Source organism: Cylas formicarius, unplaced genomic scaffold (assembly GCF_029955315.1).
Source record: "Cylas formicarius isolate icCylForm1 unplaced genomic scaffold, icCylForm1.1 PGA_scaffold_1__22_contigs__length_36826433, whole genome shotgun sequence".
Classification (NCBI taxonomy): Eukaryota; Metazoa; Arthropoda; class Insecta; order Coleoptera; family Brentidae; genus Cylas; species Cylas formicarius.
This window is the reverse complement of record NW_026844264.1, coordinates 11,939,158-12,067,005: the sequence shown is the minus strand read 5'-3', so window position 1 is coordinate 12,067,005 and position 127,848 is coordinate 11,939,158. Positions and strand designations below refer to the sequence as shown.

Sequence of the window (127,848 nt, the reverse complement as noted above, 5' to 3'; positions counted from 1 at the left end):
AACAGCTCAAATCACTTTTATACATACAAAATGGCTGCATACTCTTTAATACACAGACTTCTTAATACGCCGCTTTCAACAGAAAATTACAACAAAGAACTTAATATCATTAAACAAATTGCCCTGGACAATGGCTACAATCCTTCCATTATAGATAAAATTATAAATAAAAAACAAATCCAGACAACAGTAAACACTATTTATCCGAAACCTAATATAGAACACGAACAATTAAGAACAATTACATACATAGGACAACCTAGTGAAAAAGTTTCAAAACGTTTGTCAAAATGTGGTTTAAAAATAGCTTTCAGAACTAACAATACAATAAGAAAATTTTTAAAAAACAATAAAACAAAAGGTCCAAAATCTCAAAAACCAGGTGTCTACAGGTTGAAATGCGGATCTTGTCTTAAAATTTATATTGGACAAACAGGTAGATCCTTCAAGAAACGCATTAAGGAACATAAAAGAGCGTTTAAAAACAATAGTCTAGATTCTAATTATACTACACACTTAAACACAGAAAAACACATTTTTGACGACAATTTTGATATTTTACATACAGCCACAAAAAGTACAAAATTAAAGCCATGGAGATTAACAAAATGAGACATTCAAATGTATTGCTTAACGATCAATTAGATTTAAATACCTCTCCTTTATTGAGCTTAAATTCTCACAACAACATTATTTAAGGTTTTATAGTCATTTTTCGGTATATAAAGTAGCACGTAGTTTGTAAATATTACATTTGATAAAGACACGGTGTTGTCGAAACAATTGTCATGTCAACATATATAATTTCGTGAAAATCTGAAGTTTTAGTTCTTATTGATTTAGAAAAAATAATCCGGATGATAAGGGTAAAAAAAAACATCACCCGCGCAACTAGCTATGTTTTTTTTGACAATTGCTGATTTACTTCTATTAGTTTCTGTTCCTTCTGCATGCAACTATAAAGGTAAAGTCATTCTGAACATTACGTGAAGTACTGCAATTTTGTCAATGGACTTTGCTTGGCTGTTTTAACTAAATATAAATTTCAAAAAGTACAGAACTTCTGTGTTCTAGTCAAGTCATAAACTTTACGATTTAAAATGTTTAGTTTTGGTTTGGTTTGTTTCACAAACTACTTAAACCTGGACGTCCCTCATATTTATTGAAAAAAATGACTTGTGGAAATTTCCGTGGAACTCATTTTAACTGGCAACCAAAATTAAGAAGACCATGACGACTAGCTCTTAATGAATATCTTCAGATGAGTCAAGCATCATCAAAAATATCCTTTACGAAAAAATGCCTAGATGATTAAGATTTTCTTTGTGTAATATTATAACTATGCTCTTTCTCTTGTTCATTTTATGTTCGTTTTATGTCTGTATATAAACATATTTTTATAATGTAAAATTGATATATCAAATTAAGTTGTATGTTTTATTACATGATCGGTTAAGTTAACTGCTCAACTGACTTTCGTCGAGCTTAAAATTAAGGTGGTTTTATTTATCGTACAATGTTTTCACATTTTGTATATCTTCAAGTTTTAGTGAAATCTAGGCTTATTTAATATTATACAGGTTGTTTCTAATAATTAAGGGGAGATATTTGGGGCCAATTTAAAAAGAAAACTACATATGATCATATGTTCTAAACTTCTTAACTTTGGTGAAATTTTCAACAATAAACTCTATTTTTTAATATCATTTTAGAAATTTTAATGAAATTTGGCATACATGTATCAAGAGGCATTATTTAGTGTAGATACCACTTTTTTTTTCATACACCAGCGGCGAGCGTACGGAATTTTGACAGGCATTGGTGGTACGCCACTGATTTCTCTTAAAATAAAAATTATTTCTACAATCCCCAGTCCTTTCTAAAGAAATTTAATTTTTTGATTTTTTTCAATCCGATGTACGCTTTTCGTTTAAAAAAATAAAACCCTCTTCTTTGCATGATCATAACAATATCGCAAATATCACACGCATGAAGAGAATTATTATCATTATTATTTCTTACTTATGTTTTTTTTCCTGAAGGACACTAGTTGTTAACTTTTTGGTTGGTAATGTATTGTTTATTCCTCAAAAAAGGACTTCTTCAATCCTTATTTTTTGAACACATGATATTATGTAATATACGACGGTACACATATATTTTGAATGCATTTATTTTCATTTGAATAGATGAATCGAGGATCCAGCTTCCACATCCCAGCACGACAGAAAAAAACATAGCATTTAGCCATACAGATACAGAGTACTATACTAAAATCTGACCTTTACAAAATCCTTTCTGGCCTGTTCGAATCTGTATCTGATTTCTTAGGGGGTGAAGGAACCTGTTCCAGACACATAGATATGGGTCTTGTGGTGAAAGCAAGATTTTTGGTTTTCGCAACATTTACAGAGAGCGCGTTCAAATTATACGATTCATCGTGTGTTGTGAATCATGTTCATTGTCTGCCACCAGCATACAACGTCGTCAGCATATCGAATGTTCTTGAGCATTTTCCGTTAATTTTAATTTTAACTGCACTTTCTATGATTTATTCTTAAAAATATTTTAAGAACCTGAGACATTAATCTTCGGTATAGTGATATTAATTGATTTTGATTAATTTTAACTAATAGTTCCTGTATTTTAGTCAATAGCTTCAGAGGTTTGGCTTGTAGATATCATCTATAATAATTATTTAATAATTTAATTTGCTGAATATGTCCAAGAACACGTAAACTCGTTTTTCTCGAAAACTTTAAATAAGCTACTAAACTTCTTGCGATAGAAATCTGTAGATGTTATTAGCGATTTGTTCTAAAATTGACATAAAATAATTTGCAACAATTTGTCCTGCAGGTTTATTCATTACAAAAAGCGCGCACATCATCCTCTCCTCATAATATGCAAAATTTTATATTTTCTAGCCTCCAAAATGCTCCAGTGTATCAATCTTGATGTCCTTATGTAAACCAGTCCCTACAATATCGACAAATATCAAATTTTAATTTTTAAGTTTTGGACGAAGCTCAATGTAGCGGAATAGATCCAAAAAATACACTCTCTATATAAAAGGACGCAAAGTGCAAGCGGTATTCTAAACTGGCATTCATACTGGTATTCATACAGATGAACCAAAAGTTTGGTGTATGTGTGATCTAAAAAGAAAATATATTTACAACATATTGCCTAAAGCCCGTGAAAGAAAAAATATTTTTTTTACTCCTTTCTGCAAACTATCTAATTTTACAATTAGCTAGCGTGCGGAAAGTGTCATTTTGCCACATTAGTTTCGGTTTCCACGGATCCGAGCCACTTCGGATATTTCCGGGATATTACCGCACGGGTTTGGGAGCAATCGGATGTTTTCGGAAGGCATTAGTGTTGTTTTGAGAAAATGGAACCAAACAGTAACGGTCGTAGAAAAAGTATAGCAGCAACACGTTTGTAAGCTTTTTAAGTCATTCGTTTATTAAACACTCGCTCCGCACGTGCCAAATAAACTCATAATTCAAATGCTATGTACCATACTTATTGCATAATCTACTATTCTCAATAGAATAGTGAGAATTAAACTATTCTCATATACTCAGATGACTTATTTTCTGATTCGTTTATTATAATTTTTAATTTTAAATTCATTAGGAAGAAACATTATAGATCATGGGATCAATAAATGCAACATGTTTTTAAGTTTTCCCACAATGCGTCTGGTGTACAATAAGGCTGCTGGCACTTCTCGTGGCAACACTTGTATTTTGAAGGTTTCATATTTGATCATATATCTAGTTAAATAGTCCAGTCTCTATAAAGAGCATTCTAGATTAATAACGTATATGTTTAAACAGCATAATTATAATTATGGTTTTTCGTTGAACGTTGACTGGTTTGAACGCTTTTTTAGATATCGCAACCCGTAACTCCGTATTTTAATCCTTTTTCAACAACAACAGAAATAATGATTTTCCTGAGCTTTTTAAGTGTAGGCACTTTTTTGTCTATCCTTTTTTGGTTTAAATTGTTACTTCCTAAATTGTTAATTTCTGTAAGATTTTAAGATTAATGTCATCGTTTCTAATCCGACATCCTTGATATAATTATATTATAACATCATCGTAACGTCTATCCGTGATAACTCTTGATGGCCATTTACGAGGGCAGGGCCAAAATTTCCCTGCCTGAATATGAAAGAAACAAAATAGAGTAACAATTTTTTATTATTTTTCAATATAATCCCCCTTAACTTCAATACACTTATTACATCGCTTTATTAACAACTCAATCCCTGTAAAAAAAATATTCTTTTGGTTTGTCTGCAAAATGAGTTAAAACAGCCTCTTTTGACTCAACTTCGTCGTTAAACCAGCGTCCACGTAAGTCCTTTTTCAAATATCCAAACAAATAATAGTCGCTGGGGGTCATATCTGAACTATAGAGAGGATGGTCTATCTGTTGGAACCCACACTCTAAAATGGCATCTTGTGCAACACCAGCAGTATGGACAGGTGCATTATCGTGCAAAACACACACGCCTCTGGTCAGTTTTCCTCGACGTTTTACACGCATTCAGTCTCGCAATTTATGTAATAATGTTGCGTAATATTTACCATTGACAGTGCTATTAGTTTGTTTAAAATCTATAAAGAGAATTCCTTCACAATCCCAAAAGATAGTGGCAATCACCTTTTTTGTTGACTGAGAGACTCTGAATCTTCTTGGAGGTGCTTCACCCTTACGACGCCACTCCATTGATTCTTTTTTCGATAGAAGGTCATAATCGAGGACCATAGTTTCATCTCCCGTCCGTTTCTATCACAGGCTTCGGTTCCGACCCACAGAGTTCCAAAAAAGACCGCGCACACTCGACACGGCGTTGTTTTTGAATAGCCGAAAGGTTTTTAGGAACCCATGTTGCACTAACCTTATGCATACCTAATTGATCATGCAGAATTCGACGAACGCTTGTATCAGAAAGCTTAGTAATTTCTGAGATTTCCTTGAACTTTAAACGTCAATCACTCAATACCACCTCTTCCACAATCGCAACAATATCTTCCGTTATGACCTCCACTGGTCGACCAGTTCTTAAATCATCTTCAAGGGACTCCTGCCCCATTCGAAAATGTTTTGCCCATTCTTTCACTACAGAAGACGAAGGAGAACTTTGGCCGTACACATCATCCAGCCTTTATTTAATAATTTTAGGTGCTAACCCTTCATTTTTCAAAAACTTTATGACTGCTCTATACTCAATTTGCGTTATTTTATGACATTTTTTTGGACACGTCTTGTTTAAAATGCTGTCAATAAAAAATTATTTGACGCAAGACTTCCATTTTTTTTTTCGCAACCTACTAGGATATTTATGAGGCAGGCCGGGAAATTTTGGCGCTAACCTCGTAACATCTAGCGAAATAAATTTTAATGTTCCGAAATTTTACGCTTCTTAGTTTTTCAAAGAAACTTTACGCTTCTTTGTTGCCCGTTTCTATAAAATTAAAACCACCACATTAAGATAGAAAAATTCAAAAGTGATTATTATAAATTTTTCAAAATCTATGTTAGAAAATAAAATAAACATGATTTCGTCCTGCAACTAAAATATTCAGTATAAGCGTTTAAAAATTATCGGGGTTTGTTAGTTACACTATCTTTTCCTATCGGAAAAACAAGAAGTTCCTTATGTTAGTAGCTGCAATTGAAGAAAACCCAACCACTAGTAATAATTTTTGCTTTTCCGGAGTTAATCAAAAATAAAAAAAAGTACGTGACGCTGCGGTTACGTCGTTAGTTAAACCGAACGCCGCTAAACGGCAGCACTTTGAAGTAGTTAACTTACACCCTTGTCGCTATGGTTACAGCATCCTCCTTTGTTCTCTTTTGGGGTTGGTGTTTAGTGCGGGGTGTTCACAATAAAACTGAGACGGAATATCGGGCAGTGGCGTAACACGAGCAAGCCCACGATTTATTTATGTAGCGTTTTCCTTTGTCGATTTTGAAGTGTTTATTGTTTCCCGTTATTAAACCGTTTTATTAGAAATAGTTTAGCTAACATTTAACAGATTCAACAATGTAAATATTTAGTGAAATAATAACATTTCGCTAGGGTTTAATTTGATTCAAAAATAATGAAATTGACATTCCTTGAGGAAGATGTGATAATAATAAATATATGTAATAATAATAATAACAATAATAATAATAGTAGCTAATAAATTTTGGATTGTTTTCGCTAGCCAACCAAAACTAAATCATTTCGTTTTTAATTTTTGCAGAAGTTTTTCAATTTTTAATATACTAAGAATTTTTAAATTCATCTTTAATTTGTTTTCATATTTAACCTATATTTTAACTGACTCTTTCTAAAATTATCGAAATTTTGGGTTCTTTTTGAATCTAATCAGAAGTGTTATCAATTAATACAATATAAACTTCGATAAATATTCGATAAATATTAACCATTAATTAAGAAAAACAGTTGTCCGCCTTATTTTACTATTTCAAACGAGCACAAATAATTCGAAAAATAAATATCCCAAACAAAAAAATGCGCGTAGGTGTCTTCGAAACGCCTTGTCAAAATTTTTGTCAAAAATCGTTATTGCTTTTATTTTCACGTCATACTAATTGAAGACACTTTTCAAATTCAAAAATATCTCAAATATAATTAAACCGCCATTGATGTTAAAAATATCCAGAATTTACTTTTTACCTTTCGTAAGATATAAAAGAAATTTAAAATGGTTTACTAAAAAATGAGCCTTATACCAAAATCCCTATGCTATTGAAAACATTACCATCATTTTTAAAAATTGAAAGTTTATTTTAAAAAAATTATCTAAACGCCTCCCGCTGACGCGACCGTGCCTCCGCCTCTGCGCTCTAACCCCCAAAGCTTTTCGCGGACCACATCTGTCAATTTTTCAATTCTAGCATTGAGTAGTGTTGCAGTGGCAAATTTTACATCAAATAGTTCCAAGCGTGTGCAAAGAGTTCTGGTTGACGATTTAACTAAACTTTGTATAGTTGTCGCCCCCACCGCAGCCACCGAATCAGTTTTTAAGTTATGAAAGAGCCGGGTGCTAAATCGACAGAGATTGACGATGAGAAAATGGTGTAACGACAATAAACTGTGTCGACGAGCTAAACATTACCCAGAAGCACAGTGAGTACGACTGGTTGAGCATGTTTTCATCCAAAGATAACGCGGAAAAGTGGAAAATAAAGCTTGTCGGGTGCGGGGCTAAAATTTAGTTAGCTCTGACGGCGACGAAGTCTGAATGTTAGTTGGTGAACGTTTGATCAAATATTCAGAACTCGAGGACCGTTTGGACGTAGTGTTGGTGTTTATTGACAATTTATTAAATAAATAATGAAACCCTTCGAATGCGAATCGTCTTCCGAAAACGAAGATACAGCGCACGCCATCTCTCGGGACGCGATCCAAACGCCGCAGTGGTTGCGAGGAAACTCTTTGGCTAATAACTGGGCATGGCAATGCGCTCCGGTAAGATCGTTATTTTTGGGAGCTGCTTGCATAGGGCTCTATCCAGGGCCCCGGTTTGTTATCGATTAAAAGGCGCTCACTGCACCGATAATATACGCTTTGTTGGCGGTAATCATTATTATCATTTTTCAGGGAATTTTTAACCTTACGTTAAAATAGATTTGAAAAACGAGTTGTGACAGTTACGTTGGTTGTAAAGCCAATCTATATACCTACAGTATTTGCAAGTATATTATGCAAAAAATTTTTACAGCACGGCTTGAATTTTGACATTTGTCAATTCTGACGCTCATGTCAGTGAATGTATTTGTGTTATGCAAAAATGTACCCAAAATGTACCCAAAACTAACGGTCGTAGAAAAAGTATAGTATGCAACACGTTTGGTAAACTTTTTAAGGCACTCGTTTAAACACTCGCTCCACTTACATTCGATCTTCGTACACATTTTCAAATAATTCTTTAAAAAGGATGATTCGCACATTTTTCTTGAAAAAAAAAGATGCTGTTTCCACATTACTTCCCTACTTTTCGAGGGTGCAAAATAATATAATATATAATAACCTGTAATTTCTTGAGCTACATTTCTCAATGTGAAATATATTTTAAGTGGGTAGACGCTTTCTTATTGTAAAATTTCAATAGAAATAATATGGACAATTGAAAATTGTAATTCGCAGCTTTTTTGTCAGGATCGTCAATAGAGCTAGAACCTAAAATACGGACGGACTGGATTTTGATTGCCTAATTTAAATTTAAATTTTATTTTGCGATGTTTTAATTGCCAAAAATATTCTCTTTTTCTTATTTTATGTTTTCTGATACTTTAACGTTAAGGTAATATATTTCTATTACTATAAGCCACACTTTTTGAACTTAAGTTTAAGTTTAACCCATCCAAACAAAAATGTCATAACCAGAAAACATAAAATAATAAAAAAGACATAAGAGAACCCTTTTTTCAAAAATTTTAAAAATTTATTTTTCCGAGTTAGTATTCCGTAAGGGTGATATTGCATCTATGATGATTGTCAAGCATTTCAAGAGTGGCAGATAGTTGACCTACCTGCGAGGCAGTGTATAAAATTAAATTATACTTTATGTAGGTTTTAAAAACTGAAATAAGGAAATTATCATTGCAATATATCTGAACTTTTGATATAACCTTTAAGTTGTCCATCACGTTTAATGATCCCTTTATTTGTCAATTTACACTTTTTTGCTTCTGACTTAAAGAAACATGCTCTAGGTATATATTTAAGATTGTGAACCTGACGACGCTCCTGAAAAAACAAAGCTTTGAATTCAAATTTGAATGCGTTATTCTATTTTTGTGATAATGATAAATTTAAATTTTCAGAATGTAATTTTGTGCCCCTCGAAGGTAGTGTGAAAAAAAGTTATAAATTATAAACGAGCGTTTTATTTGGTAAATTACAGACAGTTAATTAAATAAATTCAGGTGTTTTTTGAGTTTTATGTTCTTTTATTGATGTTCATGCGGTTTTCACTGGATTGCATACTTGGACCAGAATTATAGTGGTTTTACAACCCATCCGGTCATTAACTTTGCCTACTGTTTATTATTCCCTTATAGAATACCCTGCCGAACAGACCCTTACAGGTAACCATCCCAGGACTGTCCTAGGAATTTATCTATCTACACTAACAAGCGGGATATAAGTATGTTTTCAATCTTTTTCGCCGAGCAATTCTTGAAACATTAATACAAAAATTAGTACAAAGTAACAATTTATTACATTCTATGTCACTTGTTTTTATTGCTGCTCCTACTTCTCCTTCTGAATTTCTTATAAAATTGTGAACATTCAAATCAATTTGTTTAGCATAGAAAAATGGATCCGTTTTTTTATTTGCTGAGGTAGTTCGTCTTCTAAATTGTCATTAGGTTCGATTACCATCTCCACTCCGTCTTCTAACAGGGGAACATCTGCTTCATTCCAAGATCTCTACATTTAAAAGTTTTAATAAACAGCAACCTTCAAAAAATATTTAATTTTAAGATTCTAATAAATATTTAGCTGTATTCTTATGACGTACCTTTACCTTCGGCGCGAATATAATCTATAGTCTTAAAAAAGACTGTTGTTGTTTACAAATCGAAGAACTATGTAGAAGACAAAAAAATACAAGAAGAAGAATGTTGTTAATCGACAGGCACACAACCCCAAAAATGATTATTTTCAAACTTACCTGTAAGATAAATATAGTCCAAATACTTACCCTTGCCCTTTGAACTATCCAGCAGCCTCGCAGGGTCGAAGCTCGAGAGTCAGGTACATAAATACGTACCTCCGTAATATATACGAACATATTGCAATGAAAGCTTCTACTTCAAAAAACGGTCCATTTACGTTTCAAATAAAAATTTCAGGTTTCTACAAATATTCGTTACGGCCCATCTCAGGCAAGACATATTTAATGCAGAATAAACATCTGTTGGAATGGGTTTTACCACGGTCCTGCGAAGGTCTGCGGTTAAGGCAGCCTAAAATACTTAAAACGTCAAAACAATAAATGCACTATATTTTTGGTCGTGCAATACCATTATACCGTACTTATTGTCGCTTCGGCGTAACTTTCACAACACACAGGGTTATTTGACTTTTTTGTCAAAGTGGGCCCCAATTACTCTAGTTTTTAAAATATCATAGACCCAGCTGCCAGTGGAATTCGTCTCAAAAAGGTACAAATAAAAACAATTTACGGACAAAATCAATTTTACGCGAGAGTTTCGATATTAGACGGAAGCTTTATTGTAATTTGATACACCTTGGTTCGGGAAATTTAGGTGAAACGGTACCGCACATTTCTAGGGCAACGCGGGAGCAGCCAGTTCATCAAATATCTCTGAACAGCAGCACAATTTTTCATCGTTCGGGTCGACGAACGCGCAAGAAGAACCACAGATTGTCGGTCGCAGAACGCCATTGGGAGCGGTCGAGTTGAGCGGGTTCTACTTTCAAGGGTGCCAACAGAACGCGGGACGCGAACCTCAGTCGGACGAAAATAATCCCGATCCGGGTTGTTCCGATCCGAACAACACCAGGTAAGTGAAATTTCAAAGTTTCGCTGATAACGTCATGGTGAGACGGTTTTTTAACGTTCTAGGTGTCTCGAGTCGCGGATATCGAATCCCGGTTTTTCGAATTCCAAAAATAAGAACCGTCAAGGAAAATCGGTGAGGTTGAATATCAACGCGAGGGAACGGAGAAGAATGCACGATCTAAACGACGCCCTCGATGAATTAAGGGCGGTTATTCCTTACGCCCATTCACCGTCGGTGAGGAAGTTGTCCAAGATCGCGACGCTTCTTCTGGCGAAGAACTACATCCTCATGCAGGCGAACGCGTTGGAGGAGATGAAGAGGCTTATCGCGTATTTGCAAGGTAAGAGAGCGTGTGGAACTGAACCAACGGCGCTCCCACTCCTCTGGACGGTTGAATGTGCATGGGATAACGTGATTCATATTATGTTTTTTATGTCATCAAAATTAAAGACTTCTTAAATAACTGTTTATTTAATCATTTGAATCAAGTCTTTTTAGAGACAAAGCGCATTTGAGTTATTAATCATTATTGAATTGTAAATAGTTTTGTTAGTTGTATTCCGTAGGCCTAGTATTGCTAGCGATTGTCAAGGAATTTGAGAATGGCAGGCAGGTAGATGGATCATAGTTACTTTTAGGCGGTCGTTGTCAAAGTTAGTTTTTAAAAAGGGCCGTTGCTTCTGACTTTGTTGCTAAGAAACGCATTAGTAAAACTGCGTTTTTTTAAAATGAGAAACTTTGAATTCTCAATTCATAACTTCTCGCAACGAAAACTCAACATGCGAAGAATATGACACCAAAGAGGAGTATAGGAAGAAATAAATTTTGGCTGTTCTTTAAATAAGAAGTAATTTCAGAAAGCTGTCCTAAAAAAGGAGCTGCTGGAGATCGTGAATTTGCATAAAATTGTTGCCGATAAAATGTGAATTAAACCCCATAGAATTAGCATAGGTGCAAGTAACAGGGTTTGTAGCACCACTTTTAAAATGAGTGACGTTAAAATCGTTTTGCAAGAGGGATTAAAGATGGTGGAATGTAGAAAAAAATAGAAGAAAGAATGTAGGAAGTTGATAATGTGCTAGAAAACACTGTAGAGCCCCGTAGTATTTCTGTGGACTGCCTCCCTCGACTATACTTTATCTGACGACTCGTAATATGATGACCAAATTTGCAAATGTTGTAATATTAATAGCAGATTTTTTTAAATAATAGAATTTATTACAATTTATTCATTTTCATATTATTCTAATTTCAATATGAGTTTTTATTTACTTGATCTCCGAATGATAATTATCTCAATTATCTGGTCATCTCTATAATTATAATCATGTGCAATTATTAGTACATTTACATATACATATACTATCCGCAGTAACGCAGCCGTCACATAGTTTCAGGTCTTAAAAACTGAAATACAGAATTTTAAAAAACTATCATTGCAATTTATCTGCTATAACTTCTAAGTTATTCACGTGGTTTAATGATGCCTGTCATTGTTACTCCCTCGTATTAAGAAGCCAATTGTAAATAGACGTTGACAGAATGGTGGAGTTCATTTTTTCATTTAATTTTATTCCATTATTTTAGGAAAATCAACGAACCAAATTTCTCGATTTTAGAATATACCCGTTCTCGCCGCACCTAAACATGGTCGCCCTGTCGACTTTGCGAATGATAAAAACCGTTATTTTAAAAAAATAAAAATTAAAATTTTATGATGTCAACAATTTTCAATTTTCAAATAATGTGAATTACTATAGCGGACTATAATTACCTGCTCCAGAATCTACTTTCTCCCTGAAACATTTGTAATCTGTAGCAAATCTTTGTGTTAGTTTCGCCATTGACGGTTTTATTTTACACAGTGGACCAAAAAGAATTGGGAATATTTTGATTACCTGTTTTTACAATAAGCACAACAATAATTTGTTGAAAGTCACAGATAATAACACTCATTCGACGTCTATGGTCTGTTTCAAAACATATGAAGGCAATTATCGAAATAAACATCCGACTTCAATAAAACACCTGCCCTGTGTTTTAAAAATAGAAGCATTGAATATTATATTATGTTTATTGATGCATAATCACATTAGTTCTCATAATTGATTAAATGGATGCGTTTTTATTTAAAATTTAATTCTGTCTCACAGAGTTGTGATTAAGATTAATTGATTAATTAATGACAATGGGAAATTTTTAAAACGTTCTGCACTGTTTTTCTAGCTTTCAACAGATATATTATTAATTACATTTAAAATTAAATTTATAACACTTGGACTTAAAGTGGGAGTAACATTTTGTGCTCTGACATTTGAACAATCTAATTTTGATAACGGGAATATTGTTCTCTGTTGTTCAGACGGTAAGATTGAAAACCACTACATTTTAAAGGAAAAAAATAATGATGTACTCGTAAGAAACTTTTTAGAAACGGATTATGCAACACTGCCACTGATATCAGCCGACACTTGGTCGACATTTTGGTTGTAATGTCGTAATAACTTGTTGGGGGAGGGTCCGTCAAAAGCCAAGACAATACACTTTGAGACACACCATACCATCAGCCAGGAAAAATATTTCAGGGAGTTCATAACTATAAAATTTTTGAAGATTTGGGGAGAACTTCAATCCTTTCACCAGAATTAGATGCACGACAAATCATAACCTACACAATATATATCTTTTTTCGAATACGACATCAAGAGTGTAACTATTCTTATTGAAAAATTCAAGAGTGTCTGATCTAGATAACCTTATATTACCATATAAACCATATGGACTAGTACTTGATTTTACTCAATTTTGGTTGATTTTGGTTAGTTTTTGTTATTGCCTTGGTGATACCAAAAATCACAATATTACTAGCAACACGTCAACAGCTCAAATAAGGAGTCAAAATGTTCAAAATTTAAAATTTTCAAGTCAGCTAGGCTGCTCCTTAATTGCATGTCGGGGGATAATTCTTTCAATCTCCATGAAATTTGGTAAACGGGTTCTGGTGCCTCTAGAGACAACTTCTGGTACACACAACTTTTTTGAGTGGCGTGACGCCTGTAAGCGATTTTTTCCGCACATTTTTGAAGAAAGAGATGGTTTCCTTCGACAGTCAGGCTAGTCATCTCTAAAAGTCCCCTCTTGCGTTTTTCGTAAGTAATAAATTACAGTTTATAAGTGTCAGTATCATCAAATCATTCTTTGTTTACTTAAAATAAGTTGTTAGTTTTCCAATCCATCTCAATTTCTTGGTATTTTGATGTTTCGATTAGTTACACAAAGATTTCTTGAATCGTTTCTGAGATAATATAAGATTTAAGACAATTTGATACATATGAAGCTTTTTTTTTCTAAAAATAAGCTCAATATTCATCATCCCCTTTGGTGTTGGCACAGCATTTAGGAAAATATAATGCCATGAAAACTGATTTTGCAGGAACTGCCAGCGCGGCCGGGGCTATAGTGGCACCGCCAGGATTCGATTTGCAGGGTTTTCCTGCGGCTGCGAAATTCCTACAACAGCAGCAGACTCTTCAACTCGAGAACGCTGCAAGAAATAGCGAGAGCAACTTGGGCGGGTCGAGTTCTACGGCATAGGTCTACCTGGGCCGTAGATTTTTTCATTTTCTGGAGTATGGCGGGAAAATTGAAAACGGCCTTAAAGAATTTACTCGAGAGTGCAACAAATGGACTTTTATCTGGCGGCTTGTTTGTTCATTAGGTTCCATGTGGTTGTTCCGACTTTTGAAAATTATTTTAAAGTGTTGTTTGAATCTACGAACAAAATCAGGTTAAAAGTTAATTTCTATAATTCATTAATTACAATTACAATTATCACAAAGTTGAAGCAAACATTAACATTAACATCGAGAAGGTTGAATTAGGTACTAAATTCGTTCTTTTTTTTTGGTATTGTAAAAAAACATAAGATACGGAAGTATATTTGTTTTCCATCATTCGATTCTTTTCCGTCTTTTTTTTGCTTTGTAATGCGTTAGGTATAATATAATATAATCTATGATCTACTAGATTGCAAAAAAAATGTCATAAATTAAAAACACATTCTTCAACAAGAAAATCAACGATAAGTGTTTAAAACTGCATGATTAAAAAATCACAGATTTTCTTGATTCAGCTGTATCAGTTCTAACAGACACTAGTAAATTCCCTGTATATAAGATTAAATAAGGCTAAGAGACCTTCAATTGTTACTAAAACATCGGTTGTGAGTACAGTATTTTGTTTATTTATACAGTGACTAAGTAAAATGGCGACATATTGCACTATTAATTTTTAATTTATCATGTTTAAAATTTGCAATAATTTTCAAGTATTCGACTTATACATTATATGTCAAATACACGCTACTATATCAAGATATTTTTATTTTGAATAGCGCACAAGAAGCAACTGAAAGCCAATTAGTTGGTAGATGTGAGTATATTCATAATTTTATTGATTAGATAGATAATTTATTCAATTTGGATGGCCTTCATCAGGTATTAAAAATATAACTAGGATAATAAATTTATTTGTACTATATCAATAGTGTTGATATATTGGAAAAGGTGAAGAAGCACCCGATAAAAGACTAGTTACTTGTATATTCTCAAAAACCCTATAATTATTTGTCGACTATTGCACGTGATAAAAGTTAATAAACACCTTCGCAGTAGTCAGTTTTGGTTTAAAATAGGTTTGTATATGTGGTGTAGAAGAACAATTGGACTAGGTATTAGATTTAAATTACTACGATGTAGACAATGCACGTGAAGCATATTTTTTGTGATAATATTAAGTATGAACATTTTCTAGAAAATATTTTTGAATAAGAATATGTACAAACAATACGATTTATTTTGATATTTTGTAGAGTCAAAACTAATTGTGTCCATTGACGAAAATTATTTTAAAAATACACATTATATTTATTATATTAATTTAAGTATATTCTCCTCTTATGTAAGAATGCTCATATATGTTTAACATGTTCTAGTCAAATTGTGAAACGATGTACTAAAAGCAATAAATATGCGTATTATCTCGATTTCATTCTTTGTTTTAGCTATGTATCTAAGAATTCTATTTCTATACTCGTCTAGAAAATAAATTAATTATGAAACAAATTTCAAATACGGTAGACAAACAACTCTTCTCAGTAGCAATCTGTCCCATAAACGTTAAATGAACCGTATATTAAATCAGTCAAAAACAAAGATCGTCTCGACGATATACTCCAGTTCAATCGCTGCTGTATTTAGAACCACTTTACACATGATTAGGCATTAATGTTTAAAAATAGATCAAAATCGATATCGCTAACATGCAAGAAAATTAGATCAAACATTCCTAATTTCCTTAAGATTCATGCTTCAAAAAGTGAGAGTATCTAATAAAAATTGTGTTTTTATTAAACTGAAAACGGAAAGCAATGTCGATACGTCAAACATATCTAAAGAAAAACAATTTTTGCCATCTAGCTTTTTACCCCAAAATAAGGCATAAAAAATTCTGAATACAACATTTTATATCATTATGTCTTTTGCTATGGTTTTATTGTTTAATATCTTCGTCATCCCCCTCCATTTTATTAGTTTTTGAATAGCAAACTTTTTCCAACATTACGTTACATACATTATAAAAAAGTTAACTTTTTTGAAAAGAGAAAAAACAACTTGAATTGCTGAAATATTGCAAAATGGTTGCAGGAATATCCAGTTAAAACAATCACAACCCCATGGAAATGGAAAATGTGATTAAACACAATTAAATCCTTGTATAACCTAATACCAAGAACAAAAATGGTGGAATAGTAATTTTAACTAACTAAACTAACCATGTCAAATTTAATCAGCTTATGTAAAAGAGAAAGAAAATTCATTCAGGATAAATGGTGGCCCATTATGTCCACCTTCAGTGGAAAATTGTCAATGATCTGTTCCTATAAATGGGAGGCATTTTTGGAATAAATGATCGAATAGTATTTTTTAAACCTAAACCTTAAATTATTTTTTTAAGAATATGAATTTTGTTAAAATTGCCAACCTTTAATTTTATTTTTTTCACATATACGCAAAAATTATTTATTTACAGTAAAACTGTCTGATCAAGTAAAACCACCAAGTATGGACTATATTGTCTTGGATTTTACGGTAACTATCGAAATAATAAAAAACCCGACTAGTCATTATAAGACAGAGCATCAGGGATATACTTTTAAGGTATATTATAAAGATATAAAAATTAAGTATTATATTATGTTTATTTAGGTATACTCACGTCAGTACTAACAAAAATACGATGAATTACTTAAATAAGTAAGCTTCTCTATTCAAAATCTAATTCTGGTACACTCCTACAGTAGACATTAATTAAAATGGGCTCTATGATATTCTGTGCGCAAATTTTTAATTAAATTAATTCATTAAATTAATTACATTTTTAATTATATTTATTATACCTACTTGGAACCTAAAATAGTTTAAACATTTTCTGCTCTCACATGTTACTTACTTTACTTGGTTTTAAAAAAGTTCTGCACTTGTATCTTCATGATAGTCCAAGCTAGAGTCCTTAACATCCTTCGCAAATCACAGAAAGCAGTGTGGTTTATCGGGAATATTGGCGTTTTCGTAAGTACTCAGGTTGAGAGCTTCTGGCTTAATTATTAAACAACTAACTTATTAAATATTCGTAAATGACAATTTGTTTTGCATCTAATGACAAGTGAATTCAAAGCGACATAAGTGAAAAAAACATTAGTGCAATACCGGTAAGATGTTTTTTAGAAACGCACGGTAAAACGGGTTATCTAACACTGCCACTGATATCAGCCGAAACGATGTCGACAACTACCTGACTCGCTCCTTACATGCATAAATTATTGGTTATTGAGTTTACCCAGCAATAATAGGTATGAAGGTGGTAATTCCTTTTTGAGGTCGCGTACGTGAAAAGCCAAAACGATATCTTTTTACCTATATCTCATTTATTAATTTAAATAGAACGCCACATTCTTTGTTACACCAGAATTTGTACTCTTTAATTTTCTATAAAAGAATCTGTCAAATAATCGCTTTTGCGCCATTTGGTGGATTTCTATAATAGTATATTAGGCAACAAGGGCGGTAAACGGCATTTGAGTCAGAATTCAAGCCGTGCGGTAAAATCTCCAAAAAAATCCGATTGCTCCCAAACCCGTGCAGAAATATTCTGGAAATGTCCGAAGGGCGTCGGATCCGTGGGACAAGAAATTCACGTAGTAAAGTGACATTTTCCGCAAGCTAGATCGGTATATAATTAGGTATTTTAGGAAATGGAGTAAAAAACAGTATATTATGCAACAAGTGTGGTAAACCGCATTTGACTCACGAGTTTATTTGGCACGAGCGGAGCGCAGCGGAGCCAGTGCTTAACAAATGAGTGATAAAGAGTTTACCAAACGTGTTGCATATACTTTTTCTACGACGAAAAATCACAATTTAATAAATAACAAATAATAACAGATTATCGAATTACCAAATTTCCTTACATTCAAACAACATATTTACCAGTTGCCATTAAACTTACTCGTCTATCGTTCCGTTCGGTCTGTTGCTTGTCTCTTTTTAACTGTGTACGTTAGACAGAAAGACATGTATTATTGGATATGTCATATAAACAACGGAATAAACACAATTTTAAAACATTTAACTTTTACAATTGATCATTATTACTTCATTTAAAGAAAAAGACTGTAATTGAAACAAAAATCACTCAAAGATAGAGCATTTAAGCAAGAGAAAGCAGGTCCTACCCTTCAATTTTCTTTTATTTGTACTGATGATACATGGACATTTGAGAATCGTACAATTGGTCTTGGCAAGATATTAATATAAAAATTGTAAAAACCACAAAATTTTATGCGAACGGTATGTAAAATTTAAACTTAAATTATAAATGTCACTTTATTTACCGGCACTAGTCCACTAGATTTTAATTATAGCTTATAGCACGTAGTATTTAAATTGTCTGATATATTGCATAACATTTTATATTAGTTTTTGTGTACATTTTTGCAAAACAATACGAATACATTCACTGACATGACCGTCAGAATTGACAAACGTCAAAATTCAACCCGTGCGGTAAAATCTCCGAAAACATCCGATTGCTTCGAAACCCGTGCGGTAAAATCCCGGAAATGTCCGAAGTGGCTCGGATCCATGGAAAGCGAAACTGACGTGGTAAAGTGACGCTTCCCGCAGCCTAGATCGGTGTGTAATTAGGTATTTTACAGATGGGAGTAGAAAATATTATTATTGGTTCTAATTGCCTATAGTATTGTCAATTTGTTGTTTTGGTGATAATTTTGCTGTTATTATTTTGTGTAATTGTTGCTAACAAAAAACTAAATAAAGGGAAAACCAATTTTGCACAAGATGGATTTTATAATTTACTCTGTCCGTCTGTCGAATTTAGTTTCAGTCTGCAAATACTGTCTAAAATTGCCTTATGACAATAGGCTGATAAATACAATAAGAACATGCTAGGCATTCAATAGGTAAGTAATTAAAAAGTACCATGTTTTTTACTTTTTATCCAAAAGAAGGGAGGATCCTAATGTGGGCCCTACTGGTAATATGTGTCACCTTGATACTTTGAATGTATCTTAAATTTCTCTTATTTACTTGCAGTGTGCTTCATTCACGCCCTGTCCCGAAATCTCGGTTGACGTTTGCCATACAGTTAGAATGATATTGAAATGTTTTACACAGTTTGTGAAAATTACCTGCTTTGCTTTGTCTTGTACGGCTATCATTAATAAAGGTTAGCATTCTGAAAAAGTTTGCATTTAATTTTATAAAATTTTAACTTAGTAATTTTGTTAGACATTGACTGCATTGCATTGCATTGGGCCCTGCACAGCACAGTAGGGTCCTTACAGGTGCCGGATATCGTTGTTTGGTGACACTTTTCGATATTTCACCTGTTCCTAATAAGAGAAATAAAAACAGCAACTCGAGGAACAAAATGATCCAAGTAAAATTGCAAAATTGCAAAAAGGTAAACGAAAGCTGAAATAAACAAATGAAGAAGACAAAGATAAAGAATTTCTTGAAGATGATGAAGATAATAACCTGGAAGAAATTGCTGACGTTACAAATAATGATGATAATGATAAATTGTATTATGTATTTCATAAATTAAAAAATTCAAGATGCAATTTGTTATTATTTCAAACATAAAATGCTCTATCGGCCATCGACAATGCATTAAAATTTTGGCATTAATACACAAGTGGATATATTTTTCCGAGTTATTGAAAAATATATAAAGAGACCTTAGAAAATTAGACAAATTTTTATTGCCATTGACTTTTAACAAAGTATAGGATAATGTCCTATAAAATTACTTAAAATTAAATAGATAATTAAGGAATAAGCTCGGAGGCGTTGCCATTTATCTATTCATCTATACTATAACAAACAATTTTTTGTATTTTTTTAATCTTAGAGGGAAGTTTATTATAGAGTTTAACTGGTAGAACTATCAGGCTATTTGCTATCTTAGCCAGCCTGTTCCTAGGAAACATCAAATTTAAATTGACCTTAAAATCACATTGACCGTTTCTGGACTCAGAGTAATCGGATATATTATTTTTTATATGCATAATCGAAGCTAAAATATATAGAGACAGGAACGTTAATAAATTTAGTTTAGGAAATAAAATTTTGCATAAAATAAAATCATTATCAGTATTCTCTTTTGTGCTCTGAATACGTCAACGAAACAGTTACCCCAACATACGACAAGCAGGATTGTTCATAGCCATAATAGTAAAGTAACACAAGCTGAACATCAGCCTTATATCTCAACTGCCAAAGTACATACGCGTAAACTGACAGTTTCTTAAGTACTGCATCAACCTGTTTAGTCCATGTAAAATGTTCGTCAATAAAAACTCAAAGATATTTCACAGTTGTGAAATATCTTTGAGTTTTTAAACAAACCAGAATTCTGGTTTGTTCAACCGTTTTTCATTTAAAGGAAATCCATTTTCATTGCAAAAAGTTATACGGTTATTATATTTTTTTAATATATATAATATTTTATGAATAAAACCGGTCCCAGTATGCTTCCTTGAGGTACTCCACTGATAACTGGAGCATAAGATGAACTAACCGAGATATCATTATTTTTTAAATAAATCATCATAATAACTCGAGCATTAATTTTACACCTATTACATCAAAAGCTCTCCTCCAAAAAAAGAGAGACAAAGACTTATAATTCTCTTCGAAAGGTGATAAAACAAATTTGTATAAAGACATTATAGCTCCTCTGTTACTCAAAAAGTGAAACTAAGTGCACTGATTTTCCATATTATTAGTTCCAAAGCTAGCAGTAAAAAAATAGTTTATTCCGATCATTTGCGAACTGCATTTGCCCTCGAAACACCCGTGGTGGGTGTCAAATCCGTGGCGACAGGGCGAGAAGAATCCCATATCGATCCCTTAAGATTGCGCAAGTCTTGCATTGCGAGTGTATGTACGATTATTATTTTTTTTGGATTCTGATAAGACAGGGACGATATCAACCTCTGACGGGTCGATTTGCATCACGCGGTTTAGCGGATAGAGGCAATTTTGCGCATAACCGAAAGAAAAAAAGCCCTTTGTTTGAAAACCCTCCCCGCAACGTCACGTCCCTACCGCCTTCGGATCCAACTTTCGGTCACAGTGCTTGTGCGCGAGCACTAGAAGAATCGGTATAGTTTGTTGTCAGATATGTACCATGACGCCCGCTATTGGCTCTCAGTCGCTGCTCCACCATCCTGTAGGGACTCTGCGAAGGCGTCGCTACGCTTGGCGTCTATCAACGTGACACCCGTGATTTTTCAACTATGTGAAATACGTGACGGTTTCGTCTGATCCACGCTTCGGATCGCAGGTAATTGTTTTTCGCAAAGAACATAAAAAAAAATTGACAGTATTAATTGAAATATGGGTTTTTAGATAAATATTTACATCCGATCTATCACAAGTTTTTTTTTTTCGTAAACAAATATTTTCGAAAATGTCATTTTTTTATTTTTGATGAAACACCTGTTGTATTAATTAAAATTTTTAATAGATATAGTTAGTATATTTGGAATATTTTACCCATATTAAGGTTTTTTAGAATGATATCCGTATAAAAGAAATTTTAAAGCAATATATTTCAAAAGCAGTTGATGAAATATTGCAAAAATTTAAAATCTGAGAAAAGATCTATAAAACTTGGAAATAGTATACAGACAGACCATAGGCATCGGTCACCCTGTCAAATTTTGACATTTACTAATTTTCTTTAAAATTATGATATTGATTACGATCTTTATTTACACTTTTTGGCGCTTTTAATAATCGACGTTTACTACGCGTCGAACGTATCGACATTTTTGAAGTATACTCTAGAGGGCGCTACCAACTTTTTTGCGGCAATGCCACAATGAATTATACCTTATTATTTTTAAATTTCCTTCCAACGAGAGACGCTTTGTAACATTTGCATAATTCAAATCACATGATTTAAATTAAACAAATACAATTAGTACGTATTATGACTGTTAAGTTTCCGACAAAAACCTCATAATATATTTTATTAACGATAAGACAGTCGATATAATATTTTCGATCTTATTTATCTCATCACGCAGCATCAAAAACGCTTGATTTAAAATTTTTGCCTTGTTGCCGACTTTTCTTTTCCACAAATTTCTTCAAATGTACTAAATGGGCATCATTTAAAGAGGGATGCTAGTATACTATGTATGTAATAGCAACCTTGTTTCCTCCTTTAACATAATTTAAGTCCATTTGAAAACACTATAATTTTATTATTTGCCCACTGATACATTCAGCATTTTGTGCCATTTATTGAAAACACCTAAAGAGTATTTCATAACGGTTTAGAGTAATAAAACCTGATTAGGTATGTAAAGGAATTAATTGTTGGGCAATTATTTCATTGCAAGATACTTTCTTTTTATCGATAGAAGTTAGTAGTGGGTTTGAGTCAATTTGTGGGTTTTATTGTAATCCACACATTACCAAAACTAACGGAGAAGAATTTTATTTTAACGGAATAAAAATTAGCTATTATGCACATAGTATTGGATACCCTTATTTTTTATTAAACATTAAACATAAATACATGATGCAGGAATTATATTATAAAAGATCATATTCTTCTTCACCTTTGCTTGACATTATAATTAACGGATCCGCTTGGTCAAGTAGCCAAGATCTCACATTTTGCTCTTGGCTTTAATGACATGCTGAACTGATTTTCACCAGTTCTCTGATGCCCTATCCTCAATGGCTTGATCAAACAGAAGCTAAAGATCTTTCATTTTGAATGTCGCTTTCCATCATGCTACAAGTCCTTTCAATTGCGCCCATGTAAGTGCTATAGGTTTCAGTTCGCAGTAGTATGACGGTGCATTAATACTGTAAACACTATGGCGTGTCAGCAAATACTGATGTGTTAAACTAAACAAACATACTTACATAGGCGCTACCGTAAGTATGTTTTAATGTGCGTATATATGTTTATTCTGTTATAAAGAAATAATGAGGTGTAAGACATCAGCTAAGGTGATAACTCGACAAAAATGAAAACAAAGCCTATTGATAAGTATTGGAATAGAATTTCATTACGCAAAATTCAGCGGAACGGAACGGATTTTCCCATTTTATTAATCTACACGTTTCTCAACTAACTTACAGTCTATACCATTTTTGAACGGAGTTTATTCATAATTTTTTGGTTTTCTTTGATAATAACATATGAAATATGTACGGTCTTCTCTAGAGTGGCATTTCTTTAGCGCCATAATTTTTTGTACGATTCTTATGTTATGTTCTATGGCTGTATATAATCTTTTTTAGAAATGAAATCATGGCAATATTTTTAAACTTAGTAACATAGCTGAATCTAATTAAAACTAAATTACTCAACACTTCGCTCTGTTGCTTCCATAAAGTTCTGCTAACTTGGTTGGCAGTGCTTTTAAATGGAAATATTTGGAAAATTTCGCACAGGAAAATTAAGTTATACTTACTTAACAAAATTTCCTTTGTTTTGTGGGCAAAAGAGTGGGGAAAGAAATGCTTAATCTATGTGAGGAAACATATATTTGGAAATTGCCTTGAGTTAATTAAATTTTAGAATTTCATATTATATCAAATGTATTTTTATATATTTTTTGTTTTTGCCTGTTTGCTTCTTTGTTGCAACATGTTTCCATTAGTTCCGTAAATAGCAACAGAAGTGTTGAGACGGCAAAATTTTTAAAAAAGTTTTCTTGACACCAAATTCAAAGAGGAATGTGATAAAATTCGTCTTGGTTTTTTATACAATTTAACTTACTAGCCTACTCCATATTCAGTACCGTTTTACAAATTATAAGTTCAATTGCAGAAACAGAACTATTTAAGTTATGCAGAAAAAAGATTACTTTTCAATTATATCCACCATGGAAGTGCACACTGCGGGCGCAGTCAATGAATGCGTTTACAAAAAATCACTTGTAGGTACTAATCTACAGCTGCACTGGCTATGTTTTTCCAAAACAGTAACAAAGAGTTCGCAATAAAATAATTCCCTCAACCCGCATGCAAAATTATTGTAATCCCCGGTCCCCTTTGTGCCACGAAGCTTTGGTTAGTCGGCATTTACTTGTTGAATCGCTTCATCCTTTCCCGCAGTTGTTATCAGTATCTCGTTGAGATATATCATAGAAGATAAATTTAATAACGTTCTTAATTCTATTATTAAAACGAAGACACTAATATTTTTTACCCAAATACATTAATAAAGAATTATCAACTAATAATAATATCTATTTTCAGCTTATTCATCTTAAAATGTTATAATAAAACTTACTAATTGAAAATAAAGAAGAACGTTCAACAGAAACTGTCTCAAAGTAGGCTGTTCGTGTGCGCGGTTAAATATATTCTTCCTATACCATACTAAGTAACACATTAAAAACTCATATTCAAATAATTAAAGTTTAAAAAATCCCATATTCATATCATAATATTAGACTAAATTAAATTTTCTATATTTTTCACCTTCAATTATTTACTCAATTCACATAATCTTGGATAATTTTTCAAGGGGTCCGACTATCCAAATCTTTAATTGTATATTTCGGCGCAATATAATCAAATGACCGTTGGCCCAATCATTTTCGCACTTTGCCTTTCTTTGTTTTTTCTGATGCGTTGCATGATGATGATCTATTTTCAGTAATGCATAGTTGTTGAATGTCCATAATATGTGATTCGTGAAATAAAGGATCGCTAGGGTATAATCGATTTTTATGATGTAAAATTGTTAAAAAACCTTTCTGTAATCTTTCTAGTTGTTTTAAGTGACTCTTATATGAATTACCCCAACCTGCTCTACCGTACTCTAGTAATGACACTACTAGAGAGTGATAAACGATTTTCATATTTATTTTATTTAATATGTTTTTGCTTGAATTTGCATATTAACCGCCATAGTTTTTTTTTTTGTAACATACACGTTCCATTTAAGGAAACGATCTATTTTAACTCCCAAGTACTGAATATCATTTGTTTCGTAAATTGAAATTTGTTCATTTATGGGGTTAAGGTTCAACATTCTTCGAATATATTTCAGGTAAAATATAGCTCAAATATTTTTTCATATGTTGCAAAAATTGCAATTTTTGTAGTTCGATCCAAGAAAAACACAATAAGGATGAAAACCGTAAAAATAATATTGGCCAGGTTGCCTTCCAAGAGGCCGCTAGAAGTAACTACCATCGATAATACCACTGCCAACTTTCAAAAAATCAGAAAATGCTGAGTTCTAAGATCCGCGACAATCATTTACAAAAAGGCTTTTGTAACAGATTGTAAATTCACTGGACTTTACAATTTTAATCTATTTAAAGTAAAATTAGCCCTTTATAAATGACTTTACTAAATGTCAATAACATCTGGCAAAAAAAATCTAGTCGGTACTCTAAAATGCCCAATTGTGCAGGGATCTTGTTCTTATTTACTTCTATGGCCACGATATGCAGGGATCAAGCGTGCGGCAAGTGTCACTTTAAGACGACTGTTTGGTTACCCTCATTCGCGAGCCACTTCGGACGTTTCCGGTACTTTAGTCACGGGTTTGGGAGCAATCGAATGTCTTCCAGAGAATTTAGTTGTGCTGTTTTGAAAAAAAGTGTAGTATTCAACATGATAAACTCCTTCAATCACGCTCGCACCGAATAAAACTCGTAACTGAAAAGGTGTTTCCGACCTTTTTTTATATTTAAAACCAATTATCTTGGAAACTAAGCATTTCCGAGCACGTTCATATGAATTTTTTTGGTCAGGCACCAGGCGATAGTTGGCGCACGTTTTTTGAAACACCCTCTAATGGGGGCTATACACATGCAGGCAAGTCCGCGCGCAAGTGTGTCCAGGTAAGTCCGCGAGCAAATGCGAAACGAATTGCGGCCACACACTATTCAGGTAAACCTCGAGGTTCACCAGTTGCTGGGGCCTGCTGCTGTGTGAAAAATGAAGTTGGCCTTCGCACTTGCTCTAAAAATCAGACACAATCTGATCACATTCGCACTTACTCACGTGCCATGACCTGTACAGGCAAGTCTTAACACTTGCTTGCATGTGTGTAGGCCGCTTAAAGGCACAATCGAAGGTATACTAATAAAAATATGTCCGCCGAAATTGTTAGCCATTTTGAGATTTTGTTCCTGTGAAGTACTTCAATAAATCGGAATATGCCAAATTGTCGATTTAACTCTATTATTTTGATAATATAATATGAGAAATTGGGTCTCTTGGATATAGTTAGCTCTACAACGGTCAAAATGGATGCGCCTCAGGTGGCACTGATATTTTCGTAGAGATTCATTTCATCATTTATTTCACCCCCTAATCTGCACTTATTAACGATCTTTCAGCGGCCATGTTGCATAATGGTCATTGGTTAAAAACGAGATTCTTCTCAAAATGTTTTCGTAGTTGCTTCATAAGGTCCTGTACTATCAGCATAGGCAGGGCCTCTATATCTCTAGTGGCTCTGTGGTCTGAAAAGTTCGGTTTGCTTTGAGCTAAATGCAAACGGTTTGATTAACGGTCGCCATTTTTCAAAGCGTAAAATAAATTCGCATAATTTTTTTAACATGTTCATTGACAAGCAATTCTAACCTGAAATAGTACATTATGCAACAAGTGTGGTAAACGGCATTTGAGTAATGAGTTTTAAATAAACGAGTACACTTAAAAAGTTTACCAACATGTTGCATACTATACTTTTTCTACGACCGTTAGTTTTTGGGTATATTTTTGCAAAACAACACGTATATATTCACTGACGACATGCGGAAAAATATCCGAAAACATCCGATTGCTCCCAAACCTGTGAGGTAAAATCCCAGAAATGTCCGAGGTGGCTCGAATCCGTGGGAAACGAAACTGACGTAGTACAGAAGGAGTAGAAAAAGATGTTTTTCTACTCCTTTTTGTAAAATACACAATTATACATCCATCTAGCGTGCGGCGAAGGGAGTAGAAAAAGATGTTTTTCTACTCCCGTATGTAAAATGCCTAATTACACACCGATCTAGCGTGCGGGACTTTACCACGTCAGTTTCTTGTCCCACGGATCCGAGCCACTTCGGATATTTCCGGGATTTTACCGCACGGGTTTAGCAACCGGATGTTTTCGGAGATATTTCCCACGCCTTGAATTTTGACGTTTGTCATATCTGATGGTCATGTCAGTTACTTTACTACTACTACATTTACCACACTTGTTGCATAATATACTATTTTGGCCAACCAGTGCGAATGCACAAAAAACTCGATGTTTTCTAGCAGTGTTTGAAGATGAAAATACAAAATGGGTTTATGGGACATGTGATATTACAGGTCCTTTAGTAGAATTCGCAAACATTTAATCGATTCTCATATTGAAACGCAGAAAGGAACTACTAATGAGACATTATTTAAGAAATAGTTAAAATAATTAATAAATATTGGGTTAAGTGTATCATTAAGTATCAACTTGTCAAAATGAGCCAGCGTATGCTTTTACATAGTTGAATATACCCGAATGCAGCCATTACTTCCTAGAGCATCAAAGCGTTTACGCACGCGTGTAAAGGTCGTCAAAAGTTAGATCGAGGTCACATAACCTAACGGGAAAAATGCTTTTTACAAGATTATACGTTCCAAAATCGCGCTCGTTATACCCTCCCCACCCACCGGCAGTGGTGCTCTCGAGACGTTTTCTCCGGAGTTCCCGCGTCCTCGGCGGTCCCATTCAAAACGTTTTTTTAATTAAACTAATAAGTTCGCCGTCACGAATAAAATGCACGGTAGCGTCAACGCAAAACGACAACCAAAAATCATCGTCATTATTTGCGATATATATACGCGAAGCGTGTAGAAAAGGACGCGATTCGTCCAGGCGTCGTCGGTGCACAAGCGTCGTTGCCATGGTAGCTCTCGGTTGCCCCTGGCAACCGCAGAACGCATTGATTTCACGTATAGACGGAATATATTGCAGCAGTAGTCGCGGCGTAGGTGGAGGGGGGTTGGTAATACTGTTAAGTGTCCCATATATTACGAAACCATTGTTGCGCTTCACGTCTAAATTTTGAATCGGCTCCGGTCCACCGCCTCGTTAATCAATCGAGAGGACAGCGAAGAAAAAGAGTTTCGAATATTCAACAATTTCGGTGTAATTGAATGCTTGACTTAATACCAGGGTCGATCAGGTTTACGGTGATAAACTACTGTACGAGTTTATCACCAAAAACTTGGAAAACATTTTTAATGAAAATAACGCACCCCCATATTTTCTGTAATTATATCTTTGTTATGTGTTTAGCGTTAGTATAATATAAATAAAGATAAACAACAAACATTTAATTTTTAATTAGTTCAAAGAATTTTATAAAATTTACCGGTCAGGTACAAAAACTTACAAATTATAGATATCTAGTTCACTACTAATAAACAATAATTTCCTTGGAACCCGTTTCAACAAAATATCCAAAAATAAGACCATCACTAGAAGCTCTATCTCGTATTCATCTCTTAGACTGCTTAATGGCTCACATTAGTTAAGCTGCGACTCTTTGCCCTTTTAAATTTTATTTTAAGGAAAAATGCCTGCCTGTCTTTATCAAATGTCATTTGATAAAGATACGGTGTTGTCGAAACAATTGTCATGTCATAATATATAATTTCGTGAAAATCTGAACTTTTGGTTCTTATTTATTTTCAACTTGCTTGTTGTTGAATAAAATATTTTTACAAATGTTTAACAATTTACCAACAAAGGGATTAGACTAGCCAAAACTATTTATATATAAACTTTTAAAATGAATTGGACATTTTGTGAATTTGGATTGTGTTTTTCGAATTTTAAGCAGTTGAGGTAGAAATAGTCTCCTCACAATAACTATAACATAACAACAAAATGTTTAATGTTAACTGAAAACTCAAAGGAGTCAAAAAAAACATATTTTAAGCATACAAAATTAAGCTGATGGGCCATTTCAATGTCGTGATCAGAAAGAATAATTATTACTTCAGAAAATATAGCAGAAGTAAAATTTGGGAGCTTTATTTAAAATAGAACCGTGCTCTAGAAAAATTCGGCAGTCAAACATTTAAAAAAAACCTCAAAACTGCAAAATATTGATAACCAATTTGTTTACCTGAGTAGGATACTTCTTAATAGTAATATCGTCTGTATTCTTGCCCAGTAAGTTATGGTTTATTGACCCCGTATCTCAAATACCCTAATAATAGTAGTCAAAAAGCTAGGTTGCTTATAATACTGTAAGTTATGTTATTGAACATCTTGCTGATGTTTTTGTTGGCTAAGTTTAATGAAAATAAAGTTAAATTTTCAAACTTTATTATAGGTTACCATGAGCACCGGCGCATTCGCCGGAAATTGGACACGCTTTTCGTGAAAGTAGGTGAATTGAGACAATACTTTGAAATACTTTTTCTTGAAATACTCGTACACAAATCGAGACTCACTTATTTCTTTCTGAAAATATTGTAGATTACGTTACAAATCATTTTGATTCATTATTCTAGGTTGCATTACTAATTTATTTACGCAAATACAGTCAGTCGATGGTACAAATGGGACCAAACGCTCAATAGGGAGAAGCGTCATTGCTTTGGAATTAAAATTTACGACCCTCCCGAACGAACGCCGATAGTTTCGATGCCCCGGTATAGCATACCTTCACGACGTCACACGCTAAGCTAAATGTGACCCTCCGGAGGCCGCCAACTTGTGGCTGGTGCGCAGACGCGTTAAGCGTTGGATGTCCGTTTCTCAATAATTGTACGCTGTTTCTTTATACCTACCAGTTGTAGGTGCAGTGAGTGCTACGATCTGTATACACATCAAATGCGGAATCAATCCGCCAAATCTCCATAAGATTATCAATCACACGATGAACTTGAAGGAAATTAATAGTAATAAAAGTAATACGTCGATCGATAGCGAGTGCGGGATACCAAAATTTTCGCCCAGATTTAAATATAGAAGTGTTTTTCGCTACGTCGGTATATAGAGTGAGCCAACAAAACAGCAGTTCGCCGAATCGAAGAGGTACATTCCGCTACGTCACAACTGATTATTATGTCAGGTAATATAAATGTGCCAGCGGATCATAGATAAATTTATCGGCTCGGGTAATGAACAAAAGCGAAGTGTACATTATTTGTTTGAATATACCGCACTAATAAAAGTAGGTAATACGTTCTCTTGCGATAAAGTATTTTTAAACTTTGTGACGTCACCTCTACTACATTATTTTGTTAGTCAAGAGTTACATCGGAAGTTTTCAGCTAATTGGTAAAAAAGAAGCCAGCCCGCGTTTAACTATTAAAATAAAATAAGTACGAAAGTACGTGCGGCCTCATTACAAATCTGAATTGCACCTTAAAATTGAAAGGAGTACTTTTACCACTACAGTTCGCTAAACTTGTTTTTATAACACACTTTATAGCATACCGGGTGTGTCGCATCGAGTTTCACGATTTCGGTGGTTTGGTTTTTCACATGGAAGTTTTTTTTTGTTGCATCCTGCATATATTCGGTGGCCTTTACCGTTATTCAATTTTGATCAGTTTTTTGATATTTTGCCGACTCATGATTTAATTATCAGTCAGAAATTTGTGATTTAAGTAATTGTTATTTGATTTGAAATAAATTGAATTAGAGCAACAAAGGCGCAAATTATTTAAGTGTTTATACCGTGAGGTTAAAGTATAAAAACAATTGATTACCACAAAACTAAAAATGGATTTTGAGATATTGTGGACACACCTTTACCTTCGATTTCTCATGCGTCAGGATTTGACCCAAATCCCATTCACATTTCGCCAAAGATCCTGTAAACGCAAAACGGGTTCCCTCGAAGTGAAGGTAGTTTTGAGCCGATGGTCTAATTTTTGAGGTTTGTATTTTTGGAAATCGAGATGAGATAGGGCTACTTGGTCAATCAAAAGTGAGTTTCCTCAAAATTAAGGAACTATTGAGCGCCGATAAAACTTGTTTTTATGGATCCATGCTGTTTTGAATTTGGCCGGTGTTTAAAATCTTTACCGAACACAGCCGAATACTGCTAATTTAGGTATTTCGCGATATTTAGATCGATGTCGGTGTTTTATTTTCCCTTCGCTTAATACAAAATTATCTATTATTATGCAGTAAATTAACGGTTCACGGTTCTAGTTAGAATCGATATAATATATTCCACAACCTGTATTTTCCAATATCAGCACGGAGGAATATTTTTGGATTTACTTAAAACTTGACGGTCAACCTGGCAGCTTTTAAAACTGATATACATATTTTATTACAGGAATTTTTTTTACTGTGCGCTCGAATTTATATTATTTCTTTTAATGATTTTCAGAGTCAGACTATAGAAGTGAAGATGTTGGGCAATCCATATTGGATCTAGATATAGATCTATAGATATTTCTTTCTCGAACGCACAGTTACTATTATTACTAGTGCTATTCAGAAAATTGAGAGGCATGTTATATCTTGGTCACACACAAATGTTGTTCTCTTTCAGAACTAAAATGGATCTCATATGGAACATTACATTTGCTGTGAATAAACGCGATGGGCAGCGTCGACTCTAGAATGGAATCGAACACCGTAAATCATGACATAGATCCGAGTCCCGCCGAATATAACGGCAGCGCTGACTGCTTGCCATCAACGATGGCGGAAAATACTCTGGACGAAGATAAAGTGGTTGAAAAGCCCTGCCATACGAGCTTGTCAACAGACGAGGATTCGGCAACTGAAAGCCTCCCGGCTCCCGAAGAACTAACCGAAGAAGCTCACGATAAATCAGACAGTTCCGACTCCGGATTAGGACCGGAAACGCTCTCGGCCAACAACTTCCCCGTAGAAAGTGACGGCGAAACGATCAACGTGTGTCCGAGCTCTAGTCGAGACAACGATGATGTGAACCAAGATCCGAACAGCTCCAGACCTATGAAAGACCTGAACGAGATCCTTCAAATGGAACCTAGCAGAAGCAATCTCAAGAGGAAGCATCCCGTCGAAGAAGACTGCGACGAGCCGAAATTGAAGAAGAAACGATCCATCGTGTTCGATAGCGTCACAGTCTTTTATTTTCCTAGGGCGCAGGGCTTCACCTGCGTGCCGTCCCAAGGAGGTTCTACTTTGGGTATGGGAGCACAGCATTCGCAAATGAAGAAATTTTCTATTGTCGAACACGCCAACGAGCAGCGCAGGATACATCGGCAGCTTCTTCAACAACTAAGGTATATTCACTATTTTGCTTCGTATCATTCCCTTTGTTGGTTTGTTCAAATCCCCGTCTTGCGGGTGATTATAACACCGACACTATTACCAATATTCGTACTAATAAAGACTTAGTAGATGGCTATATATCGAATTAGAATTTATGCCTTATAATATTGAAGAAATTTTCATTGAAATTTGTGAAAAAATTTTCTTGGAAGGCTTCCTCTAGACCGAATGCTTCTCTCCGACCCTTAGTTCTGTTTTCAACGAATGGCAAAACAACCATGAAAAATATAGATTGTGATGTTATTGTTATGTAACTTGTTAGGAATGATTACCCTTTAAGTTGGGTTTTATCTTACCGCTATTTTTTAGGATAGCAGCAAAGCAAAACAAAAATATTTATTCAAATAAACTCTCAAGGTTAATAAGAACAGAAAGACTAAAAATTGTGATTAATGATAAAATTCCATTTTGGGGTTTACTGACTTATGGATAATTTCAAGCGGCTCTTTTGAGTTTTCCAGATCGACTTCTTCCCTGATTTTCCAGGTTAATAAGAACCCTGGTAGTTAAGATGAATGATGTAATGGAATAAAACTTATATCGCGAACTCTATTAACAGGAACAAGGTCGTTAGCTACCTGGAAAATATAGAAAAGTTGGGGTATTAAAAAAGCGTTAGGGAATGTCATCGGAGTTTTCGTTTTCACGTTAAAAGATATTTTTACAAATTTATAAATAAAATTGAAAAACAATTTTTCAACATTTATGTCAAGATGCTTAAAGTTACCAAAAATTTTTTTTTGCCGAAAACAGTTTAACCAGAAAAAATTAACCACCTTATTAACACCTTGAACTGAATTTTATCAAATTAGAAACCCGATATTATCTAGATTTGTTCTTATACAGAATCCATAACATTTTTTGACTAATTTAGGATGCACAGTTTGCCAAGTACTTGAAAATTAATCTAGAATTTAATGCTCTGCTGTGTTTTAGTAGTAGAAAAGTTCAATCACTTAACTTATCCTAAATATGTGTGTGTTTCTGATGTTCTGGTATTTTATAATTTACAAATTACGATCACCTAATGAAGAATTTGACAATTGCATTTACACTTTAGCAAACATGTATATATTTTACAAAAAGTTCTTCCCGCCTTTCAGACTGTCAATAGTGCAAGCCATAATATTATAAGAATTTGCGTTAACTTCACAACACGTGGCCAGAGACCAAATGTCCAAGCTCATGCGCAAATTTAAAAATCCCACAAAAACCTAGAATTATTTTTATGGTTAGAGAACTGTCCGAAAACAATCTGGAATATTAATTTGCTAATATGCTTACTCACCCAAACAGCATCAACGTTTTATGAACGTACAGATGAAGACGAAACGTACGTACGTATGTCGAGTTCAGCAGAATATATACATTTTTCAATAGAATCTACTTATTTGTTGTCTAAGAAGTATGTAATACAGACATGCTGTAAGTTGTAAAATCTACATATTATGTTCTGAACATATAAAAAAACTGTATTTGTTAAATAGAATTCTTATTATTCTAAACTTTATCCCTGTCGTCTCCCCTAGAAAGCTGGTGCCCGTCTGAGCCATCTATTAATTTTTAACTCCATTTAACTTATCTTCGCTTTCCAATATGACTGCTGCGCCTACAAAATAGAAGTAATCATCAATTGAAATAAATCTATTTTCTGAGGATAAAATGTGCAAACCAATAGCAGTAGAATTAATGAAATTAAGAAGCTCTTCGGAGGCTTATTAGAATGCTTATTGACACTCCAGTTACTTTTACATGACATTGTCAATAACTCACAACACTACCATCAAGCACCCTTCACAATTCCTGCTTATCGATTTATATATAATATTTTTCAAAGAAAGTTTCAGAGGCTATTGTAATAATATTGTTGTTGTTGAATCATCCTGCCGGGTTCTTCAACGCATAACTGAAACATCAGCAAGTTAGATTCAACAACAACCGACGTAGGAAGAATCCAGAAGTTTTGTAAGTGAACGACGAATGGTGAACGAACAGAACGCTACGATACATATTACATTTTCAATTTCATTGCATAACTATTCCATGATGTCAATTGAAAAATCAAGATTTGTTTTCTTACATTGGAGAAACGTGTACAACGCTCGAGGGCGAATTAATTTGAAATAAAAACTTATTTTATCAAATAAATTACATATATGCAGCAAAGCAAGCAACATTTGGTATATTTCTTACGAAAATCTACGTCTTTTGTACGTACAACTTATGTACTGGGAATATACTGAATGGACGTAGTTAAAATATACACCGTGTGCCAAATACGATTGGAAACCCATAGCAGATACGAAAAAAGTTTATTGGACTCTACTGAAGATTTAAAATTGTATAATTCTGTGGATACAGAGTGTCCCAAAAGTGTTCCCCCGACATTAACTTAGTTATTTTAAATGGAACACCGACATTTTTGGAATCCTTAGTTAAAATAAAGGTCACTTTCTTCAGAAATTCCTATTCGAATTTTGCCTAGTTTAGGCAGAAATTGAGGTTATGTGTTTTTTTTTCATATTTTGATTGCCGCATATAAAATTGGACTACGGAGACTAAGGAGATGATGCACTACTCAATCAGTTTGACAAATAGGTGATGCCGTTTTGGCGAATTCAATTAACAAAATCTCAAGATTTTCAAATGGAACACACTATATTTTTATTCAGATATCAATTGTATTTATCTTATATTTAAATTTTACTTACTTTTTGAGATATTCGAGGTTTTAGATAACACACTTGTTGGATTGAAAGCGGCCCACATTAGGTCACTTGTTGGCAATATTCGGTATTTTTTAAATACATGATAAAGCCATGATACTTCTTCTTTTAAAGATATAATACTCCAGATATACAAAAAAACATATTGCTATCAATACAGGGTGTCACACTTTAAGAGATGTCTTAAATCATATTTAAAGAAACATTTTTAATAGTTAATTATCTAGCTTGATTGAAAATACCTAATAAGTTTATAGGCTAACTAAAGAAGGTAACTAATTTGAATAAAGAAATCTATAAAAAAAAGAAAAAAAAAAGAAACAAATAACTAAAAAAAAAAATAAATATATTATAATATATTTTCAATATTGTCCATCCTCTGCAATACACATTGTATAGCGCTTCATAATACTTGACACCACATTTCTAACCGCATCACTATTATTTAATGCAAGAATCTCTTGTCTAATTTTTTCGGTCATCAACTGTATAGTTATTTCGCGATTTATACGCACGATCCATTAAAGTGCCCCACAAAAAAAGTCCACGAGTGTAAAATCGGCACTTCGCGGTGGCCACGCATTGTCACCATTTAGGGCGCGTTATCTTACTGAAATTTTTTATTAAAAACTTATTCTCTGTTGAATAATAGTGGCAATTTTTTTATTGTGCATGACGTAGTAAAAATTGCCTCATCGGTCCATAATGTTTTGTTAAAAACGTCCCTCTCAAAATGAACATGCAGAAGTTTCGTCTGGCATCAAAATCATTGTGAAACAAAAATTAAATTGGTAGAAATTTATTAGATTTTATTTTGTTGCCTTTTAAAATAGGGCGTACAGCTGAAATAGTTATTCAAGGTCCCTGCTTGCATCTCGCAAAGAATTTTCGGGAAATTCAGTGAGGTATGGTATTACGTTCAATTCAGATTCAGTGCTCGGTTTCTTCCTTTTCATATATTTTAGAACGCCGTGATTTGACAGGTCCTGGGTAATTCTATTAAATATTGTTATTGTTGTACTCCCTTAATGCCAAGAGTACACTTTTACCATTAGTCATACAATTTTAGCCGTTCCTGAACAGAATATTGCGGCACAGTAACCAAAAAACTAGCTTATTTAAAATAGATATAAAATATATATTAACAAAAAACTTGACAACTATGAGCTTTTTAAATAGAAATATGAAAAACAACAAAAACAAACAGAAATGTCAGGTTGTTTATACCTTGATGTGTAAAAAAAAGATTGTGATGTCATAGCCAACTACATTTTTAAATATTTTGATATTTCTTTGTCGTTTTGATCCAGATGAAATGAGCATTTTAAGAGGAAGATTTTTGACCAAACTTTATGGACCGAATTAACGAACTCTTTGTCTTATAGATTTATTTATTCAAATTTGTTACCTTATTTTCGTTAGCCTATAAACTTTAATTATTTATTTTATTTATTATATTATTTATTTATTTATTTATTTATTTATTTATTATTACGGGTGTTATTTTAAACCTGGAATATCTCAAAAAGTAAGTAAAATTTAAATATAAAATAAATTAGAAATTTACCTTATTTTTGTCCTAGAATTGATATCTGAATAAAAATATAGGGTGTTCCATTTGAAAATCTTGAGATTTCGTTAATTTGACAAACTGATTGAGTAGTGCATCATCTCCTTAGTATGTGGTTAAATTTTCATTGCAATACGCAGTAGCGTCACAACACAATGTTATATGGGGCAATCAAAATATTAAAAAAAACACATAACTTCCATGTCTCCCTAAGCTATGCAAAATTCGAATAGGAATTTCTTAAGAAAGTGACCTTTATTTTAATCAAGGATTTCAAAAATATGGAAATATATAGGGTGTTTCATTTAAAGTAACAAAGTTGATGTCGGGGGAACACTTTTGGGACACTGTATCACAAAATTATAAAATTTTAAATCCTCAGTAGAGTCCAATAATTTTTTTTTCGTATCTGCTGTGTTTCCAGATCGTATAGTGGATCGTTTTATTTGGCACACGGTGTATATTTTAACTACTAAGCTGAGCCGCATCTGTTAAACTAATTGGGTCATCTCCTTAGCCTGAGGTAAAATTTTCGTTGCTATACCAAGCGTGTAGCGTCACAACACAATTTTATATGGGGCAATCAAAATAAGAAAAAAACACAACCCCCATGTCTGCCTAAACAGTGACCTATATTTTAACCAAGGATTCCAAAAATGTCGAAATATACACGGTGTTCCATTTAAATAACAAAGTTTATGTCGGAGGGACACTTTTAGGACACCCTATATCAACAAAATTATAATATTTTAAATTTTCAGGCGAGTCCAAGATCGTATATTACATCGTTTTATTTGGCGCACGGTGTGCAGTATAAGTTGTGTACGTGCTGTCATATTCTTAAAATCGAAATCTGAACATTTCAGAATCGAACGGAGCATTACCGGTGACGTCGCGACGTCGAGCGACGACAGCGACAGCGAGGACGAGATCAGCGACGCCTCCGAATCGGAAATGGACTTGGACAACTACTATTTCCTCCAACCGATACCGACGAGACAAAGGCGGGCGCTTCTTCGATCGGCCGGAGTGCGGAAAATCGACTCCGTAGAAAAGGACGAATGCAGGACGATACGATCGTCTCGTGAATTTTGCGGTTGCGGCTGCAAGGGCTATTGCGATCCGGACACTTGCTCGTGCAGCCAGGCGGGCATCAAATGTCAAGTGGACCGTTTAAATTTTCCGTGCGGCTGCACGAAAGACAACTGCGGCAACTCCTCCGGACGGATCGAATTTAATCCGGTGAGAGTGAGGACGCATTTCATCCACACGCTGATGAGGCTCGAGCTCGAGAAGAAACAAGAGGAGGAGATGAAGGAAAAAAGGGACCATTGGATGAACAACGAGAGGCTCAACGGTCACGGTTTTCAAAACGGTGGTGGGGAACATTTGTTGCCCATAGCGAATAATAAGGTGGACGTGAACAAGTGCAGCGGCAGCTTGCTGCGCGACATCAGCTTGAATTCGCACGTGGAGGTGGAGAATTGCGTCAATAACGGCAGCTTCACGAACGTGCATTACGGAACGATGAGCGAAGGCACGGCGTCGACGTTACAGAGTCGTTCGATCTCGTTTTCCAACCTTCCTGCGCGCGAGGATTCGTTGGATCTGTACAGTTACAGGGAGACGTGCTACGGCGACGAGGCCGAAAGAAAACTGCAGGTAAATGAACGCAACGCAGATTGATTTTCATTTTCTTGCGGTAGTCGGCGTAATGTTTCTCCTAGTAATATGAATCATGGCTACTAATAAAAATGGAATACGAGATACTACATGTAAGCATGAGTGAATTTGAGGATTGGTGCCTTAAGGATCAATAGATTCTTCTACCTGATAAGACTGTTTCAGTGCAATTTAGATGTTCAACAAATAGGCGTAATAAGTCCACAAAATTCCTAGGTCTTGGAAGAATTCTTAAGATGGAACTTTCATGTGGTTCTATCTTGTCGGTCTTCCGCAGCGACCTATCGATCTATTGCAGCACACTCTCAGTTTTATATTTCTCCCATCAAGTTCATCAAGTGGGACGGTATGTCCTCCAGATTCTCAAGTTCGAGGATGTCAGGAGTATCTAATCCCTCTGCTATTTTCTGATCTTCCATGTACATCCTGTACTCATCGTCGTTCCAAAAGCAGGTTGTGTGCATGTGGTGTTTGAGATTGCGCTGTCAGGTATGCAGACTTTCCATGCTCATGTGTAACACAGTGTCAGTTGTGCGTTTCATCATGGAACACTCTCTAATGCCCTCGAATACTGTTGCTACTAATTGTAGCCAACGTAGGCGAGCTTCTTCTGCCTCTCCAGGCCTCGTCGATTGCGTTTCGTCCTTTTGTTCGTTCGTTTCCGCATCAGAAGGTTTGCTATTTCGTTTAACTTCATGCCATTGTGTGCAAGTATAAGCATTATTGCACAGAGCTCGACGGCATGCACTTCTGCACAGCAAGGGCAATCCTTATCTCAGTTTTTGAATGTTCCCCATAAATGCCGACCCAACACCTCCATTGGTTTCATTGATGTCTGAACCGACCCTGTTCTTTCCCCACTAGGTCAATCTGGTTCTGTACCGACTCTACTTTGCTTAACCTTCATGTATTATATTGTCCAACTGTGACTATGTCTATGACTATGTTTAAAAAAAAATGTGTTCATCAACCGAATTAGAGTCAAATGGGGTGAGAATGAGATTGGTGAAAACAGTAGGAATGAATTTGTATCCAATGTTTTATTTGTAAAATAGAGTAACCATTTGTTTAGCAACAACTAAGGTGTGCAAAAACATTTTTCTGACTGAAGCTATGGCCTTTGCGAAAAAAATTACACGAAAATTGTGCGCTGTGAAAATATCTACAAAATAAACTACGGCTTGAGTTAATCGATCAATAAACAAAAAATTTATTACAAAAAAACATCTGAAATGATTATTTTAATTGCTAGATTTGTTAGATTTTTTTAATTGTTTGTTTGAAATGTTCGCGAAGTCCTAAGACGATGGGGGTGGGTCCAAATCAAAGTAATAGTAATGGTAATATTAATTTTTAAAAAGAAAATTATGAAATATCGATTTTAAATTGTTTAAGTAGTTTTTAAAAGTTAGGGTCCTTTTTTCTGTTCTAAACAAATAGCTCATTGCAAAATGATACGATCGAAGCCTGTAACTGGAGATAAAATTTGCCATTGAGTATTATCGTAAAAAAGCCATTTTAGATGGTTCTTTGCCATAACTTTTTTGTTTATTAACCGATTGACCCAAACCGCAGCTCATTGTGTAGGTATTTTCAAAGGGCACAACTGGTAACAAGTAAACAAGTAAAAAAAACTATTTCAACACCTTAATTGTTAATAATGAAGCTGAATCGATTGGAGTTTTCAGTAAACCAAACTTTGTTACCAACAGTTGGGTTGCAACATCAACCCTAATAAACAATTTTATCGGCTTTATTACAGCGACTTACAAGAATGTTCCCTATCAAGCCGGGAACCCCGGAATTTCAGAAACATAAACTGTTGAAAATTTCATTGCTTATATTAGTTTGCAATGAAATTTGAAAAACCCAGATCTACGAACGAAGTTTAAATACTTGAAAACCCTGGTACACCATATTAGTATTATTAAACTGTTTATTCTTGCTGTTAGTGAAAAATGTATTTTTTAGCGGTAATTACCGCCAAAGCGGGTTTGTAACCGTCAACGACTCGTAATTTTGTAAAATTACATTTGTGCACCGTACCGCCTAAACTTCATCCCCGATCAACCCCATTCCACGATAACTGAATCAATTTTGATGTTTTTTTGGCGATATGAATTCAAAGGGGCCTTGAAAGTCTTCTAGCTTTAGAGTCATATTATTTTCCTTTCTCACATAATTGTTGGTACGTGGGTTCGTTCAGTTACTCAACACTCAGTGGATCTGTTGCCTTCATCTCGCTGTGCGGTCTGACAATATTTTCATTTGAACATCCCATTGTTCTACTGCTAAACGCTAAATTTTAAAAAAATATATCCGCTATTTTTAATGAAAAGTCTGGGATATTTTTAACATAAACTCTATTTTATCTACTACAAATGTATTCAAAGGCGAAAAACATAGACGACATCCCAACAAACATTCTTTACAGCACAATCATGTGAATTTCCCGTCGACATCGAACGGGGATCACCACCAGGAATACCAATTCGACCCCAGATTCCCCGACGTCTCTGCGTTTTCGTCGCGCGTCAACTGTAGTTTGGCACCCATTGCCATCCCCAGTTCGTATGTGCCGACGTCACAATCCCATCAATACACGCACTCGTATCAATCGACCGGATTTAACGAGTTCACTTCCGCTCCTCTTCCCGTCTTTAGTTTGTACAATAACGGGAGTTCGGAATTTGGAAACGGAAAATTGGGAGAAGGTAATAATTGACACAGTTTCCTTTTTGGTTCTGGGTTTCTCCTCTAGTAGCGTGATAACATATAGCGGTTGTTAGTGCAGTAGTTGTAGTTTTGGTTACCTAATTTTATTTCTTGCAGTAAACTCTGCTTGCAAACTAACCATTTATGAATAGTGCTAGATTGGTTAATTCATTTCTTTTTGCGCATACCGTGCCTTTTAGGGGTTTAATTTTTGTAGGGTGCAGGGTTTTATTTTTCTAATTTTTATTATTTTGTTTTTCCTTTTTTAACGGCATTTTTAGCGAAAAAGTGTAATGTAAGGTAGGGTGATGCAGTACCTAACATACATTTTATATAATGTGTTCTGAAAACTAACAATTCATAACATTTATTACTAATTGGATATAGGGTGGATTTAGTTTAATTTTAATTTTGCCAAGGGCATCGAATTTTCATGGTTTTGCATTTCAACTATTTTGGTGGGAGCGCGTAAAGATTGTGCGTGTCCTGGGTTTTATTTTTCTATTTTTTATTTTTTTGTATTTCCTTTTTTAACGGAATTTTGGCTAAAAATGCCGGTGACTCAGTACGCAACATAAATTTTATATGTTTACTGAATGATTCATAACTTTCATTACTAATTGGATATAGGGTCAATTTAGTTTCATTTTAATTTTGCCAATTTTCATGGTTTTGCATTTTCAATTATTTTGGTGGGAGCGCGTAGAGAGTGTCTTTTTCTCATTTTAATTTTACGTGGACTAGTTCTTCTATAGCTCCAGAAATAAGAATCCCTGTATCTCTTGATTATTGATCGCCACTTTTAAGATATTTTGAAAAACCATTCCAAGCAGTAAGCGTTTAGTTTATGTGTCCTGAATGTGTTATGGGTTAATATTTGGTACAAATTTTTTGTAGTAGGTATAAAAATGTATGTCATGATAATAACACCAAATGTTTTGTGATGCCTCCCGTTTCATGTAGGATTTTTTTTTTCAGGAACCTGTCAGCAAATCCAGAGTTCAGTACAATTTGACAACTTAACCAGCGAGAATTTCCAATCCGAGCTCAAAGAGAACCAATACACAAGCTTAAGCTCTGTAATAGGAGCGAACAATAAAATAGAGTCGTTCTGCGAGCTCCTTAACAGACGTTACAGCTATGATGAACCGAATAATTTTCAAACCATAAATGCGGAACATTCTGCGGTTGGTCCGGGCGAATCCGGGTCCACAGTAAACACCACGACAGATTCGCGAGAGGATTGCGACGAAAATTTCGGAGAGATTATAAAAAAATCCATAGTCGAGACGGTATCCGCATAAGTAGCTAACAATCTCCCGTGAAATTTATATTTGATGCTGATATTTGCAATTTGAAAAATTCTGTTCGGTAAAAATAAGTTTTTTCGCAAAACGTTGTCAAAAATGAAGAATAGAAAACACCAGATGGAACGAAATTCTGCATGTAGTAGTTTTTGGTATAATAATTGACGTAAAAGCCGATTTTGACCGATGGAAATCGAAAAAGTTCCTGTTTGAAAGATATCAACTTAAACACTCACTTTTTGGGTTACTTGCTGATTTCCATCAGGACAGAACAAACAATCGTGGATTTTTTGATATTCTAATAATCTAATAAGCAACAGGATTTGGAAATTTTTTTTTTTCTTGTTATCAGCGTTATATATAAATCATTGGCCAACTGGGCGAATAAGATTATAGCGATAATAACAATAATGTTTCGTATTTTTGAGTGATCATTCAACACAATCTAGCAGTTTTTGTTAGGAGATAGATACGCTACCTTGTGATATCTGACTTGCGTTTTTAATTTATATTCTCTCCATACTTAATTGTTAGCCAATTTTAAATTTTCATCCTGGTGTGTCGCCCATTATTGAAATCCCATAGAAGTAAACGTCATATATGACCCTGAAATATTCCCATATAATCTCAGTTAATCTTGTCCTACTTGTAAATATTTTAATGTAATCGCGCTTTTTATTTTTTCCTATAAAGTCTATAGCAAATCCGTACTATTATAAATATTTGCTATTTCGAAAAATTTGACCCCTCCCGTTGTAGGCGAAAACTGAATTGCCCATTTATCGATGAAGTTATCCTTGGTTATCCCGAAAAAAATGTAAATATTTGTTAACGAAAGTTTCAGAATGTATTCATTAAAAGTTTAATAATAAAACTGTCCATAGGTAATGTTAAAAATGAATCAAAATATTTGTAGCACTTTAATATACACATAGTGATTAAATGATAACTAAACCTACCATCTCGGCAACGTAATCTGTAAATCAACTCTTTACCTAGCTTGTAACCATTATTTAATACGCTCTGTAGAATAAAGACGTTACAGCACGTCATTGTACATAGTAATTTTATTTTTATTGTTTACATTACATATTTACCATTATAAAGAATTATAATAAAATATTTAAGACATAGGAAAAGTTTAAAGGTTTTCAAATAAATGTTGTAAAAAATAATTTATTAAAGGTAAGTTTTTTACAATGTTTTTCGTTTTGACTATTTCGTGTTGACCTATCCTATATGATTATTGAATTATTGGCAACTTACTGGCTTAGAACATTCTTGATTATGAAAAAAAAACCTAGGTGGTAAGTAATAATTATACATAATTATATTTGGGCAGATAATTGAGTTATTAATTATTCTAAAACCAAGTAAATAAAAGCTTATACGAAAGGAAGAATAATATAAAAATAATAATTTAAATTGTAATCGATATCATTAAAAAACTATTTACCATAAAACTTTATTTGTAAATTTTAGTCATCATGTTCTGAGAATCAACTATAGGATAAGGGATCTACAGTATTTTCTGGCATGTTATTAGCTTCTCACATTCTTTCTTCTATTTCAATCACATGTTCGACGCACTTACTCCATGTTGTGGTATTATGTCTTTCTACAAACCCTTGTACCTGTGCCCTTACCAATTTTATGGGGTGATGTCGGAAGACGAAGTACCGTTCTATTTAGTTTTAAGCAATTTTGTCTGCAACAAATTTTGTACAAAGAGGTTTAACCACATTTAAAAACCCCCGCTTCTTTTTCAGCATATATTTCTGAAATTGCTTCTTGCTTGAAGTACGTCAATGATTTTTTTTCTAAATATTTTCGAAGGATATTGTTTCGAATTTTCTTGGGTGGTAGCTGCTATTATCCACAACTATAATAGGGGAAGTCTTTAAAAACATCAACATTCATGCTTTCTTGATTTGACAAGTTTACTTTTGCTGTAAATGTGATTACTTATTAATCTTTTACCTTTTTGGACTTCCTTCCGTGAAAGCTTGCCTTGCGCTTTTTAAATTTTTATGCTGCCATCTTTTGCCAATGCCTTCATTTACCCAGTTTCGTCCAGATAATAGACATTCCTGTTGTCCATTTGAAATTGTCTAACTGCTTTCAAATATAGTCGTCGCCAGCAGATAATTTCGTCTTTGTTGGTGGAATGAACTCATGCCTTTCCACATCAGACATTATCTTATCCAAGGTGGGTACTTCCCCATTTATAACAATTTCAGGCTGTACTTCTCTTTGGTGACTTAATGGAGTCGCGTTTATCTTCGTGCACAAATTGTTAACTATCCAATTCAAATTTTTTACAACTTCGAATGTTGAGTTTTGAATACATTGAGATTAATAATTTTCTCATTTTTATAAATTCAAAAACACTATTCATTTTCTAAAATGATACTTTGCAACAACTGCACAAAAGTAACTATAATAATATTTTAACACTAATGCACACGTTGTTCCACTTACTGTCCTACCTGCTACTTTCGGGACTATTGACAATCATATCAATCAATCAATCAATACTACCGCTAATACCACTAAATTTTACAGTTCAATAATGATTTACAACTCTCTCGCATTAAGAAACAGAATATCATAAAATTCTGGAACAAGGTTCGTGTATTAAAAATTCAGTTTTTTAGGGGCTTGATGTACAGAGAAAAGGAATTTTCTCGCCCTCTCTTTAAAGACAAGGGCACAAGATTTTGATTTTTTAACATTGAAATTCCTCTATCATATAGTAAAATAAATACATTATTGTCAATTACGTCTGTGCTATTCGGTGTTCATTATCAAAAAAATGTCTTCTATTATAGTCCAGTTTCAATTTAGCTGCGATTGAAATTAGTTTCCAGAGAGCAGGTTCTTGAATTTTAAGTGGTATGATGTAAATTTTTCTGCAAAATAAAATTTTTATAGTGCTTGTTTTTGCCTCCATCAGATAACATCGGATCGGCATAAGTTGCTGAAGAGAGAGAACCACTTTTTAATTTAAAAAAATTAAAGATCTAAATGAAATGGATAACAGTAGCAGAAGTGAAGACTTTTTTGGGTATACTTAATAATGGGCAGGGGAGGGGGGTTGTCGAATGCATATCAAGTAAACTTCTCAAGCTGGATCATTGTTTCAAATGTATTAGCGTAAGTAAGTATATTTGTACAAGTATATTTACAGCCTTCCCATATAATATTTCCTTTTTTCGATAAAATAAAAAACTCCTTACGCCACTTAGAAACACCACCACTAAATTGAAAATAAATTGTCTTTGGCGAAATACTCGCAACCAATTAATTCTAACCGACAAACAATGGCGACCCACTTGGGAAGCGAAAAGATAAAAATGGAATGGATTTTATGCGTTCCCAGAGAATTTCAATTCACTTTAGTTTCCCTATTCAAATCTTATTAACCGAAAGCTGAAAGTTATGAGAACTTATTTGCTTTTGTGTTTAACCTAAGATTATTAACAAACAATTAATAAGAAAACTAATTCAGTTTGGAGTGTAGACTAATCACGTTGCACCACTAGAGGTAACAACGTGCGAGCTTTAGATATGATAGCCAACAGGAATAGACTATAAAATTAGCATTTTTCAGCCGAATGCGAAACAAAAACTTTCTTCTGATCCAGACCTTCACAAAATTTAATTTTTTTTTTATTGGTTGTCGGGGGTTGCAATAATGTCGATGAAAATAAAACACTGAAGTCTATCTAAAATGGAACGGCAATGTCTTACTTATAAAAATGAGGCAAATTTTATAATGGAAAAATAATATAAACGTAAAAAAGGTGTACCGTTGTTTGATTACTTTATAATATTTTTATAACATTTGTATAAAATAATATTTATATAAAACAAAATTTATGATAATGTAACTTCTTAAATAACTTTCGGAAAAAGCGCACACAAGTTGGAAATATAATGTTTTCAAAAAATATATTGGTCGGAATATAGCGGTATATATTTCTTAAGGAATATTATATAAAAAATGAAATACCCTCGTATTTACCTAAATACGCAAATTAAATTAACATTTCTTATTTCTTGCAAAAGGAAAAAAAATTAAATATTTGAAATATTATAATTGCTAAATCAATAAGACCAGAATACCAAAAGTCTGATTTTAATCCAGATAAATTGTGCGTTGTCTTTGGCAATGATAAGAATGTCAATTTTCTAAAACATAGTTTAAATATAGCCATTAATAATTCAAAATTAAAACTTTGTCAAAAATCTGGGTTTTATTTCAGACGATAAGTTTAGATTTAAAGAACAAGTCAAAAAAATATTCCATAAATTACTATTTACAAATCTTCTGGATTCATCCTGCGTATAACGCTGAAATCGAACGATGATATGCATATATAAAATGGGCTTAAAAAGGACGAGCGTATAATATTAAATTTTTCGACTTTTTTTGTCAATATAATAATTAACCCTAACCCGTCAGTTTCCCTACCGAAAATGATTATATTATCGTATATATATAACGTAAAATTAACCATTCCACATCATTGCAGTGTCATATTTCTGCGCTCATTTTTATTATAACCTCGTAAATCTCCTTCATATGGGAGTACAACTTTTTAAAAAGGAATATAATAGTATATTATGCAACAAGTGTTTAATAAACGAGTGACTTAAAAAGTTTGCCGCATAGTATACTTTTTTACGACGTTTTACGGGTATCTTTTCGCAAAACAATACGAATACATTCACTGACATGACCGTCAGAATTGACAAACGTCAAAATTCAAAGCGTGTTAAATATGTCCGAAAACATCCGATTGCTCCCAAATCCGTGTGGTAAAATCCCGGAAATGTCCGAAGTGGCTCGGATTCGTGGGAAACGAAACTGACGCGGTAAAATGACGCTTCCCGCACGCACACACACAAAAAAGCAAGTAAAGCATTCAGTTATTTTTATTTAATAAAAACCGAATTTATAATGTATAAAAGAAATATTTTTAACTCAGTCTAAAAAGAATTAACATAATATTATAAACCACGTCTGTGCTTAGTTCAGCAAAGTAGCCAAAGGCTAAACTTGCGCCGAACTTGAACAGATATTTTTATAATAATTATTGTTAAATATATTGAAATAAAATTTTATTAAATAATGTCAGCGTTATTACCAATATTGTTATTATATAGAAAAGAAAATACTTTATTCATTTTTTATACAACAAAATTAGACCATGTACAATACAATAAGATTAAATGCTTTGCTTGTCTCACAAAATCCATATTCGGAGTTTGTTGCCACCTGAAATTGAGAAAGTGGCACACTTGCCGTGATTGCTGATAAACTTTTTTTACTTAACTTCAATATCCGTTCTATAATAATAAGAATAATAATAATACTGTTTAAGTACATAATAAATAAAATATACAAAAAAGCAAAAAATCCACTGAAGTAGCGAAAACTTCTTGACACAGTGCGTATAGGGTCTTCACAATCAATAATAGTTTATTATGCAATAAGTGTGGCAAACGGCTTTTGAGTCACGAGTTTATTTGGCACGAGCGGAGCGCAACGGAACGAGTGTTTAATAAACGAGTGACATAAAGAGTTTACTATTTGTGTTGTATACTATACTTTTTCTACGACCGGTAGTTTTTGGGTACAATTTTGCAGAACAACACGAATACATTCACTGACTGTCCGAAGTGGCTCGGATCAGTGGAAAAAAAAACTCACGTTGTAAAGTGACGCTTTCCGCACGCTAGATCGGTGTGTAATTAAGTATTTTACAGAATGTACTAGAATTTTTTTTCGAAGATCAGTAAGTGAACTTAAAGAGTTGAGATAAATACCCTAATTCCGTCCTTCCACGCAGTTGGTGACGAAAATTTATTTTTTCACCCTTTGCTTAAAGCTTTTTGTTTTAAGTATAATATTAAGATCATTGGGTAGTACATAGAACAATTTAGGGGCTGTCTATCCGTAATTTCTCTGCCCACAATGCATGTTAACAAGTCCAGGTTTATGTTGGTGGTCAACTTCGTTTAATGTTATTTTACCTGTATACGTATATATAAACGAGTGAATACATAAAGACAGTATAGTTGTCTTATATCACTCTTGAAATCATTTATCTAAATGATATCTTCGAATGTTGTTATTTATTGTCTTGAATAATTCATGTGCTGTACTTAGTTTCCCAGCTAAAGTCCCCATCCCATATTATAATACAGATTGTACCGAACTATGGTGTATAAGCTTAAGGTGTAATCTCGCGAGAAACTGATGAAGATGCCGAAATCTAGAGAGCACCCGAACGATAATTATTCTTAAATACTTTAAATTGGTGATTTTTATTGCCGGACCTATAGACCCAACGTGTCAAATAAACTCGTGAGTCAACTGCCGTTTACCGCACTTGTTGCATAATACATTATCTTCTACTCCCATCTGTGAAATATCTAATTACCCAGCGATCTAGCGTGCGGGAAGCGTCATTTTATCACGTCAGTTTCGTTTCCCATGAATCCGAGCCGCCTCGGACATTTCCGGGATTTTACCGCACGGATTTGGAAGCAATCGGATGTTTTCGGAGATATTTCCCACGCTTTGAATTTTGACGTTTGTCAATTCTCACAGTTATGTCAGTGAATGTATTCGTGTTGTTTTGCGAAAATGTACCCAAAAACTAACGGTCGTAGAAAAAGCATAGTATGCAACACGTTCGGTAAACTTTTTAACTCACTCGTTTATTAAACACTCGCTCCGCTCGTGTCAAATAAACTCGTGAGTCAAATGCCGTTTATCGCACTTGCTGCATAATATACTATTTGACATGACAATTGCTCTTGGTTAGGCAGTTTATGACTTATTTGGATTTAAAATGGTCAGTATATTTTTTCAGAATTTGGTTATATAAATACTTAAAAAATGAAACGGTATGGGGAGCAATACAAAAACCAATATTTAAAAATAACAATGAGGGTAATAGTAATAAAAGAAACTTCAAATCAAAAGTTGGAATTGTCCACTATCAAAAACGTAGTATTTTTTAAATATTTTTCCTATAGAGGGGTATGGGGTATTAGTGAAATGGGTAGATAATGAATTGTGTTGTCCCTAGGTCCAGAGTTAAAATGGGGTTTTATTACTCCAATGTTTTAGCTAACCGCCAATTTTTCACTAGACAAAATTTATTAGATGACTGAGTGCCGATGAAATTGCGTTCATGATTTCTTTCAAATTTTCTGTTCTGATCTTCTACGCTAGTTGGAAACAGAATTGCCAACATATTCATTTTTCTCAATATGGTTAACTGGTGGAATAATCCACTCGCCTTCACTTTTATATTTATACATTTATATATTACAAAGTTTTGGCGTTCCGGGCAAACAGAAGCTGAAAATCTCTCTCCTCTGGTGTCACTCTCGTTTTCACCAGCCGCGTACATCTTTCCAAGTGCCTCTAGCGACCTCCGACTATCCGCTGCGAGCTTTTAAATCCGGTGAACGCCAAGTTAGTCATTCGCAGTCATTCGTCACTTTAGTTTATCGTCGGCCATGGCGCACGGTGCGTGACGACAGCCGCAGAAGAAAGTTTTGATCGCGGACAAACTCTACTCCTTTTAACTTAAAGGTGTGTTTTTTTTTTCGTTAAATTTGTTTTGCTGCAGTCGCCGCCGGCTTGGGATTATCGGCTGGCAGTTTTGTTCGAACAAGGTAAGTTGGTGATAATTATTTTGAAATCGCAACGACGGAAGTCCGACGGTTATCGTAAAAAACTATGTTGTTATTTTTTTCAATGGCAGATAAGGGCAAACCCGTCGCCCATCCACATGTTTTAATGTCAATTGCTTGTTTACGTTTGTTAAAATCAACGTATGAGAAGAAAAACGGGTAATAAAAGTTCGTTCCAATATAAGTATTTATGAAAAGTCAGTGTCAAGAATCTTTGAATAAGATTCAAGAATTTTTGTTGGATTGTAGGCAGCTGTGTAAAAGAAGAACTTACAAATACTTCCATACTTAATATAAAATAATAAATAAAAATTTAAAATAGTTAGATATGAATATCCACCAGCTTTTAACGAAAAAAAAATTAAGTGTCAAAATTTGGTTTTTATAAAATAAAATTTATTATCATGGCAAGATTCATTTCCCAATTTTTCATTGTTTTAGAAAATGTAAACTTTACAGTAGACAAGTACCTAAGTATACTTTTTCAATGAATATAAATTTTAATTTTCAATCGTAGCACAATGTAGCCGTTTTAATATTAACGTTTGGGCCAAACTAAATATAACTGAATCGATTTATTTTGATAGCTTTTCGCGTTTTTTACCAGGCACGCCATATACACAATTAAAAAAAAAAGCAACAAAATATTTCAATTTCCAGGATGTATTGTTAAATATAGATGCGCGAAAATTCAATGACAATAAATAAGATTATACATGAAAAACTAGGTACAACTATACATATAAAATATTATAAGCTGAAAAACAGTGTGTCCACATGCATGAAAATTCACTGCGCAAGTGCTGTTCGATAAAGAAAAACGATAATCCTCCTTGTATATTTTCGACACATGTTCAGCTAAAATTTGCGGAATACAATTAATCCCATACTAATCTTTTTATTACTTTCACTTTAGCGAAACTTCGAACAAAAAAGCTCAAATACAAAAGTACGATTAAAAAAACCTATATCATCCAGGCTTAGCACCATGATTGATGAGGTTGAGATTAATTAAACCACCAGTATAATTGGGTTGTGCAGACATGTGAACTCGAATGTGGCAAAATCTTAATCCAGTAACTATAAAGCACTTTAATTAATGCCTTATTAAATACAAAGAAATCTCTTTTCTGGCAATAGCTTAAGCAGTAGTGACTGTTTTCCGATCAGCTCTAATTTACCCATCCACACAACTAGAGTTCTAGCTCACTAACGAATATTTTTTTCACAAAACTTACGTTTGTCATATAAACTCAACCATATTCAACTTTATTCCATGTAATGTCCTCTTTATAAGTAGTTTAAAACTAACCTGTTTAACGAAGTTGTTTGTGGAACAACTGATTAATGGTTATCTGTACAGAATAATGAGTAATACATTTTCTTATAATCCGGAAAAATCGTTCACTTTTAGAGATCCTATCCTAAGAAAGTATAATTTGTCAAAAGTACGAATATATGTAAAAGGAAACAACGCGATCGGCTCTTACAAATTAAATGGCCAGATTGTATACTTCCTCACTATCACGTCGCTTGAAACGTCCCGTTTTACCGTGTGTCAACACCTACGTCGTCATACAAATTTATTATTCGAATGTGACCAACCCAAATCACTAGAAACCCCATAAGTTTATCTACTCAAACCACCTACGGAGGTGTATAAAGCTCGATGTAAACATTCGATTAATTCTGTAATTGGCACCAAATCAATCGGTAAGCGTTGGTTGGGAAATTTCGTAAAAAAAAACTCGCCTTGAAAGCCAGCCAGCAAAATTCCATTTTAATTTCGACATCGACTTCCTTTATACCTTCGTTTCACTTTTCGGGTTTTTCACAACGCATTATTTTTAATTCTCGAATTTTTGATGTCTACGTATTTTATTTTGCAATTAAAAAAAAGTTATTCAACACAATTGTCCCCCATTTTTAAACTCCTCCTAGTCATTTCACTTTAAAATGGTTTTGAAATTCTTTTTTTTTTAACCAAAATTATAATACAGGTTTCTAAAGTAACGCACGAGCCTTCGAAAGCGAGAAAAAACATGTAGATAGCGTCCGTTGAAAGTAAACATTTCTCATGTCCAAACCTCTCCCAGGTACCAATTTTGTGTGTAAAAAAACAAAAATAAAAAGAAATCCCAAACTCATTTTTACATCACTTTTAAAGTAAATTTTCACCATAAAAAACACTTGAAAAGTTCCCCTGCGAAATAGCAGACACGTATTTAATACCACCCTATATAGGTCCGCAGATGTTAATTTTCCTAGATACAGGATATCAAACTTAAACAAAACACTAACACAAGGAACCTGCACCATCGTTTTTTTAAAACCAAAAATAAAAACAGAATAGAAAAACCCCCTTTGTTAGCATCTGCTTGAGCTGGTTGATTGATAAAAAACACGATTAAAAAAGTAAAAACTCGTGTTTTTGGTGCATTTTAAAGTTGATATTTGTGGAAAATTATTAATATAAATTATAAATATGTTTTTAAATGTCGAAATGTTCGATTCATCTTCCACCACCATTTGGACTGTTATTTGAGCCCATCGCCAGCGAGAAAGGGTTCGTTTTTGGGTATTTTTAGAATTTATTTTTTGCCCCCAACGCAATAAAGTGAAATGTGATGCGTGTCTGGGATGCGAAACGCGAGATTGCTAACCCAACTATTTATTGTAAGCCGACGGTCTTAAGTTTGCTCCTGTTTATATACACAATAAAACAATAAAAATTTTAACACATTTGCCAGCCATCTGCCCGACACTGGGAACATTTGCCGGCCAATCTTCTCCCATCCTCCGCTATTTCGAAATGGTTTAGTGGAAAAGAAGTAATAAGTGGTGCCCCGCCATGCTTCATTTATAACAAGTTTTTGTGACTTAAATTACCCACTGAGCGGGTAATTAGACATGAAATTATGTATGAAAGCTTTACCGAGCGGTCGTTTGCAGAAATCGGACTATGTCGGCAATTATATTATATTGAAAAATAATATGTTGCGTAACGTGGTATAGAGTATAAAGTCTGTTCATAGATATAAGAAAGTGACTAACTGATACGAATAAAGGAAAGACCCGGACAAGCTGTAAGAATGAAATATGGTCGAACAGGTCCGTACTTTGCTTAGAATTTAATTATTTGGGGTTCTGCTAGGAAAGATACTAAACAATATTTATTTATGTATGTACTTACGTTTAAATCTAAAATAAAATTACAAATTATTTTTATTACCTACTTATTCACATTATTCACATAATATATCAGTATCACTATCGCTATCATCGCCTTTTCTAATTATTATTTGTTCTATATTATTTGCAATATGGATATACGATTGTTCTGCTTTTTCTATATGTTTAACAGAATTTACCCAACTTTGTGGGGGGATATTAAAAACTTCGGTTTCTATAAGTTTGAGGACATTGGAGTTAACACGGGGAAAAACGTTGTTAAGACGAAAAGATTCCATTAAAACTTGCCTTTTGTCAATTTTTTTAAATCTAAAACCCGTGTGTTGAATACACTTCCATAAGGTAGTTCTGCCACATTTAACACCGGTTTCATCTTTTTCAAGCCTCCTAATTAAAATATCTAACGTAGGCACGCTTTGTTCCTCGTATAACTGGTAAATTTTACGCCGTATTATATCTTGATCACTCACTACACTCGAGAAAATGTCAGCATCGCCTGTTTTTTTCCTCGCTGAAATGGGATTATTCACGATTTTCCATACAGTTGATGTTGGAAATTTCGTCAATGCAGTTGTTTCTTCTAAAGATGCTTGCCTGCTGGCATCACGTTCAATGAGAGTCAAATAAACATTGTTTATAACTTCCTTAGTCTCAATAGAATAGTGTTTTCTACATTTGGGCGGGAGATACACTAGACTCGCACATATTTTGCATAATTCGCACACGATTCAACACACGCCGTATTACACACTAAATAAGAATGATTACTAATAAACTTAAACTAAGTAGTATACCAAACCAAAGAATATTAAATACAGGTAGGTATAAAATTATTTTCTATTACGGATCACAATTTTACCTGAATTTTAATTCCGAAACTTTAGGTAATAATCTTGTTGCATTGTATGGTAATGACCACCCTTGGATAACCTCATTCAAAAGCAATTGGTCACTTTCTTATATCTATGAACAGACCATACCACCTATAAATTCACCTACGCACATGTTATCAACTCTTTGTTTATTTATTTTTATGCTATTTTCGAATAGTTCCGCGAGGAATTTCCAACGTAACCAAAGTAACGTTGCAGATTCTAAATCAACAACTTCCAATAGCCAAAATGATATCGATATCTTTTATGTTTTTTAAAGGACTTTTTCTACTCTTGTCTGTAAAATACCTAATTACACACCGATCTAACGTGCGGGAACCGTCACTTTAAAACGTCAGTTTCGTTTGCCACGGATCGGAGTTTGGGAGCAATCGGATGTTTTCGGAGATATTTCCCACGCCTTGAATTTTGACGTTTGTCAATTCTGAGGGTCATGTCATATCGTGTTGTTTTGCGAAAATGTACCCAAAAACTGGCGGTCGTAGAAAAAGCATAGTATGCAACACGTTCGGTAAACATTTTAAGTCACTCGTTTATTAAATACTCGCTCCGCTCGTGTCAAATAAACGCGCGAGTCAAATGCCGTTTACCGCACTTGTTGCATAATATACTACATATATGAATACCAAATAGTGAACTATTTATCGGGGAACAAATTTCTTTAGCTTCCGACAGGGGACCAAAGGTAGTCCGGTTTAGCCAAATCGATTATGAGTTGGCAGGTATTTTAAAAACATAAATAGACAACATGTTAACTTTTGGACAAGTAGAACAACACTGGTGTCTAACTTCAAACAGATAGGTAATTATTAAGTTCCACCAATGGAATGCACTTAAATACCAAGAAAATATTTAGTTACATTGGATCGCGGAAGAAAACGCAATGAATTATCAAAATTTCTACGGCATTTTTGGAAAATGCTAACCCAACCTGTTCCCAATTTTGACGTAAGATATTTGAGTACTGTCTAATGACATCCCTGTCGTCAATAAATGTCCTTTATCGAAAACGGAACAAAAAATAGAAACGAGCTTTAATTTTTAGAAAAAATAATAATACATTGTTTATATTGTGTGGTGAAAAGACACAATAATACTAAACTAAATTGTTATTAATTTTTAAAGATGTATTTGTTCCACAGAAGACGTTGCTCAGCCATATAAAATAAAAACTGAGAAGTAACCGACTGTACACGTTTAGTTAATAAAGGAGGAACATATGTTGGACTTTCTGGCAATGATAGTGAATTTGATATGCCTGCGACTACTTGCTTTGGATTAGAGACACTATCCTCCCACACCTTAATATATTATCAAATAAAAAGTATATGTTCCAAATAGTAACCTTTTGATTTCTAAAAAACCTCATATATGTCATTATAAGGTGAGACGAATATAACATTTATTTTATTAAGTAAGGCTAAAGGACATTTCCGCGATTTCACATGTGAAGAGGGGAACCTAAGCGATTTGTTAGTGTCGATCTTTTTTTTTAACGACCGTTCGACGAGAATTTACAACAATTGGGGAATTTACTATCCTAAGGCCGAGGAGCGACAGAAATGAAGGTCAAAGTTTAATTGTTGACTCGTATCTCTGTTAATGCTACCGTCGTTCGATTGTTTTCACATGTCATTCTCATCGAGAGTGTGGCCAGGGCCGCTTTCAGCTGCGCGCCCACCCATGTCCTCATCCAAAAAATATTGTTTATAAGAAATTTAACGATAGTTGAGGAATAATTAGTATTAATATAAGCATTGATAACCTCCACAATTGCAAGGCAACCTTCAAAACCCTAATCAATAATACAGATATTAACACGTTTTCTTTTTAAACGTTTTATGGCTGTGCCATAACTATTTTCACTTTTGGTATCAATATGTACCGTACTCAGAAACTTGTATAATTTGTGCTTTCAATACTTTGTTCTTTCACGAAATTACAGCAAATGTGGCAAATATGACCTAATAGGATAGGAAATATGAAAATAAATAAAAACTAAAAGTTCAGATTTTCACGAAATTATATATTTTGACATGATAATTGTTTCGACAACACCGTGTCTTTATCAAATGTAACATTTACAAACTACCTGCTACTATATATACCGAAAAATCACCATAAAACCTTAATTAATGTTGTTGTGTGAATGTGAATTTAAGTTCAATGAAGGAGAGGTATTTAAATCTAATCGACCGTTAAGCAATACATTTTGTTAATCTCCATGGCTTCCAATAAATTTAATTTTCGACTTTTTGTGGCTGTATGGAAAATATCAAAATTGTCGTCAAAAATGTGTTTTTCTACTCCCGTCTATAAAATCCCTAATTACCCACCGATCTAGCATGCGGGAAGCGTCAGTTTCGTTTCCCACGAATCCGAGCCACTTCGGACATTTCCGGGATTTTACCGCACGGATTTGGGAGCAATCGGATGTTTTCGGAAATATTTCCCACGCTTTGAATTTTGACGTTTGTTAATTCTGACAATCATGTTAGTGAATGTATTCGGTCGTAGAAAAAGTATAGTATGCAACACGTTCGGTAAACTTTTTAACTCACTCGTTAATTAAACACTCGCTCCGCTCGTGTCAAATAAACTCGTGAGTCAAATACTGTTTACCGCACTTGTTGCATAATATACTATTTTCAGTGTTTAAGTGTGTAACATAATTAGAATCTAGACTATTGTTTTTAAACGCTCTTTTATGTTCGTTAATGCGTTTCTTGAAGGATCTACCTGTTTGTTCAATATAAATTTTAGGACAAGTTCCGCATTTGAGCCTGTAGACACCTGATTTTTGAGATTTTGGACATTTCGTTTTATTTATTATTTTTTTAAACTAAAAATAAATATAAATTTGTTTATAGTAGCAGGTAGTTTGTAAATATTACATTTGATAAAGACACGGTGTTTTCGAAACAATTGTCATGTCAAAATATATAATTTCGTGAAAATCTGAACTTTTAGTTCTCATTTATTTTGATAAATGGATTTTCATCAAGTAAAAGCCACCTCAGTTCAAAATAGGATCTTGAAGAAACAGTGACACCTATATATTTGACATTTAACAAACTGGAAAATACACTTACACAAATATTTACATGTGATTTTACTAAACAGAATTCCCTACATTTTTAGGCACACTTAAATAGCTACGAAGGATGTTTGGGTAATATACCGGAAAAATAAGAAACCAATTAAGCTGAAGTTGAATTTTTACTGGAACAAGCATAAGAAATACCCCTTGTCAATTACCGTCTATAGGAGGTGCTTCTTGAATATTTTTTCACTTAGATGTGCATCTGAAAGTTATTTCAATGGAGGTTAAACCTACGAGTTTATGGGAACTAACGCTTTATGGCGATTTACAAAAAAAATAGCTTACATAAAAAAATACATGTAGAAATTGCATCGTACCTACAGGCCTTGAAGAACAAAAAAAATTCTGCATTGCTTTTCCCGACCTTAACTCCTCTTTTGCCTGAAAATTTAATAAGATTTCGACATATTTTGAGAAAATACTGCCGTAAAAATGCCGCATCTAAACATCGACGATATGCCAGTGGCCGTGTTGTTTGTTGAAAGCCGCAGGGTCTTAATGGGTCCTATGTCAGATTTTGGTTAAAAACCAAATTTTAAATCTCGGGCATGCGCTCTTCGAATGAACCTTCTCAACAAATTTTTATATAGTTGCTTCGTGACTTCCCGTATTGTCAGCATAGGCAGGGCCTCTATATGTCTAGTAGCTATATGGTTTAGACCACCGCTTCTTAAAATGTGGGTCGCGACCCCCAGGGGGGTCGCGAGACTACTGAAAAGGGGTCGCAAAGATCTGATACTTTTAAATCATTATAAATAAAATTTTAAAATTACTATACACACTACGTACCAATATAAATACAAATAAAAATCATACAAAATACTATTGTAGTTTTATTATAACTATTTTTTGAAAAAAGTGGCAATGCAAAACTGTTATGTAGGGCCTATAAATGAAAATATGGAAGTAGCATTTAAAATAATAAATACAACGCGCTCCTCGATTTTCAACTGAACGTTCGACATTGATGTCTGGCCGCCGGCGTCAGTGTTTGCAAGATAACTTGCAGTGCTTTAAATCCGACTTCTAGCAAAACAAAAAAAAGAAAATATGACGAATCATATTTGCAGTATGGCTTCACATGCTCTTCTCACAACAATGAAGAAAGAAACGAAGAAAGAAGTGTGCTTAATTTGCAAAGAAGTTTTGGCTGCAGAAAGCATGAAACCGTCAAAACTGCAACGACATTTGAATACTAAACATGCAACGTTATCAAAAAAGTCAATAGAATATTTTGAGCGTCTTTTGCAAACATCAAATAAAGAAAAGAACACTTAGCAATGATCAATTTCAACAGCTTCTTATGAGGCTTAAAGACAGCTCAAAGTTTGCAATACAACTGGACGAGTCGACAGACATTTCAAAAATGGCACAGTTGTTACTTTTTGTAAGATATATTTATGAGGGAAGCATTCATGAAGATATACTGTTTTGTCGTCCTCTGGAAGGTCATACTCGTGGAAAAGATATATATATATATATATATATATATATATATATATATATATATATATATATATATATATATATATATATATATATATATATATATATATATATATATATATATATATATATATATATATATATATATATATATATATATATATATATATATATATATATAAAAGTAAATGAGTTTTTTGAAAAAGAAGGATTAAATTGGAAAAATTGTGTTGGTGTGTGCACGGACGGTGGTGTTGCAGCAATGACCGGACAATATCTTGGTTTTACAGCATTTGTTAAAGCTGGAAATGATCATATTACATTTACACATTGTAGGATTCACCGAGAGGCACTTGTTGTTAAAAAAATTGCACCAGAATTAAACACTGTGTTTTTTGATGCAGTCAAAATCATTAACTTTATTAAAAGTCGAGCACTTAATAGTCGATTGTTGAAAAATTTGTGCATTGATATGGATTCGGATTATACCAGTTTATTGCTACATGCTGAAGTTAGGTGGCTATCAAGAGGTCGAAGTTTGAAACGATTATTAACTTTAAAAGATGAAGTTCTTACATTTCTAACAGAGCAAAATTCTGATTTGGCCGATTAGTTTCGCGATAATTTATGGCTTCTCAAGCTATGCTATTTGGCAGATATTTTTGATAAAATCAATGATATGAACAATATTTCAAAAAAAGATACTCCTATAACAAAAATTATAGTTAATCCTTTGAAGGATATGGAAGTTTACATGCATAGGTATTTTCCCAATGATATCGATACACAACAATGGATTTGCAATTCATTTTCAATTGAAATGGAAGAAATTAATTTTTTAAACTTAAAAGCACAAGAAGAATTTGCCGAATTAACAAGTGATACTACCTTGCGACTCAGATCTTCTCAAGTGCCTGTACATGAATTTTGGATAGAAATCAAATCAGAATATCCCCTACTATCGGAAATGGCAATGAACAAATTACTACCATTTTGTACAACATATGCGAATCAGCCTTTTCTACATTAATTTACATAAAATCAAAATACCGTTCAACTTTAATAAACGTTGAAAATTTATTACGATCTGCACTAACTCAAATTGAGCCTAGATTTAATTATTTGTGTAAAAATAAACAATCACATCCGTCACATTAATATTGTTTGATGTTAATAATATGTTTTTATTAAAAAAATTGTTACAAAAGTTTATTTTTTCTATTGAATATATATATATATATATATATATATATATATATATATATATATATATATATATATATATATATATTTATATTTATATATATATATATATATATATATATATATATATATATATATATATATATATATATATATATATATATATATATATATATATATATATATATATATATATATATATATATATATATATATATATATATATATATATATATATATATATATGTATATGTATAGTTTTGTGTCATTCTATTTATTGTGTTTTATTACGACCGATATCCCGTAAACGTTTCCAATTATATATATGTGAAATGAATCGGTACGTATTCTTTAATCCTTATTTTATTTACATTGTAAAATAAATAATAATAAAAAAAAATAACAAATTTGAAAAGCACAATCGGTTTATGAGCTTTTAAAATCATTGAAAATGCGTAGTGGGCATTTGAACAGTGTCCACAACATGTCGTGATCGACCACTATTTTCGGTCTTTGTTGTTGAAGCCATTCTTTTGGCTCACTAAAAAAAGTAATAATCGCAAAAATGATTCTCCAACTTCTTCCGAAATATTGACCTGAGTTGTCCCTATTGGAACATCGGTTATATACCCTCCTCACGAATATTTACAAATTTCCAGAAACATCTCAAAATATGCGCACAAAGCTTTAACATGATCGTGTTGCTTAGATCCAAAAATTTATTATAGTAATGAACTCATTAAATAGCTAATTGTGTAAAAAACCGTTCTAATACACGTTATCCATGTTATAAGAATTTTTCCAAATATTTCCAATTCATTTCATTATCCATTATTTACTAAATCACATAAATCCTCGTTTGGGAATCTACGTAGTTGCATGACATGCAAAATTACCATTTTCCTCTGTATATTTTGTTGCGTGTTCGATAATTTACTTGGGAACCATACCAATTTAAAACCAGTTCTAGTTAAATTTTTGACCAACTTATAGTGATATATCATGGCGAATATTTGGTATCGGACATTTACGTAACATGTTTGTCTTTGTCGAAGTTTTATGATCGATGGAATATATTTTTCCATTATATGCGTTTCTATAAAATATTTAGTTAGTCAGCCGAAGGCTATAAAACCGACAACCACCGCTTTGACATTTCTACCGGTCTTCGGTTCTCGGTAAATTTGCAATTCCAATAAACAATATCAAAATGGAATTGTTGTTCCTTGGAACTCGCCCATAACCGACAACAACTCGCACAAAATTCGATCGCCAAAGCGTAAAATCCGAAGCGTAGGGGAAATTTTCGAAAAAAAAAGCACGAAAACTTTTATGAGCGGGTCCTATATTTAAAATGAACGTTTGTTTTTATTTCTCACGTCACGCGTGCTCCGCGTCCGTACCAATTGGTGAACATCTTTAGAAGTGGCGTCGTTTAAGAGGATTTCCTGAATAATCCCATTTGTTAGTATTAAGTTAACGTGAAAACGTCTGGCTGCGATATTGCATGCGGCCCACACAATCTTCAACACTTTTTACGAACAATTACCGGCAGTAAATATTATTAGTTTGTTTGCTTAGCGTATACAATAAGGGTGTTCACGCTTGTTGACTCAGTTCGACCACCGAATTCGACGCATCAGGATTAAGCGGAATGACAATAATTCGTTATTTAAAAATAAGCATAAATTGTTTTTTTTTTTGAAATGTTACATTTAACTATAAAAGTATACTTTGTCACAAACTATATCGTCTTGGATTTTGACGTCAACTATTCAACAACCTGCAGACGGCACTAAAACTGCATTTTTCCAGGTCTCAAAAATTAGTAATCACATTCTTAAGTAAATTTATTACACTTGACTTAAAGTAGGATTAACACGTTCTGCTCTCAAATTTAATTTTACTTGGTGCCACAAATGTTCAGTGGAGTTGAACATACAATGATATGGAGGAAGACGTAAAACAGTATGATTCATCTGTTCACCTAAACTGCTGAACTATCACATAAATATTCTTTTTTTAATAGCATATGAATTTAACATTCCCAAAATTTGGCTTTTCTTTTAACTGGATTTAAAATAAATATTATTGGACTGAAAAGTTCTACACTTGTATCTTCAGTCCTTAAACTTCTTCACAGACAAGCAGTTTGGAACAAATCCCTCTCCTGACCCAGCGTGGCCTGACCAGTGATACGTTTTTCTTTATTTGAAGGTGGTTTTGTCTGACAGTTTTAACTGGAATCCAACCATCCCTAGGATACTGTATCGGGTGTATCGAACTACGTTTTGCAATTTCCTGAATGTAATAAAATGTTTTGTCTATTTTACGGTATTTAAATCAAATTTTTTCAAATAACTCTATGAAGGGTGTCACGGCTTATAATTATATTGATTTTATCTTTTTCTAGCTTCCTTTTCGGTTTATACAAAGCAGGAGCTATCTGGTTTTGATTAAGGAAATATACTTTCCTTCTTATCATATCTTGTTCACTATTGTCCTGACGATGGGACTAAAAATCACGACGTTCTTTTCTTTCATTCAAAAACTAACTGTTAGCAATATCCTTATTGAGGATATTGTTTTGTAAGTGACAGGCTTCTTTTAAAGCTTCGAGGGGACATAACGAAAAAAATTAGTTTGCATGGTATTACGGGTCAATCAACGATGCCACAAATATAAGTCGTTTTGTCCAGTAATTACAAGACGATATACTTTGAGACACCCTATACCTAATATTTAATGCATTTTGTAAACCTGCGAATACATGATAAATTGTCTTGATTCGGAATTTACTCCATATTGGTTGTCTCTGATTTACAGCATCCGTTAAAATGTAGGTGAAGTAAAGTTGTATAAGTAACTGATTTTGTGTACTACCTTTTTGGTTCTTCCCTTCTGCAATAGATAAAAGTATTTGGTATAAAATAAAATTAATATATAAAACCTTAGAACATATCAAGAAAAAACCGAACAATGATTATGATTTTGGTTAGTTTTCGCTATGCTGAATACAGGTTTAAAGAGTAAAAACCAAAGTGAATTTCACTAATATTTTCAAAGTACTAACTTTCCGCGTAGAACAATAAACGACTTATATCAATACGTTTGCATACATATATACCATTATAGGCTCCATAGATTAAATATTGAGCGTAATCACTATTACAAAACAACTATTTTGGGAGTATAAAGATAATGAAGAATGGAACAAAAGGCCAGACCTATCCTATAGATGGAGATGAGTAGGTATCGTCGCTTCACTTCACTATAAATAGTTTAATTTATATTATTTGCCGTTGATGACTTGGTTCTCAAAAATACAGAATGTAATAATGTAATCTTTAATCTTAACAATAACGTTAAACAATATCGATAATTTGAACTTGTACCTAGTTTTATCTATCATTATAAGTAAGGAGGAGATTTATTAACTAAAATCTTAGAAACTAAGTAAACACTGTGCAAATATCTTCGATTTTACATGTTTAGCCACCCCGCCATTTGGCGAGGGGGATTTATACGCTAAAATTTTAATATCAGCCTCAAAACAGCAGTTTTATATTTTCTGAATAAAAACATGGATGAAATATAAGTAATAATAAATTTAGTTGTGATAACACTAACGACACACAACAATACTTTTGTTTTTCTATTTAAATAATCCTTGTTTTGGTAAATAATCTTTAAAATGTTTTTTGGAGGCATTTCCATATGATGAGCACAGACTACTATAACGTATAATTTTTATATTTTGTTTAAAAATATTCCACGCAATTTAAAAACATTATCAGTGAACGCATGTAAATATCAATATAAACAGTTTCTTTTAAGTTAATGTAGCAATTATATGAGTGACTTTTTTGTTGTTTTTTTAAATACAGTTTTTTTTAAGTGGACATCGTACGAGTGATTCTTTTTCTGTCTTTTTTCCTTCCTTTTCATACAGTGTGCTTTTTGAGAGAAAAACTAAAGCTTTAGTTTTAATATTACTTATTATGTTTAATATTTCGATTTCCTTAACACCTTTAAGAGAGAAATTAATTTTTGATCATGTTTTTTTCTTCCATAATACTCAATTAATGCAGTATCCCGCAAGAGATTAATGAAGTGTTGGTTTATATTTTCAACACTCGTGGCAACAAATCACTACTTCTACTTTCACCAAAATCCAACGATTTCAGTGCCCTCCACAGTTCCTTCTGATTTTCTTGGTTTAGTTTACTACAATAGAAAACTTTTTTTACGCTTTATTACACTTTCCATTTTATATGAGGCATTCTCAAAATTAAAAATATTATTCCATTCCATTCCATAATTAAGGTTTTTAGGGTATTAATTGATGCTGTTGTTCTGTTGCTTCTAATATTCAGTACACAAAAAACAAGATGATAGTCACTCAGACTAACAACATGGATTACCCCTTTATCTACGACCAAATCAGTACAAATGGTTACAATATAGTCTTGAAGTGTCGCCGTAGACAGGGTGATTCTAGTTAGTTGGTAGATAAGTTGGGTTATAACTTATACCCAAAGACTCTGTAAAGCTGTTACAAAACTTGTCCTCCGTGTTTTGATTATCAAGTAAATCAATATTAAAATCACCGTCCCCGAAAATACCATCGACACTAATATAACTAACTAACTAACTAACTAACTAACTAATATAATCAAAATTAGGAGGATGATACGCAATAACAATTTCCAAGTTAGTATTTTGCAATTTAATATTCAATGAAATAATCTCGAAGGAAGTACTTTTATTTAGTATTTTTATGATATTGGAAACTTAACAATAACACTTCAATTCGGTTTCCTTCGCTTGTTAGGGCGAAGTTTTGTAGCCATTTTTCCTCAGAATACTTTACTTTGAGAATTCTACGGAAGGAAACAAAGTTGCCGTAAGAAAATTTATAGTTTCCTTTTTCATCTCCTCTATACCACGACGATGTTCAATCAGACAGTTTATTTCATTAAGTAAATAAACTGACGGTGATTGTTCGGTTGGTGAGTTGTGTGAAGGAAACGATTTCTTCGAAGTACCCGTTAGTCAAAATGCTTGTCTCTACTGTAAGGTTAATTGTGCCATTTCGAAACCTTCGAGACATCAAAGTGAACAATTCCTAGCGTCGGTATTCGTCGACTAACGATTTAGATGTCAAAGACATCGACCCGCACGCAAGCGTCGGGAAATACGGTAATAAAATAATTGAAAATATCGAGAGAACCGTCTCAAGGAAGCGAAAAACTCGCCACGCGAATGCTAATAAGAGAACCCAGCGTATTTTAACATCGTTCCACCTGTGCCGTCTAACCAAAACGTGAACCTTTATCGGTGACTTTCGCGATGACATCGAGGCAGCGTAATTTGGCGGTATCATTAAGGAACCCCCCATACGTCGGACCTGCATTCCCGCTTAAGTATTTGTTTCCCTTGTGGTTTTCGCGTTTTACGCAGGAATTCGACACTGCACCGGCCGACACCGAGCCGCCTAAATAAGGATATCCTGCGAAACGAAGCTGGGTCGCCAGCAAATCCATCGATAATGCAATTACTTGGCGAGTGAACAACCTTTTAACAGGCTATATCGATCATCAAAATCTGGTTATATTTCTATAATTGTATTTTCTTAAAATTAAGAAATAAATACAATATTTTAATAAAATCGACGAGATAATAAAAACTGATAATAATACGGTTCACATATAAAATATAAAAATGGTGAAAGGACAAATTTAAAATTACCCTTGTTAACGTAGGTATTTGCTAGTACAATATTTCCTTACCTTCTAATTTTATTTTTATAAAAAAAAAATGGAAATATTAGTTTTATATAGTGAGTGTATTTTTAATTACAAAAATATTGATGCATTACAAAAATTTTGTTTCTACACTTTGCCAATCTGGCGACTTTTTGAGCGACAATAAATGTTGTGATAATAATAATAATAATAAGTTTATTTATCAATCAATACAAGCCACAATATCACGACTACAATATAACCAAAAAAATTAACGTTAAAAAAATAAAACAAAAGATTATTTAGTAGAAGTGACAGTAAAATAATTACGATTATTTGATAAATAGACTAAAATAACACCAAAGAAATACTTCTTGTCCGTAAATTTTGGTACATTTTTCCTAGTAGCATTTTCTTCCTATAGGAAAAATCCGCTCTCATTACTATGAATTTGATAATGCCAACTCTTTTCAATAAAAAAAAGATATAATTTTTATGGTAGCAATTTCAAAAAGATAAAAACATTGTTATGTAGTTGTTATATATAGTAGTATAGGCCATTTTGGCCCATACCCTGTACCTACTACCATCAATATGGGGATAAACCATATTTGGGTCAATCATCATTTATTAAATCCGGTAGTTTCTGCAGTTGACGAAGCACTCAGGAGACAGATGACAAGAATATCCTTTTTCACTGCCGAGTCCACTGTTCTTTTTTGCAATCCCCGTGGCTAAAAAACATGTTCCTGAAAGCGTTAAAGAACTGCTTTCATGTACTCGGAAAATACTTTCTCGCTATCGGTTATGCTAATAATTCAAGTTTAAAGAAACGGCCTACAGTTTTTTTCTTTGGGAAAGTAAAACCGCATTTACTGGGCCATAATACGACTTTTCGGACGATTATATAGGAAGAACATAATATTATTTGTTTACTCTTCATGGCTAATTAACTTATCTCTATTAGTCAATTAATTAAACTTATCGGTGGACCAGACGTCGAGTGTCTCTAGAAATATCAAATGATGTATGGATTTAATAATAATTTGACATTATTCCGTCACAGTTCGCAGATGCTGACTTGAAAAAAATGGACGTTTCTGGAGAACATCGAATAAATATTTCCCTGCCTTTGAATTACTTTTTAAGGATCACTAACTATGGCAAAAGTATTGAAAGACCTTCAATTGAAAAAAGTGCACTGCAACAATAAATTTACTTCAAGAATGAGTCAAGATTTAAAATATATGACTTTTTCAGCTAGTGATATTGTAATTTGGCTTTATAATGTTAAAATCATGCAGAAATTTTATATTAGTTAATAATAATAAGTGTTTTCTTCTTCTTGTAATATTCCGAATTGTTCTTGTTTGATCTATTTTTTTGTAAAGCTGTAGACGTATTTCTGATGTGAACTGCCACCTTTTAAAGGGTCTTCCTGGAGGTCTGGTATTAAGTCCCTGGCTGTTCGGGCTAGTCTATCGCAGTCCATTCGTGTTACATGCTGGTGGTTTCATCTTCTCTGTATTGCCCGCCGTAAGACATACCTTACTTTACCTTACAGAGGTTTCTTATTTAATTGTTCGGGATTCGGTCTTCTAATGTTTTCCCCGATATTGATCTCAATGTTTTTCTGTTGTTTTAAGTATCGTTTTTGCTTCTGCTGTGTCGGCTCTCGTTTCTATTAAGAATGTTAGTATCTATCTCATATATTTGTTTCTCCAAATAACGTCCTTCAAAAAACCTCATACATAGGCTGCTTTATTTGGCTGATTCCATACACTTTCTTTTAGATCTGTCTCCCACGTTTTTCCCCGCTATTAATCTCAATGTTCTCTTTTCTGTTGTTCTAAGTATCCTTTTTTACACATGACTTATACTTCTATAGTATACTTTCTCGTCCAATCTCATGTCTTTGTTTCTATTTTCCATAGTCTGGGTTACCTTGTTATTTCTAATTAGATGTCGATACCTGCACATCGAAGATTTCCGCCACTGTTTTAAAGCTACGTGTCAGACACTAACAGCAGTGTGAATGTCTTTAATTATCTTCATCATTCTGCTGGGCTGGCTTTCTTTTCTTAGTAGTTTTAATACGTCTTCTAAACCGACACAATCGGAGACTTTTGTATGGTCGTGAAAGTTTAGATGTAAACTTTTATTTTTGCATTTGGAGTTCATTTGAATTTTTCCAAATTCTTCTGCAATTCTTCAAAAATCCTCCCAGTTGGAACTCCTTCATAAAGCTTTAGCGCTTTATGAAGAAACGCCAAGTTAAAAAACAATCTTTCTTGCATAATTTTTTGTAGATTTCCGAGTAGCAAATTGTCGAAATTTTGCTAGTGTCCACGTCAACAACCAAAATTCGGGCGCAGTTTTTATTTTCCCAATTCCTGCTGCATCGGTTTCATTCAATTATCTGGTACACACTGCGGCTTATTGTGCATAGTTATTAATTAACGAAATAACACGCTCATTTCACTCTGCATCCGTTTCCAGCGGATATCCTATACCGCCCGAAAGTAAACAACAAATTATTTACAGCCATTATGAATTTAGTCCGACACACAAAAAGTAGAGTATAATACGTAAAACTTATTGTTGATATCCGGACGTACATACGTAGTGATACGCGAACTGACCTATACCGTACGGGGGTTGAGCCGGAAGGTGATCAGCGCCTGTGACGAAATGTAGAACCGTGGAAATACTTCCCATCAGGAAACTGAACTGGCGCGGGAATCCTGAAAGTTATGCGATGAATTCGTGTGAGAATCTGACGTGGTTCGGACTCTGCGGTCGCGACTTTTCGATGGTAAGTTTTTGTTCGGTCTTCTTCTATCGCATCTTCACAACGTCGGCGTTTCTTTTTTTTTCCCTTAAATGTTTTATAGTTTATAAACTCAAACTTTCTTAAGCAATTAAGAAAGTTTATCGTAAAGTAGTGCGTAAAATAAATTTTCCCTTCAGGATTGTAATTATATTGTTGAAATTAGTGCCGAACTTTTTAATTTACATAGAAAAGAAAAAAAGAAATTGGGGAAAATACTTCACATGTGCAGAGAAAGAAAAAAATAATAAAACAAATTCACGGACAGTGAAAAAGTTAAAAAACCAAGAGAGAAGTAAGTTAATAATTTAACAGCAAAATATTAAGAAATCAATCAGAAAAAATTATAAAAGGCAAAAAGAAGAAAGATGTATTTGTTCAGCGTGTTTAGGTGAATGACTATATCATTTCCGTTTGACTTTTTTTAAATGTTTTGGATGACCGAAAGTCGATGAGGAACGTGCTCATAATATTGAGACGATTTGCTCGATATCAGTGTGTTTTTCCGCAATAAATTATTATATTATTTTTAGCCAAGGTACTTAAGATACGTCGAGTGGCATTTCATTAGAATTTCGAAATAACAATATTACAGTTAATAAATTAAAGGATTTCACGTAAAAATAATATATATGCTGAGTACGTAAGTATGCAGTTTATTTTATATTTCGTTTCATGATGACAGATGGGCAGGGTAGGGTGGACATCTTGAAGATTATTATTATTATTATTATATCGTAAAAATTATAGGTTCCGATAAACTCCATATTTGGGTTTTTAAGACCTAAACCACTCAAATCGTTGCAACGGAAAGACGGGTTTGCTGAATAGAATTAATGTGTTTTTTATTTTATTTATTTATTATTCTAAGAAACAAATTATTATTATATTTATTAGAACAAAAATATAACTATATAATTATATATCTATATAACTTCTTCTACTTCAATCACATCTTCGTCGCACGTACTCCATTTTTTACAATCCACTGTCTTTATTCTATCATGCAAGAGAGTTTCAAGGTGCCCCATTAATTCTATGCGATTTCATCGACAACAAATTTCGTACAAACGGGATTATTCAAATTCACAATATTCAGTAACTCCCTCTTCAGCATATCTTTCTGAAAGTGCTTTTTATTTAAAATAAGCCAATGAATGATACCATTTTTTCAAGAAATTCAGAACCGCTAGCTATTTTCAGGAAATAACTTTGGCAATGACTTCCGGAAAGTAACTATAATTTCCATTTTAACAACTAAGGCGCAAGTAGGTCAACCAATTATCATAGGTATACTTCGACCAGAAATATAGTGCTTTTACAACCGAACCTATGATTAACTTTGCCTATTGTTGCCTCGCTGAGCAGACCCTCACCCGTAACTATTCCAGGACCGTCCTAGAAACTTATCTACCTACACTAACAAACGAGATATAAGAATGTTTTCAATGTTTTCGCAGAGCAATTCTTGAAATATGTACATAAAAAAATTAGTACAAAGTAACAATTTATTACGTTCTAAGTCACTTGTTTTTATTGCTGCTCCTACTTCTCACTCTGAATTTCTTATAAAATTGTAAACATCCAAAACAATTTGTTTAGCATCCGAAGACAAATAAATGCGTTTTATTATTTGCTGAGATTGTTCGTCTTCTAAATTGTCATTAGGTTCGACTACCATCTAAACTTCGTCTTCAAATTCTGCGTTGTTTTCCATGTCTTTATCTAACAGGTCTCCATTTTTTAAGGCGTTAAAAAACAGGAACCTTCAAAAAATGTTTAATTTTAAGATTCTAATAAATATTTATATGTATTCTTATGACGTACCTTTATCTACCGCGAATGTTATAGTGTGTCGAAGAACTGTGTAGAAGACACAAAAATACAAGAAGAATGTTGTTAATCGACAGGAACACAAGACAAAAATGATTATTTTCAAACTTACCTGTAATATAAAGTAGAGTACTTATCTTTATCCTTTGAACTATTCAGGGTCAAAGCTCGAGAATCATACATAAATACGTACTTACTGGAAGGATCACAGTCAAATAATACCTCTGTAATATATACGAATATATTGCAATTTAAATTAACTTTTTAAGAAAGATACATATCACCTGATGTTAAAATACACGCTTCTACTTATTCGAAAACACGGACTAATCAAATTTAAAATGATCGATTGACGTTTCAAGTAAAAATTTCAAGTCTCTGCAAATATTCGTTACGGTCCATCTCAGGAGACCTATTTAATGCAGAATAAACGTCTGTTGGGATGTTAGAATGCAATAGTACCACTATGGAATACGGCTAATACGACTAAGTTTTACCAAGGTTAAGTATATACCGTGTGTCCTGGCTGCATTTTAATTTAGTCTTTGTCATCTTCCATAATGTTTGTACTCTTTTTATTATTAAAAGTCTAACACTGCGGTCTAGTCAAAGCCCAAATTACAATTTAATAAACAAACTAACTAACCAAAACTAACCAAAATCCACATTAAATACTGCCGCGAGCCGCTTCGAGAGCTTCCGATACTTTAATCACGGGTTAGAAGCGAAACACTGATGGTGTGTTGACATTTTTCAGTTCTGATCGTCACGCCACAAACATTAATGCTCGTAGAAAGAGTATAACATGCAACACGTATATAAATTTCCTCGGTCGTTCGTTAATTAATTTACAAGCTCGTGGCTAAAGTGTCGTTTATAAAACTTTCTAATCTAATGTACGTTATGGGTATTATTAACATTAAAGGATATGGCGCGGTCAAATACGCCGACACAGTTGATATATAAAGAAAAAGGAACGAACAGAAGCCAGTTTTATATGCAAATGCGTGCCTTTTATAATGAGTTTATATAATAACTTGTATTGTTTTAAGGACTTGCCCCGATATTCTAAAATGCACTTTGAATAAAGCGGCCTTGTATATGTACCAACGTTTCTTGAAAATTACGATTTTTCTCTATACGGTGCGACAACAAATATTCACCGTTTTTCCATCTACGTGCGGCTCTGGAGATTTGTGAACTCAAATACGTCGCGGTGCTTCTAAATTTAATTGTTTACTCCGCGTGGAATAATTAAATCAATATATCTTGTGTACCTGAAGAATTAAAGGCGCATTACGAGGCAAGTCATGTTCGTCTCGTCGTTTCGATTCGAAAATCGCGCAAATTCTTATTCATCGTAGGTAGTAACGTTTATTTTTGTGAGATGACTAAATATAAAGTCGACGCCAATATACAATTTATAAGGAGCTTGGTATCTGACATTTTTACTTTATTATGCATCATTAAATGCAGAAAGTGGTTCCCCCCCCCCCACATCAACAAACCGCCACGGGAAAAATATGTACAAATTACTAGAAACATATGAATATGCATATATACTTAGAGTTGTCTGAAAAATACAGAGTAGTTCACTATTGCGGAATTCTTTTATATCTCCATAAAGGTTTATTTTACCGAAAAAAATTTATACGAAAGTTGTTTGCTTAATTGCGATGCACCTAATTTCTTTATTTTAAATTTAACACCCCATTCATTTTCAGATTTCTGGAATATTTAATCCTGATAGTTTCTTAGATTTCTTGATTAGTTTAATCGTTAGCTAAAAAATTTTGATTCGTTTTAATTGCTTATCCAAATTTATATTGAGAACAGGGTGTTTTTTATCAATTCAACATGGTTTGTTCTATTTACAATTTCCAATACATATTTCATAATTTCTGAAATAAGTTTCTGTTAAGGTACCTTGCGAAAGAAAACATCAGATACACAGATATTCTGATATTTCAACATTTTACTTCAAGTGTTTTTTTTTTATTACTATTATCAAAATTGCTGTTGTTAAATATAGTTGTTTATTGCTCCAGACACTTTACCACGCTTTAAGTATTTATAAAAAAAAACACAGAAAAAATACGGCGAAATTGGCAAATGCAATTAAATCAAAAACCGACTAGACGGCATAAAGAAAAGTACGCTTCCTATGAAAAATTCACAAATTTTTCGTCTTTTCATAGTGTTCCAACCAGAACTTGACAGATATAAATATATGATTCGATTTATCTAAATAATATGGTGAAACTAGAGGTCGCTAAGAGCACCGTCTAAATAAGTTTCAAATTCGTAATTGTTATGTCAAAAAACCTAAAACTGCAAATTTTTATTATTAAATGTATTATTAAAATTTTCGCAATTAATGAAAGAATTCAGAAAAAAATTTAACATTTATCGCCCTGTATCCTTGCCATGTTGGGCTCATGATATTTTGGTGTCTAATGCCTCCAGTTTGAAGGTTATCCATTTTTTTATGAATCAAGCTTAATATCCGATATTTCGATTGGCCTTAATCCTTACGAGATTCTTATATCATTTTTATTTTTCAGAAATTCTGACTTATTTCTCAAATATTTGCCACGTTCAAATAAAATCTATATTTTATTTTTCGCCTATCTAGAAAAACCATAAAAAACGTAATAAATCATGTGCCGCGTATGTACTCATTCGCATGTATATATATAGTGTTTCACCCCATGTAACGATGGCTTTGTAAGTATTTAATTTATGAATACAGACACACAGTGAACAAACATCGATAAGTGATAACTTGATACTTGTAAAGGGACAGTAAAACCAAGATAAAATGGCCGTTCAAAAGGCCTACCTTGTCGTACACTCGTGCCTGGCATAACTGATTAGCATTCACACTTCACAATAAAAACGCGTATAGCAACAGGGTATGTACTTATGAATGCGCTTTCAAACTGAATGAATTCTGTGGGACCCAAGTTTTTGCAAGCCTTTAGCAAATTATGCAAATCTGGATATAGAAGCGACAATGAGGGAAATACATTAAATAATTATAAGCATTGTATACAAACGCAAATATTTTTCTTTTCGAAAAATCATTGAACAAATTGCCTTTTTGGAATGACGCCATTTATGAATTAATTAATAATAAGAAGAATAATAAAAACTTATATACAAAATACAAAATTGAAAATAGTTTTCCAACAAAAATAGCCTTTTTAAGTATTAATTTCCCTGGAAATAATATATCGAAGGCGCCAATAATTTCCTAAATTCTTATCAATCAGTATTCTGACGCCGTGTTTGAGCATTTAAGTGTAATACGTTGGTGAGTTTGGGATTTTTGCACTTCGCACTTAAATTATTAAACACTCCAAAACGTGGCAAAGGTTTGTCGCTGATTAGTTTTGTTTGGCGCGGAATAACCTGCTGCAATCATCCTCACCTCACAGGTAAGATCTACGGCGACAAATCTGCAGAATATCCGGCACCATACTGTCAGTTATATTTTAATATGCAGAACAAAAATGGTGATGGGGTGATTGGAAATGATTTTATGATACAACAATATTATCTTTAAATATTTTTAAGAAGTAAAAGTAATTTGCGTGGCCAATTAAGAAAGGCAATCGCTCCTACGTCGAAAAGTAATTGTAGAAAAGACATAGGGTGAAAAAACTGATTACTAAAGACGGCCAACCTAGCCTATAATATCAGTAAAATAAATCTGCAATTATTAAATGCTAATTGCTCGTTCTTTTAGCAAAATATATATAAAGTTACGCCAACATTACATTCAAAATATCAATAATAATCAATGCTCTTTCAAATGATGAATTCGAAATTTTAAAAATCCAAGTGTGCTTTGAATAACAAACTATCGCCGAAGTTATAAGTAAATATTAATATTAATAATATTAAGATTGCAGCTGCTTGCTTTTCCACCTGTATGTTATGGTATGTTATCATATGAAAATGACTATTAATTATTTTTGATATTTTGTATATAATGTTGGAGTTTTAACAGCCAATTTATAGATATTTTGCTAAGAGCACGAATGTGTGTATTTAATAATGGCAAAAATCCTAAAAATATGTCCAAAGATGGCGACGACATTATTTCGAGTTTTTATTTTGTTTTATTAATTTCATTTTTGTTGGTCAGAAAATAGCAGAATGAATTTTTTCGCGACTATTATTTAAAAAGACTTCAAATTATTATTATTATTATTAACTTAGATATAGACGTTTAACACATATGCTAAAATATTATTGAAAAAGGCCATTTATTTTTAATTTGTGTAACAACTCAATCGATAGGTAGGGAATACCAAAATTCCGATTTATTTTTTAATTTTTAAATGATACGAACAAATATACTCCATCCATATAATAAAATGAAATTAAAAAAAGTTCGCTATTATCTGAAAATATGTTATTTAACTTTAGTTATAACTTATACAATAAAATATTATAAAAATAATATGTTTTTAATGTATAGGGTGGGCCGTTTATCTTGGGATACTCAGACCATAGGACATGGAGCCAAAAGTTAATTGACGTAATACAAACCTTCAATTTATTTTAATTTGTTATGTACAGGGTGTTCGTGGGAGAATATCAACTTTCTTATTTTAAATGGAACACCTAGTATATTACTTCGTTTTTTAGTTTTATACAAAATTCTAGACATATTTTGTGTCCTATACTTAAGTCTATCCCCTTTTCACATTTTTAACTTTTTATGCGAGAAATGACGTTTCCACGACGTAAAATATCTGGCAATTTCTTCATTCGGATAACGGATTTCATAAGAAATTTCGCTGCATATTAACACAGGGTACGCGGAAAATAAAATTAAAAATGAAATTTAAAAAACTGGCAAAAAAACTTTTTTTTTAATGGAAATTATTTGTTTTTATAATTGTGTCATATTTAGCATTAAAAATTAATATTTTTACTTTCTGAAATGTTTCATTTTAAGCATTTGTCTGTCTCAAATTATATGCTGTTACCATATAAGTTCAGTTAGTGTAAGTTGGCTACGACGGCGCCTCTTTTGGACCCGTGTTTTGTTGTTGATTACTGTCATAATTCCAATATTTTTTGACACATTATTGATTTATTTATTTATCGTTTATAAATTTAATTCATTCGCTTGTATGCGTATCTTTTTTACTACTGTATATGCCAAATTAAAATAAATTGAAGGTTTGTAATACCTCAATTAACTTTTGTATTTAACTTTTGGCTCCATCCCCTATAGTTTCTCAGATATGGTTGTATCCCAAGATAAACGGCCCACCCTATACACAAATGTACCATGACCTTGTTTCTAGTAGGTTCGACCATTTATAATATATAATTATCACAAAATGAGGTTTCTTTTCCCTACAGAACTGCAAACATATGCAACACAAGAATTTATCTACGATTTACTATTTTAAAAACATACCTATTAATTGTTCAAATTAATTAATTTTTAGTAAATGCGCAAGATCTATGTAGTTCAAAGGACTCTCTAGCAAACGATTTATCCTCAAACTCCCAAATGGGTAGAAAATTTGAGAAATAATATAAAGACAATCTCTTATTACAGTAATCTGTCATTAGAATGAATTAACATTGTGTGATATTACTACCCGTCTCCCATTAAATAAAATTTACCTCAGAAAATCGACATTGGCGGCATAAAGCTCCAGGCATTAAGATTCAAAAATCGCCAAAAAGGCTAGTTCTAAATTCGCGATAATTAGTTGTTTATATGTTTTAACGCATATTATCACTGCTATAGGAACTGTCCAAATATAGTGAATATTAAGTTATAAATAACAATAATCATAATTGCGGCAATAAAAATAATCGCAGAAAAATTGAGTTTGCCGAAAAATTCATAAATCAGAAATATAATTATCGCGAATAACAGCGGGAGGATGTAATTAATATAAATTTCAATTAATAATGTACCAGACGGATCGGGAAGGCGACACGGGGAGCTATACGGGAGGAAAATTTTTGTGGCTCGCGACGTTTCACACGGCACAGAAATATAGAACGTCGACGCCGGAATATCATTACCTCATGCAAAAACCGACGATAATGATAACGTGGCGATTTATAACGACAGCGGGGCGTGTTACTCTCCAATGCAAAATTACATAACGGTGTAATTATTTAGACGATTTCGGCCATTTTTTTATACCGCTGGTAAAATAGTGCGGAAACAACTTCACCTTTATTTATGTTATCAGTAACCGCATTTAGAGGTTGGTGAGATAAAAAAAAACGCTTCCTTCACGTATACAGACAACAACATTAGGTATACACCGTCCTTGTGCCTATCGGGTCGGAATGCAAATAATATGGTTAAGGGCGCCTTCAATGAAGCTTAAAACCTGCTAAATATTCTTTTGTTGGTTAGTTTTTTATTTTTTCCGTAGTAGGGGTATTTAAATATACAGTGTTGTTTAAAAGCAAGCATATTATCTAGGACTAAATATAATGACCCCTCTGTTGCGAAACTAAAAAAATTAAAACAAATTGTACATACTCAAAAAGATATCTGATTTCGCAAAAGTAAGGATTTTATGAAGAAACTTACAAGTCAAAGTCTCATTAATTGTTAATATAAAAACTGCACGCGTTTCAACCACAAAAGAGTTATAATTGAAACATATAAAACAAAATCATAAGAAGACTAAAGATAAAGGACTAAAGAATTTCCATGACTCAAAATCGGCATTTGGTACTCATCTTGGGATAGAAAACTATAATTTCAACACTGACATAATAAGGTCAAATATTATGGATGAATAAGTTTGCTAATTTACTCCCTGATAAGGGTTACTCAGAACCAAGCTCAATTAAAGTTAGCTAGTTCTGCTCAGTTGTAATGGGCCAAAATTTATAAAAATACTTAGTAAATACGCTGTAATTACGCGTTAATATTTCGCCTTAATTTTAAGTAAACCTTTAACTGCGACGAAGTCAAATGAGATTTTTCTAGAAAGTATAAACTCCTACTATAATAAATATAACAAAATAAATTTCCCCAGCTATGAACAAAACAATATCTCCAAACGAATTAACAAGTAAGAAATGAAAAGATAGCCTACAATTATACGCACATAAATAATAAACAATGGCAAAAGTACCAATCTATTTATATTTTGTTTTGTGCGACCGATTTTCTTATCATAAGGAACACATCGGTTACTGAGCAATCATCATATGATAAGGTAATATTATCAGTTTTTTTACAAAAATAAAATATTTTATTCGATGCTGTCATTTTTAATACTATTAAAATAATCTGTATGGTAGGGTAGTCTGTCTAGAGCGTTTACATTTTACTCTGGAAACGGGCATTGCGCATACGTTTGAATAAAAAGAACGTATTATTTTTTCGACCCGCATTCCTCTCCATGAAGATTGCATCTCCGCTTTAACTCACTGGCGCAAATTTTGTAAATAAGTCGATTGTCTTTGACGTAATTTCGGTGTACGCAACCATTAAACTGATTAAAAGTGTCTGACTGATTTGTCTCGATAAGCTTTTAACCTTATACCGCAGACACGCGCCTTAACCAATACTTCATCCTATGAAAGTAAACTTTTATCCTACAAGGATGGGTTGCGACATAGCGGCTCTATAAGGGGGATTCGTAATAAAGTGAAGAAGAAACAATTTCATCAGGCATCGGGCAATATTTATATTTATATATTCAAAGTTATGAAAAATTTTATACAAACTTCAATTTATTTTAAAATGTTTCGTACGAATATTTGTATTTATAGAATAATTAAATTTCAAGAGCTTCTAGCTACAATGCTTATTGCCTAATAAATTTAATCCTTAAATAAATAAACGCATAACACCGCACACAACGTACTCTTTTGGAACTATACAGGGTGTTCTATATCGTTAATAGCCATTGTTCGCCATATTTACGCAACAAATCTTATTTTCATTGTTTGTATCACCTATTGCTAAAGGGCGGATAAAATATACTGTACATACTACTTGTGGACCAGTGCAATTAATACAATTGAAATCTCTAACAGAACAAAGTCACTCTTATCGAGTAAGAGGTAAGTGTCCAAAACGCATTTAGCAAATTATATTAATAGTATATTATGCAACAAGTGCGGTAAACGGCATTTGACTCACGAGTTTATTCGACACGAGCGGAGCGAGTTTTTTATAAACGAGTGAGTTAAAAAGTTTACCGAACGTGTTGCATACTATTCTTTTTCTACGACCGTTAGTTTTTTGGTACATTTTCGCAAAACAACAGGAATACATTCACTGACGGTTAGAATTGACAAACGTCAAAAAGTGGGAAATATCTCCGGAAACATCCGATTGCTCCCAAATCCTTGCGGTAAAATCCCGGAAATGTCCGAAATGGCTTGGATTCATGGGAAACGAAACTGACGTGGTAAAGTGACGCTTCCCACACGCTAGATCGGTGGGTAATTATGTATTTTACATCTTATAGCAAGCAAAAATTTGAGAGCAATCGGATGTTTTCGGATAAATTTTCCACGCTTTGAATTTTGACGTTTGTCAATTCTGATGGTCATGTCAGTGAATGTATTTGTGTTGTTTTGCGAAAATGTGCCCAAAAACTAACGGTCGTAGAAAAAGTATAGTATGCAACACGTTCGGTAAACTTTTTAAGTCACTCGTGAGTCAAATGCCGCTTACCGCAATTGTTGCATAATATCATAAGATTAATAGTCCCGCTTAATAGATAAAAATGTATTTGGCAAATAATATTCTTCCTTTTCAAGCTTGTTAGTGACCAAAAATAGTGCATTTTCAATCATATGCTTTTCAAATAACTTTCTTATTTTAAGTTCTAATTTGGTCTCAAATCTGTTTTACTTTTTTTTATTCATTATTTCTTTTCCATTCTGATATTATTTATTGCAAAATATTTGATAAATTTAAAATATAAAAACGCATACTCACACAAAAACATTATATAAATTATATAGGAAATCTTATAAAACCCTGACTCAAGTTGCATATATTTATTTGAAGCGTGGAGATGCCAAAAGGGTGTGTGCCAAAATTGCATTTTTGAGATAATCAAGAGGAACTGTTTAAATTTACAACAGTGGTCGTAAAAATAAGGCAAATGCAGGTTAATCAATTATTACGATGGGCACATATTCCTTTTCTCAGGACATGCGGCGGGGCACGCACGACAATTCTAACGCAATAAGTTAATATATCACCAAATGGCACATACCCCCTTTGACATTGCCACTCGTCATTTGTTTACAATAATTAATTTTCTAACTAATCAAAACTGCCGGTTTTGCCCAATAACATCATTATTATTTCCTTTATTCTTTTATTTTTATATACGGGGTTCCACAACTCTTAACATCGCCCAGGTGAAACCGTCGGTTTCATTGATATCACTGGTTTCCCCTCTAGATATTTTCAATATTAGAAAAAAATCAACAACCAAACGTAATATGTCCGGTGATAACTAGTATTTGCTTTTTTTTACAGCTAATATTTGTTCAGTTATCACAGATATTTAACAACGGAAAAATTTCACGCGTACATTTCTATCTTCTATCCCTTAGGTTTCTACCTACACAGGAAAGCGTCCATTCTTGTGCACGTGCCTTAAACCTTGTACGCTACACGTGTTGGCAATATGACACCGACGAAGCATTCGCCACCCTCTGCGTTTAAGAGGAAATTAAAGACAAAAGCGCCAGTTGTTTCCCAGCTTCCGGGTGGTATAACGTACCTTAGAAAATGTCCGACGCCAGATGGCAAAGTTTATCATACATTTTTTTTAGAAAGGGTTTCGAATGATACGACGGTCTTAAAATAAAACTCGAATTTGTGGACGCCAATGCAAGACCTTGACTTTGGGAACATGAAATCCAATTTTTCCATTGTTTGGAGATGCAGTTGCGTATCACCATAACATATTCCATTGTTAGATAATACGTAGGAGCGGCTAAAAATATAGGAAATAAACCATGCGTTATTTTATTGTTACATAATTGAATGAGTGAGAAAGTGCTTTGCTAAGTGAACCGTTATTAATCAATCAAAACCGTTTTGGCGGCAGCTGTCGCCGCTTCAGACGACGTCACTACTTATTTTAAAATCTATAATAAATATATTCAGTAAATAAAAACAAATTAATACGCAGTTAATTGGGCGGATACGGTCAAGTTTCTCAATCGGCCGGATATTGCCTCACAACATTCCACAGATAAGCGATTAAATAATATTATGCTGTCCTATTGGAAGGCCTTATGCAGATTTAGTAGCGAACCTAGAGGCAGCGTAGTTAATGATAATGCAAAAAGATGTTATTTAGTTAGACTCTTATAAACTGTTTCCCTGAAGTATATAAAAAATAAAATCATATACTAAAAATTTTATTATGCTGAGGTATAGGTATAATAATAGAAGCAGCTATAAATATCTCATTTCATATAATGATTTTTCTCTTTGGTTGCGTCGAATTAATACCGATGATCTTTTTTTTTTTGTGCAATAATTCTCTTTTCGGAGAAAGCTAGTTTCTCAAGGGCTGCTATTCAAAACTTTCACAACAGGCATGGCATTCAGAATGTTTGATTGGGTCCCATTTTCTACTACGATTAACTCGCGGGTCTGGTGAGTATTTTCTTTTTCTACAGAAGAATTACGTCGTTTGCTAGAAAATGTAGCTCTATTAACTAGAAAAGATATGTATTACATGCATGCACGATGAACTAGCATATTTTAGTTATGTGCGATCGTTTTTAAATCGTACTTGAAAACCGCTAGTAGGAAAAGAAGGGCTTTATTAGACAGCGTTGACCGCCAGATTTAAATCATGTGGATTATTGTATATGTTATCTAAAAGAATTAATCTATACTATCCCCTTACAGGATGTCAAAGACCTAAGAAATCGGCCAATTTGGTTTTGTAATGTCATAAGCAATAATGCATAACCCAAAGTATTACAGACTCAATAATGCCTACGATAAATACATGTATTGTATCCCAAGTCAGATTCTTACACTTAATATAAAAAAAAATATTTTTGGTGTCTTTCTTTTTTGTTGTTTTTATTTGAATTATATTATTATTAATGTTTCAAATGTAATTGTTTAGAAGATAAATGATAAATGCTGGTACAAAATACAATTGTTTGACAGCACCCAACCGAATTATTTTTATAAAATTTTTTTTCGACATGTAATACGATGCAAAAATTAAAAAAAAAATAAGCGCGTCTACCGAAATGTACTTTTCCATGCCATTGCATAAGTTTTTCTTTAAATTTCGTTAATTATGATAGGTACAGCCTAATCCAATACCCTCGACTCATTTTTTTAAAAATAAGCGGAAAGTGTATTTTCATAGTAGTAATATTTCCGTAATATTTTAATTTTCTATTTATTATTCTTTTTGACTTACTACTGACAAACTACAATTTATTTTAACAAAGAAATCACCCCCTTAAATTTTTCGCATTTGTTTTGGAACACCCTGTATACTCATCAGCTGTTATTAATAAGTGTCAAAGCAAGAGTTCTTCAGCTATCCCTAGACCTTTATTGACTGTGGCTCTAACAGGTGCTGTACTAGCTTCTCAAATTAGTTTCAAATGGAAACTTTTACAAAATGAACAATTTTCAAATATTACATGGAACTTCCTGCAACTGTTATATAGTTCTATTTATTATGTTTTATCTGTATCACTTACTGTTTTATTTATTATTATTAGTTTTTTTTCCTATTTTTTTGTGGCCAAAACTGGGCTATGTAATGTTAAATCCTGATCCGTTCGTTGGAGCGAAATAAAATTTTAGCATGGATTAATTACGGTAATTGTAATTTCATTTTTTGAATTGCGATGACCATAGAAACTTTTTTATATCTCAATTGTCAACAATCAAACATAGAAACTTATATTGGAATATTTGCTTTTTATTCCTGCTTTTTAAAATTTTTATTTTTATATAAATAATTTTTTTCTAATCACGTAGATTAATTTGTAATTAATGTTAACTAGTTTTTTTTTTACTGAATTAAAATTATTGTAACTTACAACTAAGTCACTTTGCAGAATTTAAAAAATAACCAAAAATGCTAATAACAGCTATAATGATTGATAGTCTCGGTAAAACATCATTAGCATCGCCATCTGAAAATGAATTAATTAAATGCGATCACAATCACAATTAAGCCTTCAAAATAGAGTATCACATGGTCCAACATCTCATAAAAAAAAATAAACCCAAACTATGCCATTTTATTTTCAGTAACAAATAGTGAATTGTCTCATATAACACCATCCCAAATTTAATCGCAATATACCAAACGATTCAAAAGTTAGTAAATTAGTAAATAAAAAGTTTCAGCTATGTTTACTGAAAAATTGTAAACGAATGTTGCAAAATTTTCTCACCAAATACCATTTGAAAAGAAACTATGAGTTACATAATAAAGACAACGGATAATTCTCAAAATATTTTTAAAATAATTTCGAATATAATCGACCTCTACAGTGGTAACTCGTCACTAAGTTTCAAGGAAACACACCGCTCGTGTGCAATATTATATTTTTGAGTTCGTCGGTGGAAAATCCACTTAATAATATTTTTTGTAATGCCAAGTGGTTGCGAATTTTTATGGGCGCCTATAGATCCGGGTAAATATTAAATAACGCGATTTCGAGAAAACGTAATCCATTTGCATGGCGCGTGTAATCGAAAACCAAAACTGCAATAAAGTAGATTCGTGTTGACACAATGCTTACAAGATTTCTTTTCTGTCGGTATCATGTTGTTGCTTGTCTAGGCGCATTTTTTCGCAGAAAATTGTTTGCCATTTAACGCCTGCTTTATTTTTCGATAAGAGACTTTCTGGCCTTGGTTGAACTGGATATTTTAATGAACGCATTCCACTCCAAGCGAAAAAAAAGTAAAAATTTAGAATACAATGTGTCCAACGTAAATGTGATTCAATTTGATTTTCACCTATTTATCTGGCGTAAAAAATTACGCATTTTTATATTAGATAATGGTTAATCAGTAAAAATTTTATCTGATCGAACACTGTGGCCTAGCCGAGAATGCAGTTGCGTCAGAACTGGTTTTGGAATTTTCATCGAAACCAATTAGTTAATAATTAAATTGTTTTCCAGGTAATTGTTGTTGTGTACATTACAGGTGTATTTTTCGCACCACGATCGGTGGAAACAGAAACCAAATGTTTATTGTGTTAAAAAAACCCAAGTTATTAATTTAATGCGAAAACGTCCCAATTGTTGAATCATGCACAAAATAAGTTCAGTTAACCCATTAAAGAGTCAATAATATACGATTGCAAAGGAAATTGCAGTTAAATGTCTCGTGTTTAATTAAACACCAGTACGATATTTATTATGATATTAAGGACAAGCGCCAATATTAACTATAAAACTTATTGCGGAAATCCTTCCTCGCGGATCGTTGGTAAACCGGGCATGTACGTCTTTCATATGGTATATCGTTTCTTATTCCTTGCGTTTTGGCTTTCTGTCTAATACTGGCTTTTCACAATACTAATTTTGGAAATTGATTACCCATGTAAATTTATTTTGAAGAGCATGATTTTCCATTTCATAAATGACCATAGTAAGTAAAGTCTAATTGTGAGACAAAGCTAAAGAATTATAAGATTTTTGTCAGTATCTATATACTAAACAGCTGACAATTGTTTTTAGCTTTTTAGCTTGCACACTAAGATGAAACTCTCCATTTTTTTACAAAAAATGGTACCTGACCCTCTCTAGGTGAATTGCCAAACGAATATGGGTGAATTAAAATCAGCCTTAGTGACTCAATATAAACATTTTCGAAAAAAATAAAAATAGAAACGTAATATCAAAAATATCTAGATCTAACTTGGTAAAATACCAAAGAAAGTCCCATCTGGTTGAAATTTGCGCCTGGTTTAGTGCCCTGTATACAATTTGGAAAATATTCTTCATAACGTGTCGACCGTGTGCCAAATAAAACGACCCATCTTGAGATTTTGTTAATTGAATTCGCCAACACGGCACCAGTTATTTGGGACACCTTGTATAATCTGAGGTGCATCTGTGAAACTGATTGAGTAGTGCATCATCTCCTGAGTCTGTGGTGAAATCAATAGCGTCACAACACAATTCTATATGGGACAATCAAAATATGAAAAAAAAAAACACATAACCTGAATTTCTGCCTAAACTAAGCAAATTCGAATAGGAATTTCTTAAGAAAGTGACCTTTATTTTAAACAGGGACACCAAAAATGTCGAAATATTGTTGTTGTTGTTCCATTTAAAATAACAAAGTTGTCGGGGGGACACTTTTGGGGCACCTTACCATCAACAAAATTATAATATTTTGAATCTTCAGGAGAGTCCAAGGAACTATTGTACGAATCTCTTTTTCGTATCTTCTATGGGTTTCCAGATCGTATAGTGCATCGATTTATTTGGCACACGGTGTACATAAAATGGGCTTTCACATATACCAACAGAAATCCCTGTTCAGGGAGAAATTAAAATAAGTTATGTTGTAAATGCAAGTAGGTCAATTAGTGCTCATTATCAATTATTACTATTTTTATTACTTTATTAATAGTACTTGATTAGAAGCACTGAATTGATTCTATAAGGTTCCTAAATTCTCATGACGGAATTTTTGAATGTTCATCACTAAGCATACTGCCACCGAACCTCAAATATCTACAAAGCTTAACTAAACTGATCTCGGACGAGTTGATATACGGGGGCTACCTCTACAAATAAACTGTCGTTTCCTTTTCACATAACGACTCGTTTTAGGACATCCCGTTTCAGATGAATTATACAGTTACGAAAAGAACTTTGAAGAATTTCCGACAATCCCAGACTTGCGAGGAAGACGGCGACACAATCGTAGTCACTATAGTGGTCTTTGTTTCGCGCCACATAGAGTTTAATATTTATTAAGCAACGCATCCGCTTTTTCACCGTAAATAAACGTTGTTAAATAATAATAGACTGTTTTAAATTAAGCCGCCGAAGCCTATTTTATAATTAGAATATATTTTTGGGATTACTTCTAAGCGCCGCGGTTCATTTTTACCGTTTCCCAAAAACATATCTTACGACCAAAAACGAATCAAAAATAACGTCAAAGGTATATCAGCGTGAATGCGTTAAAAATATACGCGCGAGATTGGAAAAATAAACTGGTATTACGTAACCTTGTCTTATATTCGTGGATCCTGGTTTATTTAAAAAGTGAACGCAAAGCAGACCTTAGAGGTTAAATAGATTTTGCTTAAAGTCGATGTTTGTTTTGTTACACGGGCGACAGCGATTTTACGAAAATTACCAATAAAACTACAATGGCAAATTAAAAACTAAAATACTACATTTGGTCTGATTAGTTTTAAACGAATCACAGCTATTTACACCCTGAGATATAAAAAATAATGTTGATCATTATTATTAGGAACACAATTTCTTGGCATCAATTGAGAATAATTCTCCCACTAAATTAAGGCGATTGCAGATATTTTGACTTCACTTTATCTTTATATTATCTTTTTGTTCCGTTAAGACAAACCTAGGACAAATGGAGTCGACGGGCAGATGCTCTGGCGAAATTTAAAAAAAGGAAAAAAAAGTGCTTTTAAGTAAAAAATAAAATTGAACATTTCAGTCAAATTGACTACTTTTTTTTCTTTTATTGTTCTTGTTGTGTAAATTAGGATGTGCAATTTGCTATCCACAGGAACGATTGTGATTGATTAAACTTCTACCTTGGCGTAGCTTGTTGCCTCTGGTTTGGTTACACTGAGCAGATAACAACACTCCCATTAGAATTAGAAGCTTCTTGAGCGGGCAGTGGCCGCCCAGTAGACCCACCATTATCCTTACGACCTCCGAAAGATTCCTGAAGAATTTCTTGACCTGTCTCTGTGATGGTGTATCTCTCTACCATTGGGGGATCTGTTTCCATCCATTTTTCTATAACTGATTTTGCAATGGGTTTAGCCACCCCACAAAAGACTTTTGTGCATTGGTTGGCATGACAGGTCACTTTATTCTGCTACTAAAGCGTAATTCAATAAGGGTTTCCACATTAAAATAATAAAAAAAAGAATATAAAAACATACAAACATTTTTATTTGCCATTTTAGATTAGTGTATTACAATTAGGTACGAAAGATGATGTCATTCAAATGACCTCCGCGACTCATGTGGAATGACGTAATTCGTTTATTGAAATTTCCTATCACTTTTTGACACAATTCAGGTTCTATGCAGGCTATTTCGCGTCTAATCTCCTGTTTCAGCTCTGGAATAGTGTTTGGTTTATTTCTATACACTCTGCTTTTCAGATACCCCAAAAAAAAATCTAGGGCAGCCAGACCAGGAAACTTGCCCCGCAGCAATTGCATCGTTTCTCTAGATGTGTGCTAAGTAGCTCCATCCTGTTGGAACCACAAATCTTCAATGCTTCCAACTGCTATCAGAAAAAATCAGATATCATGTTTCAATAGCGAATACCATTAACCGTAACAGCGTTCTCCGCATTATCCTCGAAAAAAAAGGGCCAATTATTCCTCCGCACCAAAACACGCACCAAACAGTCACTTTTTGAGAATTCATTGCTTTTTGAACAATCTCTCTTGGATTTTCTAATCGCCAAATACGAGCATTGTGTTTACAAAGCCACCAACGTGAAAATGTGCCTCATCGCTAAAAATGATTTTCGTTGAAAAATGAACCCACCCCTTGTTCTCGTATCCATTCTGCAAACACGCGGCGCTGTTGATGATCTCGAGGTTTCAACTCCTGAGTTATTTCGACTTTATATGGGTGTAGATGCAAGTCTTTTGTTAAAATTCGTTGTGTGGTTGAATACGTAAGGCCCATTTGCTGCGATCGATGACGAATCGATGTGTTTGGATCTTCGGTTACACTTTCGCGAACAATGGCAATATTTTGATCTGACCGACCTACACGGGCACGTTGAGGGATTTTGAGGTTAGTTACAGTACCAGTTCGCTCAAATTTTTGAACCACATTCCAAATTGTCCTCTCAGAAGGTCGATTTTGCGCGCCGAAAAATTCACGTAGAGCCCGAAATGCATTTTTCTTGATCGACCATTTTCGTAATAGGCTTGCACAATTTTCACACGTTTTTCAGTCGTATATTGCTCCCTGACTAATTTTGTTTATGTTTTGAGATTAGAAATCATATGATAATAAACAAATACAGTGGCGTTTCAAAAATATTTCAGATTGTAATGTGGGAACTCTTATTGAATCACCCGTTACTATCTTATGGCAATCTAAAACTAACGTGGAAATTATTTTATTTGACTGTCGGTATGGATACCAATTGCTTTATGACGAATCCTTTTCGTCCTTATTTCTCTTACATCGTGTTCTCGTAAAAGTGATCTTGGAATAAAAATTTTTCCAGATATATTCCTAGACCTTGAATTTTTGCGCATTCTTTGACCCAGATTATTTCTTTTGCTTTTGCTTTAACTTTAACTTCGCGTCCATTTCAATGAAAAAATTTTTATCGAGAAAATAAGTTGAATAAGAGATTCCACGCTTCGAGTCAACTTAACTATTTTATAAATAAATATTACAAATATCCGCTAATTTCACGCGTTATCTTATGGGTATTACTGCAGGTGCATGTAATTAAGTAAGGCGCGTGCATTGGGCTGTAAATTTCGCTAATTTTTCCGACACATTCCCCTACTCGGATTTTTTTTAAACAAGTTTAATTGAAACTGGTTTAGTATCTCAATTCGAGGCCATCTAACTTCAAAAAGGACGAGTCGACTTTGCGTATGGTACACTGCCGTCACACATGGTAGATACAAGAAAAAAAATCAAAAATGTATTGACGCGGTAATTTTTTGAAAAATATACCCATATTAATTTTATTCGCTAAAACTCGAAAACAGCAGAACGGATTTAAATTATCTTGTCTTGAAATGTTCGTGCAGGTCTAGGCAAGGTTTAAAAGGTGAGAAAAATTATAATAATTGCCGGGAAAACACAAAAAACGGCCCTTTTCTTTTTCTCATATAAACGACGCATTAATCCACGAGCTGCAAAGACAGTACGACATTGAAGCATTGGCCGAAACAGTTCGTACAAATGTTCCACAATTAAATCAACAACAAAGAATTGCGAACAACACTTTGATAGAAGCTGAGACGATCTTTTTTTGTCAACATCCCACGTTTTAAGGTACCAAGTTTTCGAATATTTTCAATACTGCACGTCGGTGGTTTAGGTCTTATTTATCGATTGAGGCAGTACGAAGTCTGCCCGGTCTGCCAGCTCTGTACAAAAATATAGGGTGTTTCATTTAAAATTCCGATATAACTATTGATCTATTATAATCTCGCAAAACAAATTTGAACAAGTGATTTCTAGTTCCTGAGTACTTTAATATTATTACTATTACTATTATTTAGTCAACAATATTCGGTGCCACTGTGCGTCATTTTTTTTTAAACGCAGCTGGTATAGAGATGGAGAACGGTCCCTCGTTGTCGCCGATCTTTTAAGCGGTAGCGCGTGGTAACTTTATTACTTGTGATAAGTGTCCGTCTGGCCGTTTCGATATCTCGTTAACTACCGATTATATTGAATTACATAAAGGCATTTCCGCGACGGGATTCTTAAAATTTTGCCACACACAGGATATTCCCACGCAGCAACGAATAACCGATCGAACTAGAATATGGAATATTCCGTCAAAGCTGTGACGTCGTTTCAAATCGTTGATTCCCTTAATGAATTGCTCTTGCCTCACGACACAGATAAGATTTAAAAACAAATACGATAGGAGATAAGGTTCATATACATATTTAATAGAAAATACAACAAAATCGATCTAATTCTTACACAAAAAAAAATTGGCAATAATTCATGGCTTGACATACAAATATCATTGATAACAGGGATAAACTCAATTAGATATTGTTAGTAACAATGCTATATATGAATCATGGTTTTACATTCATATTATAACGTAGATGGCTTGACTTATTTCAGATGCTTCACTAATTTCACTCCTTAATAACTTGTTAAACTCTGTAAGATTCTGTGAAAATTACTACAAACACAGTGAAAGGTTACCGACTATATAGTCTGGATAACGGGATGCACCAGAATAAGGAATAATGAATAAGCTGACCGCATAGCGCATGTAGGTTTCGGATAAGGAATTACTCTTGAGACAAGAACAAACACAATGAAAATTTAATTCTTAAAACCAAAACTGGCACTAAATCCAGACAAGAACAAACAAATTGAAAATTGCAAAAACGTGGAATCATTTTTAACAAGAATATATGAGTTTTAACTAAACAAATGTCATTAATCAAAAAATATTATCTTATATCTTATAACAAAAAAAAATCTATGCATTATTCATAAAGCAGGAATTAAATCACATTTCTGCTTATATTTTGGAAGCACGAAATTGAAATTAAACGCCATAGAAGTAGCTGCGCAACAGTAGTCCCTTTTAATTACTTATTGTCCCCCATTAGCGTCGCCTCTGATGCGTTATGCTGAATTTCTTAACTGCTGTTTTCCTTGCAAGGTTATGACACTTTCTAATTTCAGTTTTTATTTTGTTGCAGATGATGAAACACGTGCAGCTGTCTCCCTACAGGAGCAGAGCTGATACCGTGTCACTCAGCTCGACGACTTCCTACGGAAGTCTCAGTCCTGAACCCTTGTGCAGTAGATCGTCGAGTTACTCATCGTTAAACGAATCGTCACTGCAGGTAAATTTTTCAAATATCCGCAACCCTGCAGAAACATTAAAAAATACACGTATTTTAACAGCCAATTGTATCGAGGGTTGAATAATCTGATTGGCATTTCATAATTACTTATTGTTTAGAAGTGGTATTTGCGAAAAACAAGCAGCGCATTTTTTTATAATAACGCAGTTCTTAATTGCCGTCAAAAAGGTGTTCCTTACTTTATAAACATCTGCCCCGCATCAACGGCCCATCAGTCTTAGACTTGAGCCTGATGCCCTTCTGGTGCCCCCGCCGCTAACTCGCTAATCCGGATGTAATCACGCTATTAATAGCAATCAGCTCGTGCGCAGATGAAGGATAAAACAATGCTAACAACGTCATTAATCTATCTTTGTCGTAGCGCCGAAGAGTATATTGTTTGTCAGATACCCAATTTTTGATATAGAGAATAAATCGATTCGATACTAAAACGAGCAATTCATATTTGTCTGCGAGGGATTTTTTTTGCTGCCGTTCGGGTCTTACGATTGATCAACGACAAACTTTGAAGTTTGTTTTCATTTATCTTGTTTAATTGAACCAACCAAATAAAATTCGTAAGATAAAATGAGACAGACCCATAATAATCTTTGCATGAAAAAAAATCAAATGACGCCTCATTGAATTCAATTGTAGTTTTAAAAATTGTCAGTTAATTTTTTTTTTAAACCTAACCATTTTGACGCAAATCGGCCTTAGCACGAGTACTAAAAAAATATGAACAAAATTGGAGTTGCATCTCAAAATACTTCACGATCACAGCCTTAGGGTATAAATCTATAAACCATGCATTTTATAAAACTTTGAAAAATTAGTCTCTTAAAAGTATTAACAAAATTTGAAGATGGATAACTTGTTCTTTATTACCGAGATTTTATTTTTTTTTTGGCAAAGTTGAAAGAAAATCACCCGGTTACATCAATGAACATTCCTGCTTCAGTCCTTGCTTTGTTCAATAATTTGTAACCTTGAAACAAATCAAGATATCAGAATTAATATAAAATCAATATATTAGAGAATCAACCTAGTTGAATAGAGAAAAGTTTCGAGTAACAGGTTAAAGCTTAAACTTTAGTTAAATAAGAACAAACGTTGTTCAGATTTTCACATAAATATATTTAAATGACAGCTGTGTTGAATATATTTCTATGATTCCAGGGACATCCTGATTAACAGCTAACTCAGATAATCTTAACCGGTTTTAAAAAGTTTCGATTTGCAGTTGCCAGTTTTTTAGATTTTTACAATTTCAAATGACAATAAGGAAAAGCAATTTTCTGGTTTTTCGGATCGCCAAGCAAAAAAAAAAGTTTTAACTGGTTTAACTGGTTAATTATTTTGCAACGTTTTCATAACACAACATTTTGAACCTGCACATCTAGCGATATTATTGTATGCAATCCTTTTAATACATTTTATTTATTTTTTCTAATTTTGAATGGTGTATAGGAGAAAATAATACTTCAATATTAAATTAATAATTAATATTAATATATAACAAATATTTTTTATCACAAAGAATGTAAAAAACAATTATTTATTTTTATATAGTCCGAGTTAAATCGTTCGTAATAACGAAGCAAATCAAGATTATTCTTTACAGGTCAAAGTCAAGCATAATATAAATCAAGGATTTAATAATAACGCAATCAACAATTATTATTAACAACAAGAAACTACCCTATCGATTAATTCACTAAACAGTAACAATAAATATCCGTTTAAAACATTATCTTCAAACAAATATGTTGAAAAAAAAAAACTGAAAGAAAAGTTTAATTTTTTCAACTTCTCCATACGCAAATGTATTCTTCCACTGAAATAGTAACGACCACGAAATCAAACAAAAAAAACCATAAAACTCACAATACATTATTAAGTTATGAAAAGACTTTCTTATAAGGCGACCCACTATTTCATACGCCAGAAGGCAGAGTTAATTTTTGTGGGAAAAGCCGTATTAAATCTCACGTGTATATCTATATACGACGTCCTTCTTAATCACCTCATTATTGTTCGACCTGTTCAACATTGTTAACAGTTAGCCAAGGAGACGTTTTAAACGCGCTTACTGCGAAAGGCGAATTGTGAACTTTTTGTGCAGATAAAATTAAATCCGCGTAGCCGACTGAAGTACGTAAAACATACAAAACTTTATTCCCTAGCTCTTGCGACCTCATTAACTGTAGTTTGCATCTACCCAGAATCGTTTCTTTTTATGTTGTTCTCTTTAATATATTTGTCTTAAGATGCCTAATTGGAGTAGTTAATTGCACAGATTCTTAAAAATTGGAAGACAACTTGCGCAATCCTTAAGCAAATTTTGTCCAGCAGTATATAGCGATTTGAAATAATCGCCATCTGAGCGCACGCTCTTGCCTTAGAATGTGCAAATATCCAAATTTATTTAAATAGGGTTTTCACGATTTTTTTACACTTTAAATTAAATTATAAATCTATTGGTCTTTGTAGCTAAAGCCATGAGTTCTATTGTTAAATTCATTTGTACTAACGTGACTTACTTACTTAAAAAACGGATTTAATGCAATCTTTGATATGCATATGTAAGTGTATTGCTTTAGTACTAATCATGGATTTTGTAAAATGCGCGAGAACTTATAATCTTTTTAAAACTTATGTAAAGAGTGTTTTATGAAAAAGCAGTTTTTTTTTTCAAAAAAACTTCCACAGGCTACTGTAATACTTTTTACAAAACTTCTGGATTCCTCCTGCGTCGGTTTTTGCTGAAGTTTTGTAAAAAGTAAAAAGTTGTTTAGTTAGATTACAAAATATTAATATAAATGACGTGAATATTGAGATCTTTGACTGGCATCCACTCAGCCTGGACCCTAACCCTATAGATCATTTGTGGGAATAAAACAAGAATTAAACATCTGGTTGGAAATACGATTTTGAAGTCGATTTTTATCGGTTAGAGGAAGAAACGACATTTTTGAATTTTAATTTGATTAACGTTTATGATTTTGTTTCAATTTTTTTCTAATAAACTTTAATTGAGATAAAGACATGAACAAAAAAACGAAATGCTGCAAAAATATGGTGTTATGTGACATGCAATGAGTATAGAACAGATTCGCTGCACATGCCTAAGACTTAAAGACAATTTAAAAACATATCCTAATCGAGTAAGCCGTTCGCGAGAAAATTAACTTCGGAATTAACCGAAGTGGTACGTGTGGTACTAACCAATAAATGATCTCAATCCTGTTTATATATTAAATAAATAAATTTCCTCAAGCATTTTTGCCTAAAACTGCTAGGCCTTTAAGTACAAAAAATAGATTCATCTATTTAGACGAAACCAAATTGACCGATACGTGTGCAAAATTTAAAGCTGATTTAAAGCTCCTGTAGCTACACACGTTTTTCACTCAAACATACCGTAACGCCAAGTCCAACCGGTCCACATCCTTCCGCGTGATTGGTGAAATGGCGAAGAATTTTATCGTAAACGTATAAAAGCGGTGCCATTCATAAAAATTCAAACATCCTTGCCAGCGGGTAAAATGTCGCGCACGGAACAGTTAGTCGTATCGAAATGTTAATAATATACTGACCGACACGATATTGATCAATAAATTCGGTTGGGCAATATGAGACAGGATGTGATAAACACGTTTAGAATTGTCCGAAGTTTATTTTCTATAACCCCGGTACGTGACATTTGATTTATAAGCTGACAATTATCGTAGCAATTCGTATTTTTGCAAAAAAAAGCATCTCAGAATGTAATTTTTCTTCCTGGGCAGAGCATAACTTAAGCAAAGCCTTAACTCCGCCAGAGTAAGAGCTTTGAAAAATCTTGAACAAACCACTCGTTTTCCCACTATTTTGGCGATAGAATGGATGCCACAATCACTTTATTTACTAAAAAAATTTGAGTTGAAAATAGCCTTTAAATATCATAGGTATAACGGGAAGCGTTGATCTGATCATTCTATTGATGAGTGTACTTTCTAAATTTTTATTACTATTTTTGGTTAATTTTTCAAAGAAACTCCCACAGGCTACTGTAATACTTTTTACAAAACTTCTGGATTTCTCCTGCGTCGGTTTTTGCTGAGTCGAACTTGCTGACGTTTCGCCATTCATCCTGTTTGGCTTCTTCAGAGTTTGACTGAAACTGGCTCGCATTTTCCTCTCTACCTGCTTACATCACCATCCGGCCCAAAAATCATAGGTTATCAACTCTCTTGTTTACAGAGCTGTAAAACTGTCTCAATCCGAGTCACTGAACCCAGAATTAAAACACCTTACCTCTGCTCTTTTCGCTAATAATTTCCACATTAACAATGAGCCCGAAAGCAATCCTACACTTGCCACTGTGGTCCTTCCTTACATTCAAAATATCACTGACCACATATCAAAAGTTCTAAAGAACTATAACGTCAAAACCAGATTTACCACTTGTCAGCTTTTGCCGAACACAATTACGAAACCGGACATAAAATTTTATTCGATAAAATTAAAATTCTTGCATGTAATCAATTCTTCTACCAACGAAAAATCCGAGAGTCTAAAGAAATCTATAAACAACCTAACAATCTTAACCGCGACTCAAGTCATTACACGTCACCAATATGGAAATCAGTCATCCGAGACGGTTTATATGGCCCTCATTTAGCTCCGCCCCCCTCAAATTTTGTAAAAAGTATTTTTTTTAATTATCACTTTGGCAAACAAAATACGCGCTTCACAAGTGAATATATTCAACATGACATTTTTTTTCACTTGAATGAGAAATGTTTTGGCGTATTGATTGCAGTAAAATTATCTATATCTATATCATTCTGTAGAGCATGTAAATGAGCAATGAAAAAAATGTTGCGCAGCGTCGGACAGGACATAAAACAATGATACTGATATTATAATTATATAATATCATTAATTTAATTCTTCTTTCAACACGGTTTCCTATACGGTAGGCTTACGCCTGTTGATTCTAGTGAACCTTCTCCTAATGAGGATGTCCAGAATTCTTTTGGTGACCTCCTCTGGATCTTCTTCCGACCGCTATATTGTTGTTTGAAATTTTTGGCAATCTGTCGCCGTTCATTCTGTTTACGTGTTTATTCCAGCAGTTTCTGCTTATTCAAACCCATTTTGTCACGTTTTGAATTTCACTTTGTTTTCTAGTCTTTCTAGTCTTTGTTTCTCACTCTGTCGTATATTGATTTTCTGAAACGAAGTTTACTGTTTTTATTTTTACATTGCGCATCATTTGCAAGACCTTTGTACCTGATCTTTCTCTCCGCTGCATAGGTTAATATGAGTCTAAGCGATAAAACAATATATGAAATTGGGTTTCTTTTGGAACCCGTTATCTGATTCCTCTATTAATGTATAACTCTTTAATTAGTAATCGTCCTACTTTTACTTTAATTCTAGAGTGTTGGTTTATGTCCGATATTGTTACACATTCTTCTCTTTAAAGATTTATATGATATCCGAAAGAAGCATTCGGCCTTACTCCACAGAGCAAAGAAAGGAGGGTCGATTAAATTCTAATGATTTTTCCAGTATTTGTTTTAAAATGAAGATTGCATCATTAGTGGGTCGGTTTTTCCGAAAATCTTGTTCTTCCTCTCTTAATTGAATGTTTTGTGTATTTCTTTAAGTAACACATTTGTAAAGATTTTAAATGTGCTATTTATTGGTGCGATGTCTCCATAGTATTCTGGTGAGGACTTTAGACCTTTTTTGAGTATAGGGATTGTTGGGACCGGTTAATTATATCCTTAAACAGTGCTGCTATTTCTTTACGTAGTTCCATCCCCACTTTTTTAGTAATTTTGTTGGTTTGTGTAGTGTTCTTTATTTCTAGCTCATTCCTTCTTAACATTCCCTATATTTTCCGCTTTCGTGAATCCTTTTAGTTCTCGTAGTTTGGTTATTTGGTTCTGCTATGTAAAAAGCAAAGGTTATTTATCCTTATATGCTTTCTTTTGTGGTTGCGAGAGAGGCCTGAGGTGTAAACGAGGGTGTTTTATTGATCCTGTTTACGTCTATTCTTCGTTTTCTAACTCAAGGAAATGCAAAAACTTTCTTCACGCAGTTCAAATGGGTTTAAGAATATGAATGAAATTTATTTGATATAGGCATTTCGTTAGTTGTAACCACCCTGGTTATAACCGACCAGACAAAAACGCTCTCTATGAAGATGGATCAGTTGTTTCCACATCAATTTCAAGATGGTACCGCATATGCTGTATATGATTGAAGATACAATAAACAATATGGTGGAAGCCATAACACTACATGTCCCGCTTCCTCTGCTAAAGAGTCGCAAATACAAGCATCATTTTTTATTCTGAAAGCTTTTAAAAGTCGGTGTTATTTGTACTGTAATACTATACTACTACTTTTTTAGTATTTAAGTTAACAATCATTGCTAACCGTCAATTAATAACAAAAATCTTTTCTTCTCGACAGACCACAATGAGATAGATTTTTCAGACGAGACACAGAAAAATGTGTAAGAGAGTTTCTTGGTTTGTCGTTTATTTCTACATATATCATTCCTATTTGTAAATTATGTTAGCATTTAATATTCATTCGGTTAGCCAATAATCGTACGGGTTACCTTGACTAGACTTTACACAGGATTCATTTCAAAATTAATGCATCACAGTAAATGTGGAGACAAATGATTCACCTAGACGCTTAACACATAACGGGTGTGTTATGCAAACGACTTGATTTCAAGTGTGACCGATTGCTTCGAATTAAACGAAATTATTTAAATTCTTATAATAACGTCATTGCTGAAAAATTCGCAAAACGCATTTAGATCAATTAATGAATTAAATATTTGGGTTAAAAAAATATTACTAGGATACCAACCGTAAAAGAAACAATAATTGAGAATGAAAATAGCGTAGTTTATTTTTTACTTTTTGTCGCTAATATACAGGGTGTGCCTTGGGAGTGATTGGTGACTTCAAGTTAAAAATATCAAATGAATATATACCAGGAAAGTTATTCTGATTGAGCTGCAAGCATTTGAAACTTAAAAGAAAACCCTTAATTATTTATTTATTTATATTTTATGTTATTGAATTAGTTGTTCAAAATGTCCACGCAGTTGCTGTATACATAGTCTAGCTCGTCTTAGAAATGAAGTGGTAGTTCAGCTTCCAAATTCCAGATGTTCTCTGTTTTCAATACTTTCTACATAAGTTTTCAGTCTTCCCCATAAAAAATAATCTAACGGATTAAGTACAGGGCTAAGGAACTGCTGAATCTCTTCCAATATACCGGTTTGTTTTGAATAAGAAATTCTGTTACTTGTCGACCGCGGCGTGCCAGCGTGTTGAATCCACATTTGTTGTCTTACATTAAAAGGAACATCATCCAGTAATATTGGATGATCGTTTTCAATGAAACGTAAATAACGAATGGCAATTATAAACGGACCAAGGAGGAGGTTATCAATAATGCTAATGTTCATAGATAACCTATCTTGAAAATTGGATTCCCGCGTTCCCAACAAATTGAGCATCAATCGTCTTAAGTATTGGCTGTAGGAAACTTCCCCGTTTCTCTTAAACATCGACGGACATTGATAAAAACAGTTCTACAAGGCATTCTACGAGTATCAAATCGTCGACCATATTCATCAACTGCCCCTCGTCCGTGTCCATTAGACAATCCATAGACAAAGTAAATGTCGACGTATTCTTCATTCGAAAAAGTAAACATTGTATCTTGACGTTTACTGTCACAATACATAAAATTCAGAGCCAGCTGGACTTTTTAATAATAATGTTAACAGCCGAACGTAATACCGGAGCAATTAAATAAAGCGGTTTCTTTTTAAATAGTCTTTAAAATTTCAAATGCAAATAGCGTTCAGGGCATCGTCTGTTCATAGATATAAGAAAGTGACCAATTGCTTTCCAATGGGACTATCCAAGGGATGTCATTAACATACAATGCAACAAGATTATTACCTAAAGTTTCGGAATTTAAATTCAGGTAAAATTGTTCTTCGTAATAGAAAATAATTTTATACCTACCTGTGTTTAATATTCTTTGGATTGGTATACTACTTAGTTTAAGTTTATTAGTAATCATTCTTATTTCGTGTGTAATACAGCGTGTGTTGAATCGTGTGCGAATTATGCAAAATATGTGCGAGTCTAGTGTATCTCAGGAGACGCTCCCGCCTAAATGTAGAAAACACTATTCTATTGAGACTAAGGAAGTTATAAACAATGTTTATTTGACTCTCGTTGAACGTGGTGCCAGCAGGCAAGCATCTTTAGAAGAAACGGAAACATTGACGAAAATTCCAACATCAACTGTATGGAAAATTGTGAATTTGTAGACGAAAGTGATCAAGATATAATACGGCGTAAAATTTACCAGTTATACGAGGAACAAAGCGTGCCTACATTAGATATCTTAATTAGGAGGATTGAAAAAGATGAAACCGCTGTTAAATGTGGCAGAACTACCTTATGGAAGTGCATTCAACACATGGGTTTTAGATTTAAAAAAATTGGATTTACAGAGAACAACAAAGGCCAATTATTTACTTGGATGAAACCTGGTTCGACACTTATGATACCCCGGAAAAGGGTTGGGTTGACTCAACAGATAAGTGTAAAACGAACGCGCCTTCAAAAAGAGGTAAAAAAATAACTATTTCGCATGCTGGCTCTATGAAGACACCACCGCTGATTTATTTGAAAGTTGGTTTAAAAACAAACTAGTTCCAAACATTGCTCCTAATAGCGTAATTGTAATGGACAATGCAAGTTATCACAGTAGACAGTGACATGTGACACAAAAGCAACACTCCAAAACTACATGTATAATAACGACATTTATTTTTACGAAGATTATAGCAAAAAAGCAATTAATTGAGGTTCTACAAAGCTTGAACCTACAAAAGGAATACGTCTGTGATAATTATGCAAAAAATCTAGGGCATGCAGTTTTAAGGCTTCCACTTCCACTTTCAATCCCATTGAACATGTTTGGCACCAACTGAAATCTGCCATTCGTCGTAACAATGTTTTTCCCTGTGTTAATTCCAATCGCCTCAAACTTATCGAAAACAAAGTTGGGCAAATTCTGTTAAACCTATAGAAAAAGCAGAAAAATCGTATATCCATATTGCAAATAATATAGAACAAATAATATTTAGAACAGGCGATGATAGCGATAGCGATACTGATATATCATGTGAATAATTTTAAGTAATTTAAGTAGGTAATAAAAATAATTTGTAATTTTATTTTAGATTGAAACATAAATACATACATAAATCAATGCATATTGTTTAGTATTTTTCTTAACAAAACCCCAAATAATTAAATTATAATCAAAGTACGGACCTGTTCCGCCATATTTCATTCTTACAGCTTGCCCGGGTCTTTCCTTAATTCGTATCAGTTAGTCACTTCTAATATCTATGAACAGACTTTATATGTTCATTTGACATTTTTAACATACTCCCAAGCTATGGTAGTAATGTTATGGAACACCCTGTACAACATTAAAAAAAATATATTCGCTGCCTGGAAAATTTGTAAAAAATACAACTACCGTCTACTTGTGTGACTGTCACTAAACTAATTTTCTTCTCTACATTAATTCTCTAATTTAATTCATGTGGAACTTTATTACCCGCCAGAGATTCCATTAAATTAGGACAGGGGTCAGATTTAGGTTGGAAATCGCTTTTTTTCAATATTACAGCAGCCCAGGTGAAATAGCGGGTGTGACGAACAGGGTCGACCCAATGCGGTTGCCAGATGCCATCCGATACCATGAGAAGAGCCCGATGGGAACCACACTTGACTTCTTCCTTTAAACATTGTTTTTCCCTATCCAACGCAAGGCCGTTAAAGAAAGGTCAAACGAAGATGCAACAACGGTCGACGGCAAAAACACATACTGCGGAGTTAGCGGAGCGTGTTATAAAAATTATTATTCGGGTTTGGACTAAGAGCGACTTGAGTTTCGAAAGTGGAATTGATGACAAAAATGTCTACAAGGAAAGTTTTAAATTTTCTTGGAAATCTTTAACGACGATACACCGCGGAAATCAAATTTTAAAATGTAAATGTGATGTCCGGACGTAAAATTTTTCGGTATGATGTATAAAATCGTATTTATACGCAACCTATTCGATACGGTTTTTATAAGCGCACTACTCAAAAAGCAATAAACATGTTAAGTGATACCTATAGCTAAAGTTTCTCCAGCTTATTATTTTTTTTAACAAAAAACCAAACTCAAGAAGTGGAGCAACCGTTAACACTAATGTTAACTTCAATAACATCATACCAAATCTTTAAAACATTCCTATTTATATACATAAATATGTTTTTACGGGAATGTTAATGCGGATCAATACGAAAACAATTGTCAAAATTTAATAACGTATTTTTTTATTTTGGAAACAAGTTTTTTGAATCTGCTATACTGACAACATTAGTTAAAATCGGAACAATCGTCTACTATAAAACAAATTTGAGAGTGCAGGCATGATTATCGGCAAAAATTATCTGTTTGACAACAGTTTCCTTGGCGCTTGATAGGTTTTCTATATGATATTTAGTTGCATATTTCCAAAACTACCAACATTGGAAATATATAACTGTACAGAAAGCTATACAGTAAGGTCTAAATAAGATTAGATGGAATATAATAAAATGTTTGTAATTTTTTTTTCAATTTGAAAACAATTGTTATTCTTTGATCAACAGTGACTGTAAGAATAGTGTAAAAAAAATTTTCTACTGAAGAACAACAAAATCCGGTCTAGATTCGATCTATTTAAGGGTGATGAACAATTTAAACCTTTCAGAAGGAAAGGCGGGTTTCAACAAAAATAGGAACATGTCCAAAATAAAAATAAAAATATTTAAATGTGGTTGAGAGGAACGCTTCTCTTTAGGATTGTATGTACTTAGATATATGTAATGTTCGACTTGAAAATCGCAGGTAACATTATAGAAATGAGAGACAAAATTAACAAACTCAAAACTTGATTTAACCTTGATGTATACATACCATGTCGAGTATTTTTTGTACTAAATGTCGTAAGAAATATTACCACGTGGATTACGAAGCAAAAAAAGGTCTACAACAGAAGCAGAATTCCGCAATTCATTTCGCAGAAATTCCCATGTGACATTCTTTAGCGAAATTAAAATTCATTGTTAGGCAAACTTTTCTATTGCGGGTTCGACATTCCGGAACCATATCAAACGAGTATTTTTCTGCGAATGATTCATTGGCACGCGTTGTCGAATAACGATGGCCATTGTTTCTTTCCTTTCAGACGACGATCAAAGTTTACGCCAAATGTCTGAGGCCGGACATCGAATACAAAACTCTCTGCATAACGTTCCAAACGACGTGCAAAGAGATCGTCGCCATTTTGCTCGGCAAATACAAAATGAAACATAGAGACCCGAAGCTGTTTTACTTGAGCATGGAAGTGACGGTCAGAAAGGCGGGAATCAAAACTTACTTAGCGTTGGACGACAAAGCCAGACCGGCAGTACTTCAAAGCTGCCATCCTAAAGGAGACTCTAAGTAAGTTGAATTCAATGAATTGGATAAAAAATTGTATCAAATTGCTTTGAAGGGAGAATTTAGCGCCTCTACAGATATTTTAATAAACTTCATTATGGATCAATCATAAGTTTTTGAAGCGCCCGGCATAATTAATTGATGTGCCGAGTTTGGATAAATTTCAATAAGCCAATATTCTTGAATTAAATATGATGACAAAATTGCAAAAGGTCAATATAACAAACATCAGCGAATATTTTCCGAGACGCTATTTCCAAAAATTGACGACGTCAAGCTAATCAAACAAAGGTTGGTTTACAATAAAGACATTTGGTTTGAAATATTCAAAATAAAATTCAATAAAATTCAGTAATAAACTAAGAAGTTTTTTTTAAAGGACTGTAAATTTGACCCTCAAGTCTTTTATTAAAAATACAGTTACAAAATATTGCTAAAACGAAACATTATTTAAAAAAACATTATTTTTTAAGTAACTGTTCAAACAATCCTGTCACAATTCCAAGGAAATAACGGTTTGTAACTGGTTAAGATTTTCAAATTTAACATTTTTATAAATAACTATTTTCAAGAAAGAAGTCGTTCGGCGAGAGGTCAGGTGACCTGGGTAGCCGAAGGAGTTGCCACCTTGGGCTAATAATATTCCCGTTAAAAGTACTTCCCAAATACTCCCTAACCATATGGGAGTTATGGGTGGGACAGCTATCCATCTGGTACCAGATCTCCTGATTATCGCGAACAACTTCTTCTAGTGCTTCTTCAATTTGATTTTGTAATAAGTTCAAATAGATTTCTGTCGTGAGGTTCATAAAAAATGGCCCAATAATATAATGTCTACAAATTCACTCTACCACATCCATTTCTTGAGGATATTGACTTCGAATATAAACAAAACGATATTCATTGTATTGTTTCCAATACCGACAGTTTTGAACATTTGGTTCGTTACTGACTGTAAATGTATATTCATCAATGAATTAAATATTTTTTTAGATATCTCTCATTATTTGCTTTTTCCATCATTTCAAAACAAAATGCTACTCTTCTTTCTTCGTCACCTTCTCGGCGCTCTTGGTGCTTTTCGTATTTATAGGAAAAATATTTGTGTTTTTTTTTTAATGTGCACAACACTGTGGTTTGATGTTTATTTAGAGCATATCCAAGAATCCTCGTAGTAATTATTTTGTTTTCCTCCACATGCAGTAAAATGTTCAAATCTCTATTATTCCTTTCATCTGCTTTATTATTAACATTTTCAGCTGAATATTTGCAGTTATTTAATACGGTGCCTTTGGGGTCGAATTTGGTAATAATACGTTTAATTGTTCAAATCGAAGGTATAGTTTTAGCAGTAAAATAAACTGAAAACATTTTAGACACTGCTCTAAGACGGTTTCCTGCATAATACCACTTTACTAAGGTTACTTTAATTAAAGCCCGTTTAATAACTTTTTAATATTGTTACTGTATTGCATTGCATTGCATTTTCGTGTTGTTAATGTCAAATTGTATTTACTGGTGATTTACAAAATTTTTCTAAATTTGCCATCATATTTAATTCAATAATTGAAGATTGGATTATTAAAACGTATTCAAATTCGGCACATGAGTTAATCATACCGGCCCCTTCAAAAAGATATATTACAACTTTGCTATAAAATGCACAAGGGAGCCAATATTTGGCCACCTAAAAATTTACATGGGATATCCTATTTACCGTTCGGCAATGCATCACCCGGTTCCAATAGGATCTAAAATTCTACGATTGATCTAAATTTCTTCAGGTTGGCGTTCTGTCCATCTTCCTTCCACTATGAAAAATATTAAAGCTTGTCTGGTTCTCAAATGTTTGCTATTTTCAGGTTTTCTCTTCAAACCCGCCGAGGAGGACTGGTCAAAGTCCACGATTCAGTATTAAACAGCAATTCCCAGTACAAATCTCTGTTGCTGAGCGCGCGTACCAGCGTGGACGAACTCATCGCCCTCCTGCTTAACTGCTACAACAACAAAGAACCCGTCGAACAGTTCTCTTTGTACGAGGTACCGTTCAAAATTACAACCCACTATCGCGGGAGTTATTTTTTTACTTCTTTCCAGGTTAATCCCGCGAAAGAACAGCAACGCAAGTTGCATCCCGACGATCTACCGCTTCAAGTCCAACACTCGTGGTTACCCACCCACAACTGTCACTTTTTGTTGCGAAGAAATCCCAACTATTTTCCGCTGTCGAGGAGAAAAGTAAATCGTCATACGTCGGTTTGCAAACATTATCTGAGAACGCAATTTTTGCAGGTTTTCTGGGTTTCGGAAATGCCTCCCCTTCCAGCTTCGGCCCTCTTCAAGACCTCGTCTAAAATGAACCTCAGAAATCAATCATCAAAGTCGTGTGGAGCGTTCTTCCCATTATCGAATGACGAAGAAACGTCAAAAGCGTCGAAATCGAATGCCTGCGAAGAGACAGAGAGAAAAACTATCAAGCCCGACCCTGAAGTTTACACCAGCACAAAGCAGGTGTCTCTAAGTAAAAACGGACAGTTATCCTACGCAGACTACGAAAATTATTTCTATATTTAGGGCGTCCATGTTTCGTCCCATCTATACATGTAAATAGGTTTTGTAAAATTTTATACATAGTGTTCGAATGTGATATTTAATGTACTATTCACATCTAAGCCAAAGACGATTCGTGTAAAATAACGGCGGAATTAAATTTAACTCGTTCTAAAATTGAAGTCCTTTCGGGACGAAACGTGTTTAATTATTGCTAATACGACCGCAAGTGCAATTTATATGAATAACTGTAATGCGTTTTCACCAAAGATTGTGTAGCTATAGTAGTGTAGGAGTCGATGTTGTGTATATCTTAAAGTATATAAGTTCTTTAAACACGTGGGATAATTTAATACTAACAGGTCAATAGAATTTTTAGTAAAGCATTGTACCTACACAAAGTCATTATGTTTTGAAATACATTATGTAAAATGGACATGTGTTTCCTTTCCCCGACGCGTGTTCCGTTCGATATGAATTAATGAAAATGTGCATTTCAAGGCGTTATTAAAATCTTCGTTACTTAAAAGCGTGTAGGTGGTTAAAATTAACGTGAACAACCGCAAAAGGCAACCCTATGAACTTTTAGTTACGTAACTCAGCGGTTTAACAACTGTAGAACTAAAGTTACTACAAACTACGGTAAATATTTATCTGGCGTAAATCTAACATTTTCTAGTTTTGAAAACATTAATATTCATTTAACGATTATGCCGAAATTTCATATAAAATATAGCGATACTCCAAAACCTTAGAATTAAATTAAGCTGGCGCCCTCTGTCAGCGAGTTTTATAAACGTTTTGCGAAATTATTTCCAATTATATAAACAACAGTAAAATGTAAATTTATGCCACATGCACAAAAAAATTTTTAGCCAGTATTTTTTTTTTAAATCGACTGTACTGACAATATAATTTATTTTAGTTAATCTTCCTACGTCGAGTTACGAGTGATTATTGACAACAATTTTCTGTACGTGTTTTATATCACATTTAGTTGCAGGCACAAATAACAATCTTTTAAAAACGGTAAATTATTTGGAATACAGCTTTACCGCAATTTTTCAAAAATTATTCTTTTTTCGTCACCCAACAGTAATAATTAGAGAAAATTAATAACAAAATTAAAAAAAAAAACATTTTCGTACAAAGTTATTTTATAATGTGCACAAAAACATTTCTTTGTAAATATTCCTGGTTCTGCAAAAGTCATTTTTAATATCCAGTATATTATTGTAATTTCCGATTTTTTGTATAATAAGTACTTATATCTTTAGCAATTCTCAAGAAATTAAGGATTTTCCCTATTTTTTGCTTAAAACTTAATTCTATATTGCAGTCAAAGTTGAATTCGTTCAGAACTGAAATTTTGCCTATAGTGTATGAAGCTCTTATGCAATAGTTTTATGTAGACAACTCAACTCTATAATATCCAGGCGGATTAAATATGTCCGATTATGCCGGTGAAAACAAACAATGAAGTTTTCATTGTTTAATATGATATCCTATATTTTATCAACCCAATTAAAAACAACTTCAAATGACACATCATGCTTCCATACCTGAATATTAAGAATTCCGAGAAAAAAGCAAGTTTCTGCAATTTGCTTTGGGTAATCATGAAATTATCAATGAAACTGAAATATTGACAGTTAATACCTATATTGTGACAATTTCCAACAAAACCATGGCGGAGAGACATGTTGACTAGAATGTAACTCTCTTAATCCTAACTCAAAAAGAAAATTTTGTGTATAGACAAAACTCAATTTTCTAGGAATATTTTCAACAGTCCAAACGAAAATTTCTGGGTTGAAAAAATACCAAGCTTGAGCTTTCAAAGATTTCTCATTTACGACGAAGGTCTTAACTTTTGAGAAAAATCTTTCAAACTTGAAATGAAATGAGATGAGATGAGTAGATTGTTACAAGAATATCTTACTTGGTTTCAAATGAATTGGGGTACTGGCTCATTGTCGATTTTACAATTCAATGAGACATCTGACGAAAAAAATGTTAAACTACTTCGGAAGTCATATTCATTCATTTACACCAGTTGTATGATTTGTGTCGATAAAGATTTAAAAAACAGTTCGTTTGGAGGAAAACTTACCGACTTCAAATTCAAACACAAAACAAATAACCCTGTTAATGGATGTCCCTATAGAAAAATAACAATTATGTTAAAAATAATATTCCGATATAAAAATTTTATTTTTTAAACTTACCTAATATAAACATATATACACAAATACATTATTACAGTTATCATAAAGTTAGAAGAACTGCAATAATATATTTACAATTTACCGACAAAGCAGCTTAACAACTACAAGCAACGCGATTTATGGATGCAACAATATTTCATCGGTCCTTGATCTCATAGGGAATGCTTTAAAATGCTGTAAAAATATCCTTTTACTTATCGATTAGCGATTCCAATTAAAATTAAATGTATTGCATTAAATAATGCTTCGCTTTCTACAAAAATTCGGATTATACCATTGGAAATACGATAAAATGAATGTCACGTTAACATGCTATGCTTGTGTCATTTCCCACAAACCACATACCAAAAAAATTATGCAGGTAGAATGAGATGGTCAAAGGTTCAAACGTAACATGGAAACATTATAAAATACATCCAAACCGCCACGTCAGCATTTTCAAAATTGTAAATTTGTTTCTGTTGCGGTTTTGTCGTATTTCTTCATTGGTTGTAAATTAGGAAACATAAATCATATGAATATAAATAAAAAAATAAATAAAATAAAATAATTCATCAAGACTTCATTCGAATATACATTTTACTCCATTAGGAGCTTTTTGGACAGTTTCAGAATATTAGGTATTAATAATAATCTATTAACAGAAAATTTTCCAAATTTTCCATTTGAAGGGTTTTTTAATTGTCTTTTAGAATGCTTGATAAAATATAAGTTGTAATTTAAAAAAATGAATTTTTGATTATTTTTGTTTCCACCTGTAATATCGCAGATTTTGAGCACCGCTTGCTAAATATTCAAATATGGCTGTAAAATATTTAATTGGAGCTATGAACAAAAAATAGGAAATATAATTAATTTTTCGAAAATGGAGATAGGGAGGCGCTATAGAAAAATATATAGGATTTTCACTTAAAAACATGAAAGTTGATGTTAATTTTTCGAAGAAGCTTCAACGTCGCATGGCTAAAGTAAATACACTACCAAATTTTCAGAACAGTCCTACGTCTAGTTCACCACAAATATCTAACCTGATATTCTGGATATAGAGTGTCCAATTAAAAAAAAAACACCCTATCGGCATTAGTATAGGTAATCTTAAATTTTTAATAGTAATTATATATACTTTTCCCACAACAAATCGAATTTCCCAATGGTATATCTACATACCTACATCTAATTTTAAGTTAAATTAAATATTTAGATATCATTTACTATCACTATAGCCTTGTAAAAGAAACAAACTACAAATTTGGAGAGTTGATCTTGTGTCACACATTGGGTGACACAAGATCATTTGATTGATTTATAAATTAGTAAATTAAATTAGGATCTGGAGCAGGTAAAAGTGGTAAAAACCAACATGGTCGAGTTCTATACAAAATAAGGAAAAAATAAGAACGCCCCGCAGCCAAAAATTGTTATATTTATTTGCGATACTTTAAAGAAATAACCGCAAATTTTCCATCCATATCGAATATTTGTATATATTAAATAGCAATAAAAAGTTCAGCGGTTCAATTACAAATCAACAATTGCCAACACTTATCTTTCGCGTTTAACCAGGATGCATAGTAGCCTCGTCCTTGAACACCAGTTGGGGTCAAATGACTCATAACGTTCAAAATCGCATGTTTTGGAGACTTCTGTATAGCAGCAAGAAAAATAGGTTAGTGTCTAGTACACCTTGGTCGCTCTATACTGTTCACAAGATCAACATCATCATCATCATCAATGAACCGTGGGCAACCGATTTTGTTAGACATGATTATTTTGCAAACGGTTTTGAATTTTCTGCTGAATTGAAAGATCCGCTATCTAGTACGGTGCTACTTTTTCCAACATGCCTCGATAGTGGCAATGCGAGAGTTAAAGGTAAATTTGCAATGACAGGGATTATTCTAAATTAGGGTAACACTAATTTGCATATAATAAAAAGACGAGTTTCGCGAAAGAAAGTAATGCGACAGCGGCGTAATTTATAGGAATAATTAATATATAATAATTATACATGACAATAATTATTGAGGTGGGCATAAAATTGAGATACGCATTATTCTAAGATCAACAACATAAAAGCTTATACAGAAGTAATAATAATAAGAAAATAGGTTTTTTAAAAATCTATTATGTACGGTACTTGATTTGCTAATGTTGGTTTGAGTATTCAGAGAAATAACACAATAAGTTCCAGCATTTGCGGAAAGTAGTCTGCAAAAACATCTGCATTCATGTCTTCATGATAATCTTCTGTTCGTTTTGATTGAAATTTTAAGCCACCATCTACAAATCCATTTTTGCTACCAATGTCAGTAATCTTTTACCTTTGTTTTAGTTCAGTTCATATATATTCATGTTTTTTCTTTTCGTCTTCCTTTATTAAAAGCTACCATTCTAATTTTAAATATTAAGGCATAAGTAAGTCTACTACCTGTCTGTCTACCTGCCACTCAGGGACCCATAACAATCTATGTACTACTGCTACGTCTATGGAATATGGCAAAGACCACTCAGTTTTTTAGTTCAATTATTCACATTAGAAAACAGAGTATAAAAATACGAACCACTGCTCCATTGACTCCTTTACTTTTACGCCAATGACGTTAAAATCATGGCGAGTGTTGTCTAGACGATTTTCTGATAACTATTTTGGTTACGTTCGTTTAGACTAATCTGATATTGCATAGACTATATGATGTGAAAACAAGGACAATAACAATAAACATTTCCTAATTTCTAAATTTAAGACGTGTCGCATGCGATAAATAGGGCAGCGTAATTTTAAATTCAATATCAAATTCCCTTGATAACAACTATCGTGGACAATTTAAAACGTGTTGATATAATGCCTTTGTTAATGTATACGTTTTACGATCGGTAGACATGTTGCAATGCATTTCTAAGAGCCTCTTCGAGTGAAAATATACTAAAATGAAAACGAAGGTTCATTTTGCAAACGGAATTAAGAACTTTATACTCAACTCAATACTGCGCCGTGTGTTGGTTAAAAACGGGATTCCCTTTTCACTTGATTATTGTATTACGACATTACCTTAGATTCATATAGCTAAACGCGCTAATGATTAATTTCCTATTGCCAATAACCTCTAAATGTGTGAAGTGTTTACTTAAAACTGACGCACGATTATTATCCATCGGCCATTATTATTAATTTTAAAAAGCGAATTTTTCCACTACGACTTACTTTTTGGTAACAAATCTGAATGTAAGGTATTCATAATTTTACCCACCTATACTGAAAAATTCGATAGTTTGTTTCGTCCATATAAGAAAATTGTTCGGAACAAAATTATTATCTGATTCCCAACGTAATCTAAAAATATTTGCCGAAAAATTATTGTTTTCATGACCCAAATCATTCCATAAAGATATACACGTGTACGAAAGGGGTGACAAATCTAGGTTGACAAGCAATTGTAAGAAAAACAATTCTGAATGGAATTTGCCTGTATATGTTTACGACTTTCATTTCCGCAGAATTAAGCAAAATAACGAACCAATTTGATGTTGATCTTTTCACCCACCCAATTACGTGACGCGATAAGAACGGTTCGATTGCTATTATATTTTTTATTTGAATGTTTGTTGCTGCCTATTTTTTTTTGAAATATTAAAAATGTCAATTTATTTTATTTAATTATTTCTTTATTCTTTAAAAAAATATTATAAAAGTAGTGGCATATCATTATTGAAACATCTGTCTTTTTTAACCTCCGCAAGGGAGGCGCAATAGTAGCCAATACATCATTTGTTGAGCACAAAGTTATCCCTTTACACCAGTATGCCAATCTATTATGATTAATGTATTCTGTGCTCGGAGGCAATAATCTAAATTTTCTATTTTCCTAACCAAAACAAAGACAGTCTAGGGGAAGACTAAAGAAAAATGTTTATGTTTTCTGGAAAAAATGTAAAAATGTCGTTTCCGCACGCCGCTGGTGTTGAGCCATTTCTTTACAAGGTAATCATTCATGCAGTTTGGACAGTATCTGTTATTGTTTAGTTTTAGTTTTAAAATGAGGCAATTTAGTAAAATCATATACCACTTCATCTGCCCTTTGTTTAATTTTTCGACATACTTCAAATCAATAAAATCATCAATGAACACTTGCGAACGTCCAGAGGTCAAACCCCAAGATAAATTCAAAAAATTGCGAAAAATCAACCCATTAATCGAACATTATCGCCCCCTGCCGCTACTTTTTAATGTTGTAATCAATTGAATTGTTGCGAAAATCATTGTCTTGATAATATCTGGAAACTACTTTAAACAAGTGACGTAGCAATCGATCTAGTATAAATGCAACGGTTTTATCACAGCCCAAACAATCCGTCTAAACAAGTTTAAAATCGCAGTTCCAATAGAAACGAAAACTGAAAGATGAAGGTGCCATTTAAAGTTGGTGAGTGCGTTTTTGATTTTTTCTAATTTTTTCGACTTGGCTTGGAAATGGGAAACAATATCTGAAGATGTTAAATATAGACATTTAGACCACCTAGTTTTCTAATGTCAGGAAATATGTAGACTACGTTAGATTTTTTCTGAAATAGCTGCTTCTGCTTACAATCCTCTTAACCGACAATTGGTGAATATTGATGTTTCTTTTCGCATCAGCTAACTTAAATCTGGCGGATGCGGGCCGAAAAGAAATCATCCTGGCTGAATACGAAATGCCCGGCTTGATGGCCTTGAGAGAGAAATACAAGACAACCCAACCTCTCCAGGGAGCCAAGATAGTTGGTTGCCTTCACATGACCGTCCAAACTGCCGTGATGATCGAAACGCTTATTGATCTTGGCGCAGAGGTGAGCATTTCCCATTTTACCAACGGACCATAACAATTAATAGCCCTAAGAGGTTGAGAAAAATAGTTTCTAGAACTGCTTAAATTGATATCCCGTCACTATGACTAATGGAACTACTAAACTTTTCGAGCTCAGAACAGACATCTCCCCATTATAGGTTCAGTGGTCAAGTTGCAACCGGTTCAGTACCAATGACGCTGCGGCAGCGGCTCTGGCGGCACGAAGTATCGGAGTCTACGCGTGGAAAGGGGAAACTGAAGAGGAGTACGACTGGTGTATAGAACAGACACTGATTTTCCCCGACGGTAAACCGTTCAACCTTATACTGGACGATGGCGGCGAGCTCACCAATCTCGTGCACCAAAAGTTCCCCCAGTACTTGAAAGGATGCGCCGGGCTTAGCGAAGAAACGACCACCGGAGTTCACAATCTAAACAGAATGATCAGAGAGGGACGCCTGAAGATACCCGCGATCAACGTTAACGATTCTGTGACAAAGGTAATTACGATTTCATTGAACTAGATCCTATAGGAACATTTAAGGGTAGAAACTTTAAAAGGTAAATAAGGTGTGTTGTCAATATGTGGGAAATAACAACGAAAAAAATATTATTACATGTATTAATTAATATTCTCATCAGTTTTCCGACTGATTTAAGATGATAATCTGATTATAAAGTAATGGATTATTTCACCAAAAAACTGCGAAAAAAGTGAACTCTCCGGAATGATATTCTAGTAAATAAATCTAGTAGATAGTGCCTACTAGGTGTTCTTTGAGGTGTTGCGATTCTACTTCATAATCAGAGGCCCCCAATAAACACCACTAGGTAATATTTATATGCTTAAAAAGATTGTATAAGACTTCATCTCGGTCGCTGTGGTGGCGTGTTCTGATCATACGTTCTTTCCAGCGTAAATTCGACAATCCCTACGGATGCAGGGAATCGTTGATAGACGGAATCAAACGGGCCACCGACATCATGTTAGCTGGCAAAATAATCGTCGTGGGAGGCTACGGCGACGTCGGCAAAGGCTGCGCGCACGCGCTGAAAGGTTTGGGCGCCAGAGTCATCGTCACAGAAATCGATCCGATCAATGCCCTTCAGGCGGCGATGGAAGGGTACCAAGTGTTAACGATGGCGGAAGCGAGCAAACTGGGACAAATTTTCATAACTAGCACCGGCAGCAGGGACATTATACGGGGAGAGCACTTCGTTGACATGAACGACAACGTCATCGTCTGTAACGTGGGACATTTTTCTGAAGTGGACGTATTTTGGTTGGAAGATAATGCCAAGTCGAAGGATCCGATCAAACCAGGCGTTGATCGTTATGAATTAGAAAACGGAAAGCATATAGTGTTATTAGCGGGAGGTAGGGCGGTGAACTTGGGCTGCGCGAATGGACATCCATCTTTTGTGATGTCGATTTCGTTTGCGAACCAATGTCTCGCCCAGATGGAGCTCTGGAACAATACTAACGCGTATTCGGTGGACGTGCACACATTGCCCAAATTTTTGGACGAGGAAGTGGCCAGACTTCACCTGGAATACCTGGGGGTGAGGCTCGAAAAAATTACCCCAAAACAAGCGAACTATATAGGAGTGCCGATGGAGGGACCCTTTAAACCCGACAACTATCGATATTAAAAAACCGTTTGCTTTACCCGGATGGTCTGAATTTGTAAATCATTATGCGCTTACTATTTACTACATGGATTTTTTATATTAATATATAAACATTTTTATTGCAAGGCTCGTTTTGTGTTGTGTTCTCGATCTCTCTCTGCGATCTCTACAAGCTGGTCCGGCAAATCGCCAACATAACGTAGTACTTTTCTCGCCATATGTATAAATATAGTCGCCCCAGAATTATAATAGACTAAGACTAGAGACATTTAAAGTTAATAAGCACCTCAAGCCATTTTTAGTTGCAGTGCGTTAGCCCGTTTTTAAACTAAGATTTTGTGAAAACCGTAGTATATGGTTCCAAGGAGTCGCTGATGGATAATCAATTCTGCCGATAAGTGTCCAAAAATAACGCCACGAAAGTAATATCTTGTGCTATCTTGTAAATTACATCCTGTCGTGGAGAAACATTTTATTTTATTTTAAACAAAGAACGAATGAAATCGTTTTGATCGTATCGGTCCACTTAACAACCCAAAAAACAAATCAAGAAATTATTTTATATCATTTGAAACAAATCTTGTTATTATACAATGAAGTTCGAAGGCTGCTGCCACAGTTTTCGAAATATTTTAGTTGAATTAATCACGCAAAAGGTGAAACAATTCTGACGTGCAAGAAATTATGCGGGAAAAACAAAAATAAAACTTTGACACACATGTATCTCGAAACGAAGCATTTAGACACATTTATAATAACCTTTTACATTTTACATTTCCTAAATAACACCCTGTATAATATAACGCAGGGGGAAATGGCAACGACAACAAAAAAACAGTTACTTTTTTTATCGACAGTTAATTTTTTTATCGAACTGTCTATCGATCGTGTGATATACCCGTCCACTCCACAATTAAAATCAACGATATTAATGAAAGCACTTCCAACAAATCTCAGGTTTTCACACGCGGTATCTATCGTTATCACAATAATTACCTACAAATAATAATAAACTGGCAGTTGTGTGGCAATTGATTAATGCTTCCTGGTAGCAAAATAAATATGCCGCGAAAAGATAAAAAATGCGATTGTATATGCCGTTGATGTATGTGTTGGTTTTAAAACTATTACTAATTATGAAACTTCGAGAGTGTAGTTATTGTAACAAGCCAATTAAGGAATAAAACTCATTGCGAATGATCGTTTTAGAACAAATTGCGTTTGGTGTATTTTTACGCCCTATAGGGTCGCCTATTAATAAAAGAAAAAAGTATAAAAACTGTCAAAGTTTCATGGCACTTTACGGACTTTAAAATTTGTTTTTGTAAGCGTGACGTGGAAAATTCGCAACCAATTGTTACCCTTCAGCCTTTGATATTTTTGAGAAATAAAAAGTGGCAGATAATGTTATTAGTAGTTAATGTAAAATATTTATATTTCGTTAAATATTCTCAAAAGTCAAAGCCAGTTTAAAGCAGTTTTAATCATATAATATATATTCTAAAATAATTTTAATATTTTTGTTAAGTGTTCAAAACGACACCATTGTTGCAAACTAAAAAACTTAATTGTGAATCGGTTAAAAATATACTTGCGTGCGAGGAAATACTAGCGCCATTTGGCGTAGGAATTTCAAACTACAATTGTGTCGCTCAGAAGCAGAGCGGCACAGCTTAACATTTGGTTCTGCGGTGGAGCATTGCACGCGGCGGTTTAAACTCCGTTTGAAATCAGTCTACACTAGTTGGATTTAGTGTTTTCAGTGTTAAGTGAACGTTTTAAAGTGATAATAGTCGCCGATCCCTTCGCTTTTCCCCGTTCACGCCGGTATGGAGGCCGGATGGGCCTTGTTGGTCCGGTATGTAGCGGGGGGGTGTCGGTTTTTTTGGTATCGGTCAAAATTGTTTTTTGCTAGTTGAGCAAATATTGGTTATATGTCTTCTTTGTACGTGTTGGTCCATGACCAAAAGCGAAGATCCTCGACGGAAGTCGGCAAGGCGAATGATCCTAGCAGTCGAGCCCAACATTTTTCTGAAACGCATAATTGAATTGAATTGAATCTGAACATTTTATACAAACTTGCGCTGATGTAGCAGCATAAACCCTTGTTCCCTGTTTTTTTTGTTAAGGAAACGTATTTATTTCGGCGTGGAAAACATACAGCGGAAAGCGAAAAAGAAACTCCTAATATTTCTACGGCGGAGAGCACCCTGAAGATGAGGCATTTAGTTTGCCAGATGACTGAGTAAAAATTATTGCTAGCTCTAAGAAAACGACCAAATTTGAAGTGGAAAAAGAAATCTGAAACTTATAAAAGGACCTCGAGGTTGTAGAGCCGAAAAAGAGGCGAACAATATAAAAGTAGAATAACTGACGATTGCTCCCAAAGCCGTGTGGCAAAATCCCGGAAATGTCCGAAGTGGCCAATCCGTGGGAAACGAAACTGACGTGGTAAAGAGACGCTTCCCGCACGCTAGATCGGTGCATAATTAAGTATTTTACAGATGGGAGTAGAAAAAATCAATTTTTTGTCAAAAATCTGCGGGTCCATATCTATGACGACACGACATTACTGAACAAATACCGGTAGCCTCGTCGGTTGCTTAGACATGTTGGATAAAAACTGTCGCGCGGCACCTGTCGTCGGACTCCGACATTACTCCGTTTGATTCTAAAAGATCGATGGAGTCGCAACACAGTAACAACAGGTGTCGCTGTCGCCGTCTTCGAAATCACACCCTTAAACATATTTAACTGAGCCAGAAATCGCCTTTTATCTCTAATTCCACTTCCGGTAAGCTGTTCTTTTGAGTTATTTTTGAGGGTACATTAATTTCCGGAATCATTAGGTACTAAAATAAACGTTGGCGTAAGACAATATACGCATTCTGTGACTGGTGTTCTGTACCTACTACAGTTTGTGGATCTGTGATGTATATATATAATTGAGGTTAATGTTTTCCTCGGACAAAAATCAAAAAATAAGCTGATAATGGCAACGTTAATCAAGGACGTAAAGTTGAGCGACGATATTATCAAAAAAGTTCTATTTGAAAGGCATATAGATTTCATCAACGCATACGGGCAGGATGAGGACGACTTTGAATATGGTATGACAGACTATTTGCGCGTATCGGGCATGTATTGGGGCCTTACCGCTTTGGAGTTAATGAACGCTTCCCCGGTGCAAGGTAAAGACGAAATAGTCAAATATGTTAAGGCTTGTCAGGATCCAGACTCGGGGGGGATAAGCGCATGTATAAATCATGATCCTCACATTCTCCACACTTTGAGCGCTGTCCAAATATTGTGCACATACGACAGGTTAGACGCTATCGACGTTGAAGGTGTAGTCAAGTATATTTCGAGCCTCCAGCAACCAGATGGAAGCTTTTCTGGAGACAAGTGGGGTGAAATTGATACAAGGTTTTCATGTTGTGCAATCATGACTCTATCATTAGTGAACCGACTTGATGCAGTTGACGTGGAAACAGCAGTGGAATTTGTGGCTAGTTGTAAAAATTTTGATGGAGGCTTTGGATCCCGACCTTTATCAGAGAGCCATGCAGGGTTGATATATTGCTGTATTGGATTCTTGTCAATCACGAATAGGTTACTTCATATTTTCCTGTATTTTTTAAACTTAATCGTGTTTTTTCAGGTTAGATTTAGTAGATCGAGATACCTTGGCTTGGTGGCTTTGTGAAAGACAGTTGCCATCAGGAGGATTAAATGGAAGACCAGAGAAATTGCCAGATGTATGTTATTCCTGGTGGGTGCTCTCTTCTTTGTCCATTCTAGGTCGCCTAGAATGGGTTGATAAGGAAGCTCTAAAAAGCTTTATTTTTGCTTGTCAGGATACAGATACAGGTATGTACAATTTTTACTGTTACTTTGTCTGACTCTCATAAAATGCTTTGAATGCAAGTAACAGTGTTTTCTTTTTAGGTGGATTTGCTGATAGGCCAGGGGATGTGGCAGATCCTTTTCACACATGCTTTGGCTTAGCAGCCCTTTCACTTCTGGGTCACGAAAGTATAGGTAAAGTAAACCCTACATATTGTATGCCACAAACAGTTATAGATAGATTACACCTTAAGCCACAAATACTATCTGACTAAATTTTTGTGTATTATATATTAAGGGTTGCTGTAAGTTTCATGCCACTTATTTGTCCATATGTTATTCTTATAATAAAGTATTACATTATTAAATTTTATGGCTCATTTATTACTGCTGAAAGTACCCAGCACCCAGTACCCAGTTTAAACACCTAGATACACATAGAAGCACAGTTACATGTAGACTATTCATAAATTAATTATAAGTAATTTAATAAAAACAAACACTTGCTTTAAGATTACCACACAGTTTATTGCTTTGACAATTGTTTCGGTACACTGTACCTTCTTCAGAAAGAATCTCTAAACTATCACAGGGTTGATTACAGACTATCCATACTGCAGGTAGAATCTGTATCTAAGGGTTTAAGAGGGGAGAACTATTTAAGTCGGTTTGATCGTTTAGTAGCAAACTTGTATATTTCAGTTTATTAATTTCTATTGTTTCTAATAAGTTAAGTTTTTTGCTTTTGCCTTGACTTTGTAATATTTTAACATCGTTATTGAAGGAATGTCCTGTTTCTATTAAATGATTACTATAATTATAGTCATTTTTAGAATTCAAGAATGAACTTTTGTGTTCTTGAATCCGTTTCTTGAAACTTCTGCCTGTGTGACCTATGTATATTTTTGGACAAGATCCACATGGTAATTTGTATACTCCTGATTTACATAACTTATGTATTTTCGTTTTATTATTTTTAATTACAGATCCTAATGTCCTATTACAATTAAAAGCAATATTCCGATTTAGCCTTCTAAGTTTTTTAGCTATTATTTCACTTGGTTGTCCAAAATAAGTTAATGTGTTAAAATGTTTGTGTGTTTTATTAGAGTATTGTTTAGGAAAGACTAGATTCATGACGTTGTTATATAGTTTCTTTTTTACTAGTGAGTCAATTAAATTGGGTTCGTAACCGTTGTTCAATGCAATTTATTAAATTATATTTAAATCCTTGTCGTAATCTTCTTGATTGAGAGGGACCTGAAGTAATCTATATAAGTAGCTATTAAAAGAGGAAATGTTATATTGGTATGCATGGTTAGAAGAATTGTGAATTACTGTGTCTGTATGTGAGGGTTTATGATAAATGGAGAAATTTATATGTTTTTTTCTTTTTGTTGGTTTTAAATCAAGGAAGTTTAATCTTAAAGCAAGTGTTTGTTTTTATTAAATTATGTATGTAATGGATTATCATCAAGTAACAGTCAACTCAATCAAATCATAAATTAATTAGTCTGGCTTTTCGAAACAAGCTAGAGGAATCAATAGGGCTCAAGGCATTTGGTGATTCTGCCGTGATCTTTTACCTGGGACTTACGCAACAAACCACAGAGTGTCCATTGATGTCAAGTCATCAAAAAAGCCTGCAAACTCTAATAATAGGTTTCTAGAGTAAATGCAACCTTCCTCTTTTGGTGTCATTTATAATCTTACAGTTGATATTATTTTGTATGTCTCATGTTCTACACGGCACCGTGTGCAACCCACCCAATTGAATGGTGGGTTTTGTGGTAAAATCTAATTCTCCAATTTTTAGCTAGTTGGGTGCAAAATGTTCATTATTATGAATACATCTGCTAAAGCATTGGCTAGGTAAAGGAAAGAATTGCTTTTTACAATTACAAATTAAAAATCATCTTGTCTCAACAAAACGAATATTGTAAATTATACAAAATACACTTCACTTACCATTCTGAGAAACTTGGAAAATGTCACTTGCACAAACTTGTTCCTACAGCGTAAAATAATTATTCAACATGTGATTCGAATATCCTTAAACGTGAATTTCAAATTACATTGAAGCTTTGAGTGTAACACCCTACGACCACTGACCACTACCGCTGAAACTTGTTCAAGTTTCATTATCGCGCGCCAAGATTCGTTTTCACAACGTAGTGGTGTAGATGGCGCAAGAACTGTATGCTCCTTTTGGTTACGTATAGACGTAAAACCTATATAACCTGAAATCCTAAATTCAAATTACTAATTGACGACAAAACAAAAATTTATTTCAACACAACTGACCCGATTTTCGTGGTAGCATTTTATTTTAAAGGATCAAATAGTGCTATAAATTTTTGTTCTGCCCTGCTAGCCATCAGATATATAGATTTAATCCTAATATCTTTATCGCTGTTCGTTAAATTTTTGAACAGAATTGTGCAAAAATAAATTAGTACAATAAATTGAGTTTATAAAGGGAAAATCAATCGATCGTTCACAATGTGCATTTAATAAAGTTTATCGTTCAGCGACATCTAGACGTCGCTAGAGTTACCAAAACGCTATTTTAATTAATGACATTGAGTGATATAATTTACTGCACCTTAAAATTTAAATTTTATGGATATTTTCCTATTGCTGTAAGAAGTACCCAAGAATTTCGATTACTAAATGTACGCCTAAAATTGGGTTTTAAATGCGTCAGTTAGCATTGAGGTTCTAATTTATATATCACGTTCTCTCTCTATGCAAAAATGATAGAGTGAATTCAAGGAACCGATTGCAGAAGCCCGCAAACTCGAAGCCACTCTATCGCTTGCAGACTTGAAGGCCAGTGGCGGTGCGTAATTCATATCTAATGAAGCACTTTTCCTTTTTTTTATTTTTTTGAAGCCATATTCGTGCAATGGCTTGGAGATATAAGAATAATCAAGTACAACATATTAAAAATCAATCAAAAACAGCAATCGCCACTTCACTGAGAACAGAACGGAAAAATTGAAAATGAAATTTTTGAAAAAATACATATTTAGGAATAACAAAACAATATCAAAATCCGCGACGCGTTGGGATCCTTAGTGTTTTATATACAACATCTTCTGGTTTACATCATATACATTATTAGTAAATTAATCTAATATTGCAAATCAATAAATCTGAATCCATTAATTTGCTGATTTATCCCCTAGTCGATTTCTTTTAGAATCCTACGGTGGGGGGTCGGGCCTAGGGGATGCATGGCTGGATAGAAAATCAGTCTCTACCGATCCCAACCCCGAGGTACCGGGCGCACCTCGGGGAAGGAAGCCTTACCTCTTCATGCGGGGCTCTGTAGAGGTGGACCGTTTGTTTTCCTAGCTATTCGTGGGACCTTTATGGAACCAGAAATGAAATGTGTAAAGGAGAAGGAGGAGGGGCCCCAGGGGGGCTCCAGCAAGCAAGGGCGTCCTCAGGAAGGCCCCCTCCAAGGGCGATCTGAACAGGATCCCCAGGTCGCCAGCGGGGTGGAGGGCTCGGTACAAACCGGGAACACCACCTCGATGACACACCGCCCCAGACATTGGAGTGGGGCGGAAAAAAGGAGGGCGAAGAAGAAGAGACTCGCGGTGACGGTTTCGGAACCGCAGACGGGCTCTCTTCCGGCGCCCAGGAATCCTGCCACGCCGTCAACGGAGGGATCAATAGGGGGCACACCGGAAACTGCAGGCTGGAAGCGGAAAAGAAAAATGGGAGAGACCACCCAGGTTGGGGCACCTGCCGGGGGTCGGCGAAAGCTGGGCCCGGGAAAGGCGGGCCGTCCCGGGGGGCTCTGAGAGGGGACTCGGTCCTATGCACAAGCGGCGGCGGGGGGCCTGAACTGGTGTGGTGGGCCTCAGAGGACAGGAAACTGACCTGTCTTCCGAGGACCTACTGCGGTTCATAGGGTCTCTTAACCTCCGCATAAGCATGTATATCATGCAGGGGGGGCAATACACTCCTCCCCGGATACGCTCGGTTAGGCTGTGGAGGAGCCACATCCTGATCGAGATGATGGATGAAGAAACCAGGGAGTGGGTTCGCAGGGAGCTGATCAACGTCAGGCCCTGGGGGCTCGCAAACCTGGTGGAGGTCGATCCGGAACGATTGAGACTGAGAAGGGCGGCGATCTGGATTCCGGACCTGGGGGCGGGTGTCTCGAACGAGACACTAGTCCGCTGCCTGGCAGCTCAGAATGGCCTAGATTGCCGTGCCTGGAGGGTCTGGCAGAGGACGGAGGATGCAAGGGGCACACGGTTGGTGGTGGGCATGGACGAGAAATCGGCAAGCGCCATCACGGCTAAGGGCTCACTTCTCTTCTGCCTGGCGACTCAGGTAAAAGTGAACCTGGCGGCGCCGAGGCCGCAGGAGGATGAGGTGGCTGCGGGGGGCTCACACGAAGAGGGCTCGTCCATGGAGGTTGGGGGGCCTGTGGGAGAGGCGGCGCCCACGGCTTCTGTGGAGGAGACCTCCGGAGGGCCCTCCGAGGAAGCTAGAACCGAGGAAGTTGACCGGGAAATCCCATCAGGGTTCACCAGTCAGGAAGCGGAAGCGGAGGGAGGTGCTACCTCGGGCTCGGATTCGGGCTGAGGCTAGCATCGTGACCCGCAGGTGGTATTCCCGTAATAACATCTTCACGGGGATATTACAGATTAACCTGCAACACAGCAGGGCTGCAACGGCCCACTTATGCAGGAAAATTTCGGAGGGCGGTACATCCATTGTACTGATCCAATCCCTGGATTGTAAAATCAAGGGTTAGGGGCTTATCTCTGGGAGGATCGATGCTGCATAGTGACGACTCCTTAGAAGGCGGTCCCATTGCCTGTATACCAACCATGGGGCTGGAGGCCTTTTTCCTAAGGGACAAGGCGTCCAGGGACCTGGTTCCAATTCTGGTCAGATCCCCACTCGGGACGGCGTGAGGGAGGTAGTAGTCGCCTCTGCGTACTTTCCAGGCGGCCGCAGCTGTCCTCCGCAGGAGATCAGTGACTTGATCTCCTACTGTGAGGAGGCAAATCTTCCTCTTTTGATTGGCTGCGACAGCAATGCTCACCACGTTTTATGGGGCAGCGCGGCAACGAATAGAAGGGGGGGAGACCTCGTGGAGTTCATGGCCTCGGCAGGGCTGAAGGTGGCCAACAGAGTGGTAGAACCCACGTTTTTCACGACGGGTCGGAGCTCGGTCATAGACTTAACACTTTGTACCAGGGCTCTGCTTCCGGAAATAACTGGGTGGTGTGTCTGTAGGGAGGACTCTATGTCGGACCATAGATACATCATCTTTGGGTTGGAGATGGGTGTTCGGGAACCCGTTAGATTTAGGAACCCCCGGGCAACAAACTGGGAGCTCTATAGAGAGGAGCTCGCTTGGCGCCTAAGGGGCTTACCAAGGAAACACCGGACAATGGAGGAGATTGACGAGGCCGCCGACCGAGTCAGCTCCGCTATGATGCGGGCGTTCGAGAATAGACAGAGGAGCATAGGGCGGGGAGGACTCCTTGGTGGAGCTCTTCCCTGGAGCGTCTCAGTTCAATACAGCGAGGAGCAGCAGCCAAGGTGCGGACTGGGATCTCTATAGGGAGGTCCGCAGACAGTACAGACAAGAACTACGGGCATCACAGAGGACGGCCTGGAGGGGCTACTGCGACGGAGTAATGAATACCCCGGACGCGGCTAGGCTCTTTAGGGTACTCAGAAGGGACCCTGCGGGAAGACTGGGAGTGGTCCGCAGGACCGGCGGTGGCTACACAGCGGGACCAGCGGACACACTACAACAGTTGCTGAACACGCACTTCCCAGGGTCCGCTGATCCGGACACAGGGGGGAATATTGAAGCCGGGGGTCGTCTTGGATGCGATTACGCCACGGCAAGGAGGGTGGTTACGCATAGTAGGCTGAGGTGGGCTATTGACAGCTTTGGCCCCTTCAAGTCGGCGGGCGGGGATGGAGTATTTCCTGCTGCAAAGGGACGGAGGTCTCCTGACCAGCCCGCTGATGGACCTGTTCAGGGCCTCCATTGCGAGGGGGTACGTGCCCTGCTGTTTCTCCACAGCTCGGCAAGGAGGGTGGTTACCCATAGTAGGCTGAGGTGGACTATTGACAGCTTTGGCCCCTTCAAGTCGGCGGGCGGGGATGGAGTATTTCCTGCTGCAAAGGGACGGAGGTCTCCTGACCAGCCCGCTGATGGACCTGTTCAGGGCATCCATTGCGAGGGGGTACGTGCCCGAGCTGTGGAGACACAGCAGGGTAGTGTTCATTCTCAAGGAAGGGAAGAGTGACTACACGGACCCGAAAGTCGTACCGGCCCGTTTTCCTCACCTGCTTCATTATGAAGCTCTGGAGGGAGGGAACCTTCAATCGGGGTCCGTACGACATTTTAGAGGGCTGTCGCGGGGATCGCGGGGTCATGGGCATGCCGAGTGACGTCATGATCCCCGAGATGACCTTCTTTGACAAATTGACCTTTCTCTTTCCATCAAGGGAAGATTGCTGAGAGGGCAGAGTCGGCTCCTGGGATGGACTTGTCTGGTACACGAACGGGTCCAGAATGGGAGATCTGGCCGGTGCTGGAGCGTACTGCGAGACAACGGGATCAAGCTTGTCGGTCTCTCTGGGTCAGTACTGCACTGTGTTTCAGGCGGAAATTTTTGCTTTATTGATGGCGACCAGAGAGGTGCTTCGGCTCAACCACGGAAGGAGGAGAGTCTTCTTCTGCTCGAATAGTAGGGCTGCACTCATGGCGCTGAAGTCAGTGCGAACGCGCTCCTTGTTGATAAAGGAGTACAAAGGGGTACTGAGGAGGGTGGCTGAAGAAAGAATGTTGGTCTGGGTCCCGGGTCACACCCGTATCCGGGGCAATGAGGCAGCGGACGCCTTAGCCAGAGAGGGCTCCTCGTATAGGCATATAGGGTCAGAGCCCCGCTTGGGGTTCGCCCCGTGTGTGAGGCGGGAAGCTCTCGAAGCCTGGGCGAGAGACCGGGCCGCGGGGGGCTGGAGAGTTGCTCCGGGAATGAGGCAGGCGAGGCTTATGATGGGATGGGCCCGCCCTTCCTCGGACCAGGGAGCTGCTTAGACTGACCAGAAGGGAGTGTAGAGCACTAACAGGGGCCTACACAGGACATTGCAGGCTTAGGAGGCATCTTTGCTTGCTAGGCACTGGAGACGACCCAGAGTGTAGGTGGTGCATGGAAGGAGAGGAGACCCCGCATCATCTTCTCACCGAGTGCCCTGCCTTAACATGGGCAAGATTGGGAGTCTTCGGAACGGCCCTGATCGATCCGGACTCAGTGCACGGTATTGGGCTAAAGGAATTGCTGACCTAGGAGGGGCGGCATTCTGGACGCCCTTTAGAGCGGCCTGGGGGCACAACGGGCTCATCTGGTGGCCTAAGTGCTTGGACGCCCGCGAGGGCGCCCCCTTTAATACCAATACCAATACCAATATATAATTTCTTTCAATAATTGTTTTAAAGCGTCAAGAGCGATGCCCGCAATGTGCAATGCTCCATCTGCATCTCCAATGCACCTGAGTAGTTCCATATTATCTAATAACTATATTGCTGAAACGTATGTCACTAATGCACTTGTCACACGAGGATCGTGTTTTAGAGTGTTAAACTATCACTTTTAAATCTAAACGGTTTTCACAAAATTTATCATAGGTTCTAGACAATACTTGAACAAAATTTTTCGTCCGGGTAATTGTGTCAAATTTTTATACACTAAATCTGCGTGAAAAGTGTCTTCCTTCTCAAATACCCACCACCCTACATAAGTATAAATAAAATTCACCTTAGAATTTGCGAATTTAATACGTAATCAAATTGTAATAGTGTCCGTATCGGGTAACTCATACTTTCTGTTTTAATTTCATTCGGGTGGTAATTATTGTTACATAAGTTCCATAGCACGCGTCTCCGCACGTGACCGAGTCACATTGCGTGGCCACATGCTCGCAGCATTTACAAATGCGGAGCTTAAATAGAAATGCATTTGTCCAATTCCGATGTAAGATATCGAAATGCTGAATTCGAAAACTTTGTAAATACTGTTGCATAATTATAATTTTACCCGTAAAGACGAAAGACTCTCTAGATAGTTACCAAACGTAGCTCGAAACATATGAATACCACCCAAAAAAAAAGACGTGATGAATTGATAGCTTTTGATGCTATGATTATGTAGGCCGAAATATAGAATAATGTGTTATATATTATAGCAAACAGCAGAACCTCTACTGGCTGTTGGTTACCGCTGGTTTTTTATAACGCGCCATCATACCAAATCTGAAACATAATAATACTCGTCGTAATAAACGTCACTCTTTTAGTTTGCCGTGAGTCAGGAAATTGAGTAATGTGGTGACAATTTTATGCCACGTAACTATTGTTTATTTTTGTTATTTTTCTTATAAAAACTAAATAACAGAGAAAACACTAAAACCAAATAAATAAAATAAATGCTAATATTAAAAAAAAACAAATTAAAAAGATAGATTATTATTTGCAACATTCAGAAATATATATAAAATTGAGATTTTTTTATAAAATGGTTCTTTTAATTCCCTAACGGTTCTCAAATTTTTAAATTATTCGATTGTTCAATTGTTTTCAGCAAATAATGTCAACCTAATTGCCAGGCATGATTTTAAGAGACATAAAAAATTGTCAAACCACAGCAAATATTAGGTGCCATCATCGCTGTAGTACTGGATTGTTTTTTTTTCGGCAGTGTTTCGTAGTAATCTTCTTGATTAGTTCAAATCCTTACAACATTTTTGCAAATAAAGAACGTTTTATTTGGAATATTTCAAAATTGACGCCTTTTTCGAATAGGCAACCTTACAAAAAGGCACTCCGTTTTGAAATGAATGCATGAATGAAAAAATCACTTTTGGCGATTCTCTAATTTAAATCGTCAATGTTTAAAAGTCTCTATTTAAAAAAGGCAACAGAGACTACTAAAGGAGATCTCTTTTTATAAGAATTCACAGAAATCAATAGATATATTTAGATTTATGAACGTCACTTTTGAGATAAAATTCATCATATGTCACAAAGAGAGTACTTAGGTATAGGATATTATGTTATATTAGAATTTACTGACGAATTAAAAAATGACGTAATATAATATTTTAGAATTTACTGACGAATTAAAAAATGACGTAATATAATTTTTTGAGATTTTTCACAGGTTCCGAGATAAGGTTTGATCTCATAATAAATAAATACATATACATGCATTTGGTAATGTTTGTTTATAATATGTCCACTAAAATGGGATGGGATTTTAATTACTGAAGAGAGAAGAGAAAATCCTATCGAGGGAAAGAAATCTTATTAAAGAATAAAAAACTATATAACTGAATAACTTCAGTTACCTTGCTTTGTAGGTGTTTGTTCAATTTTCCCTGAATGTTATGACACATTCGACGGTTTTAAGGTTCTCTGTGTTCTTCATAAATACCAAATGTTCTATTATGTAAACAATTCCATCTGGTATAGACAAAGACGGAAATTTGTTGCAATCAGGGGTGCCCCACAGGCACTGTATAAATGGTAAATTGGTTGGTTATGCTCGTTTTATCCGCCAATCTCTTTTTTTTAAACAATACCTTCGATTAAGCAACAATATTCTCTGATGTCTCGCTAAAAGTCGAGAGAAAGAGGCTCAATCCACATTCCGTATCCGTATAGTATAAAATGCCTGCCCTTACATTATTCGCCCGTCTACCACTTAAAACCGAATTGTAGAGTCCTTACAACCCTCGGGCCGTGACATACCTTTTTCACGGCTCTTTGCTGATGCAACATAATATCAAGTTTCTGGAGAACCGCGTTGCAGAACAATGATCTGGCCGAACCGTGTTTTCAACTGAAATTTTTAAGGCACAATGTAACGCGACGAGTATTTTGGATACGCGGTAAACAACGTAAATGCAATAATTGCAGAAAGTACCGACATGTTCATGACACCCTCAGAGTTGTAATTAGTTCTGTGGCTGCTAGTACTTTGAAAATAATGAAAGGAACATGAAATAAATAAAGAGAATTTCATTTTGTTGTATTTCAATGTCAGTGGGGGTATTCACAAGAAAAAAATTCGTCACTTTAAAATAAAACGTTTAAAAATATATTATATATTACGCTTTTCTTAAAGCCCAAAATATTATTGAACTATAAATAATATTTTCATATCGCCTCTCTTAGTGCGAATGTAAGATGACCATGTAAATTTAAGTCTACTAATGTAAGTTGGTCATGCAAGTAAATAATTATTGGAAACTTGTGAATTTTGAATTAGTTTTGTCCATTACGTTGTAATTAGTTGCTTAATTTGCAACTAAACCATGAATTTTTAGCTACGATAATTTGCAAGCAACAGTATACCGATAGAAGGCAGCCCTCTAAAAGAACTCTTGAGCATTTAATGAATCATTTTACTCAAACTGGAAGTGTTGTAAAATGCTGGAAAAGGGTCAAGACCGTAGCGAACGAGGAAAACGAATTTCATGTAAGTGTCCCAAGATTTAATAAAATTTCAGAGTTCTATGAATAATATTTTACTTATTTATTATTTTCCTCAAGAACTCAATGAGCAAGATGATTTTTTTGAAAAATGTGTTATTTACGGATGAATCGACATTCCATAAAATAGGCATGATTTTCACTATTATGCTAACAATACACCCTATTTTATGATGACACCCAGTCAGAGAAAATGGTCTTTAAATATTTGGGGTGGTATAATAGGAAATAACGTTGTAGGGCCTCACTTTTTTGAAGTTTCAGTGAATTGAAGTTTACTTAGAGCAGAAATATTCCAAGTGAAGTAAAACAGGGAATGTGGTTACTTTATGATGGAGCTCCTACACATCATGC

The 127,848-nt window shown here is 34.4% G+C and overlaps 5 protein-coding genes and 1 long non-coding RNA gene across 8 annotated transcripts; 5 read left to right on the top strand and 1 right to left on the bottom strand.

The window, feature by feature from the left end:
* Positions 1-6,945: 6,945 nt before the first annotated feature.
* Positions 6,946-14,179, top strand: LOC132696825 (oligodendrocyte transcription factor 2). Its single transcript, XM_060661878.1, has 4 exons — positions 6,946-7,507; positions 10,343-10,575; positions 10,638-10,915; positions 14,009-14,179. Exons 1-4 carry the CDS (start codon positions 7,373-7,375, stop codon positions 14,167-14,169), a joined length of 807 nt encoding a protein of 268 aa, XP_060517861.1. The 5' UTR covers positions 6,946-7,372; the 3' UTR covers positions 14,170-14,179.
* LOC132696826 (uncharacterized) lies at positions 13,986-17,379 on the bottom strand. Its single transcript, XR_009618085.1, has 3 exons — positions 17,086-17,379; positions 14,176-14,346; positions 13,986-14,119 (listed from the first exon to the last, which is right to left on the bottom strand). It is a non-coding gene; the product is annotated as an uncharacterized LOC132696826 (long non-coding RNA).
* Positions 17,380-21,323: 3,944 nt separating this feature from the next.
* LOC132696313 (uncharacterized) lies at positions 21,324-43,688 on the top strand. Of its 2 annotated transcripts, XM_060661066.1 has the most exons (8): positions 21,324-21,504; positions 29,531-29,583; positions 29,712-29,949; positions 30,000-30,274; positions 31,715-32,438; positions 37,650-38,445; positions 40,901-41,180; positions 42,160-43,688. In XM_060661066.1, exons 5-8 carry the CDS (start codon positions 31,765-31,767, stop codon positions 42,483-42,485), a joined length of 2,076 nt encoding a protein of 691 aa, XP_060517049.1. In that variant the 5' UTR covers positions 21,324-21,504; positions 29,531-29,583; positions 29,712-29,949; positions 30,000-30,274; positions 31,715-31,764; the 3' UTR covers positions 42,486-43,688. The 2 variants fall into 2 exon arrangements, with proteins under 2 accessions (XP_060517049.1, XP_060517050.1); XM_060661067.1 differs by lacking the exons at positions 29,531-29,583; positions 29,712-29,949; positions 30,000-30,274.
* A 6,318-nt stretch (positions 43,689-50,006) lies between these two features.
* On the top strand, positions 50,007-104,853 carry LOC132696309 (uncharacterized). Of its 2 annotated transcripts, none has more exons than XM_060661061.1 (6): positions 50,007-50,189; positions 90,128-90,274; positions 101,616-101,872; positions 103,732-103,909; positions 103,967-104,107; positions 104,162-104,853. In XM_060661061.1, the coding sequence occupies exons 2-6, from the start codon at positions 90,128-90,130 to the stop codon at positions 104,441-104,443; spliced, it is 1,005 nt and encodes a 334-aa protein (XP_060517044.1). In that variant the 5' UTR covers positions 50,007-50,189; the 3' UTR covers positions 104,444-104,853. The 2 variants fall into 2 exon arrangements, with proteins under 2 accessions (XP_060517044.1, XP_060517042.1); XM_060661059.1 differs by lacking the exon at positions 50,007-50,189 and adding an exon at positions 68,383-68,606.
* Positions 104,854-110,979: 6,126 nt separating this feature from the next.
* LOC132696308 (adenosylhomocysteinase-like) lies at positions 110,980-113,632 on the top strand. The gene is made up of 4 exons (XM_060661058.1): positions 110,980-111,068; positions 111,281-111,471; positions 111,629-111,970; positions 112,386-113,632. The coding sequence occupies exons 1-4, from the start codon at positions 111,047-111,049 to the stop codon at positions 113,121-113,123; spliced, it is 1,293 nt and encodes a 430-aa protein (XP_060517041.1). The 5' UTR covers positions 110,980-111,046; the 3' UTR covers positions 113,124-113,632.
* Positions 113,633-115,894: 2,262 nt separating this feature from the next.
* LOC132696310 (geranylgeranyl transferase type-2 subunit beta) lies at positions 115,895-117,298 on the top strand. Its single transcript, XM_060661062.1, has 3 exons — positions 115,895-116,714; positions 116,764-116,972; positions 117,051-117,298. Exons 1-3 carry the CDS (start codon positions 116,095-116,097, stop codon positions 117,221-117,223), a joined length of 1,002 nt encoding a protein of 333 aa, XP_060517045.1. The 5' UTR covers positions 115,895-116,094; the 3' UTR covers positions 117,224-117,298.
* Positions 117,299-127,848: the final 10,550 nt, after the last annotated feature.

Coding starts and splice junctions, on each gene's coding strand:
- LOC132696825 (XM_060661878.1), top strand. CDS start 7,373: ATGAAACCCTTCGAATGCGAATCGTCTTCCGAAAACGAAGATACAGCG. Junction 7,508..10,342: donor GGGCATGGCAATGCGCTCCG/GTAAGATCGTTA, acceptor GCACATTTCTAG/GGCAACGCGGGAGCAGCCAG. Junction 10,916..14,008: donor GCTTATCGCGTATTTGCAAG/GTAAGAGAGCGT, acceptor CTGATTTTGCAG/GAACTGCCAGCGCGGCCGGG.
- LOC132696313 (XM_060661067.1), top strand. CDS start 31,765: ATGGGCAGCGTCGACTCTAGAATGGAATCGAACACCGTAAATCATGAC. Junction 32,439..37,649: donor CAGCTTCTTCAACAACTAAG/GTATATTCACTA, acceptor TGAACATTTCAG/AATCGAACGGAGCATTACCG. Junction 41,181..42,159: donor AAACGGAAAATTGGGAGAAG/GTAATAATTGAC, acceptor TTTTTTTTTCAG/GAACCTGTCAGCAAATCCAG.
- LOC132696309 (XM_060661059.1), top strand. CDS start 68,550: ATGAATTCGTGTGAGAATCTGACGTGGTTCGGACTCTGCGGTCGCGAC. Junction 90,275..101,615: donor TAAACGAATCGTCACTGCAG/GTAAATTTTTCA, acceptor CTTTCCTTTCAG/ACGACGATCAAAGTTTACGC. Junction 104,108..104,161: donor TTCCGCTGTCGAGGAGAAAA/GTAAATCGTCAT, acceptor CAATTTTTGCAG/GTTTTCTGGGTTTCGGAAAT.
- LOC132696308 (XM_060661058.1), top strand. CDS start 111,047: ATGAAGGTGCCATTTAAAGTTG. Junction 111,069..111,280: donor GAAGGTGCCATTTAAAGTTG/GTGAGTGCGTTT, acceptor TTTTCGCATCAG/CTAACTTAAATCTGGCGGAT. Junction 111,971..112,385: donor TTAACGATTCTGTGACAAAG/GTAATTACGATT, acceptor CGTTCTTTCCAG/CGTAAATTCGACAATCCCTA.
- LOC132696310 (XM_060661062.1), top strand. CDS start 116,095: ATGGCAACGTTAATCAAGGACGTAAAGTTGAGCGACGATATTATCAAA. Junction 116,715..116,763: donor TTCTTGTCAATCACGAATAG/GTTACTTCATAT, acceptor GTGTTTTTTCAG/GTTAGATTTAGTAGATCGAG. Junction 116,973..117,050: donor TTGTCAGGATACAGATACAG/GTATGTACAATT, acceptor TTTTCTTTTTAG/GTGGATTTGCTGATAGGCCA.